This window comes from Bradysia coprophila, unplaced genomic scaffold, assembly GCF_014529535.1.
Source record: "Bradysia coprophila strain Holo2 unplaced genomic scaffold, BU_Bcop_v1 contig_94, whole genome shotgun sequence".
Lineage (NCBI taxonomy): Eukaryota > Metazoa > Arthropoda > Insecta > Diptera > Sciaridae > Bradysia > Bradysia coprophila.
Window position 1 is genome coordinate 3,694,226 of NW_023504022.1, and position 144,179 is coordinate 3,838,404.

General features: G+C 36.5%; 8 protein-coding genes and 1 long non-coding RNA gene across 13 annotated transcripts in view; 5 read left to right on the plus strand and 4 right to left on the minus strand.

The window, feature by feature from the left end:
* Window positions 1–319: 319 nt before the first annotated feature.
* Window positions 320–61,579, minus strand: LOC119084999 (muscle calcium channel subunit alpha-1). Of its 2 annotated transcripts, none has more exons than XM_037195171.1 (30): window positions 60,849–61,579; window positions 42,601–43,285; window positions 42,320–42,425; window positions 38,060–38,199; window positions 37,884–37,990; window positions 37,668–37,817; window positions 37,450–37,598; window positions 37,333–37,380; window positions 36,755–37,271; window positions 36,472–36,697; window positions 36,197–36,407; window positions 35,923–36,126; window positions 35,326–35,515; window positions 34,340–34,466; window positions 32,909–33,032; window positions 32,684–32,850; window positions 31,703–31,790; window positions 31,267–31,374; window positions 18,105–18,157; window positions 16,577–16,723; window positions 16,042–16,513; window positions 14,718–14,813; window positions 14,472–14,504; window positions 12,241–12,429; window positions 11,885–12,166; window positions 11,158–11,820; window positions 10,697–11,088; window positions 4,337–4,935; window positions 3,506–3,633; window positions 320–1,746 (listed from the first exon to the last, which is right to left on the minus strand). In XM_037195171.1, exons 1-30 carry the CDS (start codon window positions 60,865–60,867, stop codon window positions 1,471–1,473), a joined length of 6,696 nt encoding a protein of 2,231 aa, XP_037051066.1. In that variant the 5' UTR covers window positions 60,868–61,579; the 3' UTR covers window positions 320–1,470. The 2 variants fall into 2 exon arrangements, with proteins under 2 accessions (XP_037051066.1, XP_037051065.1); XM_037195170.1 differs by lacking the exon at window positions 34,340–34,466 and adding an exon at window positions 34,705–34,834 and having other exon boundaries at window positions 60,849–61,576.
* Window positions 61,580–72,019: 10,440 nt separating this feature from the next.
* On the plus strand, window positions 72,020–73,500 carry LOC119085000 (astacin-like metalloprotease toxin 5). The gene is made up of 4 exons (XM_037195172.1): window positions 72,020–72,172; window positions 72,228–72,472; window positions 72,537–72,872; window positions 73,175–73,500. The coding sequence occupies exons 1-4, from the start codon at window positions 72,067–72,069 to the stop codon at window positions 73,262–73,264; spliced, it is 777 nt and encodes a 258-aa protein (XP_037051067.1). The 5' UTR covers window positions 72,020–72,066; the 3' UTR covers window positions 73,265–73,500.
* A 7,511-nt stretch (window positions 73,501–81,011) lies between these two features.
* LOC119085001 (leucine-rich repeats and immunoglobulin-like domains protein 3) lies at window positions 81,012–84,833 on the minus strand. The gene is made up of 5 exons (XM_037195173.1): window positions 84,406–84,833; window positions 84,054–84,335; window positions 83,847–83,987; window positions 83,643–83,786; window positions 81,012–83,568 (listed from the first exon to the last, which is right to left on the minus strand). The coding sequence occupies exons 1-5, from the start codon at window positions 84,678–84,680 to the stop codon at window positions 81,318–81,320; spliced, it is 3,093 nt and encodes a 1,030-aa protein (XP_037051068.1). The 5' UTR covers window positions 84,681–84,833; the 3' UTR covers window positions 81,012–81,317.
* Window positions 84,834–87,191: 2,358 nt separating this feature from the next.
* LOC119085007 (probable transcriptional regulatory protein TTE1135) lies at window positions 87,192–88,361 on the plus strand. Of its 2 annotated transcripts, XM_037195190.1 has the most exons (5): window positions 87,192–87,247; window positions 87,284–87,514; window positions 87,584–88,008; window positions 88,067–88,162; window positions 88,224–88,361. In XM_037195190.1, exons 1-5 carry the CDS (start codon window positions 87,214–87,216, stop codon window positions 88,335–88,337), a joined length of 900 nt encoding a protein of 299 aa, XP_037051085.1. In that variant the 5' UTR covers window positions 87,192–87,213; the 3' UTR covers window positions 88,338–88,361. The 2 variants fall into 2 exon arrangements, with proteins under 2 accessions (XP_037051085.1, XP_037051084.1); XM_037195189.1 differs by having other exon boundaries at window positions 87,203–87,514.
* Window positions 88,362–113,846: 25,485 nt separating this feature from the next.
* LOC119085008 (serine/threonine-protein phosphatase 6 regulatory ankyrin repeat subunit B-like) lies at window positions 113,847–116,252 on the plus strand. Its single transcript, XM_037195191.1, has 9 exons — window positions 113,847–114,018; window positions 114,099–114,321; window positions 114,442–114,513; window positions 114,617–114,736; window positions 114,792–115,028; window positions 115,093–115,191; window positions 115,567–115,677; window positions 115,750–115,842; window positions 115,942–116,252. Exons 2-9 carry the CDS (start codon window positions 114,315–114,317, stop codon window positions 116,004–116,006), a joined length of 804 nt encoding a protein of 267 aa, XP_037051086.1. The 5' UTR covers window positions 113,847–114,018; window positions 114,099–114,314; the 3' UTR covers window positions 116,007–116,252.
* Window positions 116,253–118,380: 2,128 nt separating this feature from the next.
* On the plus strand, window positions 118,381–130,136 carry LOC119085004 (eukaryotic translation initiation factor 4 gamma 3-like). Of its 3 annotated transcripts, none has more exons than XM_037195185.1 (9): window positions 118,381–118,613; window positions 123,395–125,382; window positions 125,477–125,653; window positions 125,751–126,516; window positions 126,588–126,775; window positions 126,842–127,024; window positions 127,097–127,307; window positions 127,376–127,477; window positions 129,742–130,136. In XM_037195185.1, the coding sequence occupies exons 2-9, from the start codon at window positions 123,481–123,483 to the stop codon at window positions 129,819–129,821; spliced, it is 3,609 nt and encodes a 1,202-aa protein (XP_037051080.1). In that variant the 5' UTR covers window positions 118,381–118,613; window positions 123,395–123,480; the 3' UTR covers window positions 129,822–130,136. The 3 variants fall into 3 exon arrangements, with proteins under 3 accessions (XP_037051080.1, XP_037051078.1, XP_037051079.1); XM_037195183.1 differs by lacking the exon at window positions 118,381–118,613 and adding an exon at window positions 118,966–119,103; XM_037195184.1 differs by lacking the exon at window positions 118,381–118,613 and adding an exon at window positions 119,948–120,133.
* On the minus strand, window positions 118,404–119,405 carry LOC119085011. The gene is made up of 2 exons (XR_005089199.1): window positions 119,285–119,405; window positions 118,404–118,998 (listed from the first exon to the last, which is right to left on the minus strand). It is a non-coding gene; the product is annotated as an uncharacterized LOC119085011 (long non-coding RNA).
* Window positions 130,137–133,512: 3,376 nt separating the features above from the next.
* LOC119085006 (mesoderm induction early response protein 1) lies at window positions 133,513–136,458 on the minus strand. Its single transcript, XM_037195187.1, has 5 exons — window positions 136,152–136,458; window positions 135,111–135,497; window positions 134,804–135,041; window positions 134,665–134,735; window positions 133,513–134,602 (listed from the first exon to the last, which is right to left on the minus strand). The coding sequence occupies exons 2-5, from the start codon at window positions 135,369–135,371 to the stop codon at window positions 133,718–133,720; spliced, it is 1,455 nt and encodes a 484-aa protein (XP_037051082.1). The 5' UTR covers window positions 135,372–135,497; window positions 136,152–136,458; the 3' UTR covers window positions 133,513–133,717.
* A 3,587-nt stretch (window positions 136,459–140,045) lies between these two features.
* The window catches only part of LOC119085009 (ras-related protein Rab-11A), a 5,824-nt gene continuing 1,690 nt past the window's right edge, over window positions 140,046–144,179 (plus strand). The window contains exons 1-2 of the mRNA XM_037195192.1: window positions 140,046–140,230; window positions 143,955–144,076. Coding sequence (XP_037051087.1) covers window positions 140,191–140,230; window positions 143,955–144,076 — 162 coding nt within the window. The 5' untranslated portion in view covers window positions 140,046–140,190. The remainder of the gene's footprint in view (window positions 140,231–143,954; window positions 144,077–144,179) is intronic.

The window sequence follows — 144,179 nt, forward strand, 5'->3', positions numbered from 1 at the left end:
TTTAACCGATTTCATTGAGTGATGAATCACGGTAAGGCTTGATTTCCACTTACCAAAAAAATACTCCGTGTGAGAAACAAAATTGAATTTTTTCAATTTTTGCTTTGTTTACTTGACAAGCTCTTCACGGCTCTCGCACGGAGTAGTTTTTGTTGAGTAGAAACCATATTTAAAGAAGGTAGACTCTCAGTCTAGACTGTTCATCATTGAGTACATTTTAACTTTTAGAAACGAAAAGCTTATCGTTTCAGTCAGAGCTCATCGCTGATTCATGTCGTCGTTGTGGATAGCAGATGGCTAGCTGGTTTCTATAATGAGGTTAATGGACTTTTGAAGACGATCAAAATAGTAACTGCGATATTTCAACAACGTATGGTCCCTGTTCTCATTTAATTATTAGTCCAGTCCCTTTGTCAATTTGGTCAATTTTACGATTTTTTTGTTCTCATGTTGCGCTAAAAAGTTTGGAATTCAATTTTTTTCTGGAAAATGGAAAATTGCTCTTTTCCTTGACAGCCTGATTAAATACCAACATTTCGTGGAACAAATTTTTTCATGTGAAACAAAATGGCGTCGATATAGGGTTTTTCCCAAAAAGTGACAGTAAAGTTCCTCAACTTTGAGTTCAACTCACACCGTTGCGTCAGGAAAGTTTATGAATTTTCCGGTTGACGTTTTGGGAAAATCCCTATATCGACGCCATTTTGTTTCATATGAAAAAACGTGTTCCACGAAATATTGATGTTTTTTGAAAGAAAAGAAGAAATTTCGAATTATCACATGTTCTGTCGATATTTGACTTTTTTTTCATACAGTGAACGACATCACAAATGTCTCACTGTCAAATTTTTCTGAGAATTTTATTGTTTCATTGCAAATTCACAATGACATTCTCTGAAAAAAATGACAGTTGAGATGTTGCTCACTGGATAAACCGCTTTTCCGGTCGAAAAAACGATTTCCCATTTTTCTGAAAAGAATTGAGTTCCACACTTTTCATGCTCAATCACATGAGATAAAGAATAAAATTCGTAAAACTTAAAGCGAGCGAGCCGACTTTTTCTGACAGAAGGGGCTGGAATGTAACTGTTTTTAAAATATAAAAAAATAAATAAAAACTTTGCGCGATTTTTCGCACGGATACTTTAAATAATTATTTTTTATTAGTTTTTTTGTTTGGCATTTTGTCTTAGGTTTTTTTTCCTCTTGTTTGTTTTGTTTTTCTATTAAAATTTTTTAATTATTTTTTACGGTAACTATAATATAATAATTGTCTGTCAGAAACCAATTTCACTTTGCTAAAAAATGTTCATTTATATCCACTCCTACATCTTATAATTTACTATAAATGTTGACACAACAATTTAAAATAAAAAAAATTGTTTCTCTTTAAAAAATGTTCAAATAAAAAAATCGAACTAAAAATTCAACAAACCAAGCATAACATTGTCACAATTTATCCAATTTGTGTTATAATTTTGAGTATGTGTTGCTGTTGTTGGTCGATCTTGTTGCATGAATGTTATTTGGAGATTGCTGCTGTTGTTGCTGCTGCTGTTGTTGTTGTGGGGATGCTGCTGTTGGAGGACTGCCACCGATTTGACGGGATCGCTCTTGCAGGAGTAATTGATGAGCGGCCATGTCCATTTCTTCACTAGTCATATCTAATGCTTCTTGCATTTCACGCGATGTGTAACGCACAAAGTCAGGATCACAATATTTGCCAAGACCTTGTTCAACAAGTACCTAAATGGGACAGACAAGAAACTTGTTATTTCGATGGAAAATACGGTTACACGCTTTATGATACGAAAACAGACGAAATTATGCGCCGAAAGTTATCGGAAACCATAGTTTTTTAGTTCTCTCTGAGCAGACCTTGTAAACAGGTCTAGGGATATAGATGATGTTTTACTCGTATATGACCTGTTTTGAATTGATGTATACGAAGGCGGAGCTAACTCTCTCACTTTCTTTTGCTCTTTTTGTTTTTCTGTTTTTCGTATCGAAAAGCGGGTAAAATTGTGTTCATCATATGGAGAGAACACACTCAATCACAGTATGTGTGTGAATTCGTATCCCACAAGAATTATTTTTGCATACGTATGTATGTTTCGTCAAGACGAAGTTGATACTACACACGTATACTGTAATTTCGTCGTTTCTCTCCTTATGTTGAAAATAACTATTGTTGCTGCTGTTACAGCATATGCAAAGTTTGAAAGAGTGGCCTTGGACGTAAACAATGGTCGCTAGGATTTGGGCAGACTTTGACTAAATTTTCAACCCCCAACGAAGTATGTTGATTGAATATGAGGATATTCAGGCATTACCTGAGATCAACGCACTTCAAGCAAATTTGGTCATAGTCGACAGCTGCCAAATAGAGTACTATTTTGAAACGATTTTTTACAGTGTTTTACAGTTGTGTATCTCACTATCACGTTGCAGTACCCTATTTAGAGTACCACACATCCTTGAAGTGCGTTGCTGAGATAGGTTTTTTGAGTGTGTCTGCGGCAAATTTTGTGAGTCTAAACGGCAAAAAAGCTTGTTAAAATCGGATCCATAGGACCTAGGAATGGAAAACTACACCTCCCTAAGGGGCATATAAATCGAGCAAATTTTAACCGATTTTAAATCTGGACTTTTGGACTGAGGTCTTTACTCTAGGGTCCTCTAAATGAGTTTCGCCAATATCTGTCTTATTTTTGAAGGGCTAGACCGTACGGGCTTTGCGCAATTTCAATGTTTCATGTCTTGCTACCATTCCGCTGTATCCAGGATACAGAGAAATCTGTGAAAATTCTGCCTGGAAAATTGAACGATGGCTGAACAAGTGGTAAACACATTTATCGGACAGTCACTTGACTCTAAAGTTTTTGATGTACGGGCTCGTAAGAAATAACGTCTGCTAAGTTTTTCACTCGTTTACTTCGAAAATTGTTTTACTTTACTAGTGAGGTAATGTGGCCTTTCCCTCACTAGTGAAGACCCTTTCCCTCGCTCGTAAAGTAAAACGCCATACTTTACACGTGAAATAATTTGATATTTCATATCACGATGAGTAAAAGTACCTCGGGCTGAAGCCCTCGGATACTTTTACTCATCTGGATACGAGATATCAAATTACTTCACTGGTATAGTAATGTACTATTACTCACTAAGCCCCAGGGAAATGAGTCATTAATTTATTGACATGAGCGGTAAAACTCATTTCTCGGCAGCTAAATGAGTAAAATAACTTACGTCCTTGCTTGGAACTTTTTATTTTGCCTTGTGTGGTTGCATGCCTTACCTTCGGCTCGAGCTACAAACGTCACACTTGGGAAAATAAAAGGTTCCAAGCGAGGACGTAATACACTGTTACATACTTTTGTTTTCCCTAGGCTCGAAAGTGGCTTATTACACACATGTTACAGAACAGAACATGTGAATAACAACTCTATTGCGTCCAAGGTCCACACTCTTCAATTACAAAATTACTCGGAATTGTTTGACTTACTCGACCAACTAAACTCTCTGCTGACCCAATCACCTCGAACGAATTAGGGCGACGATCTTGCGGACTGCCTGGAGTCGATTGAACTAATCGTTCAAAGCCCGTGCTACCGTTCTGATCGGCTGCTATTGCTGTTGATTGATTACAATAAATATTTTGAAAAAATTTCAATGAAATTCGTGTCATTTATACGAATCAAGGTTCGGTATTTGGTAAAAAATGTAAAGTAAAAAAATTAGTGCAAAAAGAAACAATCCATGCAACAACAACAACAACAACAACAAAAAGAACATTGTGAAACTAAGAACTCCAGTATTGGCGTGATAACGATAACATTAATTGGAGCCACACATGCATTGGAAGACAATACTTTCAATTTTTTTGTTAAAAAACACACAGAAAAGTTGATTAATATAGTTGATTGTACAATAATGTAGGACACACACACATAAATATAGACAAGGTGAGATGGAGCAATGAGCAATTTTCTATTTCACTTTCGTTCTATGTCGACTATTATTCACATGAAAAGGCAGCATTTATAAATACATCCATATATATGGTAATGGGTGGGGGTGTGACTTATTTATCTATAGATAAAACAACGTTGAGAAACGGAATCAAAAATATCCAAAAAATATTGAACGGATTATACAACATTGATGACGACAATCATTATCCTTAAATTTTATAATTATAAATTCAACGACAAATTTGTTTTTTGCTAGGCTTGTTGACTCTATAAATCAAATATCACTGAGAGTTCACATCGAGTATACTACATCAAGAATACGATATGTTAGGCTGTTTTAGCCTAGAACGATCATTTCTGACCTCTTCCGTGAAACGATGCTCGTTGGTTGAGCTGACCGATATTGCTGTCACCGGCTGTAATACCACCCGTATTCGCGCCACTACTCAACGATCTGCCGAACGCAATGTTTGGAGCATTCAAAAAGCGTGTCCCATCCAATTGACTCATTTCCATGTCATCGGGTAAAAAGCCCGCAACTGCCATAGCCTGTGACTGTGCCAATCGTAGACCACTAGCAACACGACGAAGCCTCAGCGACGACGCAGAGCCGCCAATGCGACTCTTTTCGATGCCCTTTTTTGCCTTCGCATTTTCAATCAATTTGAATTTATCGTCCGGACGTTTAGAGCTACTCTTAAACACATCATTGGTTGATGTGGTGCTGGTCGTTATTACCGATCCATCTGAGTCGTCGATACTACCATTTTTCGAGTCATTCAGAGCGATACAACCGAGTCGCGTTAGTGTTCGACGCGGAGGTGGTGTCGGTGGTATCAAGTGTGCCGTTATGTCAGGATTGGAATGATAATTGTTTTGATTGACCATTTGAGATGAATGAATGGCTGGTTGAGTTGGTGAAACAGACGATGTCAGCGGACGATTGGTATTGTCCTGTTGACTGTATCAATAACGAAATAATGGAAAATAGAATATTTTGCATTTTGTACACAGATCGACACAATTCATATTGTGGTGGGAGTAGGGGTGTGTGTCGCAGTGTGCGCTCTTTTGTTAGTTGATCGCGAAGTCGACAAAATAAACAGAGCGGTTAATTAAAAAAGTTTTTTTTTGTGTGTTTGTATCCTCAAGTCTTTCTTGTATTCCAATTATGGGGCATACTAAACCACTAACCACTAAGGCATTCAGCAATAAAATCATTGTCCTTGGAATGTATCTTTGGGCATATGTATTTAGTTTATGGCAATTGGTCATTCGGGTGTACAACACACATGTGTGGAGGTTTTTTGTGCAATTTTTTCAAATTTTCAGAATCGATTTTGTCATTTTTGCGTTGTCTGCGAAGCTACTACGTCTGGGTAAATTTATGGGTCGGCCAATCTTACATTGTTGATTTAACGCTAAAATTGCATAGTTGCGGACAAGGTTCACAACAGTAGTTTAGTGAACATGGCAGCTAGTTTGTCGAGACATTGCAAAAAATTGCAGCAACAAAAAGGTTTTAAGTTACGCCACTAAAATTGCAGAGTGTACTACCGACCCAAAGATACATTTTCTTTTCGATTTTAGTTGGAACAAAAACCCATTCTAACGAAACAAAAACTTATTCAGCATATCCTTCAATACAAAAAAAAATGAAGCTAAACTCAACTCTCGCCGACGACGTTAGAATAAATTAATCATAAACTAAAAAAAAAAAACATTTGCATACCCTTACCATTCTTATATGGATTCTGTAAAATGCCACGTTTTGTAATGCTGGAGGGGAAACAAAAAATTGACATAAAATGTTGAATAAAACGAAAAAATTATGAAACGAAAATGATGACTGCAGAGATGAAAGGCGCAATTCACTTTTAGCCATCGGTACAATGTTGTCGCCGTAAGTACAGTGGGTGACTTTGAAGTAACAGCTGATCCACTCGTACACTCGAATGAAAAACGTTGTGTTCACCTCGGGGAGAAATAGAAAATTCCACCGTGATCGAATTTTGGCACTCGCTTCGCTCTGGTCGCAAACTTTCGATCTTCGTGTAATTTCCTATTTTCTACCCTTGGTTAACAAAAAACTCTTTACTCATTTAAACGGTTTTTCCACTGCCTGTAACTATTTCACATGTATAAACCCGTATAAGGAGATCTGTTAGTGTGGATCAGCTGAAAAACAACTGAGAGAAACGGCGTCACTTACTTAAAAGTCATCGACTGTTAGATTTTCTGTCGAAGACTACTCGAATTTTGACCAAAGTTTAAATACACTCGGCCGGTGGGAGATTTCATTATATTGCGCCAAGATGATGGTAGATAGCATCAATTTTGCGTTGATACAAAACCTTTCCTTTAAAAAGTAATGATGGGACTGAGTCGGTCGATCCTTTTTTTTAAATCGATAGTGGAAATCGAAATGGAATTACTACAGTTTGGACCATCACATTCCAAATTATTAAACATTTGTGGAAGAAAATTTCACAGTGACGGTGAAGTTTTAATAATTTTTTTCTTCTTTGCTTTTCTTTCTCTTTTCAAATTTTCAGGAGCGCTGTTCATCACTCGCCTCGAGTTCCTGTATTTATGCTTGTAGTCACTTTGTTCCTACATTGAAATAAAACTTCTTTTTCGTCCGAAGAAACCGATCTTATGTAAAGTGGTCATTTCAAAATATCGAATTGATTTCCCAAAAAACGGTCAGGAAGCAGCGGAACCGGATTCACAATCGAACGCACAAGGTGTGACGGAACCTACACTGGAGGAACCTACACTCAAGAATAACAAGGCCCCTGGATCAGACAATCTCCCCGGAGAACTTTTTAAATATGGAGGTGATGCACTGTGTGCACGGTTACATAAGCTGATTGTGAAGATTTAGGAACGTGAAGAAATGCCAGCAGAATGGGAACTCGGAATCATTTGTCCAGTGTATAAGTAGGGTGACAAATTGGAATGTAGCAACTACAGAGGAATTAATCTATTGAACACAGCGTACAAAATATTTACGGATATTTTGCGGCAGCGTCTCATGGCGTATTCGGAAACAACAACTGATGGTGAATACCAGGGTGTATTCCGCAATGATCGCTCAACAACAGACCAGTTGTTTAGCATCAGGCAGATCATGGAGAAATGCAGAGAGTTCAATGTTGCTCTACACCTTTTGTTTGTTGATTTTGAAACGGCATATGACAGGGTTTTTCGGAGGAAACTACGGAATGCGATGATGGTTACCCCAAAAAACTTATTCATTTGGCTAAAATGACTGTCACATGTGAGAGCCAAGGTCAGAATTCGGAACAATCTATCTGATACCTTTGAAGCCTTCGAAGGACTTAGACAAGGCGATGGACTGGCAGCTTTATTCTTCAACTTTGTTCTTGAGAAGGTGATAAGAGAGAGCGACGTGGAAACCAGCGGTACAATGTTCAGAAAGTTGAGTCAGTTGTTAGGATATGCTGATGACCTAGACTCAATTGGACGGAACATTGGCATAGTTAAAGGGAATTTCACGAAAATTGAAGATAGGGGTGCTGAGTTCGGTCTCAAGGTCAGTGAGAGAAAAACCAAGTACATGACAACTTCATTGTCTGATGGCAGATCAACGGACCATACGCTGGAGGTGAATGGAAAACACTTCGAAACTATCGACAGCTTTATTTACCTTGGGTCGTTGGTCAATAGTGATAATAGCACCGGAGAGGAAATACGTAGAAAGGTAACGCTTGGTAACAGGAGCTACTACAGTCTTCAAAAACTCATCCGGTCAAAAACACTCAACCGCAACCTTAAGTGCGAATTGTACAAATCGCTGATTCGACCAGTTGTAGCATATGGATCGGAAGCTTGGTGCATGGCACAAAGTGACGAACAGACACTTTTGGTTTTTGAAAGGAGAATTCTTCGATCAATTTTTGGAGGTGTCAATGTGAACGGCAACTCGAGAAGAAGATACAACCATGAGCTGTATCAGATTTACAAGGAGCCCAATATAGTCAAATTTTTCAAAATCAATCGACTAAGATGGCTCGGTCATGTACAAAGAATGAACGAGGAACGTGTACCACTGAAACTGCTAAATACAAATCCCGATGGAAGACGGAGACCAGGAAGACCAAGAGCGAGATGGAAAGATGCAATTGAGTCTGATGTAAAAATACTAAGAGTGAGCGACTGGAGAACGTTGGCGCGGAATAGGTCCGATTGGAGAAGATTGCTGGAAGAGGTCAAAACCAATAGTAGGTTGTAGTGCCCGCCTAAGTAAGTAAGTAAGGTTAGGAAAGCAAACTATTTTGGGAGTGGTAATTAAATAGGATAGTCTTAGGTACACTTTGGAAAAGAACGCTTTTCGTTATCCTTTCTAAATAGTTTGGCCGAACGACTTCTAACCAAGAAAGAGTACTTCAATTCGATGAAGATCCAGACTACGCTTACGATGGCATCAGATCAAGGCGCTTACATAAATTTTTGAATAACTCTTCAGTCGTGGAAAATATCCTTCGAACCTATTTTTGAGATTTGTTTAATTCTGAAAATTTCGAATTGTTTCCGTTTTTTTTCGGAGTTTTCCGAATTTTTGTTTCCGAAAAAAAAAATCGAACTAACACGCCCTGAATTCACTATTTTCTACAAAAGAACGTGTACGATGATTATTATGAATCCATGAAGTGACAAACATATTTCGTCGGAAAATGCGGACGGAAAAACAAAAACAAAAAATTCTCATGAGCCAATTCGAACCAATATTGTTTGAATGATATTTTGTTGATAAAAACGATTTCAAAAACGATACAGCATGACCGATAAAACATGACAAACTAAATGAACTGATGGGAGCATTTTGCGATTTTACAATTAAATAGTGCAAATGTAGCAATCGGTTGCGGAAAATGGTTGAAAGTTAATTTTGTAAGAATGACTGAAGTAGATTAACATTTATGGTCAGCATATTAAAATGTAAATTTTTCCTCTCTTTCTCTCTCTCCCGAATTGTGTGTGTGTATGTGTGTTCAAGAGAACATTCATTTTGTTGGTCGAATGAATGAAAGAAGAACACGAAAATGTAATCAATGGACGGGAAAATGAGAATTATAATATATTTATGCACACCCAGCTAGAAAATGCACCTAAACAAAAAGTCAAGTAACTTTTAAATAGTCAAGCACAAAATAGATATCTGATGCAATCCGATCAATCAAACGAAGGGAAAAGTTCGATTGTTTGATGTTAAAATTCATTTAATGTAAAAACGTTGAACATTTATGACCAACAGAGTGGAGAGGCGACAATTCAACACGGTCAATATCGTCAAGAACGGTGTTATCGTTAAAAAACGTATTAATAGAGAACGTTAGCTAAACGGCCGCTAACGCTAATTTCCAACGCTAAATCCCCCGCTAACGCTAAAATCAACGGTAATGCCCTGTCAATAAATGGCACCATTGTGAATGCATACACATGGACGACGAAATTTTCGATTTATTTTTCATTTATTATTTTAAAAGGTCATCCGGATCAATATTTTATTACTGCAATCCGTAGATCTAATTTGCAGGAAGGCAGCGACACTGTGCTGGAAAAAATATATAAACTTTACAATGTGCTGTTCGATGACAAACATCCTCAACTACACAACAAACACGTGGTTAACCTGCAATTGAAATACATGAAATTAATTTTGTGATTATTGCTCCCACAATGTGATCGGATCAATATTTTATCAATGCAATTAGTAGATCTGACTTGTAGGAAAGTTTTGGCTGGAAAAGTTTTATTCACTTTTGATTGCAAACGTTTTACGAATCACATTTTCCAACTGCATGTTCGTCGTGTGGAGGATACTATTTGTAACATTAAAAAGAGAATAAAAAACGTTTCCAGCTTAATTGTAGCTTCCTACAAGTCAGATCTACTAATTCCATTGATAAAATGTTAATCCGATCACATTGTGGGAGTAATAATCACAAAATTATTTTCAGGTGTTTCAATTGCAGGTTAACCACGTGTTTGTTGTGTAGTGGAGGATGTTTGTCGTCGAACAGCTCATTGGAAAGTGAATAGATTTTTTCCAGCACAGTGTCGCTACCTTACTGCAAATTAGATGTACGGATTGCAGTAATCAAATATTGATCCGAATGACCTTTTAAAATAATAAATGAAAAATAAATCGAAAATTTCGTCGTCCATGTGTATGCATTCACAATGGTGCCATTTATTGACAGGGCATTACCGTTGATTTTAGCGTTAGCGGGGGATTTAGCGTTGGAAATTAGCGTTAGCGGCCATTTAGCTAACGTTCTCTAATATCGTTTTCAGAACGATATTATCGCTCTTTGAACGATCTTATCGCTCTTTGAACGATCTTATCATTCAGTAATCGATTATCGTTCCTGACTATTACTGACCGTGTCGTAATATCGCCTCTCCTTAACGACCAACAGAGTTGGTAAATTCCAAACAAAGTAATAAGAAAATGAGGAAAGTATGAACATGTAGGTAGAGAGTGTTGTGTTGTGATATCATCTGACTGAATGTATATATTAAGCTAGAGTGTGTGTATATGTCAACCAAAAAAAAAGTCTCTCAAAAATGAAAACCATCAAAGTCGTGTAATCTCTAAACAATATTGCCTAAAGGTATAAATGGATAGACCACCCGGTCGTGTATTCGATTGGAACAAAACTGAATCCCTTTGCCCGATTAGAAACACTTACTCATTATTCCGAATAATTCGGTCAGTATCTTTACCGCCAGCGCCGTTTATCATCAATGGCCGCATCGGAATGTTTTCCCGTCTGTGTGGCTGCAATTCACCCGTACTACTGACCATATCATTGATAATCTCACTGCTGCCTCCACCACTCAATCCACCAATGCGGCTTTGCATTATCGATTTGGCAATGTGATTCATGCCATCGGACAGGCCACGTTGCATCGAACCGTACACTTCGTCTTTACCGTCTTCGATGCTGCCTTTGCCATCCATCGCAAACGATGTCTTGTCAATGTAATTGCTCGATTTGGCTGCAATGGCACGTCGCGAAAACGGTGCTTGTCCTTTTCGTCGCATCGACGACCAGACACTTCCGAACAGCGTGTGGTTTCGCTGAGGGATATTAAATCGAATAAAAAACAAACCGACAGTAAGTTATGGGAACGACCGGTGTGTACATACCCGATGCATTGGTTCTGGTTCTTCCATCAATTCGTCTAAATTGCCAGAAATGGCTCGTTTAAGTTCGGGTCCAGCTTCGTGTAATGTTCTCAATCCAGCTTGTAGTGTGACTGTATTGCTAAAGTCTCCGGCCCCTTCTTTCATTTCCTGTTCCTTGCGCTTTTTAAACCGTCGGAAATAGTCTTGAATCAAGAATGTCGCATAAAATTTACCGACAGTGACTTCGTCGTCGACACCCGGTGGCGGTACAACTTGATCCAGTAACTTCGGGCTGGTTCTTTTCCAAACTTGCTTGATAACTGCCCGCAGCTCAGCATTTGCGTCGTCTATATTGCCTTCGGTCTTAATTTTCAACGATGTTCGAACAACAGCGAACAACGTTGCGTTGAAGAGAACGGTCCCGTCGCTGTTCAGTGGCATGTTCATCGACACAAGTCGTTTACAAGCAACACGATGTGGACACAGTTTTCCGAAGCCCAATGGCGGAGAGATTTTCCGCAACAGAGTAACCACATCCAGATGCTTGATGCGACCTTTTGCGTCCGGGTCGTATTCACTCCACAAACGAATGAATTCGTCCAAATGGTGCGGACCTAAGATAGACCAGTCCCGCGTCAAATAGTCGAAATTGTCCATGATGACGGCAACGAATAGATTTATGATCTGCAGAGAACGAATTCAGATTCAGTTTGGCTAAACACAGAAATTCCATTGCAAGCGCACGAACCAGAAACGAACACAGCACGTAGAATGAAATGAAATAGGGAAATGTTATGTCGGAGCCGCACGATACTTCATTCTCTTTTCCCGCCTCTAAAGCGTCCGTATATTCTTGCGTTCGTTCATCGCATAGAACTTTGAGCTCGATGTTCGCACAAGCCATCATAATGTCCTGCCATGCTTCACCGGTGGCTGATCTGAACAGTATCAAAACTGCTTGTGGAAAAGTCTGGAAGTTATTGTTTCGGCTGATCGATGTTTCGTCGTCAATTCTGATTTTGCCGAATGTCTGCAAGAAGACCCGATTGTTAAACCATTCATTGCCGCACATATGGATTATCAGTCCAATCCTTTCCCACTCACCTGCATTCCAATGACGGCGTATATAAAGAATAGCATCACTATTAGTAAGGCAACGTATGGCAACGCCTGAAATGACTTAATAAACGTCCAAAGAAGCGTTCGAATGCCTTCACCACGACTAAGCAATTTCACCAGACGCATGACACGGAACAAACGAAAAAAATTGATGGAAAGACCACCGCCGCCGACCTGAAATTTATGTGATAAAATCGATTAACTTCTTACTCGCCAGTACTTCGAAGACGTTCTCGGGAAGATTTGCTGACAAATCGACAGATTTTCAGTGGATTTTTCATTCAATCGGTCTCAATATTAACGTGTGTCCGTTAATGGAACGGTTGGAATTTTAAATAACAAAGGAAGGAAGGAGGAAGGAATCGGTGTAATGACACATCTGTCTCCGAATTTTGTCTACTAGCGGTACAAACACATTATGTTGCGAAGTGTATTTTGCTTCCCGCAACCCGTTAAGGTTTAATTACGGAAGTTCATATTAATCAGAATTCTCAGAAGAAAATTTGTCGATTTTCCTTGTCACTGTCACAAACGGTGGTGATATTGCACAACGATTGTGTATAAAACAGAACAAAAATCATTCAAAATTCAATTCACTATTTCTCTATGCCGATGATTGTGGCTAAGTGAGCCAAGAATATACGCTGCCGAGTGACGAATTTAGCTCTACCTATTTTAGACCTATTTTCAATGTAACTGGAAAATAATTTCCTGATTCGTTGATTGTCCCTTCCGTTGAATGGGAAGTGATAAATCGCAAAGCAACAAACCAACATTACAAACTGTGGGAAAATGTCACACTATTGAAGAAAATGAGATTGCTGTGCAAAACTGCATTTCTCGCGTCTTTTTGGGGCACTCGCCTTCGGCTCGAGATGTAGTTCACACTCAAAATTGTGAATTTTCACTTTTTATCGCTTGTTTTGTATAATCAACTATTCACAAACGTGTTACGGTATAACTGTTTAATCTACAACGGTAGAAGTCCAACACTGTTTAAAGTATCGCCAATAAGTGGACCCAAGTCACAAATTTATGGAAGAACACGTCTGCTTTTGTATCCCTTATCCCTTACCTTAAAATTTGAAAATAATTTGATATCGATTAGTAGTGACAACATGTATGCCATGAATGAGCATGAACTTGCAAAAACAAATAATCCTTGGACCGTAAACACACTCGAGCAATCTTGCGTTGTTTACACTTTCATTGATTACCGTATGGTGCAAATCGGATTGCAAATGGATGTCGCAGCATAATTGTGAATTTCAGCAACGTAAAATTGCTGGTGTGCTTTCGGTCAATAGATTTTTGACTGCATTCGTGTGTGCATTTGGATAGGAACTAAATCAGTTTCGTGTTACTGGCCTATTTTCAAATTCATCCAGACTTTTCGCTTAGTTAATTTAACCTGTCACATACAGTTATTCGTCTGTTATCGATAACGACGACAAAAAAATGACAAGTTCTGGGTAATATGGGCCTTTAATACAGTAAAATGCATGTTAAATACATTGAAGTACCAGATTTGAAATCAACCGATTAAACATACTTTGATCGATGGAAGTAACAGACCCGATAGTAACATTTGCTTGCCGGCTGTAACAGGTGTAATTGTTAACTTAATAAGAAAGACCTCGTCTTCAGCTAATGTTTTCCGGCATTTACATAAATGTGGTTTTGCATTGGGTGCAAATGTAGGAATCGCTAAATGGTAAAACTTTCTTTAGGTCTAACCGAGCCGAGGTGGCAACAGCTGCAACAAAAAAATCACAAAAAATAAGAAGAAAGAATGTTGTTGCTACTCCCTCGAGTCTAACCGAAATTGATGCGTACCGCAAATATTAAAAATTCAAATGGTCGTTTCGTTGCTAATATCCCCCCACCAACGAATAGCATCTTAAGACTAATCGCCCGCGTCTATTCGTGACAATGTTATTGAGGTTTAAGAAGCCTATTTCTTGGGTTAGGAAGTAATTAGTTAGGCTCAGAAAGTCACAGCAATCGTGGTTAAACTACAGTTAATTGCAATATGAAGCGAGGGGGTAACAACCTCAAAAAATGACACAAAAAAACATAAAAAATAGACGAAAAAAACAGCTGTTACCCCATCATCGTGGACATCTAATTTTGGACGAAATAAGCCAAAATCGTGATACTTATCGCTAATCTACATTGAAAAGCCATTCGACTCCTACAGTTCACATTCAACTTACGCCTTTTTTTTCTGGAGGAGGAGCATCAGGAGTCTGAACATAATAGAATTGATAAATAAATGTTTCTGTGCAATTGTATACCCGAGTCAGATATGGCATAGGAAACATTTCAAAAAAGAAATTCTTTTCATCGGTTCAAAATTTTCAATTTTTTAAATTATTTTGTTTTTTTTTTTGTAAAGCATACCACATAGGACTGTACGAGTAGCATTTTTGGTTTTCTTTGCAAGTTCGATTTTATCTTACCTTTTTACCGTGCGACACTTCCGAATAGATAATATCAATGAAACTGCCCAGAACGATGATGAAATCGAACACATTCCAGGCATCGCCAAAGTAATTCTGAAATATAATCAAGTGATCGCTGTTGGTTAATAAGAAACAGTTGGAAAAATTGAAGAAAATGTGAGAGCAAAAGGTATTCTTTACGGCAGCACCATTGAGACGAAACACCTTCTTAAATTCACGCCGTAAGTGCGGTCGAAATTCAAAATCTTTCTCATGCAGGTCTTTCTAACTGGCCATTTAGAGAGCGACGTATGGGCGACGTATAGTGTCAAAATTGGCATTAGAACAAAAGAATTCTGTCAATTTTGACACTATACGTCGCCCATACGTCGCTCTCTAAATGGTTATGTCATTTTCATACAAAAGGAAGCGTTGAAATGTATTTTTCGGTTCACTTTTTCATCGATTCGTTCACTTAAAAATTCAAATTTTAGGCACACTCCTACGGCGTGAATAGGGACTGTTCACTAATGACGTCAGGGAAAAATCAGCCAGCATAGCCAGTATTTGACCATTTTATAGTTGGCAAACATTACCCGGTCACATCTATTATCGATAACGACGACAAAAATAATGGCAGGCTCTGGGTAATATGGTCCTTTATACAGTAAAATGCATGTTAAAAAGATTGAAGTACCAGATCTGATTCAACCGATTAAAAGTACTTTGATCGATGGAAGTAATAGACCCGATAATAATACTGGTCATATGCTTGCCCTCTGTAACAAGTTAATAAATTTTGGTAGATGATATTCGCACATTGTAATACGTTGGCTATTCGTACCAAATTATTCGTATTAATTCGTATTGTGTAGCCAAGAAGAGACTATTCGCACATTGTGTAAATACCATTTTCGTACATTTTTGGCCTAATATACAAAAATTGCCATGTCTATTGATGCAGACTTGAGATGCTAGCGGACCCAGCAGCACAATTACAGCATAACTTTCGGAAGTTAGGCTACTGACTTTAAACGGCCATGGAAGTCAACAAGGAAGTCAAATCATAGCAAGATGAAGCTCGTTTTAAAGCCACTGCAATTACGTTTCGATTGATACTAAACTCGATAAAATGCATGAATGATCTAACAAATGGGGACGGTTTTCGCATTTTCGAAATATTTTTTGAGTTTGAGCCAGTATGGATGTGAAGAGTATCGGACTTTTTTATACTCTATCTTATTCTCCCATCTAATCCTTACACAACAAAAGAAGAATCATGAAAATCGGTTCACGCTGTTTTTTCAAGATTTTCGAACCACTGTGACACTGTGCAACATACCTTGAATCGGAATGCAGCCAGTTTGAATACGAATTCCAGTGCAAACACAGCCGTAAATATCAAATTCATATGATCTAACATGTCGGTATACCATTGCGGTTGATTGTAGAATTTCATGGCCAGCGTCACCGTATTTATCATAATCAAAATGAAAATCGTGTACTCAAACGGCTGCGATGTGACGAACCACCAAATTTTGTATTGAATCCGATGCTTCGGAATGTAACGTCGAACCGGCTTGGCTTTGAGCGCAAATTCAACGCAATTTCGTTGATTTTTGTCGAGCTCACAATTTTTGTACTCCTGTTCGCCCTCATTTTGAAAAGTGACGATAACGAAACCGACGAATATGTTCACCATGAAAAAGGCAATGATAATAATGTAGATGATGTAGTAGGCGGCCACCATCGGACGAAAATTGTGTATTAGACCGCCATTTTCTGCATTGGAATCGATGGAAACGTAGAGCAGTCTGAAATTGACGGAAGAGGAAATGAAAATTGCGAATGACAGGGAATGGCAATCTTTCGCTTACGCTGGCCAGCCTTCAAAAGTGGAAACCGTGAACAAGGTTAACATTGCTTTTGCTACATTATCAAAGTTAAATTTATTCGTGTCCCATTTCCTTTCCTCCTCCACTGGATTGTTGACATCTCCACTTTTGAACGACAAGTATGTACCACTGTGGAATAAAATTAAACTTTTAACTTGTGTCTTCAGGGTGACCTTTGAAACTACAAGCAAAACCATTGAACATCTGCAATTTAACTTATGATTGTGGACAGGGAGTGTTTTTTTAACGCCATTCTGGAACATCCCCTTTTCATACTAGAGACAAGAGCGGTAAAATGTGCATCACCCAAAGGTATAGTCATGACAAGGGAGAAAACGTTTTTCATCCCGAGGAGAGCTTGAATTTTACGTGCTTTTGAAACTTAAACAAATTTTCTTGCTTCCCCTAGATATGTAATAAGCCACTTTCGACCCTAGGGGAAACAAAAGTAGGTAAAAAAAATAAAATTGATGCATAACTAAGAGGGATGAATCCATAGCGTTACACTCGAGAGAAAGCATGGTGGCGCTGACATTTTTAAACATATCTGGGCGCTCATGTCTGTATAAATCTGTGAACGATTCAAGACTAGAAAACAATTACATCAACCGAACGTAAAAATCGGCAATATTGCGACAAGCAAAATGATTCAAATTTCGATATTATGAACCTCGAATCAAGAAGAACCTAAGGGGCCGTTCATAAATTACGTAACGCAAAAATCAACATTTTTCAGACCCCCCCCCCGGGTCTGTAACGCTAAAAGGGTCAAGTTTGACCCAATTTTGTTAGAACCGTAACGCTTGCCTCATACCCCCCCCTCCCCCCTCTAGCGTTACGTAATTTATGAACGGCCCCTAATAGATCGTCTTCAAGGACATAAAGAAATGCCATCCATGTTAAGTAATATTCATACACAAATGAATGAATGAACGAAAAATTTAACGAAACGAAGGTGAGGTTATGTCTGAAAGTACAGTAACCTGAAGATGATTACTGAAACCTGAAGCCGTTTCTTGGTTAAAGAACCGATATTTTTTTTTAACTCTTCTTTCAAAGGTTCGCAGATGCAGATACGCGGGTTACACACCACGTTTCATACAAAAAATTCACCACGCCATACAAATTCAATTTTGGTGAATTTATTTGTATGGAAAAGGTGTGTTTCCGCGTATCTCATAAAATGGCGATCTGCGTGAACTCCCCTAAGTTGTGTCTAACCCCTGTCCAAAAACTAAATGTAAACAAAAATCGCAAGATATCGTCAGCGCCGAACTGGCTACTTACAGGCGCTCCTGTGAAATGTAAGGAGAGGGAGCTTAAAGTGAAGAAAAAGCGCTTTTTGGCCCTATTAAGGGCGAGAATGTAGCAAATTCAATAAAATTACTTGTGATTTTACAAGTAGCCTCATGTGACCAGTTCAGCCCTGGATATCGAATATTATGCTCTAAATTTTACATCTAAATCTTATTATGCCAAATATTGCGAATGAACATTGTTGTGTACTCACTTGCAGTCTAATTCTTTCATTTTCGAACCATCCGTGCAAGATTGAAATTTCCCCTGTTTTCAATTGGAATGATAAAGAATTTTCCGGTTTTAATAAATAAAATTTGTTATTTGATCTCGTTATAAATACAATGAAAATGAATTTTTGGCTGGTGTTCATGAGCAGACAAATGGAAATATTGTAACGAACAAAAGTGGTTATGGTAAAATTGGAAAATCCTTCGTTAAAAATCCAAAAAAACAATTAGTGATTGTTGGTGTAAAAAATGGTTGATCAGAATGAAACATAAAAAATGAAATTTTTTTGATTTTTTGTTTTTATTAATTATTTTGAATATAAGTTAAAAATAGTAAATAAAACTGAAAAACAAAAGAAAAACACATTGACTGTGGCGCCACAAAGCAAGGAGCAAAATGCAAAACCAAACAACATTTGGATAAATTCTGTGTTTTATACGGGATTTATACATTCACAAAATTAAATAAACAAAACTAATGGGACGAACGAACAGTGTGGATTGTGTTTTCCCATTAAGCTCTATAAAAACCGGTAGACTCACACCTAAATGTATTACGGCTGTATAGCGAATGTTAAAGGGAAGGAATTGTATATAATTTGACTCCATTTATTTATACGATTTTATTATGTTCATTTATAAAGCGTAAAGTACCTACAAGATATGCAAAACTGTTACAATTTCAGCACTGACTTGGATATGATATAACTTTGTATGAGGGAATTCGCAATTAAACACCGGAAAAAAGAAGTTTTAGGAAACTATTTTAGTCATTTGCTGTGTCTAGGCGTTTGGTGTTCAGAAGCAATACGCTTCATCAACAGACTCGGTACAATTATCTCTCAAATAATCGGAGAGACAAACTCAAAAATTTATCTGAAACAGCGTATACGTTGGATACCTTCGATGTTTCATACATCAACATGAAAGAAATTTTTTATCTATAAAGTTTAATGTTTTTTTTGTCTCTCTATAGAAGCCCAGACGGCAAGTCCTGCAGATGTAAAGCTTGGCATACCGACTAATGTGGAAAAGTTAGGAAGAACGCGTTAAATTCAGAGAGATGCTAATTTGACGACTGGGAATTGCGGGAAATGGTGAAATTTGAAAATTTACTAAAAACAATCGAGCAAGAATCATTTCCACGGTGATTTATTTGTTTTGAAATTGTATCGAAAGTTGTAAAAAGTTCATTAAAAATATGAAAACTTTAATTTTTCTAAAATCATCAACCGATTTTAAGATTTTACTCTTTTCAGTTCTCCAGAATTTTATGTAAAAAAATCCAATGTCCACTTATTGAACGAATGAAACGTGAAATACTTACACTGAAGAGTATAACAATTTTCAAAAAAATACTCAACACATTTATTATTTTTGATTAAACTCTAAACTTCTCAGAAAAATATTTTAAACAACAGCTCTTATGAGTTTAGAATTAATATGGTTGAAAATTCACACTTTCAGTGCTACTTGTATAAAATTCAAAAACATTTCCTGCGAAATTCGTTCTCCATTGAATTTGGACGTAAAATTTCACAAATAAAAAAAGTGCAGAAAAATTATAATCAGTTAATATTGACCAAATGGCTTTTTGTCAGTTTCACGATTTCTGTAAATAAGATCGCTAAAAATCGTTCATAAATTTGAGACATCAATTCAACATCAAAAGATTGAACAAATTCATGCACATTCGTTCCAAATTTGAAAAGCGAATTTGCTCACATTTTATGTCATCAAATTTGAGCAAATTCGTTTCGCATCATTTGAAACGAATGTGCTCACATTCGCTCAAAAAATGTGGCGCGAATGTGGCCACATTTATTTTGAATTATTTTTGAAAATGCAAATTCACCAATAATATTGAATAATTCATGAAAATGATTTGCGAATCCGTAAAGTACAGGTCAATATCATTCTAGATGTGCGTCAAAAAAATCCGAAGTTAGTTGGTTCATGGGCGCATTCGTTCGATGAAGATGGGCGAATGTGCATTTTTTGGGCAAATTCGCTAAGTCTCATGGACGAGTTTGTATTTCAAAAAAATATTTTCAGAATTTTTTGTTGTGTCACTAGATTGCTATGAGCCTGAAGTCTTCGGATCTGCAAAAATATTTCAAGATTTATTCAATATTGTTGGCGAATTTGCATTTTCAAAAATTGTCATAAAAAAATGTGGCCACATTCGTTTCAAATTATTTGAAACGAATGTGTCCACATTTGCCTTGCTAATGTGATCACATTCGCTTTCAAATTTGAAATAAATGTGAACGAATGCGAAATATATTCTTTGAAGCAGAATGAATCAAAATGGTTTTTGAAGCATACTAAGATTGTATGTTAGAAATAAGTTTCAAGAATATAAGCTCGAGTGTTGGTTAAACACGAATTGGTTAAATACATTTGATTTTTTTTGTGGTTAATTACGTTCGAATTTTGGGAGCACAATTTATTTAGCCTGGTTTCTCCAGACAAACACTAGAAAGAAATGTTGGGCTCATGAAGATACTAACTTTATTCAGCGTGAGTTATACGTAATTTTTGAAACAAAAGCTTTTTACTTTTGCTTTATAGATTGAGAGTTTATAGAGTAAAAAACGAAATTAATTAATTTTTTAATGTACGGTGCAAGTTTTATCATTCATGTTTCGTTGGTTCTATTAGTACCACCGTTAAACTTGTGGGTATACAGGCGTATACAGGGCTCAGAAACGATAGAGTCTGGAGTAAAATTAAAGAAGTCATCGGCTGTTTCGTTGATTTTTTTAGACAATAAAGTTTTCAAACGTTGAAGCTCTATAAATCAAAGAGCTATATCGAAGTTACAATAAGTCTCGAAATGGATTAACGTTATGAACCTTTTTGCTGAGATTTAATTTTTGTTAAAATACCAAATATAAACATTTCCCGCAACTCCCTGGGTCGTTTCGACGGATAGAGGGAATATGTCGAATGATTTTAAAATTGGCTGAGAGAAAATGTATGGAATTCTCTCTCAAAAACCAAACTGTCATTCGACATATTCCCTCTATCCATTGAAACGACCCAGTCGTTATATTAGCATCTATCTGGCTAAATTGTTTTCAATTTCATGCATTATTTGACGCACGATTTTTTTTCCTGTTTACGTCGTCGTGGATGCATTTCTTAAACGTGGAAACAATTTTATTACGCGTTACGCGTTACGCGTTAAATTATTTTTTGTGGTAGTTTTGACGCGTGAAAATATTTTTGAAAGAAAAAATTTATTTTGGCGCGTGAAAAAAATAATTAGAAAGATTTCTTTTTGACAGGCTACCACACTAGTATTTTATAAAAACCTAACTGTGTCAATCTACAGTCCACGTCGTCCAATAAAAATCCGTCTCTATTTTAGCAATTTTTTTAGTAGGTTTTCCGTGTTTTCCGTGCTATGTATGTATGATACAATCTTTCGTAACAAAGCACTTATCCCTTGGACTGTGTAAAGAACTTTACCTTTAATAGTACTTGTGATCGTAACGTATTTGACAACAATAGTGCTCGTAAAATCACTTAAGAGCTATGGATCCTTTGCAAATTTATAGTCTACATTTAGGCGGAAAATATTCATTTTTTGAAACCAAAATCTCTTTTTTGAAAACTTAAAACCGTTAAAGCACGTAAAAATGTGCTACTGTTAAAGGAATAATTGGTTCGTGGATGATAACTTAATCCACTTGTAGAAACCTGTGTAGATTACACAAATTTACACAATCTCTTAGCACTAATCAATTTATGTATGTGATATCGGATGTCATACTATGAATTAGGTATTATTTGGGTGGGGTTTGTAATTCGAAGTGAGTCTTAATTATGGACTTTTTTGAATGTGTGCGAAATATACATATCCAAATACGATTGGTTGTGTAGCGATTGGAGGCGAACCAGAAACTAGAGAAACAATTTTCACACGAGGCTATACCAGGGCCTATTTTAGTTAATTCTTCGATTCTGGTTTCTCTTGAATCTTATAAAATACTATCCGAATGAAGTTTAAGCTTCAAAAGATTTTGAAAAAAATCAAGAGACGACAAAAAAACGGAAGGGTTTGGATTTATTGTTATTTTAGAGAAACAGATAAAACGTAATGCTGTAAGAATCGAGACCATGACGATCGTGGTCGCAAAATAAACGAAATAACCATGCCTGAAGGATCAGTATATTTTGCGACCATATTGGAGACAACGGTCTATCGTACTGGAGTCTGATTCCGATCTTTGTGATACTTATATAAATGTACACACACTTAATGACTTAAATCATAGTGTCCAAGCCCAAGAGTTCGTTGTGTGAAAAACCGTCTTTTGAAGGCTCGTTTGAGAGATTTGGTTGGTCTAAACAATGGCATTTTTGTTGATTTTTAGGTCATTTAGATTATCCGATGGTAACGAGGCCGAAACCACATAATTGTATCTTCTACACGTCGTAAAGTTTTAAACAAACTTAGGTTGCTTCCTTAACAAAAATTATTTAACAATAAGGAAGCAAAGTGAATTGGATACAATACGAAGCTGTAAAATGTAAAATCATTCGTTTCAAACTTTCTTATAACTCTAACTAAACTTTTCCCAACAACACCAAAAAAAGGTTCAACATAAACGATGCTCATAAATACGTTTCTAATGGTTTTTGGGTTGCATATTTTCCGAATGACCATAAAAAAAAGCATAAATTTTGATATAATAATCGTCCATAACGATGTTAAATGAGGCAGCGTTATGTACATCCGAAAAAGGTCACAAAGACTGTTCGGTAGTTTTAACTAAAAGAGCTGAACTATTTTAGAGTGCAAACAGAGCTCATCTTATCTTCTGAATTATTCAAATTTCTTCGTATACACACAGAATAGAGGGAATCGCAGCAATTATAAGTGGACTGTAGGCACTTTGAAAAGTTCAGGTAATTTATTTTTAATTTAAAAAAAAAGTTTTTCAAAGTTATCGCACAGTTTTACGTGATATACGGTTCTGTAAGACCTATCGTTTAATTTATTTATTGCAATAAATATACTCGAAGTAAAAATCCATTTTTAACCCATTAGAAACTGCTAACTTCTTTGTTTCATTGGAATTAATAAAAATCATACTGCCTGTCCTATGCAAAAGTTTACACTACAATTTGCCCCCTGCGAAAATGTTCCACTATAAGGTGGAATATGTTCGCTTAATTTTTCGTGAATTCCTACGTGATAGTCAATTTTCGCATGGGACCGGTAGTAAATCAGAGTACATTAGACGCATCTCCGTAATTTATTAATTCGGCAACAGTTTTGTGATAATCGCAAACTCAAAATGTGTTTTTGAGTATTGCAGCCTTCGGCTCGATTCAAAAAACTCTACACTTGTTAGACAGTTACCGAAGCTTTCTGCTCAATAACACACTTGTGGGTTTGCCTTTATCACAAAATTGTTACCTCATGCATTACTTTGGCAGCTTAAGGCGGATACACATTACCATCTAGTGTCAGTTGAGAATGCAATATTTTGCAATATTTAACGAAAGAGAAAAAATCGTATTCTCATTTCATGCGAAATATGCAGAATCGCAGAATTACTTTGTCGATTCTCATGTCAATTTTTTTCATATATTCGGCTTCGGTATCTTGTGCGTCATATATTATCAACATCTAACTATCGTGTCGTTCAATATCGTACTATTTTTTGGTGCAAAATTGTTGGGAATACGACGAAAGAAAGGCCTAATGTGTGTCCGCCTTTACATACAGGGCCTATAATTTGTGAAGTTTGATAAAAATTTACGAAATTAGAATTTTACGATGTTTCTCAAAACTTCACTAATTTAACGAAGTTTCGTTGAATTTAACGAAATTTTGTAAAATTTCACAGATTTTATCTAAATTTGTTAAATTTCACGAAAATTTGTTAAATTTCACGAAATTATGGAAAATTTCACAGATTTAAATTTCCCAAATTTCTTTAAATTTTACAAATAATATGCCCTATGGCATCCAATGTAACCTACTATTGCTATATTATTCCTGTATCATCACTCATTTTTGTCATCATTGCTTGATAACAGACGACAAACCGTTTCTAGCAGGTTTCCGATTTGTAGTATTACCAGACCCACCTATTAGAGTGCGTACAGTATTGTCCGGTGAAGTTCAGTGTGAAAATTTTGACAGGTCAAAATTCACTGGTTAAACTTAACGATGAATTACTGTACGAGCTCCTAGTCTAGTAAAACATTCAGAAATGTGTATATATGTCTATGGTTAAGTCTGTTTAAATTTGTCGTGTGTTTTGTTGTACAAAAAAAATAATCAAAAAATAAATCAAAAAAGAAAAGAAAAAAAATCAAATATTTTACATTTTGCTAGAAGTAGTAGACTAAGTACCAAAATTACCTTAAACAGTTGCACTCCAATAACAGCAAACATGAATTGCAGTAGATATGTGACCAACATAATGTTGCCAATAGTTTTGATAGCAACGATTACACATTTCACTACATACTAGCGGTTTTGTTTCGTAGCAAACGAAATGTTTTTGGGTTTGGTTTTTTTTTTGGTGGATATGTTTTTGGTTCGTCATGTTATTATTGTAAATAATTTTTTTTTTGGCACAAACAAATTGGATGTTGCATGTTTGGTGATTATTTTAATTATTTGATGAGGGTTGATTGATTGATATATACATTGACAAAATGTGGTAAGAATATGCATTGGTTTGTTTTTATGGCCAGCACGCACACGCACAAAACAGGAAGTAATGGGGCCAGTAAATATTTTGGTTTAGGAGGTACATATGTCGGGATGGATGAAATAAAATAGAAAATATTTGAAATTTGGTTTTACAATTGTTTCTGTTTTAGAAAAATAGAAAATACCGACAAGGACAGCGATCTTTTGTGACAAAGTCGAAGTTTAACCGTTCGTTGAGTTTAACTATAAGTAGAGGAATGTAACTGGTAAATTTGGTAAATTATTATACGAAGTGTTCTCAGTCGTTGCAGGTAAACTCCAGCTATAATGAGTCTAAATATTCGACGTGAGTCTGCTCACATTAGGAAAATAAAATTTGAGATTCCTGAGAGTTGTAAAATGCTCAGTGTTCACCATTTTTCAAAACCAAAACAAAGTGACACTTGCAAAGAGAAAAATTCTTGTTCACCTCAACCAAGAGGTGAGGAATAAAAAAATGTCTCCCGTGAATTGTCATCAGAGAACGTGTCGATAAAATGCATGAGTGGAGAAAATAAGGCTATTCACGCCGCACGGATGAAAAATCTCAAATATGTTCAGAAATTTAACGAAAAACCTTTGTGATGAAGTCAGCAGCTAATCAACCAAAGGTTGAATCATGAAGCGATGCAATCATGTATCTACTCACTGTAAACGTCGAAAATTGTGGTTCGGAACGTAGTATGACTGCAACTTCATATATTCTAAACTGAAAAACACTTTTCCGCATTTTTCTACACTTTCAATATTTTCTCAAAAACTTTTTTCATTCAGGCGGTACAAATACGTCATATTCTCTCAAGAGAGCCAAAACAACAACTTTTCTCTCACTATTTTTTACACTTTTCGTTACCAGTTATGTCAATTTTATCTAGGAATTTGTTAAATTTTTTTTGCGTCGAAAATCGTACTTTTCATGTTTCAAGCACAACTTTCGACGCCTTCAGCATGTAAAATCCCTTAAATAACTCGGGATGAAAATGAAGTCTCGTTTTCGTGTGTTTATTGATCTCGGCTACGTCTCGGATCAACAAAGTTTGTTACGAACATTTGTGAAACATTGATTAGATTACTTTGTTTGATTCAAGTTTGTTGTAAAGGTTGTTCGGAATGTGACTTTTTGCTCATCCTGAACGAAAAAAAAGCAATACTCTCAATACGGCCTGGGTCAAAAACGCACCTTTCTGTTCCTAGTAACATAATAAAAATTTAGGAAATTTGGGAAATTTAAGAAAAAAAGGGAAAATGTTTTCTTAAAAATAGTTCTGCTTTAAACCTTGGTGGTACTTTAAGTATCTATAGAAAAGCATGGAATCTCAGTCCATTGATCCATCGTACAAAGATTAATTTTATCGAATTTACCAGCATCATTCCTTAATATTCACCACAATAATATGGGAAATTATGCGTTAAAAGTCGGATTTTTATTATTTTTATTCGGAATATCGACATGTCCTTTTCGGTACCAGCATCGCTACGTTAAACTATTACATCTAAAATTTGATTTTGTTTTTGAAATTCAATTTTCCTTCAATACACAATAAATATCAATGAATAATGCGGGGGCTTACTTGATTTTAAATTACGGTATACAAAAGGTACACAATGTTATAGGAAGGCTGTGTGAGTTCGAATACCAATGATTCCACGGAAAAAACAAAAAAACAAAACGAATGCCAAGGCATCTTAATACACACACCACTCAAATATCATGTCTACGGTTTTTTTTGTTTGTTTTCATAACACTTTGATCATTCGGAATAAATTTGTGCGGTTGCCTTGTAAAATAATAACAATTTTCAAATAAAAAAAAGAAAAATAAAATCGAAATCTTAGACTTTAACCTCCACCACCCCTCATCGTTCTTGTTCGTATCGGAATTGATTCGATTGTTTGAAGGACACGGCAATTTCGAACATGAGATGTGTATAATGTCTTTCGTTTAAATTAGTTTTGAATTTTCGTTTTAATCGAATTATTTAATATGCAACATAATAATGTCCAGTCCATTAAAAAACAATTGTTAAAAATATATGTGGTATATTCATGTGGTCAGCTAAATTTTAAACGATTTCCTTGATTTTACATTTGATAATTCGGGATGCATCTTAGGAGGGCGGAAATTTAGAGTTCGCTAAAAGGTGGCATCACAAAGCACGCAAAGCTAAAATTGACGTCGTATTCTCTGCTTCAGCGTTGTTTCTTTTCATTGGATCATAGCGTCTGAACCAAGCAGTAGAATCAGTTCTAGTGCTTGGTTCAGTGCTATGATTTGATCCATCCATCAAAAAGGGTAGTGTCAGTCACGCATGACGAAAACTAGTTTCAATTGCAAGTCTAATATTCATTGAAATTCACACTAAAAAAAAATTCTTCAAAGGAAAGTCCCAATTTTTACCGAATCTTTTCCTAACTGTTGGGTGTTGTATTGAAACACAAGTTACACGCAAAATGTATAATCGAAATTGTTTTGTAGTTAGATTCTGACTTCTAGGCTTCAATTTAAAATGTAAACTTGAGCCTGAGGCAAATTTTCTGCTAGTCAGCATTTCCAAGTGCGTGAACAAAGTGTATTTCTATTACAATAAAACGAAACAAAACAGAGTATGAAATGAGTTTGGTCCCAATAGTACTTACTGAATCTTGCGCTCCTTTATCTGTTACACATTCTAGTTTACCGATTTGAGAATTGTATAACAATGAAAGAGAAACCCAGAGACTTACTAAAATTTTATTGAATCAAATTGGCAAGACTTTGTGCGAAAAAAGAGACTTTTTAAACAAGCTGGCAAATAAAAATGAAAGTGCGAGCGAAAAGAGTGTCAAATTTGACGTAGATAAAATTGCCAACTTTTAGGACGAAGTACATTGTCTACACGGGAAAGTTATGGTCTTGCTACAAAATATTACTGGCTTACACACAATTGTACGACCAAATGCTTTATTTCCATACATTTTGCCAGAAAGAATTCAGAAATATTGAAAATCTGATGCGTATGATTGTGGATCATTGCGACAGCGCCCATTAGCCACTCACTGCACATTTAGTTATAAAATCTTCGTAATGGTTGCCGTTTACGTTTTTTATTTGAAAAAAAAAAATGAGAATGGAATAGTGTGATCCCCAAAATAGTTTTTCAGAACGCAGTCGAGAAACAGTTATTTCTGCTTCGCTTCGCTCGTTTACTGACGAAAAACTCTCCATTTCGCAACTTGTCCCATAAATAACTATTATGTAACCGAGCGATGAATGCTTTTTCAGGCATTAGAAGTGTAGATTGTCACTCGAGGGTAGGCCGAGTGTGACAATACATGTAGTGAGCGTAAAAAATCATTTTCGCAACAAGTGACGAAAAGTAGGACTTTCCGTTGCCTTTATTGCGAAAAACGTTGTATTTATATCTAGTGCCTAAAAAAGTTGCATAACGGTTTCCTCAAGAAAGGAATCGGAAGTTTCCTTTTTGTCACTGAGTTGAGAAAATGTTCTCATCTTGGCTGAAACTTCGGAAGAATTTCTTGTGAAAACGTTGTGTTGACCTCAGGAAGAGGTACGAAATGTTATTTTCTAGTGTGAACAACACAGTCGAAGTGAAATTTCCAACTCCCCCCCCCCCCTCGGTGAACAAATAATTATTTCGTGTGTGCGTTGCGAAAATTCACTTTTTGTCGAAATGCTTTGAGGCAAAGTGAAGAAAATTATAAAGAATTTGTCCCCTGACCTAAATTTCACTTTTTTGTTGATTTATTGCCATTTCGTTTATTGTGAACACAAACGAATCTTCGCAAAGGGCTCATACAGAAAACGTTGTGTTCACCTCGGAAAAAATAGTTGTAGGAATCACGACCCTCACTTCGCTCTGACTGCAAACTTCACACTTATTGGAATTCCCTATTGCTTGCTAAGCAACTAACTATGACAAGACTCCGTGTAATATTGTAAAAATAGTTTTTACGCGAACGTTGTGAAGGATGTGAAGGCGAAGCGAACAGTTTTTATACATCAGTAGTTTTATTTACTTTCTGGTCGAGGCATGTCCATAATTTTACAAAGCAAAAATCGTATATGGCAAATAAGTTGTTTTTTATATTTACAAATTTTGGAGCGTTGATGATGTTATTATTATCTTGGATAGACACATAAATTACACAAGAATGTTTGATAAGGTATACAATATGTCCGGGTTTACGATTAAGTCAATGTAATACCGTTAAAATGTTGCTGGTATTGTATCAGGTTTGGTCAGTGAGTTACATCAAAAACAAAATACAAAATTAACAAAAAGAAAATCATTAATTTGCGATGAGCATTAGCGGATAAAAAAAAACTCAACAAAACAAAAAGTTAACTGAAAAACCACATGCAATAAGCCTATATCGTCTGGATTATTTTCTTAGCTCTACCGATTCACCATTGTTTGTGGCTTAACAATAAGGAATGGAACAAAAATTTACAATTTTCGTATTGCCTTACGAATGAAAGCCAAACTTCAAAAACTTCAATGTGATTTCTCACTTCCCTTTCTTCCAGTGGCCTTTTAATCACACATAAATCATCTTTGTACAAAATACATTTTTCGATTAATTAAATGAATAAAAAGGAAAAACGAAAAACAAAAAAAACGAAAAAATGAAAACCACATTACCAACCCCTGGATTTGGATTGACATTTTTAGTAAAATGAGTTGATTAAAAATGATGAAAAATAAAACAAAAGAAATGCAAAATTCACATCGAGAGGACAAACAAGATAAATATATGATAAGATGGGGGTGGGGGTGGAAGTCAATTAAAAAAAAAAAACATTAAAATAAATGAGTCGATCGAAACAGTGTTTTCTTGTACAGAAATTTGAACCACAATTATGGAACATTTTCATTCTTTCGTGACAATTGATTGGCGTGTTGTTTTATATCCGACTAGACCGTTAATAGGACAATCTGATAAAATTGAATTGATTACCCTACCGAACCGGTGTTAAAATGAGTTTGCTACAACCACGTAGGGGAAACATTTTACTTAGCAATAAAAATATTAATTCTCAGACCACTTAAATTTCGGTCAACACAATGGCTGATTTTAGTCTCATCACAGCGAGAACATAATTGATTGTTCAACGAGGGGAGAAAATAAGAGATTACAACAAGAGCGATTTCGCTCGAGTTGGAATTTTCTAATTCTCCCATAGGTAAACACAACGTTTTTCATGTGTGCATGGTGTGATTAACCGATTTTCTCCTGGAAACGAAAACATCAATTCGCCATACCATTTTTGAAGACAATTGAGAAAAGATCTATTTTCTCCCCGCAGGAGAGAAAGTTGTACTTTTCTCACTTGAAATGTCATTCGAACAGTGGTCAAGAAAACACATTTTTCTCATGAAAGGAGAAAATAAGGCTAATCACACCGCACACATGAAAAGAAAACGGATATTCATGTCGTGTACACAGGAAAATGGTTGCGCTTGAGGAAAAATATGAAATTTCTACGATATCGTTTTCGCTTCTTGTTGTAATTTCATATTTTCACCACAAAGTATTCATTAAATTTCTCCTACAGTATGCTCTACATCGCGTCAGGTTTCTGAGTAACATCTTGATTTGCTATAAATCTGCTGGTTCAAAACTTATTGCGCTTTCGAAAATTAATTTCGAATTTCAAACATGAAAAGTAATACACGGAAAAGGACATTATTGGCTAAATAAAGAAGAGAGCTTTAAAAGAGAACAAGATCTACATTTTTCATCATTTGTCCAAAAAAAACTAACAATAATAGCGTCAGGGTGAAAGCCGTTATAAAAAATGACTTGGCCAAATATAAGTCACTAAGTCTTACGATTCTTTATAGAACTTGAAAATCTGACAAGCTCTTTGATTCCTAGAAGTTTCTAAAGGAGACACAGAACCTAGTGAAACTTTTTTGGCCGAGATATTCTCCAAATCTAATTTTTACCTTGAAAATGAAGGTTCATCTTTGTACAAACGTAATAGATATTTGCATCACTTGGGGGAAACCTCGAAATTCGATTACCGATGGGAGAAGTATACCGTATGCATGCAAATTCACTCCATGGTTGCAAGACATGTGAAGATTTGTTCTTCTAAAAAACGATGATTTCGAATAACTTTCGACCCGTAATTACGAGTGTTTTCGTATCATAATATGCCCTGGCTTATCGTTAAATTGTACGCACCCTTAAATGGACCTGATAGCAAATGTCACAGAAAGAACGAGACAATGTCTGGTGGTAAATTCTTGGTTAAAATTCCTCTACACATCGTTTAGAATTAAAATTAAACAAATTAATTAGAAAATATAAATTAAATGAAATAAATGAAAAAAACAACTGACAACTCAATTTTACAAAAAAATAAAATATTATCAGAGGCTGTTTGTATTGGTTGTTGCAGTGGAAAAGCCTACCTTAAACAATTGAACTCCTATAACGGCAAACATGAATTGCAGTAGACATGTGACGAGCACAATATTTCCAATAGTTTTAACCGCGACTATAACGCACTGCACTACATGCTAATGAATTTTAAAAAAATAAATTAAAACAAAAACAAAGAAGAAAATGTAAAAAAAAGTGACAAAAAAATCGTCGAATTTAAAATCTCGCGCGCATTTTTTTCTGTAAAATTTCTTTCTTATTTTCTTTATTCGAAAATTGTTCATTTATTGGAAAAAGCAAGTAGCCCCCTGCATATGGAAAAAATTTACCGACGACTTGAAATCGCACAATCAAAATATAAATCACATTCAATTGACTTGTGACTATAAAATTACAATCAAAATTATTGGCCAAATTTAAGTTTTAGTTAAAGTGTACCACGTCACAATAACCGCAATTGATTACCTTCAATCCCTTCGCTCGATTAATAGCTCGCAATGGACGCAGTACACGGAACACACGCAAAATTTTCACCACTGATATTGCTCCCTTACTGAAAAAGCAAAATTTCATTGGCAACGTAGTAGATATGCAAATCTTGCAATGTAATACACAAAGTTATTCACGGAACACAGGAAGAAAGTGCTTCTTGCGTGTGTCAAAAACACGCGTGACAATGTAGTAGTTATTTACGTACCAGTTTTGGACGAATGATTTTGGGTAATTTCGAGAAATTACCTCAAATCAACCGTCCCAAACAGCCACGTATACAACCTTTTCCAGAAAAGGGTTTCGTCCCTCCGAGAAAAATTAAAAAATTGCCTCTTTTTTCGGTCCCGTCTTCTTAGAATTACAATATCAAATTGCGAAAAGCCGACACTGTATGGACTGTTTAAGGTGGGTAAAAGACTAGATGAACTGGGTGGACAATGTCATCACACGCAGAAAATGCGTTGACTTTTCAAACATTTGTATAGGCAAAATGATGACATTGTCCACTAGTATTTTTGCCCAACTTAAACAGTCTATAGCGATTCCACGAATGAAGAATGAACGTAAATCTAGTACATTTTCTGCCCAGCATACAAATATCATCCGAAAATTAATTTTCTGCAGTTCGGAATCCCATGAGCTTTATTGAAAAAACAACACAATGTGAGATGCGGGAAAGCAGAAAAGTATGCATCTCTTTCCATACGAAAAACAAAGGGGAACAAACGGTCGAATTATCTCTGGTTTTTCAACGTTTCTCACGTCTATCTCCAGAAGTAATTATTGTAAATTGGAGCTATCAAAATGACGTATCCGAGCTTCCAAGTCAGACTAACCGAATGGGTACTCGCAACATGACAGACGCACGTGAAAAACAATTTCTTCCCGTTTTCGTCATTTAAATTTTACACAAAAGGGTGAAAGCGAATTAATAATTAAAAAAAAAATTCTTGCCTATTGAAGGCTGATATCAGCGACACGCATACTACCAGTAGATCGAGTAGGTTAAAAGCGGAACGACAAAACGATCCCTTATGCAGTATGAATCCATACGCAACCAGTTTTAGTGCCAGCTCAACTGTGAATATTCCCGTGAAGATAAGGTCGAAATTAATGAGAATCTGAAATGGAAAATTGTTCTTACAGCTAAAACGAACCAAATTTCCGCATTCATTATACCTTGTTTTCGTTAGCGGGTATCGGGTCCTCAGCTGCTAACATAGCCGACGATAACAAAATGCATAACAATATTATATTACTAAAATGGTTGTGGTTCGCCAGCCAATGACAAAATACCCGAAATCTATAAGTTTTTAGCGAATCATAAAGAAATTGATTAATCTTAAATGCTGCAACAGCTTGACTGAAGGTTTGTTTCTAAATTCGTCTAAATCTAACTGGTTTGCCTAATCAAAATTTGAAAAATGTGACTAAAGCTTCTACAAGGGACAGGGCCTGGAAAATTCATTCGATTAGTTCTAATACTATGTTTGGATTTAAATTAGTGAAGATAGAAGAGGTAGAATTGGATGGCATTTTTTTTGTAGCGTCTCGTACTCTAAAAGTCGTTCAGCCGAGATGAGAAAAGTTGTTTATTTGTGGATGTTGTTGTAGAGGGATTCTGTTGAAAAACAGCCGAACGAAATCGGACACATTTTCCAGTGTACCTTTTTATATGTGCCCAGAAAGGTATTCGACCCTATATGCCAAAACCACTTTCGAAAATATTCTTCGAAACTTGTGTGGCTGGTCGGAGATGATCTAAAACCAAAAACATGCACTTTTCTTACAGGAAAATCTCGAGGTACACGAAACGTACATGGTCGTGTGGAGGGTCATTAGAAAGGTAATTGCATGTACTTTCGGGTAAATAGTCTTATGGGGGTCTGAAAGCATCGACGATAAAATATGAGAAGTTGAAATGTTTAAGTGTTCATATTTCATCGCAGATGCTACAAAACTTCTGTAAGACTCTATTTGCCCCGAAAAAACATACCGTTCTAATGACACCTACACGACCCTGTACGGCTTGAGTAACTGGAGGAATTTTGTGTAAGAAACGTGCATGTTTTTGGTTTTCGATCACCTTCGACCAGCCAAACAAGCTCCGAAGAAGAATTTTTTTGAAAGTGGTTTTGGCTTCTAGGGTAGGTATTCTGGACACACGTAAAACAATTCTACAGGAAAATGCGTCCGATTTCGGTAGGCTGTTTTTCAAAATAATCCCTCATAAGCCGAATTTGATCAGCGCCTGATCAGATTGGTGTGCACCTAATTCTAATACAATGATCATCGACCACTTTTCAAACATCTCATGCCGAACGAAACTGAAAAATTTCCATCGTACTCAAGCAGCATTTTCATTGAGCTTTTATTGCGATTGTTGCTAAAATAGTTTCACAAGTTATGCCGCTAAGTATGGCGCTATGCAGATGTTTCGAATGGAAGACAGGGGATTTATATTAAAGGCTCTAGAGGAAGTTAGAATTTCAATTAATTTTAGTTATAAAGTAGAATTGACGGAGTTACATTCAAATAATAATAAAACAAATAAAAACATAACCGGGAAGGGGATAAAATCTGTCTCTCATTTTCTACCGTTAGAGTCACCTGCTGGTCTGTGAAAATATAAAAAATGATCTTGCAGGCGGTATGGGTAATATTTGCGTCGGTTCACTATTTACTTCTGACATTCGTCTAGGGCGAGCCGAACTAACAACAACTTCGTCTTCCTGATCTGTAAAGTATAGTAAAATAAATAACAAAATACATCGACACTCAAGAAATCTCTCTCTCTCTCTCTTTCTCTGTGTGTGTCAGGACAAAAGTAATTTTTTGTAGCGATGAGCACCTAGCTAGATTCAGAACTATGATTCGGGCTGATTCGAGCGAAACTAAACACAGCCTAACAGTAATCCTAATCTGCTTTCCAGCAATGTAATCTCACAAAATTTGTATCCACGAAATTGAATTACCTGTTGGTATGGGAAAATATAAAAAATGCGCTTCCACGTGGTATCGGTTTCTTAGTTTTCTTCATGCTGACCTCGGATAGACGACGAGGCCTTGCTGTTACCGTTTCATGACCGTTATCTCCATGATTGTCTGTTAATGTTGTTTTTAAATAAATTATCTCTTGGACAGATGGTGTATCATTGTATATAACAGGGGCGACGACCTCGGTCTAGATCGGCTCAATTGTGTACTGAAACCTTTCTATTCGAGAAAATTTCAAGAAATTTAGTTCTTCGGAAAATAGTCGTGTCGGTGCTCGGGCCCCGCAGACTATAATATGAAGTCTATAGAAAGTCGGCGCCCCTGTATTGATTGTATTTTAATGAGAAATGTTCGTCAAATTTATCAAATTTGCCAACTGAATCTGGTGCTATCCCGTTATTGCATAGCATCGTTATCATTACCAAGAGAATGAAATCGTGGCATCTCTTTATGACTGATTCACAAATGAAATCTATTGCGAGTATGCGAAACGGTGTGTTAAACGTTTCGTTAAGTTTCACTAGTTTTCGTCCAGTTTCGTTATAAAAGTTTCACAAATAATAGACCCTGCAAAATCCGATAATCTCCGCTTAGCATACCTGGTTCTTCCTCTTCGTAGCCCTCGTCATCTTCGTCTAATCGGATTTTCGTTTCCGAAAGCGTTTTATCACCTTCACATTCAGACATATTGCCCATATCGTCGAGATCCAAATCATCATCGTGCATGTCTTCGTCATCACCTTCCAATATTGGCGTAGGACTATGCGATTTTGGTTTGTTTTCGTCCTCCTGAAAGTACAATTTGGAATTCGGAATTTTCGGAACTTCTTTCACTTTTAGTCTGGTCTCAGTCACGATAGAAAAGCAATTTTATGAATACTATCAGTCAGGTCAACAACTACCGAAGTGGTACTTTTCTTTAAGTCGTCCGATCACAGCGCCACCTTTTTGTTTTGTAGTTTGGACATAATTTTTGCAGATCAGAAAAAAAATTGAAAATTTTAGTTTTTATTTTTAAACCCCATCTTCTATTACAGCGCCATCTGTCACTATAAAACTTGAAACCATAACCTAAGTCCAAAACTATAAATCGTTTCAACATAAGTTAGGAATAATGTCTTTCCTAAACGAAAGCACCTTTTGTGGGCGACTGAGACTCGACTATTTGCGGTAGATATTTGGCGAACCATTTTTACCTCTTCTTTGGATATTTCTGTCAACGAATCAGCATCGGCCAAATTGTCAACGGCAATGGCCAAGAAAACGTTTAACAATATGTAATTACCGCAAATGAATAAAATGATGAAATAAATGCACGCAATAACACCAGGTGTTTTTACACCACCATATGCTCGAATGCCGTCGTACATAACGGTGTTCCAATCTTCGCCCGTTAATATCTAAACGAATGGGTGAGAACAGTGCCATTTGAGAAGACGCAAAACGATTTTCTTTTTTGTTTAAATTCACCTGAAACACCGTCAGCAAACTCTGCCAGAAACTATCGAAATTTGATCTGGGCTTTTCCTGGGTCGGATTAAAATCGAATCTTCCACCAAACACTTGCATACCGAGCAGTGCAAAGATTACAATGAACAGAAACAACAACAACAAAAGTGATGCGATCGATTGAATTGAATTCAGGAGAGACGCAACTAAATTGGACAGCGAACGCCAATATCTGCGAATTGAATTTGATCTGTTAGATGAATGTTTCGACGCGGTTATTGCAATGAGTAGCTTACTTGGTCACTTTAAATACACGTAACAGCCTCACACAGCGTAAAACGGATATTCCTAGCTGGGGCATTAAGTGCGTTTTCGTCAGAATCAATTCGAAAATGCTGCCAAATACGACGAAACAGTCGAAGCGGTTAAAGAGTGATACGAAGTAGCCTTGGAAGCCGAGACTGTACATTTTGAGTAACATTTCCATTGTAAACAGTGCTACGAAGAACATATTCGTTTGATCTGTAAATCAGAAAAGTTGTGACCGTTGAACATGTAACACAATAGGCATCCGGTTACCTTGAAATTCATCTAACCAAGGTGGTTGCTTATGATGTTCAGTAGCTAGAACGCCTGTGTTCAAAAATACAAGAACAATAATCAGCCAGTAAAACGCCTGTGACTTCACAGCCTTTCGACAAGCTCGTCTCATTCGACGATTTATGCGATCGAATTCTTTTTTCTTAATACTAATCCACGATTCTTGTATCATTTCGCCTTCTTCGCCCAGTTGATCTTGAGAATCCATTAAGTCATTTTGGATTTTCATTTTGCCGCTTTGGGCATTCGTTCCCTCCGCGTCTGGTTCAATATCTTCTGCCTGTGTTATCCAATCCAAGTAACCACGCAGATCCTCTTCAATTTGTTGCTTTTCACGTAGTTTCTGGAAGTCTCCACGATTTTTGGCCTTTGTACGCTCTTTGGAAAATTCACCACTCAACACACCCAAAATTAGATTCATCACAAAAAATGCACCCAATATAACCATCGACACAAAATAACTCCATTGCCACGTACTGCCCAGGGCATCTTGAATCTGAAAAGAGGATACCTTGTTTGCGGGAATCGTTTCATATTCGGAATGCAAATTCGCTTACGTTGTATAGAACTTCAGTCCAGCCCTCCAATGTTATGCACTGGAAGACCTGAAAAATTAATTGGAACGCTAGTCTCCATCGGCTCTCTTCAATAGTTCAATAATTTCTAGTTCCTACCGTTAACATAGCTAAACCAAAATTATCGAAGTTGGTTATACCGTAATTCGGACCTTCCCAATTGTTTTTACACGCATAATCGGGATCAAGGTTCTTACAAATGAAACCGCCGTCGTCTCCACAAGGATGCGGATCGTCCATTGTTTCATCTGTGTACAGAAACAAGTTTTGTTTTTAATATTCGAAAGCTCTGTGCCGATGGAAATTCGACAGCTTACTTTTACTGTTGTAGCAAGTCGTATGCATTTTGCCGGAAAACAATTCCAATCCAATGATTGCGTAAATTATAATAACGAATATAACCAACAGGGCAATGTGTAGTAAAGGCACCATGGCACGAAGAATTGAGTTTAGTACAACTTGAAGGCCTTTTGAGACGAATCGGGGCGTTAATTTTCGATGATTATTTTTTGGTATTCATAACGAAAACTTACTTGGCACTCCGGATACTAGTCTAAGTGGTCGTAGCACTCTAAATGCACGCAATGCTTTCACATCAAAACCATCCAGTTTTATACTTTGCAGTATCAAACTTATCATACTGGAAGCGGTAAATAAGTTATGAATGACCATAAATTAGAGATACAAAAAACGCACAGCATTGACTTACCCTATAACAACAATAAAGAAATCTAATAAATTCCATCCGTTACGCAGATACGAGCCGGGATGCATCATAAATCCGAGTGCTATAATTTTCATTACACACTCAGTGGTAAAAATGACTAAAAATACGTACTCGACGCTTTCCTGTAAATTAATTGTAAAAGATAGAGTACAAAGTCATGACAGTGTAATCTCACATTTTTACACTGTTCAAAGTCATGCGATTAAAGTAAAAACAAGGCAATACTGTACTACTAGGTGCTTCGCATCAGATTATTGATATATGTTGGGCCCAAAAAAGGTACTTGGATCAAAGAACAAAGCAGCTCCCCAGCATACACTTGATTACAAATTTATGAGGCCTAAATTCGGACAGTGCCCGCTTGCAAATTTCGTTATATTAGAAATGTATGAATACAGTGAAATGATGTCAAGGTCAGAATGTAGTAGATTACTATATGTTGGAAGTAACTCAGCAATCTCATAAATTTGTATATAATCGAGTAACCAGTTTTATTTTGTTGTGTTAGAAATTTTCATTCGTTGAGAATCAGCATAGCTCAATAAAGATCATTATTATGTAATTGTCTCTTATTTCCTGGAGATATTTGGACGTTCCAACAGGTTATGGGCCCAGACAAGGAATAAGTCAGTACATAACTAGAAAAATGGCTACAGAAACAAAGATAACATTGACGAAATTGAATGGCAGCAACTATTTTAACTGGAGGTACAAGATGGAGATGATGTTGATACGAAAGGGTTTGTGGAAAGTGATCAAAGACGATAAACCGGACCCAGTTACTGCTGATTGGACTGAGAAAGACGAGAAGGCTCATTCACATATTGCATTGACCATAGAAGATGATCAATTTCAACACATAAGAACTTGTACAAGTGCAAAATAAGCCTGGAAGAAACTCAAGGAGTTTCATGAGAAAGAAACACCTAATAGTCGGGTCGCGATTTTAAGAAAATTGATGACGAAGAAACTGGAAGAAAATGGCGATGTCGTAGCACATGTGAACGAGATGAACGAACTCTTCCAGAAATTATTAGCACTTGGGGACGAGTTCAAACCAGGCGTCCCACTTGTCCGAAATGTCCGAAATGTCCGAAATTTTACACATTTGTCCGAAATTGTCCGAAATGTCCGAAATTTTCTTCAAGATCGACCGAATTTAAATATTGAAACTTATAGAAAACTCTAAAAAAAATCGCCTGCGGCGCGCTTCATACATTTTTCAATTATAATTTCCGTGTACCAATTCTTTGTCTTAAAATTTATATCAACATAGATGAGGGAGTAAATTAATTTTACGTACATATGTACAACCCTTTGAATTATTTGAATTAAGATTCGTCCATCAGTCAACAACAGTCATTCGCTAATTAAATAAGTGTTTTACTAAAAACGATTTTAATTAGATTAAATCGTTACTGAATTTGTTAAGGGCAGATTTTGCCAATAACGGTCTGTTGCGTTACAATTTTTAAGACTGAAAACTCTAGTTTCAAGAAAAAATTGTAGTTTCAGTCATTAGACTGATCCTTCCTCTATTGCCTCAAAGTGTTAAAAATTTGATCTGAGGTAACTGGTCATACAAAACTATTGCAATTGGCGGAGGTCTGCATTTTCAAACCCATATTCTACGGCGATCTCCGCTATCAAAATTTTTTTTCCGCCAACAACGGATTTGTTCCATAGTTTTTCACGCTCTATCGTCTCCAGCAAGTTTTTTTTCGTTCACCATAGAAACTCAGGCGTCCGCTGATAGACGATTTTACAGATTTTAAAATTTACCATCAGCGAACCGGCGAGCCTCCCTTAATTTAAACTACTTTCATTTCACTCGTCACAATCCGAGACTTCACATAGATATTTTAATAATCGATGAGATAGACACGCTCTCCTGGTTTCTTCAGGATAACTTTAACTTCTGAAGGCAGTCAAATTCAAAAAACTCTGCATCAAATATTGACAAATTTTTAAAGATTTTTTATTCAGTAACTATCGATATTGTCGAATTTTTTAAGTTACTTGGAACTAAATAGAAAATTTGCCTGCCTGTGGCGTATCGAGCTTCGAAAAGTAAAAATACGACTGATGTTTTGAAGGTCGACGTATTAGGCATCTAGCATAAATTTGAAGTGCGAACAATAGTACATTACTAAACCAGTGTATAGTATGGCGTTTTACTTTACGAGCGAGGGAAAGGGTTTTCACTAGTGAGAGAAAGGCTACATTCCCTCACTAGTAAAGTAAAATACATTTCTAAGCATTAGTACAAAATTTTGGAATTGAAGTCGTCTGCGGTAAAAAAGTATGTTGCCTGGAAGTTCAACTAGTTTTATTTGAAGAAAGCCGTTCTAAAACTTTTTCTTTCTTTTTTAAATATTTTCAGACAGGTTTCAGTTAACCCTCAAATTTAACAATACTTTTAGTAAAACATTTTTCAAGTCCTATATACCAGTTAATGATCAATTCATGTCACGTCAAAATATACTCCAAACAAATTTTTGAGCTTAGAATTTGTCACCAAATTCTGCTGATATAAAACGTTGAAATTTGGTGAGGGAATGATTTTAAATGTCTCAGAGACTATTCCTATTGCGGTTCTTTAGTGAAAACTGGAAAACATTTGTCCGAAATTTTTTCTGGAAATGTCCGAAATTTTATACAAATTGTCCGAAATGTCCGAATTTCGGACAGGGCAAAATTTAGTGGGAGGCCTGGTTCAAACCCAAATTCATCCTTAGTGCAACACTGATTGGTTCGTTGAGAGCTAAGTCTCGTAATGAAGAACTCACTTTGAGCTTGGTTTGTTCAAAAATAATCGATGAGTATGAACGACGAAAGGAGCGGAACGTGATAAAGGAAGCTTCAGCATACAAATTAAGTTCTTCAAGACATTCGAGAGATGATGTTGCCTGTTTCTTTTGTGACAAGAAGGGACACTATAAACAAAATTGCGAGGAATATAAAGAGTGGATCGATAAGAAGCAGTCTCGAAGCGACAGAGTGAAACTACTCTACGAAGATGATTCCGATGTGAATTACGCTTTTTGAGAATAGTATAATTGAAGGACATACAGTAACAACAATGGCTATGATTTATGGACCCCGAGTGATATTTGTAAATGAGGAAGGAATGATTAAAAAGAAGAAGAAGAATATGTGAATATGTGAGGCAACAGAATTTGAACAAGTTAAGATGAAGAATTTGAACCGAACAGTGGTAACAGAATTTGAGCGACATAAGAGTGATTTCGTGATGAATTTTATGTAGTGAGATCTTAAGATCTTAAGGTCATTAAGGAGGAGGTCATTTTTCAAATTTATGAACTTGTGGAGGAGTGTTGGAAGTAACTCAGCAATCTCATAAATTTGTATATAATCGAGTAGCCAAGTTCCATTTTGTTGTGTTAGAACTTTTCATTCATTCAGAATCAGCAGCTCAATAAAGATCATTATTTTGTAATTTTCTCTTATTTCCTGGAGATATTTGGACGTTTCAACACTATATTCGCATTGAAATAGAGACAACGTCGCGTTAGTTCATACATCACAGATTCCCACACGGAATTTCTATGCAATAGGACACAAGCGGGATACGAATTTAATTAAGCTTTCGTATCGAATCATAATTTAAATTTCACCCGTGAACTGTCCGCAGCATCTATGTTGTCCAAGTGTATTTAGTCAAACACAATAAGTTAGTCCTGCTACATGTGACCATAACCACCTAACTTTATAAAATTCAGATTCTGTAACCTCTACAACCAGCCCTATTTGTTCTGCAATAATCTATTTCGTATGACCAACGCCAATTGCATACTCAATTACCCTAGCTACACACTGACTAACAGGGAATACATTTGTCCCTTACCCGTGGAATCACCACTTTTAATCATTGTTACACGTGACATCAAGTTACATATATATGTTATAAAGTGACCTCATCATAAATTTTTCCCACGTGGAAAGATGTGGACTTGCAGAATTCTTTTGAAACCTAAAGGAAAGTAAGTAAGTAAGAAACCTAAACCAATTTTCTTGTTTTCCATAGGTGTGTAATGAACCATTTTTGACTCTAGCGAAAGCAAAAGCATGTAAAAGTTTTATGAAAATGTATAGGAGCTTAAAGCTTTAAGGAGCTTAAAACAGACTTCAATGGAATTCTCCCAGATCCTTCCCTGAACAAGGAGTATTCGGTAGCAAAGACCTAATACAGAAACAAGTAGAGTTTATATGTCAACTTACCAAAGCTGCATTTGTTGCATTTGAATCGGTGAACGGGTACGGAGTAAACACAGCCAATGCGATACAATTGGCAAATATAGTTAATAAAATTAAATATTCATACGGTCTAGATAATTGCTTTCATTAAGGAAAATATGATTTTTGGCAATAAATTAAGAAATCAAATGTTGGAACAAGCGTGAGAGCCGCCACATGCTTTTTCATAATTTCTAAACGGCTCTCATACCTGTGCCGTTGGAAATATAATTAAAGAAAAAAAATGAATGTTCAAAAAAGGATACTTCCATTCCGTGACGGTAATGCATAATTTCCTAATTGGATTTTTCAATCCGAGACAGAACAACGCCCTCACTGGTCTTTCCGGTTGAGGTTTACCACTTCGGCGAACCAGTCGCTTCGGTGGAGCAGGAACCGTTCCTGCTTTATTGCCAATTGTTGTTCCATTTGTTGCACCCACTTCGGTACCCATAGTTGGCGCTGCCGCCGTACTCATAGCGGCTGTCGTTGCGTTAAGCGTCTGTTGCCATACACTATTATTTACCAAAGACGGCTGGCGTCTTCGTCGAAAGAAGGTTGATTTACCGTTGGCTGACTTGGTACGACCACGTCCACTATTGCTACTACTACTATGTACACTATTAACACATCTATCACCACTGGGTCGTGTATCTACAGCGACACTTTGTACAGAATGTTCACCGTTCCTTCTGCGATTTTCAGTATCTGTTTCCCTGGTACAGCCAACAACGTCAGTAACACTACCGTTCGCAGTATTATTTTTGTTGTTAACAAGTTTGCTATTGTTATTATATTCTGTATTTGTGGGCCCTGTCGATCCGATCTTATGTCCTGTATGATTTGGTAATGATTGCCGTTGTGTCGAAGTTGCGGAAATTTGCACTTCGCCTTGGCCGCTGTTAACACCTTTATGACGTTGAGCAGAATCGGCGTGCTCATACTGATCCTCTGTAAAGGAAAGACAAAAGAAAATTAAACATCATCGGCAACCGTTTAAAATTTAAACACAGCAAATCTTCGTGATTTTACACACAAAAAGGATCCATTAATTCAATGTCTGAGTGAGCAGAGAATCAAAGCTCATTTAAATCACATATCAGGACAAAAACTTAGTGTCTTAGAAAAGACCGCTCGCTCGTACATCGATAAGTAACGATAAGTACTAAAGAAATTAGACTAAATTTGTTTTAGCTTTCAGCATGTATGTCCGAAACTTTACTATCGGATCTACTACTTCATTTTGATCTAACCATTTTCAAAAATTTATTTCAAATCTTTTACATCATTTTTGTGAAACATTTTTATGTTTATAAGACCATGAGTCTTATATACAGTAACCAGGTATTCAAGGGACACTCATCGACCGTTTCGAAGATATTAATTTTGCCGATGATTTAACGCACAGGCGGGGGAGTAAGATGATCGATGACAATGAAGACCGTCAGTGAAATTGTCTGTGGATGGGCGCGATGGACGCTTCCGGAACAAGAAGAAGAACTTGTAAGGTTTGAAGAGCTGGTCCTGTAACGTATGTTGATATAATTATGGAATATGTACGTTTGAGAATGAGTACCGTTACACTCAAGGATTTGGCAAAATTGTGTTAGTCTTCTTGAGAGAAATGTTACATTTCAAGAAGTACTACGTCGCCGTCTATCGACCGAAAAACACAAAATCTTCATATATACACCATCGATCTTCTCGCCTAATTCCCAATGGATGTGACACAATTTGTTATTGTTCTGATAATACGAGTGGGATGCAAATACCATGAGTGTATTTGACCCTAAACATCCTAAATCAAATAAATGAATTTATGCAAACAATGTTTGATATCAATAACGACATGACATGCCATATTGACTGTATACGAGTAAGTTATACCTACATACACCTATAGGACTCGATAGAATGAACAGACTTTCCATCTACATGTAAATTTATATAACTTTGTGTGTTCATATGTCACAATTTATTACGTGTTCTTGGGGGTTGAAGTGGCAGCAGTGCTATAACGATCCAAACGTATAATTTTGAATGAAAAAATAATCTCAAAATATCGAATGAAATGCACATTTCATGAAACGTGGCCATCAATCCTACACACCGACCGCGAATCCTTGTTTGCCTTTGATAATTATGTCAAGGCACAACAACTTAATACGCTTTTCTCTACTGAATTATTAACAGATTTGTCATGTTAATTTTTGATCTCCTCGCTGCAAAAACAAAAAACCAACAACTTTTCAGGCTATTTTCATCCCTTCAGCTCGATTTATCAACGAGTTTATGTTGAAAATATATAATCCTCCACCCGGCAAGAGAAACAATGAAAAATCAACGGTTAATCTCACCACACAACACAGTCGCATATACACTTATTATTTGAGGAACACAAAACGTTTATACATAATTAATTTCAATCTGCCACCCCCTCAAGTCATTATTATGTCCATTCCACCATGATGCCAAACAATATTATTATTCTTATACGTACGTAAGCTTCGGCTGTAATACACACACACATGGTGTGTACCATATCTACATATGTTTGAATATGATAAGAACACATTTGTAAACCGAACCGATAATTGATAAAAAGTACAGGGAAAAAACGGTGAATGCTTGCTCAATTGTATGTTATATACGGATCGAACAGTATGGATTGGTTTGAACCGATGATGACTTATGGATATAAATGTTAAGCCACGTAGGAGTATAAATGGCTATTGACGCACGTCAAAAATTCCATATAACACTCATAAGATCCACATTCAAACACAGAGCATAATGAATGATTATGATGGAATTTTCATGAACTTCAAGCAAAATTTGTTGGCAGTGTGGTGTAACCATTTTGTTACTCGAGTTGCGTCTCAGATGTTTGTGTTGGATTGCGGTCTGGGGATGGTATATGATGGTGTTAAGGAAGAAGGAAAAGAAGAAACGGAATTTGATAAACCATCGATTTGTATTGATTGAAAAGAAAAAAGTATTTTATTCGGGTTACGATAAACTAATCGAATAACGAAATGGAAGGGACACCGTTTTACGTATTGCGAATTAATTTACGATAATTCCATTGGTCCTGGTTCGTAGAATGCCGGCTGAATGATTCATGGAAACGATAAACGGAATTGTGTGGGTTGAGTTTGTTTAATTTTTTTTTTCATTTTTGAAGTTTTAAGATTTAATCAATAAAGGCTGTTCAAACAATTGTATAAGTCTCTAGGAAAATTGAAAAAAAAAAACTGGTGTTGTTAATGGAAGAAGCACCACGAGTGAGCAGCCCAACCTTAAGCTTTAATTGAATATCTCGTGTCAGACTAAAGGATCTAAAGCCTCTTGATACAGGTTATGTGAGACATTTTAGAAAAGACATATCGAGTAAAAATATAATGAAATCTGTTACTTCATCTGTTGAAAATGCAGTTAGTATAATTGTTATTGCTGTTGATAAAAGATGGTTGGACGCTTTAAAATTGATAATGTTGTAGAACTGAACGCTACAAATCTTCTTTTTTATTGTTTCAAGATACCCATCTGTTGGTGCTGATTATAGGCACTTTCAAATATCGCCCTCAATTCGTTCAGGCTGACACTCGCCTAAAATCTACCGCCCACAACGGATACGTAAATAACTGTACAATTATAATGCTTGATTTCCACTTACCAAAAAAAGTACTCCGTGTGAGACACAAAATTGAATTTTTCAAGTTTTCCTTTGTTTAATTAACAGCTTGCTCCCCCACAGAGTACTTTTTGTTGAGTGTATCTGTGACCTGAGAGAGTATTGTAACTCGTAACATTGGACTTCTTGTTTGTGTACACACTGTGCTTCTCTGCCAAGTCCAAAAGTTTGTTTCCCTAGGGTAGAAATATTCTTCTTTCATGTAACTATGCTATTGAAAGTAGGGATGGGAGGCATTCAAAATTATCGATAATATCAATCGAAAGAAATTATCGATAATCGATTAATCATATCGTTATCGATAATTTAATAATTATCGATAATTATCAAAATATCGAAATTCAATAATTATCAAAATGTCGATATTTTGATATTTATCCGAAAATTCATGATAATGTACCGATATATCAGAATATATCGATAAATATCGGATTTTCGGACCGAAATATCGATATATCGAATTATCGATATCTTGATAATTATCAAAATATCAATAATTATCGAGTATCGATATTTTTTTGATAATTTTCGTAAAAAAGTCGATAATTATCGATTATCGATAATTGACAATTATCGATAATCATTTTCATTATCGCCCATGCCTAATTGAAAGATGCAATACATTGACAATATCGGAAAAACGTCTATTCGATCATAGTTATCTACGTACTCTGTTTTGGACGATTAATTTTTCCAATGCTCTAGCAAACAAACTACTTTTATTATAAGGTGGTGAACGAGTCAAGTAGCCTTGTACATTACAGCGTAGTCAGTCAAAATGTAGAATAGTGTTTACATGCTTGCTAAGCGGGGCGAAAAAGAAATGTAAACCCACGGGGCGAAAGCTATCGCTTTCGCCCCTTGAATTTGACATTTCTTACTTTCGCCCCGCTTAGCAAGCATGTAAAACTATATACGTCACTCGGAAAGTAACTTTCTGACTTCTCCTTTGTAACGTAATGTACTATTGTAGAATACAATAGTACATTGAATGACAAGGGGCGAAAGTAAAAAAATTCAACCGTGTGCGAGAGTTGGAGCCCGCGCCGAAGGCAAGGGCTCTAATCGCACAGGTTGAATTTTTTTACTTTTGCCCCGAGTCGTTCATACTATTTTTTTTGATACCAACATTGAAAATTGATACGTATCGCAAACATCGCAACAAAATGTTGAAATAAAAAGGCATTTAGCCAGAAAATGCGGGGGTCCAGGGGGCGGCAGCCCCCTGGTATATGAAAAATGTAATAATTTAGCCATCACAACAATAACACACACAAAAATTAAGATATAACTAACAAATCATTCAGTAACAAAAAGTATCAACTTTGTATGCTAATTTCAATAAGAACACTGGCGCACAGTGTTTTACAATTTTGATCAAAGTATTCTGCATAATATGAGCGGATTTTGTTGACAACTCGACTCATTTCTCTCATTTTCTGTGACGTCAGTCACTTTCGCTGTTCGTTCAGCTGCGTTCGCTCTTCGTTAAGTACTTTCTCCCCGTGGGATGCATTTTTTTACTTTCGCCCCTCATATGCGGGGCGAAAGTATCATTTTTCAATGTTGGTATCAAAAAAAGAAATAAGGTGTTAATTTGACACAGAGAGCTGAGAGTTTGTTTGCTAGAGAGAGTATTGATTTTTCACAACTTTTCATCTGTGAGAATGGGGTGAGAAGATTGAGTTTTGTTGACGCTCTATCTGATGACAGTTCAGGTGATAAATGTTTTTTACATGCTACATGAGTCGAAAACCGTACTTTTCATGTTTCGAGCACTACTATCGACACCCTCACTCTCATTACATAACTCGGAATAAAAAATTAAATCGTTGTCGTGTGTCTATTGACCCCGGGCCAACAAAATTCACACGAAAAATCGAATTTTCTACTTTCTCTACTAATTTCGTGGATAAACACGACTATTCACGCCACGCCGGACGTGTCTCGAGTGAATTTCGTAAACTTCGCTCTTGTTGGAATTTCTTACTTTATCCCCTTGTAAAAATGAAAATAAAATAGTTATTTGCGCATCTACTTGAACAACAACACTGTTTTATCGCCTGCGTTGTGAAAATGTAATTTCAGAAATTTGGTAAGCGTGTCATCGATATAGTAATTAGATCTGCCCCTTCTGTAGTTCAAACTATTTGCTAGCGTTTGATAAATTCTGATACATCATTAGTTTGAGACCATACGGTTCACGTGAATAGAAGACCGCCCTAATTGCTTATTTTTTGTATGTCGTCGTTGTCAATAGAAGATTTGGCGGTTAACCGCACGACTAATTGCTGCAAGAGATCTCAAAGGCAATTTTTACATTTACAAATTGTGTATTTAAGTTACGCGACACTTATCATTCAACTTGCTGACGTGTGTATCTCACCCAAGCTCAGACATCTACATCTATTTCATCACGGATCTGTTGTCAAATAGTTCTCATTTTATGGCTTCGTATAGCACTTAATGTTAATTTGTAGTTAATTGAACGATAATTTCCACATTTTCAATGGAATTCGATATTAATCTGTCGATTATTTTAGGTATGGCCTGTCCATTTATAGACTGGGGTTAAACTTTCAAAAATATCTAAATGCAGAAAGGTGTCTTGCTGGATTGGCGAAGTATAAGAAAAATGAAATTTCGTTCGTTAGCTTCGTTTCCAATATAGCCCGATGATATCTTTTCCATTGAAACTATGAAAAATTTCTTTTTTGATTCTCATACTCGTCGAAACGAGGCCTAACGAATGTATTTCATTTTTTAAGATTCACTAAAGTGGCTGTGGCGTTAAGCATTAAACAATTCATATAAAATCAGCCATTGCTCATCATTCATTTTTGACGGCGCTTCGATAACTCGAAAACAGATGGTATGGCCATCCGTAAAAGGTTAAGAGTAATACGTTGTATCATCCTTTCGTTGTAATATATGCGAATGAAAACAACCTAAATGAGACGTATAATGGATGCGAGGTAACATCAACGTGTCTAGAGAAAACTATAATCGATTAACTGCACGCGCCCTTACTTTTCAGGCAAAATACAGCTAAAAGATTCACGATTATATCACATTAGTTCCATTAATTTTTCCATCGCAAAACACTTTTACATTATGAAGTTAATTGATTGAATGCTCCTCTATGTTAGCTCGTCTATCGATTTCTTATCACGACTCACGACCGATGAAGTCGACCGTCTATTGTGTCTGCTTGTAGTGTTATTTAGAAAATGATGCATTACAAAACACGTAAAAATCGATACAACAAAAATAATATACATTAACTGACGAGTCCACGACATTTTTCGATTAAACTTTCTTCAAGAAGAAGTTTGCGAAGAAATTTCTTTTGGGTAATGAAGTAATAGATTTTCGACAATCTTCAAAGGAGACGAAGTAAATCTGTATGCAGCATTCATCGATTTATGCTTTTTACAGTTTTTCCTTCATTCGTTTCAATGTAACACTCACTCATACGTATGCTAATGGTCCGTTGCCAATTTGCAACGTCGAACGTGTTTGAAAATTAAACAGGACAAACCGAAGAGATCTATAATGGACGTCCATACGATTTTCGGTATCCCATCGATACCCAACCAACTAGGACAACCATATAACATTTCTTCTTCTCCTCCCTTCCGAAAAAAACGCATGCCTTCCTAAAGAATGGCCTCTCTTTTAAACACGACAAAAGCTTAGAGAGCAAATTAAAGTGCTTGAAAAACATTTAATTAAAGAGAAGCCTTCTCTTTTAAAGCATTTCAAATTTAAATAGCGACACTTGACGCAAATTTTCCGAATCTTTCGTTCGAGAAGCGCTGAAGAATCATAGAGCATTTGGAAGAGTTTTTTATACCTCCCATTGTCTGGAGGATGCACCTTTGATTTACAAAAAAGATAACAAAAATGTTTGTAAACAGATCTAAATTCACATAAGTGCGTCGTTTAGTTCTCCGTTTACGAACGAACAATTTAAGCTCCTCCCTCTTCTTATTGCTAAAAAAATAAACGGAGTAAGTGCGATTACAGCTTAACCATTACCAAAATTCATCTATTGGCTTTATGCTTTAAACGCAGAGCTTTTTTGCGATAATAAAAAAACACGCCAAAGAAGACGAGGCATCAGTAATATTCATAAGTGTCTCTATTTTAAGTGGGACTACTTTCTTTGAAAACTTTATTTTCCTTTGGTCAGAATTGGAATTCCTAATTACAGGTAAGCGTTACATCGCAGCTGACCATTATTAGCCTTGATATTAATTATGTAAATTATGATTACAAGATGTGTATAATATGAAAGGGCGACAAGTTTATGGCACAGCGTATTTGTGTACCGATGAAAATATAAAAATACTTTCAAACGAATGAAATTAATGAATAATTCGTGGCTGTGATGTGGAGTACGGTGTATTTATTACAACGTGGCGTCAAGTCAAGTTCGAATGGATGTAGAACTATCCTAATGCAACTGAGAGCTCGGACACTTAAGAACAACCCATCGTATAATAAATGCAGACATATTTCACTGACTGGTGTTACATTTAACAATCAGGAAAATATTTACGAGCAGAAGAAGGTGGTTTGAACTGCCAGCTTGGCAATTTAGTTACGAAGAATTTTGACAATTTAAGAACATCTTCTGACTTCTGATAAAAATGGATTGTTAGTGTTACGAATTCGAAGCTGGCACATGAACTGGATTTAAATTATTCTCGTTCGAAAAATTATCTTCACTAAAAGAGACAGTTACGACGTTTGAATATTTGACACACATACAATCTATAGATTCTGGTCCCTCCTCTCAGAATAAGGGATGAATTATTATTAAACCGACGTAACGCATTATTCTCAACAATAAATTGTTCTACTGTACTGTATTGAACATGTAAAAAATCTCACTTTCGTATCTAAGCAGTTGAAATATCATACGAAATGACAGATATGAAATAATCGGAGACGAGCAGCAGGAATATAACAGAAGGTGAGACGAGAGAGTAACGTGGAAACCAGCGGTACAATCTTCATAAAGCTGAGCTGGTTGTTGGGATGTGCTGACGATCTAGACTTAATTGGACGGAATTGGTTGACATCGTTAAAGAGAATTTCACGAAAATTGAGGATAAAGTTCGATCTTAAGTGGGAAAAAGACCACATTCTCTGCTGATAGATCAACGGACCATATGCTGGAGGTGAATTCAAAACATTTCGAGACTTTTGACAGCTTTATTTGCCTTGTCGTTGGTTGACTGTTGACAGTGTCAAGGGGAAATACATAGACGTTTAACGTTTAACGTTTAATAACAGGAGTTGCTATAGTCTTCAAAAACTGTTTGTACCTTATGGATCGGAAGCTTGTTGCATGATAACCCCGAGATGAACAGACCATTTTGGTTTTTGAAGAAGTTACAACCATGAGCGGTATTGGCTTTACGAAGAGCCCGATACAGGGCCTATTATTTGGGAATCGATTTTGGGAATATTTGGAAATTTTGGGAATAATTGAGAATATTTGAGAATATTTGAGAATATTTGGGAATTTTTTGAAATATTTGGGAATTTTTGGGAATTTTTGGGAATATTTAGGAATTAATTCCAAAAAATTGATTCTTTTGAATATATTCTGCCAAAATGTTAGGCATAGAGGTAGACTACCTAGAGGAATTATGACCGAAACTCATTGAAAAATTATATCACACACACCACTAACACGAAAACGTCAACTTTGCTTTGCTTTTGACAGATGTTAGGTTTCTTTTTTTGTATTGTTATCAACCAGGCTTTATGAATCGTGTATAAATGCCACTGACATTTAATGACATCCATCAGAAGTTTATTTTAGAGGGTATTCTTTTGAATTTCGACTGACCGAAATCTGCCCCATTTTTTTCGGAACTTTCTTATATGTAGTGGTAGTATATAAGAAAGTCCCGGAAAAAATAGCGCTGATTTCTGTCAGTCGAAATTCAAAAGAAAGCTAAGAGTAGCTGTTCACGAGTCACTTAGGAATATCCAGCGACATTACAGCAGGTATTTTCTATCGTATACATTTCTTCAATCTTCTACTTCCCAAATATTCCCAAATATTCCCAAAAATTCCCAAATATTCTCAAATATTTCCAAAATCGATAACCAAATTATAAGCCATGAACGACATCTATTCGCGAAGCAGCAAAGCGTATTTATATCGGAAGACTTGAAGAAGAGAATACGATAGAAAATAATTGCCGTTCTACGGACTCATCTCTACTGGATCATCTCTTTTCTAGAATCACGGCCGACTAAAACCAGATTAATTTATCAGAAATCAATTTAGGGACTTAGATGCCAAGGTTTTTGAAGTCAAAGCAAAAATTTGGAACCTCGGACGTAATGTGCTTGACGTGATTAGGCAATGCCAATGCATATTCCTTATGAACAAAGTGTTATTTTCATTGCACTTAACACTTAAATCTTTTGGGGTTCCTCCATCGACTTAAAACAGGTCCTTTTGTGTATTAAAAAGTTTATAAGGATAATATCCACTGATCGTTCAAATATTTAAAGGGTAGTTCCTGAGTGAAAAGACGTCTGCGTCTCTACATACGACTTCTTCAATTCAGTTCAATATTTGGGAATATTTGGGAATTTTGTGAATTTTGGGAATTAATTCCCAAATAATAGGCCATGGCCCGATATAGTCAAATTCATAAAAATCAATCGACTACCGTGGCCTGGTCATGTACAACGAATGGATGAGGAAGGTGCACCACTGAAACTGCAATAAACAAATCCCAATCCGCTGCGGACCAGAAAGACCAAAATCAAAATAGAAATATGCAGTTGATTCGGATGTGAAAGCACTAAGAGTGTTTTGGAGTACGTTATGGCGCGGAATGTGTCCGAATGGAGAAGATTGCTGAATGAGACCAAAACCATTAGTAGGCTGTTGTGCCAGCCTTTAAATAAGTAGACCCCAAATGTATCGGCCACAAACAGCTACTATAGGCTGTTACAGCGTAAAACGTAATTTTATTCCAAAGGTGGAAGGGTAGTTAAAATTGTTGCAACGATCCAAACTTGTGATGATTATTAAAAAGTCGGAGCATTTTAGCTTCATATTTTACTACGTTTTTTAAAATAACTTCCATCCCCAATGTACGCCCTATCCATTTTCATTTCCGTTTTAATTTTTTCAAAAACTAAAATTGTGAAAGCTAATTTCGAAGTTGCTTCTACTTGAATCGTTTAATTTCATTCCAAATTAGGGACAATTTGAATTAATTTTCCAATGGTTTTGTAATCGACAAATATTTGATTAGCATTCGATTCACTAAAAGTTCCGTCGAACAATTAACCCATTTCAAGTGCCCACAAATGTATAACCTATCACATGAGACATTTATAAACTGAATGTTTGTCCGAAATAACGAAAAAGGTCACAACCTTAGCGTTGTCATTACATCAAAATAGGAAATTATTTATGTTACGTAGATTTCATGAAAATTTATCACTTCGATTGAAGAGGTCACAGCATTAAAGTTTGATACGAACTCCATAATAATCCACTCCATCTATTATTACAAAATATAGATTTCTTACAGTTTTCTACACCAACCAACCAGAAAAAAAAACAACCAACTCTCTGCCGATAAAACTGAGAACGTATGACATCAATGCTTATACCAAAGTTAATTTAAGACGGTCGGGTAGAGCGTAGAGCAAAACGATGGTGTATAGTATTTATTGATTGGTGGATTATCCCATATTCAAATTTAAGAGTTACAATTCTATTTTAGATTTGATGGTAAAAATGCCATCGTAAATGGAATGTCTCGTTCGGAAATCGAGACACGTCTTTCAACGTAAATTTCTTCGACTAATCATGATCGTAAACCGTCCCATCCCGAAGCTTTAGTCTTTTGTTCAATCAGAAAGCATATTTTATTCCTTTTTATGTTATTTTATACGTCAAACTCGTAAACCGCCCGTACACCGACAAAGACTCTTCCATTTCCATTCTTATCTGAGAATGTAGAAATATTTCTAAATGTGATGGGATTGGGATGGAATGGTGAATGGAGCTTTGCATATCAAATTAAATATGTTTTTGTCCTAAAAGCTGTTCGTCAGAACAAAGCCATTCTCGCAGCCAATGACGTGAATCAACGCACTTCAAGCATGAGTAGTACTCTAAATACGGTACTGAAACTGGACAGTGTATCAAGCAAATTTTGGCACTGTAAAAAAATTTGGAAACATTTTTCATACAAAATAGTACTCTATTTGGCAGCTGTCACTCTTGTCACTTTTGCTTGAAGTGCTTTGCGTGAATATCTATCTCAATATGGACAAATTGCCAACGAAGTTTATTTGTTACATATACCGTACTGAACCGACAACGAAAATGTTTTTATGAAAAATTGAATTGTTCGACTGTATGCTCAAACTCAAAGACCCAAATTGTTCGAACGATTTCCTGTCGCAAACAATTGCAATTTCGTATTCCCTTCGGTAATTTCTAATTCCATAAGCGTAAGCGAATTATTGATGTACTTAAAGGTTTTGCGTGAATAAACAGGAAAATGCAAAAGAAATAATTCATCAAGTTCGACGTTGCGGTGGGTAAATATTAGTTGAAGGGAAGACTTTACTGCTTATATCATAGTTCGTGTAACCCAATAAATAATGAGTTGGAGTTGGTGTTCCCTTAGATGGCAAAACGTACAGTTAAACGAAAGAACTTCAAGATTTGTTTTACACTAAGTGATACTTTGAACATACGAAGTAGCAGATTTAAAACCGTGCCGGTTTTTACAAGGTTAACGTAATGTAAAGACTGAAACTGGTTAATCCTGGTTTTCTGAGCGTCATTCCATTAGTATACGTCATCATGACGCACAGTGACTTTTATTCCACAATATCACCTCTGTTCGAAGCGTCAATTCTTTGGAAAAATATAATTTACAGTAAAAATTTGCAATGGCGGAAATTGATTTATTTATTTGCTAATCCAATTATCAGAGCCCATACCCAAGGGTATTAATTTCACCATTAGTTATAGCAGTTTCATGCGAATTTTACGAGTTTTTGTAATTAGTGATCTATATATTAGTAAAATTGGGTCAACACCACACTTCATCTGCTCTCACTACTGCACTATTACAAGAAGTATTCTGTATCTCTATCTCTATAATTAAGGAGTCTAAGTTTTTTTCACAGTACAGGCGAGAAAATTATCATTTTCTCACCTGAGCCACAGCACTGCTGCTAGCATGAACACATAAAATTTTCGGAGGCTAAGAAAATGACAGTAGGCAATGTGTTTCTTTTGTAAAGATGACTTTCTTTAGTTGTATGAGTTAAAACATACAATACAAACAGTCCTAAGCGGTAGCTTTTATCACTAAAGCCAACAAATTTGACATATGTCAATTGAGTGCTCATGCTATAGAGTGTTACATTTTGGAGATGTTTCAAGTTTGTTCCACGGCATCGTCATATAAAAAATACCGAAAGTGAACACGTAACACATTTTTTGTATGATGTCCCACGGCATAAAAGTGAACTATATCCGAAATGGAACACTCTACAGGAGAAGTGCTCTGTGCATCAGCAGAAACTTCGGGAGCCTTTGTTGTGAACAACGTCGGGAAAAAGGTTCGAAATTTCATTTTATCGAGTGAATTGTGACAAGACCCTCGAAATGGATTTTTCAACTTTTTTTTCCATCGGTGAACAAGTATCCATTGCAAGAATTGAATTCGTGTCTTTGCATTTAGCTCCGAATTTTTCCAGAAGGAAGCAGTAAGAAAATTTAAGCTATCGTAAGTGAATCGTCCTCTGCGTTTATTAGACTCATTTGAGATATGATTTATGATCTCATTAAATGCGACTTTCGTGTAGATATGGTAACCAAATCCAGAGCTCTCCTTTTCCGCCTATATGTACACCAATTAATGTGTCACACAATCTCATAATGTTGGTTTTTGGCTTTGCTTTATACTAACACTGTTTGTGGCACAGTACAGAAACGACAACGACAACAACATCAATAAATTGCAGCGTGTGCCACAATATATTGATGTTGTAACTGTACACGTTCATTTCATTCTTAATTAGTTCATTCAGCAGCGCCAGAAAGGATCACTATACTAAGTGGAGTATGTGGTGAATGAAAATTATAATTCATCGATGGGTGAGTGGTGTTTGCGTTGGATATGCGAATTAATAAAACAAAAAAATGATAACGCGACCGATTGTTCATTGTTAGAGAGGGAATTATGATGACAGTTTTGTCTTTTTTGCTTTTGAAGCACGTAATTACAATGTTTGAATGAACAGTGACATACGGACATACAGACAGGGTCACAAGCTGTATCGCATTAGTTTTCATTGAAAATCATTTCAATTACACATATTCGGAAAGGGTGGGATGTTGCTGGAATCGTTGTAATCATTGAAAACCTTTGCCGATTCATGTTTCTCCATCATTGTTTTTCTAGGCAACCTTCACCCAGGACCCATATCTGGAGATAACATTTTCTCGAATTTCGATTAATTTTCCCGAGAATAGAATTCAAACGCTTACAGCAACGTTGTATAAACCTCGGTTAAAAGGAACTAACAATGTAATCGTTATGAAGGTACTGGCACTTATTTGAACAGCTTTGTTCCAATATGTGTGTCTAACCATCCTCTCATGTACATATAGTTAAATCACAATTTTATCCCACTCTCCATGTCTATATCAATTATGGATACATAACATACTTATATAAATATCACAACTTGTTGATTGATGCCTTGTGACATACATACGTATATATATATATATATATATATATATATGTGTCTCACACACATGCTGTATAAATTCATAATATAGAGCGACGGTATACAAAGTCCGCTATAATTTTCATATTACGTTTTATTTCATAAGACGTTGAACCCTTGGCATTATAAATCCCTCTACTTTTAGAAGTGGAAACAGCGAGTGGATGTTCATCTAAAATTGATTATTTTCAGAGTAGATGTGAGACGATACACTTCTATATTTGGTATAATAATGGATTTCTTATCCTGTGCTTGTAGTAAAAACTACGACGATTTTATTACACGATAATGGGGTGTCATTCCGGCTTTTTTGTTGTTGTTGTTGTTTCTGTTCTTTAAACATCCTAGCACGACCCGATAAAGCTACCAGATCCTTTAAAATTTTCGTAGCATTACACAATGTACAATTAAATGAAATTGATATTGATGTTGAGTCTATAGTTATAGCAACACGAATTTTGTCTATTGTGTGACAGAAATAAACGGTTCGGTTTGTTCGTGTTTGATAGCCCCAAGTCATGTATGCATAACTTAACGGTTTGAGTTTTATTACGACAGACAACTATTTGAATATTTCACGATCATTATGTAAAATTGGAACTTATTTGGAAACGGGATGTCTTCATTCTCATAGAGCCGGTTTTTTTTTGTCCGGTACGGTGGGAGAAATTAAAGACGTCACGTTTTCGACGATTACAATCCAATCGATGTTACTCATTCCACATTCGACATCCACCGTAATTTTATGGAATTATATTCCTCGAGATTCTCTTAAATACCTTCCAAATGTAGTCCAATTACCTCAAAAACATAAAAAACAACTAAAAACGCCATTAAAACTAAAAACAACGGAGGCAGATCAATCTATTGTCATTTTAGTGAAACCACGGCAGAGTAAAATAAACCAGGCAGTAGCGGTTCATTCTTGAAACGTCAAATAAGAGGCCTAATTCACAAAATGAAATTGAACTCAAATGAACACTGAAACAAGTTGAATTAATTTTATTCGCAAAATATAAGGCAACCAGACAATTCAGGTCCCTAGTCAAATCAAGTGCTTCTGGCCTGGCTCTCCTACAAAATCCGGAGAACTAAAATCCGGAATTACAAAATCCAGACAAAAAAATCCGGAGGCTTCAAAATCCGGAAGCCTCAGAATCCGGAAACCTCAAAATCTGGATGCTTCAAAATACCGAATTACAAAATCCAGGTTAAATTTGGTGCAAAAGCACATGTGCCTGCACCGAATCGGTACAAAGATCAGGATGGAAGGAAAAAGCTGTACCGAGTAGGTAATACTCCTTTCTTAAAAGAAATGGCAGCTGTAACGACTAGACAACAATCAAGATGGAAGGAAAAAGCTGTACCGTGTGGTACAACTCCTTTCTTTAGAGAAATAAAAGCTGTACCAACTAGGTACAACAATCAGGATGGAAGGAAAAAGCTGTATCTAGAAGGTACAACTCTTTTCTTTATAGAAATAGAATAAGTCCATATAGTTGTGACAAGTATAAAAGTTGGACCTAATTCATCATAAAAAATCTGTACTAAGCTAACTTTTTAGACACATCAAAAACACCCGGACAAAGTGTCATTGAACCTTCAAGGGGGGATTCTCCCCCCTTGGCCCCCCTCAGCGGGGGCTGCCGCCCCTCGACCCCGCTTTTTTATTTTTCTATTTATTTCAGGGCCTGCGGCGCTGATTTCATCCATTAACTACTAAACCAAACCTAGCAATTAAAGAATATATTTCAAGAATAACCAGAAGCAACCTTTTATATTTTCACACTTGAAATTACAATATTTAATTGTCAATGCAACTGTGTCAATTACAGTTGGTAGCGTCCATATTTATGTCTTTTCTGTATTTATTTTGCTTATCCCTTCTGTCAACTTTTGACAGCATTTCACGTTTTATTACGTTTTCTTTTCCTGCAGCGAAAACCATATCTCAGCAAAAACAATCTATAATTTTTATCAAACAAATATCCAGAAATGACGGGTCCTACTCAGGTGGATGAGGATTTACAGTTTTGGACGCCATTTTTTAGAACTTTTTCGCAAAATTTCCAAGGTCGAAATAGTTCTCTCTTTGCTCAACAGTTATACTATCAAAATGATCTCTACGTGAAGATGGAAGAGTGAAAGTTCTGTAAAAGATTGTTGAATGGTATCCGTAAGTCTAGAGTATACACCGAATTAAATCCCTATGTACATTGACAAATGTGATTCTAAAAAATTGCAATAATTGCAACAATAGGAACAAGGTTGTTGAAAATGTCAATCGTCATCCACAGAGAAACAACACAACCTCGCATTTACGTTTTACTCTCGTTCGTTTTCGTCTTTTTAAAACTCTTTTTTTACTATACTATAGGATGGAACAAACCTATGGAAAGTGTGTATTATTTGCCTCCGACGACTTTTGAATTTACACTGCCACTGTGCCAATTATGTGACACTGCAGTTTCAATACTATCACTAATAGCAGCTTTCAGAATTTTACAAAGTTCCAACATCTTCGCCAAGCTAACATCTTCGTCAAAGTTATCCGGAAAAAATCCGGACGAAATCCGTAAAGTTTAACATCGATCAGGATTTTGAAGCTTCCTGATTTTGAAGTTTCCAGATTATGAGGCTTCCGGATTTTGATGTTTCCGGATTTTTTTGTCTGGATTTTGTAATTCCGGATTTTAACTCTCCGGATTTTGTACGATTACCTCCTGGCCTTGTTTACTTTACTCTGCCGTGAGAGAAACAGATAAAATTTGATGGAAAAATTAGTGAAATTTCTGGAATTTAATTCCCCACACGTAACGGTTATTTGTTTACCATTGGGTTTACTCGAGCGAATTACTTTCGCTGTTGGAGCTGAACATATAATTTTTCATCCGTTCGTGGCATGAATAACCGGTATTATCCACAAAACAAATACAAACAAAGTGACAGCAGGTTTCTTTCAAGGTGAAATTAAATGTCAAACTGTCATCCACAGAGCCATAACCTCAACACTATTAACAATGCAATTGTCAAAATAACAAAGAAAAATAAGTTGTGGAACCATTTCTATGGATGACGGCTTAACAGTTGCTTGGAAGAAACCTGTTGCAAAGAGAATGAAAACTCTTGTTCATCCCAAAAAGGAGAAAATAAACTGTCAACCAGTCATCATCTTTGTTCGGAAAATCACTCTTCATATAGAATGAAAAGGAGGCGTTTTAAATTGAAAACCATACAGTGAGCAGAGATTTTCGTTTGAGAAATAATTGTAATTTTCACTTGTTATAAAGAAGTTAAACGAGTGAAGAAAATAGAGTTATTCACGCCGCACGGATGAAAACGTCTTAACATTGGTAATGCGTGTGGAATGAATGAAGAGAATTGGATTGTAATTGTAATTTCTTACATTTTCCTCCGACTGTATTTGTGGCGTTCTATTGGTTAATTTTCCAAAATTAATAGCAAATGATCGAACACCAAAGAAAATGCTATATGAAGAAAATTGGTAATAGAAATTCGGTGAAGTGGAAGATGTTCGAAAAGAAAATTCCAGTCAACGTTGTGGAGAACATATACGTAGTTACAGCACACACACAAAAAAAAGATAATGAAGAAGATGACTGACTGCTGTGGTAAAATGACAACACAAAAAATATTCAAAGCTTTGTCATTTTCCTTCAGATGTTATATAGTATTGGGACACCACAAAGAAAATGTAATATCCTCCTCCGTAAGCATGATACTGACAGTATATCATACTGTTTTTAATGAACGACTAAAAAAATGGGAATCTGAAAAAACGTCCCGTATATAATAATAGGCGCGTAGATTGTACCCCATGTACACAACGGAAAAAATTTTGTCGCAATAATCGTAAAAATGAAAATTTTCTTATCAGAACAAGATGTAGTTGCACAAATATAATCATGCAATAATTCGTAGTCTGACTGCTTTTTCAGTATACGTACCACAATTTCACAAGTATAAATAAACGAATGTAATTTGTACCTGTGCTATGAATTTCCATAAAATTACTCGCTAGACAATCCACAATAAGAAAAACGAATCAAGTTGGTCGCTTTGATGTAGTGGAAAATTGTTTGCTCCTGTTCTTCTTTTCTGTTACGATGTTGTGCATAACAGAAACACAAAATTCATCAGTTCACATTCACCAACAAAACGGAAAATTTCTTCGGAACATATTTCACACACATCCATTGGTTAGCTTTTCCATTGTAAGGAAAATCTTGGAATTTTCAATCAAACGAAATGGAAATCATTTTAAACGGCAACGAAAAGTAATTTTTTTTTATATAAATCAAGAACCGAATATACATCCACGACAACGCCTATTCCACATAAAACCACATTTAAATGCCCTATTTTACAGCATAACCAGAACGTGGTTGATGCTTTTCAACACCAAACCGAGTGTAATTAATTCGATTTTTTTTCTCTCTGTTCGTTCAATTTTATTCACGAAAACTTCACAAAAAACCACTCAAAACATGGACAATGTAATTCGCACAGCCCGATATGTGTGTCGACATGTTTAACATGTATCCCAGTTTTAGTAGAAATACAAAAAAAAAAAATTGAATGAAAAGTTCAGTGGCCGTAGATTATCGTATTTGTTGTTGTTTTTTGGGTAATATTCCCGAAACTGAGGATGAAAATCTTCGAAAACCACTGAAGCACACTATACTAATACTACACTCCACGTTATCAACATCATTTTATTTTTGGGGAGGTTGCGCACACACGACTGCCGAGTGTATCCACATAAAATGACAATCATTCACTGAGCCGAATGAAGGAAAAAGATGAAAAATTCGAGTGGAAATTATGTGTGTCAGAATGACTGAGATATGAAAGGGAATTTTTTTTTGTATCAGAATCGGTTGTATCCATACACACACACAACGATTGTGCTGTTATAGTGTTAGCGTATAGCTTTCTTGGTACGTTTAATTGACTTGTCTAAATAAAGCTCAATCCACAATTTGTTGTAATGTGTGGTGAACATAAAGTAAGGGAAAACATTTCTTTTTGAAATCAGATGGAATGACACAAAGGGGGGAATTGATCTTTTCTTCCGTGTACTAACCGACACAAAGTGACCGAAAGGCAGTGGAGAAATTCATGTAAAAAATCTTAAATTTGACGAACTGAACGAGCGAGGAGAAAACAGATGTTTTCGTCACTATTGTCAAAGTGTAGGTCCACTGAGTGGTATGAAATTGTAGCTCTCTTTGTTGTGAGAAATCTTGCGTTCCGAAATAAAGATCGTAGAAAATAACTTTCTTGGTTACACAAATTGACTAAATCCCTCCATTCCTACCATTGTCGTTTCTCATACTGATTACATGACGGCGGCGGCGCAGTAATCTTCCCGTCGGTGTACTCTCTAAAAATAATTCTCTGTAAATGTGAATACAACTTCAGTGGAATTCGAGGGGCATGTACAGATATATTCCATTAAAACAATCTAGAAATCTATTCAATGTCCCCTTCTATTTATTGAAGTACCTTAGCACCACTATACAGTCTGCATGTACGTATGTTCGCCGTGTTTGCATATTTATATGGAAAATACTTGTCAAGTCGGTACAATCTTGAATTGAAAATGTGACAGAATGGAAGAAGAAAAAAATGAAATGTTTGGCGTATGATGTGGGGTACAGAGATGGTAACATGTTAGATCGAATGAGTTTTATGTTAATTTCTAATCCATTTTGACGGCAGTCGATATCAATCAATTTGTATCTTTGACGAATATTATAATGCCGACGATGAAAGTGCTTACTATACGCACAGGGGAATTGAGCCATTCTCATTTATTATACGTTTTCTCCATTACAAAATTATATTAAAATCCAGTGAGGAAAGGTTGCGGTCAAAATTTCGAGTTTCTTTGGCTTGAATTCGAAATTCAGTTGTTGATCGACAGACCTTTTTTACCTCAAAGTAGTTCTTTAAGGAGAATTGCAGAAATATACCACTTTCTGAGACGAGGGCAAAACCGGTCTGCAAAAAAAAATCAATGAACCACAGATACTTTGGTTTTTTGAACGAAAATATCGTTCTTTGGACGATAATATCGTTCTTTGGACGATAATATCGTTCTTTGGACGATAATATCGTTCTTTGGACGATAATATCGTTCTTTGGACGATAATATCGTTCTTTGGACGATAATATCGTTCTTTTGGACGATAATATCGTTCTTTGGACGATAATATCGTTTTTATTTCGTTCTTTGGACGATAATATCGTTTTTTTTTCTTTTGGACGATAATATCGTTCTTTGGACGATAATATCGTTCTTTGGACGATAATATCGTTCTTTGGACGATAATATCGTTCTTTGGACGATAATATCGTTCTTTGGACGATAATATCGTTCTTTGGACGATAATATCGTTCTTTGGACGATAATATCGTTCTTTGGACGATAATATCGTTCTTTGGACGATAATATCGTTCTTTGGACGATAATATGGACGATAATATCGTTCTTTGGACGATAATATCGTTCTTTGGACGATAATATCGTTCTTTGACGATAATATCGTTTTTTTTCTTTTTGGACGATAATATCGTTCTTTGGACGATAATATCGTTCTTTGGACGATAATATCGTTCTTTGGACGATAATATCGTTCTTTGGACGATAATATCGTTCTTTGGACGATAATATCGTTCTTTGGACGATAATATCGTTCTTTGGACGATATATTTTTTTATTTTCGTTCTTTTGGACGATAATATCGTTCTTTGGACGATAATATCGTTCTTTGGACGATAATATCGTTCTTTTTTTTTTTGCGATAATATCGTTCTTTGGACGATAATATCGTTCTTTGGACGATAATATCGTTCTTTGGACGATAATATCGTTCTTTGGACGATAATATCGTTCTTTGGACGATAATATCGTTCTTTGGACGATAATATCGTTCTTTGGACGATAATATCGTTCTTTGGACGATAATATCGTTCTTTGGACGATAATATCGTTCTTTGGACGATAATATCGTTCTTTGGACGATAATATCGTTCTTTGGACGATAATATCGTTCTTTGGACGATAATATCGTTCTTTGGACGATAATATCGTTCTTTGGACGATAATATCGTTTCTTTGGACGATAATATCGTTCTTTGGACGATAATATCGTTCTTTGGACGATAATATCGTTCTTTGGACGATAATATCGTTCTTTGGACGATAATATCGTTCTTTGGACGATAATATCGTTCTTTTGGACGATAATATCGTTCTTTGGACGATAATATCGTTCTTTTTGTTTTCGTTTCTTTTGGACATAATATCGTTCTTTGGACGATAATATCGTTCTTTGGACGATAATATCGTTCTTTGGACGATAATATCGTTCTTTGGACGATAATATCGTTCTTTGGACGATAATATCGTTCTTTGGACGATAATATCGTTCTTTGGACGATAATATCGTTCTTTGGACGATAATATCGTTCTTTGGACGATAATATCGTTCTTTGGACGATAATATCGTTCTTTGGACGATAATATCGTTCTTTGGACGATAATATCGTTCTTTGGACGATAATATCGTTCTTTGGACGATAATATCGTTCTTTGGACGATAATATCGTTCTTTGGACGATAATATCGTTCTTTGGACGATAATATCGTTCTTTGGACGATAATATCGTTCTTTGGACGATAATATCGTTCTTTGGACGATAATATCGTTCTTTGGACGATAATATCGTTCTTTGGACGATAATATCGTTCTTTGGACGATAATATCGTTCTTTGGACGATAATATCGTTCTTTGGACGATAATATCGTTCTTTGGACGATAATATCGTTCTTTGGACGATAATATCGTTCTTTGGACGATAATATCGTTCTTTGGACGATAATATCGTTCTTTGGACGATAATATCGTTCTTTGGACGATAATATCGTTCTTTGGACGATAATATCGTTCTTTGGACGATAATATCGTTCTTTGGACGATAATATCGTTCTTTGGACGATAATATCGTTCTTTGGACGATAATATCGTTCTTTGGACGATAATATCGTTCTTTGGACGATAATATCGTTCTTTGGACGATAATATCGTTCTTTGGACGATAATATCGTTCTTTGGACGATAATATCGTTCTTTGACATAATATCGTTCTTTGATATTTTTTTGACGATAATATCGTTTTTGGACGATAATATCGTTCTTTGGACGATAATATCGTTCTTTGGACGATAATATCGTTCTTTGACGATATATCTTTTGGACGATAATATCGTTCTTTGGACGATAATATCGTTCTTTGGACGATAATATCGTTCTTTGGACGATAATATCGTTCTTTGGACGATAACGTCGTTCTTTGGACGATAACGTCGTTCTTTGGACGATAACGTCGTTCTTTGGACGATAACGTCGTTCTTTGGACGATAATATCGTTCTTTGGACGATAGTATCGTTCTTTGGACGATAATATCGTTCTTTGGACGATAATATCGTCCTGAATGAAAATATCCGCTGGACAACATTTTCTGATAAAAAACGTAATTTTCCAAACAATTGTTGAAAGGAAAATAACTCTGTTAACCAAAATATCGTTGATCCAGTCAACACTTTGGTTAACCGAAACAATGACACAAAAACATTTAGATGTTTTCTGTGTGGAATCAAACTCTAGCATTTATACAAGTGTGAGCATTGAGGTCTGACTTCACTTGTTCTTGCACAACACTTGTACTTGTATTATGTTGGTTAATACCCAGCTTTAGTGGTAGCCCGCATGATAGCATGTTTGGTGATGAAATGGGTTGGAATTTATTTTCATTCGAAAATGAACTAACATTTTGTTTATGGTTCGCTAGAGATGTACATGTACAAAGGTATGACTTACTTTCTAGAGGTTTGTCATTTCCTTGCCACTGTCGCCATCACCTGATGAGAAAGTGGTATTTTTGAACAGTATTTTAATGCAAAACGTCGAAAGACGTATTTGATACTTCTCAAAAACAAAAACCATTCGCAATTTCAAAATAACACTGATTCGGTCGGAGGAAAAGCTCAATTTTCGGACGAATTTCGATTTTTTGTGCTGTTGAGAAAAATCGTCTAAAAAACGATATTATCGATCAAAAAACCACACAGGACGATGTTATCGTTTTTTGAACGAAAATATGGTTTCTGACCATATTGACCGTGTATCCTGAAATCTCTACAAATCCTATGCGAAAATAGTGGATGAAAATAGTATCTGAAAAAATCGCTATGTTCCATACACCATCCTCTAAGAGGAAGTTCCTCTTCAAGGAGTTTTAAGTTTAGCATGTGAGTGTCCGTGTCAGTTCACTTTTGTTCATCAGGTGTATGTTAGTGCAAATTATTTTGTAATTAAGAAAATCCAAAATGTTTTTCAGCATCCGCCAAATGAATCATCTTATAGCTGGCATCTACTATGTACAACAAAGGCGGGCGAATTATATTTATATATTTTAGAGAATTCGTATCTATTCTCCACTCGGACGGCTATATATCCACACATAAAAAGCGAAAATCAAAATTGTAGCACATGAATAGGTATAACAGAATAGGTATAACAGAGAAACTCTCCATATGCGTTTTTACGATCGGTTTTTAAAAGAAAATAACAGAAAAACACGTACATAAGCAATTTGGTCCGTGATACACCGTGCCGAAAAACATGGATTTTGTGAGAAATCTATTTTTAATTTCATTTAAAAATAGTGTATTACCATTGCAAATGCTCGTATTAAATTATCTAATTGAATAGTGTTTCACTAATGTGGTATTTTTTCTGTCGATAACATATAAAATTGCTTAGAGGCAGCGCCAATTAAAAGCGAACAATTTTTTTTTTTTTTTTAATTTTCTTTCTGTTTGCCTTTACCTTAAACAATGTATCTCCGATAGTATCATCATAATCAATATACACACGTCCCAGTCAGCAGAAATTATGTTCCCAAAATAATTCGATTTGGACACAACTACAAAATAGATGTGAGTTATTTTACAGTATGGTGTATTAAGAGATGATCCCCGGATGGAAAGTGGCATACACGCACAAATTTCGTCTTTTTTTTTTCTTCTCTTGCTTAATTCTAACAATCAAAATTTTCAGAAATCAAATCACAATAAAAACACCAAATTCCTCTTTTCGAGTTATATCACGACAATTACACAAAAAAAGAAATGAATTCACAGTTATACCCAGCGCGACAAACTCAAATTATTTTTTCAATTCGATAAACATACATGGCAGACAGAGTTTTTCCACTTTTTAAATCCTAAATATTTTCGAATACTTAAACGATTTCTTTTATTTTTTGGTTACAACTGCGAAATTATACACGGTATAACTTCAGAGTCTGTGCTCTAACTAGCTCTTTAAATTTAACTGAGTCGAAAAGCACGCCATTTAGTCTATGCATTAAATATAGAATATTCGAAGAGACGATGATACTTTGCGCATTTATCGTCTATTGTGAGAAAACACGATCATTGTGTTTGTGTGCGTAGGAAAAACGATCGTCCGATCGGGTCAGTACGGCATTTCCACATTGTTTGATGGCAGAAGAGCAAGAAATAGTTCTTTGTGTAGCAAGTTGCACAAAACGTCCACACTTACCACTAACGCAAGGAATGATTAGTTGGGCGCTACGCACAACGTTTTCTGCATAACTCTATAGAATAGTTACAATTGAAAAATATAAGGTAACCTAACGCATGTGAGATTTTCAGCACGAGCCGGAGGCGAGTTCGAGAATCGGTCGTGATATTTTGATATTTAACAGAAATCCAGAATCAATTGAAATTTGTTTGAAATTGTCAAGGTTTGTTCTTAAAGTGTTTACCAGGTTGTGCTTCTCCATACAATAGTCCTGCTCACTTTACTAAAAAAATCTCTGAATCTCAATCGCGCAACGCAATCGAGGTTTATATGAAAACGCATAGAAACACACCAATAGTCGTTTGTGTACCTGTTTTGGACGATTGATTTTAGGCAATTTCGCGGATTGTAGGCCGAACGAAGCGAAAGTGCCTTGAATCAACCGTCCCAAACAGGTACACACGTGAATTTTCATGCAAGGGGCAGAAAACCCGAGAAAATTTTTAAAATTGTTCTCATTTTCGGCCCTGTAGCATCAAAAACAAATTTTTTGTTATCAGATGCAGCAATGAAATCGACATTCTTCCGCAAGTTCTGGAAAAGTTTTTTTTAAGTGGATATACAAGAATGTGCAAATGTGAGCAACTTCATATTATTGATTTTGTGTTGAATTCGGATAATAAGTTGAATTTATAACGTTAATTACCCCCAAGTTTTCAACAGTATAGCAAAGGTTATGTTCAAACTAATGAAGTAGCAGATTTTGATTCTAACAATTTTTAATTATTAACCAAAAGAAATCACTGATCAAATGTTTACAGCGATACGACTGCCGTTTCTAAAAGGCTAAGTCAGAAAACCGCTCGAATGTTTTGCGTATTGCGATAGAGTGTTGCATAGATAGTGTTTTATCCAGAAAATATTCGAGATTCGTACGCTACAAATTGAAATTAAACAAAATTTCGTGATTATGAAACGATTCTTTTCGAGCGAAAGATATCAGCGGGATGCCACTTGAATGTTACACACATTGTTCATTTAGACAATAACAAAATTCCTTGAGTTTACAATTACGTTTGGAAGCATGATACATCCATTTGCGGTATTCACCGTTTTTTTCTGTTACAAATATGAAAAACCGACCTAGCAAAATCAACAACAACAACAACAAAAAATCCTAAAATATCGTACAATATTCGTGAATGAAAATTTCGGAAAAATTTTCATTTACGTCACGCGTAAATAATGTGTCACGTATTATGTTTGATGGAATCGTGTTGAGAAGGTAATGTCGCTATGTAGTGAAATTTTGTTTGTATATAAAAGAAGAAGAAGATTGAATGCGGCGATTAAGTGTTGATACACACGACACAGACTCGTTAACGTTTTCGAATTAATTCGTCTGATCAATTTCGTGAAGCATGGTTAATGAGCGGGTTTTTTTTGGGAAGGTTAACTTAAAACGGACAATAAGTGAGAATCGGAATGGGTTGAACCTGAACCTGATTGACCAGATTTTTTCAGTTCAGGTTCTAGTCGACGAAAATTCAACCTAAACCTGACCTGAAAAATCAAGCTTCTTCTTCGAAAAAAAGTCAGAAAAACTTCAAACCTACTAAGCCGAATCAAACCTGAACAGGTCAACCAAGCATTTCAGCTTTCAGGTTATCATGACGGACCCAAAACATGAAAACAGGTTCGAGGACTATTCCGATCCTCAGACTAAGAATTTCAGAACGTTCTTTTTATCTGTCGAAACATTTACTTTTCCGGTGTTTAACAAGACAGTAGTGATGCATTTTCTGGCTGCAAGACAACAACAGTACATTACTATACCAGTGAAGGAATTTGATATTTCGTATCCAGATGAGTGAAAGAATCCAATGGCTTTAGCCCGAGGTACTTTTACTCATCCTGATACGAAATTTACTCTTAGTAAAGTAATAATCCTTTAATGCATAGTGTGAGAGTGTATTGGTGTGAGGGAAACTATTTTATCGCATATATTGTGTGTGTATTGTGCGCTATATACACGACGTACATAAGAGTAAACAAATTTACCCTAGAGTGCTACAGTACATTACGTTACAAGGGAGAAGTCAGAAAGTTACTTTCCGAGTAACGTATATAGTTTTACATGCTTGCTAAGCGGGGCGAAAGTAAGAAATGTCAAATTCAAGGGGCGAAAGCGATAGCTTTCGCCCCGTGGGTTTACATTTCTTTTTCGCCCCGCTTAGCAAGCATGTATAAGGTTTTGCAAGCAAAATTAAATCACTAGAAAAAGAGATGTTTGCCTGCTGCGATAAAATACCTCACCGATATAAGGCTGTATATAAGAGACTCGTACTAATACTTGCGCAAGCGCGCGTATACGTACACGTCTCTTATATACAGCCTCATAGCAGTAATGTACTATTCTAGTGATGGAAACGTCACTTCCGCTGTATGTGCACCAACACACTCTCAACTATTCCATTAAAATATATTTCAACACAAACCAATACACACCCGGTGTGTACTTTCCTCGTGCTGCGTACTCGGTATATAATACACACCTTGTGTGTGTTGGACCAACACTGTTGGTCTATGTTGAAACTTACAGTAGGTATTTGCGTCAAGTTTATCCAATTAAAAATTTTACTTTTTATATAACTGCCGCTGCATTACAGGAAAAACTCTCGATTGAAAAGAACTGATGATGATCTCATTCATTCATTCATCAGGGAAAATATGAAAAATAATAATCATTGTATACACACGACACATACGGCATATATAATTGGACGATTGGGTCTATTATTTATAATATAAATGTATGGATGGATACATAAGTTCGGCATGTGTGTTGATGTTGGTAATATTTTGGATATCAAATATTAGAAACAAATAAACCCGGTCAAAGATCTCAAAATTTGCACTGTGACTCCCCTTTGCTAGGCTAGAATTATGTCAGTGAAAAATATTTACTTTACTAGTGAGGTAATGTGGCCTTTCCCTCACTAGTGAAAACCTTTTCCCTCGCTCGTAAAGTAAAACGTTATACTTTACACTTGACAGCCCGAGGTACTTTTACTCATCGTGATACGAGATATCAAATTACTTCACTGGTATAGTAATGTACTATTAATTATTTATTCCAAGAATCGTTTCTGAGCCCACAATTATTTTGATTTGTAGTTTGGAGACTTTCACACTCAACGCCGTTTTTCCCTAGGGAGATAAATAGGATGTTCTCGTACATTATTTCACGCTGCTAAAATCTGTTTTGTTTGAAAATGGAATTACCCGGGTGAATGAATGTGTATCACCCTGTCATCCTCATATATGTTTTCCATCATTTCTCCCATAATATACTATTGGATCAACGCCAGGAAGCATTTCTTTTGGAGATGTAAACCGGAACAAGTTGGTAAGGTTCTTACTTTCCAGGATCCGGAAAACCTACAGTTCTACGGGCAAATTTTATTCAGAGTGGCCAATACAGGATTCGTGTACTTCGATCTGCTTGTAAGTGTTGGCTACTTAGATAATATCAAATTGAAATTCTTACAGATTTGGTAGGCACAACATAACTTTACCTTGAATAGCTTCAAAAGGGCAATAATAATTAATCAGTGGTCTAAGATAAGATATAAGTCGTTTTCATCGCTAATTTTTGTGAAACAATCTTTTTTGCCTGTCCCCTTCACCATTGGTTGATAGCTATAATTTGACCGTACGCTTCATGTAAAGTCGAATGACTAATTTCTAAAAACAATCGACTTTGAGAGCATGACGATGGAATAGATAATCTTTGTATTTATTCTCTACCATGCGAAATCGTACGAAATGTTGTAAAGGCAATAAATTAGGATTTGCTTTACGTCGGAAACACTTTATCTTCGTTTCGAAAAGACAGTCATCATAATCCAAACGTTATCGATTAGATTTATTGTCATTCTCATGCACTGAATTCAAATAACCTTTAATGCTTATATATATTTGTCGAATCTGTTACTTCCTTCGATCTAATTATTTTCGACAAATTCATTCAAGATCTTTTACTTCGTTAGTTTTAACTTTTATTTTTCTTAGCCAGCATGAGCTACAGTTCAATGAATATGTTGTGCTACAGGGAGAGAAAAGTGAAAGGCGACATGTTTCCCAATTTTGAAGTTTTTTGTGGTTTAAAATTGATTCCACGACAAGAATTTCGTAGAACAAATGAACATCCAGATTCTTCTTTTCTGAATAAAATATAAAAATGAAAAATCTAGATTTTCATTTGTTAAATAAGTTTCGTGTGGAACCATTTACAAACCACAAACAACTACCAAAACAGAAAACATGTCGAATTTCACTTTTCTCTCCCTGTAAATTCATTATTGATAGAATAGTTGAGTCACATGAAATTACTGTGCAGACTCTTCAATGCAATGACCATAACGCAAATGTTGCAGCAACTGTGATCGAACATTAGGCAACCCCAAGTTCAATGCTATCTGATTGCTGGCATGACTAATGAAGATAACACGATGTCGTTAAGTATATAAATGGATGGCAGTAATTGCACTAGCAAAGTACTATCGTTACAGCAGTTGAACTATGCATTTTAGAGTGAAACTTGTTGTAGCAGCTTTGACTGCTTCGATAAACGTTATATTAGCCGGTCCATTGTACAGTGCCGATGGTGTATTTCCATCCGGAAACGGTACGTAGTATTCAGTTCGACAAAATATAAGTTACTAAGTTGCGTTTGTTAGCAGATTTTGTTGAGAATTGCGAAATTATCGAAACTCAATTCGCGAATGAGGACTTGAATTCAAAGCGAACGGGGCTAATACACACTATGTACAGATGGCCAAATAACACGGTTGTGTATAACATGGACAGTCCTCCATTTGAACGATCTGAGATAGATCTGGTGGAACGCTCCCTGAAAGCCATTGAGGACGTAACATGCGTTAAATTTGTGAAACGAACCGATGAGGATTACTTTGTTAATCTGACTGTAAGCAATTCCAATCCAGACGGTGCACGCAACGAAAATAATTTGCCGATGTTGGTTTTTGAAGGCTAACAGTGGATGCTCATCTCAGGTTGGATACCAAACGAAATTTCAGAATGGACCGCAAATATTGAATTTGAGTAGACAGGGCTGTTTGTACACAGGTACAATCATTCATGAATTCTTGCACACTCTGGGATTCTATCACTCCCAGTCTGCACCAAATCGAGACAACTATGTTACGATCAATTGGGAAAACATTCAGAAAGGGAAAGAGAATAATTTCGTCAAGTACGGAGCGAACAGTGTTACCGATTTCGACATCGAGTATGACTTGCTTAGCATTATGCATTACGGTGCATTCTATTTTTCAGCGAATCTGGAACCGACAATTGTACCGCACGTAAGATAAAATGAATTTTAGGGTATACGAAGACATTCTTCAAGTAATGTCAATCGAATTTGTGTCTAAATTTGCTTCAACTGCTTTGTCAGCTGGTCCACTCATACAACGCCTAAACTGTATTACCTCTGTATTCATGTGATTTTAAAACCAGTAGAAACCTGTATGAGTGCACCAGCTGATAATACAGCAGGCACAAAGTAGGACACAAATTCGGTTGACATTAACTGCAGAAATTCAAGGAATTGTTAGGAAACAGTGTCCGACGTGTCTTCTGTATTTCTTCTTGCTTTTCTTTGTAGGATTCTGCATTTAAGGAGCTGATTGGACAAAGAAAAGGGCTTAGTGAAAAAGATATCGCTCGGATCAATAAGATGTATAATTGCAACTAAATCCACAGGTCAGGTCAGGGTTGACCTGAAATAGAAATTGACTTTGACCTGACCTGAGTTTTCAGGTCATGACCCGTAATAACCCGAAATGACCTGAAATTGAATTTCCGAAAAAATCAAAGTCGTTAATCCGAAATACAGTTTAGTAATTACAAAAAATTAATCGTTTAACTCGACGTTCGTTATAATTCCCTTTTCAATTGCCTCAGTCGCATGAGTCGTGATTTCTTGTCCTTTCAAACAACATCAGTTCCTGCATAACTTGATAATTCGGCTGGAGCTGATATTCTAACGCTGACGAGATGTTCCATCGAGCCAGAAATCATTCAAGCTTCACTATCAACATCTTCTATTTTTACTCGCATAATTGCCATTGCAATGTAGAGACTTTTGATTATTGTCTGTGGTTGTTGACGTTATAATTTACCACACAGACCAACAGATTAGAGTTAAGTGATTAGAGTGCAAGTTCTGAAATGTATACTCAGATAGTGGGCATGTACTTTGGAATAATAAGTTAGCGCATAGGTGGGCCCTGAGCCGACAATATTCACCTTTCCGGGGCAGTTATCTAACCAATTTTTCGGTAATACAGAGCGAACTTATCCGGTCACATTCGGCCTTCCCATCGTTTCAAAAGGCCATACAGCTCTAGTACGACATTACCAGGATGGTCATATTCCAGATTTTCAAAACGTTTCGATTTTGATGTCAGAACCGAATGAGTTTAAGAGAAGAATTCTCGAATCGCTGTGCATTTTGACTAACGACTCAGTTAATTTCAGACGTGATACCGATAGCATAAGCAAAGTGTACCACAATCTGTTGGACATTCGTTTTTCCGATTAAGTTTTTTGTGTTTTTCAATTAAGTTTTTTGAAAGAATTTTTGCGCAAAAAGTAATTTTGTATTTTGACAAAGTGTTGTTCCATAACACTGATTTTTTCTGTTTTCGATGACACTTTTTGACGTGTCTGTTCTCATAAATTTCTTTCGTTTTTGATCTCTCTAAAGAGAAGTTCGAGTAGCTTATTTCTTGTCGTTGTTTAAGGACATTCTTTGTTATAAGTTTTACGTTACGAGCAGCAAAATTAGAAATAAGTTTTTTCTTTGTTAATTTTGCAGAATTCGTATATGCCCTGATGAAGCTATTAAATATTAGCGAAACGTTGGCATGATAGAAAAAACGTGTTTTTACTTTGACCAGTAGATTAATTTAACATATCCAAAACACCGGATCCCAATATTTACACTTGGTCAATTCAACATAGAACCTCATACATCTTCGGTTCAAAATATTACTTACCATCGAAACTTGTCCTAATTGGCTTTTTATTGCGGGTAAAAATAAAAAAAAAATTACGCGCAAATCCGTCAATTGAAAAAGTCATTTGAGCACGGCTAGCGATGGACATTTATGTGTCTTACCAGACGGCTGTCATCTGTTATCAAAAACGACAGCAATAATAAACGACAAGATATGACTAATGAAGCCTTATATAGCAAAAATCATGTTCAAAACAAACGAAGTAAAAGATTTCTGAAATCAATGTATGAAAATCTTTGATCAAATGAAGTAATAGTTAATTGCATGCCGTATGTGACAGGTTAATTCTTGCTAGCATCGGCGAGAAGTTGAAGAAGCTACACATTCATGGCCAAAGGTTCCCCGCGTTGCAGAATATGTTACCGAGTGGTTGTAAATTTTCGTTAATGTCGTTTGAGATGTCAAATGAGTTGTCACTTTCACAAAGCTAACCACAATGTTACATAAATTTAAATGGAGCTGTCATTGTTTGAGGTTAGCTTTGTGAAATTGACCACTCATTTGACACTATTTTGATAGAAGGAACCGTTATTTGACACTGATCTATAGTATGAGATGTTGATGACGATCTCGACGACACGTCATGCATCAACTATTTTTTTTCTTTGCTTCCAAATTTTTGTTGATTAAATTTTGTTAATTTTTGGTGAAAGAAAATCGTGGCTACTGTAAGCCTATAAAAAGTTTATTTTAAAAAGTTCTATGATTTGTGTACAAACACATTAATATCAAGATGATGAATGAAGCCATCGATCCACTTAGTTTGCCTTTTATTTATTCCATTGACTATACTGTGTCCTACTGATCTTTCATTCAAAAATTGAATCATTTGTGAGATAGAACCAAATCGGTTGCTGTTTACATAGTAATATTCCCGGGTGAAAATGAAGGTCTCGAAAGTTCGGAATTTGTGGTCTCACATTTACATGAAATATGATGTATTTTTAGGAAATTATTTTAAAACAAAATATGAATATTCACTCAGCACTTGTCGTTTGTATTACAGTTGGGAATAGAAGTTTTTACAAGTTCGCATTCGAGAGACATTCCTTAAAAGAAAAAAAAATTGCTCACAATAATGTCATCCGTCATAACACTTGCACTGCTCCTAGCCTAGCACGAACACTCATTTTCCACCATCAAAACATCTCCAAATTTTTAAACACGATCGCATGTTTGGTGTGTTCTTATTTACACCAAGAAATCACGACTCCTGTCGTTACTAAAGAAATATTTCTTATTTTCCTGTTAGAAGCAGAGCTGTGCTTCCGTCGGTCGTTTAACCTGTTGCAGACGACAAAAGCATATGACCAGTGTTATTGTCGGGTCTCGAATTCGAGAAATTTCAAGAAATTCCAGAAAATTTAAGAAATTCGAGAAACTTCGAGAAATTCAAGAAACTTCGAGAAACTAATTTCTCGAGTTTCTTGAAGTTTCTCGAATTTCTCGAATTCGAGAAATTTTAAGAAATTCCAGAAAATTCGAGAAAATTCAAGAAATTAGTTTCCAAAAAGTAGGCCCTGGTGTTAACATTTCTATGCAGGACACTGCAGGACATATTATTGTGAATTTTTTTTTACCGAAAATTACCGAAATTTATCTAAATTTGCTGAAAGAACCTTACCACTTAAATGTCAATTTTTGGCCTACACATTCTCAAAATCGATTTTCTAACCGTGAAGCCGTGATGGCACATTTTTGGCCAAATGGAGACAAAGGTTGATCATGCTGTCTTCCACATTATTCTCGATTTAGCCAAAAATGTACCATCATGGCTTCACGCGGTTAAAAATCGATTTTAAGAATGTGTAGGCCAAAAATTGACATTTAAGTAGTAAGAGTCTTTACCGAAAGAGATTTCCGGTATATTTCGGTAAACTTTCGTTAAATCTGGACAAATTTCAGTAAACTCATCGTAAGATTTTATTTTCATTCTATTCGTTCCACTTGCATTCCATCACATAGAAGTAGGGCTTGTCCTTACAACAAACGTAATTCTAAACGTGAGTGAAACGACTCTCTAGACTACGCTTTTGAGGACAACATGTAGAACGATGTAGGTCGAAGAAAGAAACGAAACATACGAAAAGTAAAACCTGATGATGAGTTCAGTTTAAAATTTCCCCTTAAGAAGAAAGAATGTTCAAAGACGATTGAAGTACAATAAGATCATCTATTTACTCTCATATTTTTTTGTTACAATGTTACATTTTTGTCTGGATTTATTCTTCTATTTTTTTTTGTCATAAATTTCTTGTTTTTTTTTTTTGTTTTTAGACGGCTTAGGTTTATATTATTTACAATATCTGGACTTTATTATGGAAATTGTTTTGCTTTTAAATTTAAATTTGGAACCATTTTATCGATCATACAGTCGATGACAAGTCACTATTGTCTGGTAAAAGAGAACGCATATATTTTATGTGACAATTTATAGTTCTTAATTATATTATTGAAGAGAAACGAAAAACACACTCTCTCTCTCTCTCTCTCTCTTTACAATAAGAATTATATATCAGTCGGAATAATTACGGAAAACTTAAACACTAGCGAACAGTGAAAACATGAAGCAAAGTTTGCAAGATGAAGAAGCATTTAGAAACAAACGGTATAGTTATGGCTAGAAATTTTAATAAAATTATTTCAAAGAAATTATTTATCTCTGTTTGTACAAATCTATAAGGTAAAATTTACAAAACGCCTTAAGGTCTAAACACAAAATTGAATGGCATAGTAAGTAGTATGTAATAGCAACCTCGCTAACAATCGAACACAAAAGACTTTAGCTAAATCCTTGGACATCGTTTTACACCAAACAGATTACTATCAAGGGGAAGTACATTCATTCAGCTTGGAGCAAGAAATCAGGGACAGCTAGTCACAACAACGACTGTTTTTGAATATCAATTCTGAAAATTTTTGAAAATCCCGCAAATTTCTGATCCTGCTCCTCCATCCACTTAGATAGAGTAGGACGCTTTCTGCACTAAATATTTAATTTCGAAAAATTCCACAGAATCGTTGAAATTTTGCTGCTAGCCGTCGTGAATGTCCTAACATACCTTAACCTAGGCAATAAGTCTGTGGATTCCAAATGGAAAGCAACTGATGCATCTAATTCGCTGGCAACAATAAAAGTCTCGAAAGTTCGAAAAAGTCAAGATCTCAATATTCTATGTTGTCTTTTCAAACTTTAGTACACGTTTTTCGAACTCTGGAGACTTTTATTTTAATCCGGACTAAAGGTAAACGCTGTGAACACACTTTTAGTGAAATCTATGGTAATGAGAAAATTAATGGATTATATGCGGGGAGGAATGTTCCATTGTTAATAGGTCCTATCATCTATAGTTAAGTACAAAAATATTTTCTTTCTATGTCTAATTGTATCGGACGATTTATTACAGATTTATAGGGCGGTAGGATTCAGCAATTCAATTCAACAAATTCTGCAGCGTATCAGTTTTATGTTCTTTGATCAAATTTTGATTTCGTTAAATATTGTCGCGATCAAAAGCTTTCTTCAATAGCTCGCGGAACTACAAGAAAATCCAACCTGACGAAAATTTCGTATTTTTCTCAAGTTACTGCACACAACTGTACGCAACGCGAGTGTGACAGAAGTATTCTTTTTCTTTGGCCTTTTCCAACTGTTTTGAAAGTTTCAACTTGCGAAAGCTACGCAATTTTGATGATTCAAATGAACTGATCGACCAAGTTGCGTAGCTTTCGCTAGTTGGACATTTCAAAACAATGGGAAAAAAGGCCTGAAAACAAAAAAATTTTATGTCAAGCTCGCGTTGCTATGTGTATCTACAGTTAGATTTCTTAGTGCCAAGTGTTTGCTATAGATTTCTTTGCGAGCTCTCTACTTCTACACTTGCTTTTTTTTCGAAAGAAAAATTCAACTTGACGCAATTTTCGTTAAGTTGAATTTTCTTGTATAAAAAAACTAAGTGTTCAAGAAGCTGACAGTTCCATGAAGTTCCCTATTAGATAAGTGCCGATCATATGTTTTGAATGGATTCTCTTCTCTTTACGAGTTAAAACTTACTAAAATTCGAAATCAAGTGTCCCTCTAAACAACATAAGAACGGATAATCACTCGATTTGGATTCGGATTTGACAGATTTTTCCTTAGAAGCGTTCTTGTGATTCAAAGTGATTAGACCTGAAGAAACAAAACAAAAAACTAATTTCGAATGATGTTACTCTGATCAAATCGCACAGTCTTTTGTATTCGACGAGGAGGTGGCTGTTTAAACTGAACAATCTAGTCGTTCGGTTTTTCTTCTTGGAATCGGTTTTAATTTTTCTTTTATTGCACAAAAATTTGTTTCCTTATTTACTGGTAATTATGGTAGTCTGTTTAAGTTAACTCCTACTTTCGTAGAGAAAAAACTTTTTTTAATTTTTGGACGAATTTAAGGTTTTCTTAGAAAAATATTTTCAAAAATTTTCCATTTTCTCAATTTTTTTCGTTTTTTTATCAAAATAGTCTGCAATAAATTGTATTCTCGAAAATACTACCATCTGAAAATGGTCAAATTAAAACTTCAAATTATTAAGTAAAAAAACTAAAATGCTTAACTCTCTACGTTTTCAATATTTTTCATCATTTATGTTAAAAACTAAATCACAGCTGTAATTACTAAATAAAACAAACAAAAAGAAAAAAAAATCAATTTATACTATAACGTAACGACATCTAACAACTAAATATTTTTGTTTTGTTAAAAAAAAGTAAAATTTGTCTTTCTACGCATTTAATAAGTGAATTTGAAAAATAATAATAAAATAAATTAACATCCGCGAAACGAAAATTCATTTCTTTTTCGTAAACAAAATACTATTTGAATTCCAGTGGATACTATTGTGTTGCACTAAACGTAATTAATTAAATAATAGAATTAATAGACATCAGGTCATCAGGGCAATTTATAAGAATTTAGCTGCGGATTCATATGTCACGATTCGATTGAAATCTTTAGAATAAAACACGGAATTGGGAAGCATTTACCGGATAGGTTTTAACGGAGGACACAGAATGTTCAGACAGAGCTGTTGCCAGAATATATCCATCTCATGGTAGCAAATTGGTGCATGGGAATAACAGATAAAGACGCAATTTTAGTGCAAGTGCCAGTGGCAGAACAGTTGTTCCAGAAAGTTATGGGGATGAAATATCGTTACTACTGTTATTCACAGAGAGGTCAAGATTGTCCTGTTTCAACGACATGAGTATCGACGACTTTCTGAAAAAAGCAGTGAGTTCCTGAAGAACCTTCGACTACTCGTCTTTTTGTCAGAAACTGGGTGTTCCTTCAGATAGTTGTCGATACTCATGTCATCGAATTTTCAGGACAATGAGTTCAAGTGTTTATTGGCCATTCCATGGATTAATACATGATAGTTGTAAGACACAATTCGTAAGGTAAAATACATTTCATTTAATGACTAACACGATTAAGTGTGTCACATCGATGAGAAACCAAGTCATGGTGGAAATAGAGGTGGTTGTGGTATCAAAATTAAAGTTTTTTGTTGAAAGTTAAGTGAACTTACTTTACAAGCCATAGATAGAGCCGTAGGATTCGGGCGATGCCCGAAGACTTTTCGATTTTCTGTATGTTGGAAGGGAATTTTAGAAATGTTCGTCATTCGACGCCCGAACGACTTTTAGGAGCCAGTCTGACCCTGCTGGTTCCACACGAGACATTTGGAATTAAAGAATAATAATTTTTCAAATTGCTGTGGTAATACCATCATTTTGATACCAACTTGGATTCTCTGATATGCGAGGCGCAGAAAACAGAGCTACCTTGGTATGGTGCAAAAATGAATTCACTCAATGAGCCCATGCCACAATAATAGCACAAGTCTCGATCTGTGAACCGAAGTGGAACGGAAAATACATGAACTCGTTGTGTAGTGGAAGAAGTGTTTGCTGTCGGCGCACAACCCGTCTTTTATGTCGAATTACGTTTGTTAGGTCCTTAGATGGATAACTTCTGATATATCAGCTCTGTACTCGGAATTAAAAATATTAGTTGGTAGGACACGGACGACAAGAGACATGCATGATTGTGTCAATATTTTCATTAAGCGAACCAAGGCATCGAACATTGATTTCTTCTCGTTTTTTTTAATAAATTGGATCTAATTTTAGAAAGCAGCTGCGTATTATGCTCCCAAAGTGTTGGTCATAGATTAGTTTCTAAACGAACCAGTCGGAGGGGGCATAGAATAGTATAATAATTGATCGTTGGGATGAGTTTGCTTAAATGCCCAAATAAGTCGATCGAACACAATCATGCAATGTTCCGTATACGTTTGAAGAGATGCTGAGACAGCAAATGATAAAAATGTTAATTCATCTCATTAATTACTCTAAGGTATTATCAGGCACTGAATTTTTGTTTTAAACTATTTACACGACTTTTACATCCTATTGGTTATGCGCTAAACTAATACTGCAACTGAACCAGAGAAACAATGAAAATAGCTGTCGGAATAGAACGATTGAATGCTTTCTCGGAAAACAAAATAGAAAAAAATTAATTATTTGACCCTACAGACTATACTACTACACATCATCCGGTCGCAGTTCTATTTAATAAAAAATATATTTTATCCTTGAGGAACTCCATTAGTTTGCAATTGTTTTGCGATGAAATCAAAACGGTTTCAATGTTGTCGCACCGAAGACGACAAATCGAACGAAATTCAAACGCCTCCGTTACAGTCAACGAATGTGTGAACGACGGGCTGTTGTTTCTGTATCACAACAACCGTTTCGTTCACGTTTGCAATGTCCACAACATCACTGCCATGAATGCTGTCAATACTACCGTTCGGTTGATCTCTTTCGGGATAGGTTGCACTATGTTTCAACACGGCAGACGAATCTATCGACGCCATTTCGTTCGTAACCGTATTGCCCGACCGGTCATCGCTCAACGATGACGGATTAAAGACACTTTCCTCCTCCGAATCATCAGTCTCAAAATTTTCGCCCATCGTTTGCGGAACGATGCGACGACTAATGACCGGATTCTGATTAATCAACGCACTGGTTTCTTCGGCCTTACGAGGACCGTCACCTAAACCCCGACCATTATAAGCGGCGGCATGGCCCAGATCGTCATAGTTGAAACTATGACTTGTCGCCCCATAACCCTTGGATGTATCGTTAACACTTACATAGACCGGAAATTGTCGGACGACAATCGATGCGCCCGTGCTGGTTGTATTCTCGACGGTTTCTGGCACACTAGTTGCACTGCCTTTGTTCGCACATAAGCCGCCTTTCTTCGTTTGATAAATGATCACCACCCAAATGATGGACGTACCAACGGCACAACAGACAATCGTTATGATGACGATTCCCGTCATTTCGTCGATGTTGACAACGTTTGTGGCAGCAATCGGTTTCACCTTCAATTGCATGTGACCATGGTCCTGACCGAGATTATTTTCCATTTGGCAGGTGTATCTACCCGAATCGGATATTTCTGTGCCAACGATGATCAGCAGTTGATCGTCTGCCGCAAAGAAATGTCGTTCGGTCGCCTCAATCGGTTTACCGTCTTTCAGCCACACAATCGCTGGCTTCGGTGATCCACTCGCCATACACTCAATGACGACGGTTTTGCCGCAGTTCACTTCTTTGTTTTCCATTGGTTTCACAAACGAAGGCGATTCCTGAATTGTGAGTGTTGCATTCGCCTTGATCGTTCCAACGGAATTGCTGGCCGTGCATGTGTACACACCTTGGTCGGATATTTTGGCATTTACGATGAAAAAGGCATCATCTTGGGGCATGACATGCATTCGGCGTTCGCGGGCAGCTGGAAAATCGTGACCACCATCCTTTTGCCACGCAATCTGTGCCTTGGGATCGGCCGTGGCCGCACAATCCAGTCGAACCGTACTGCCGGAATTCAGCGTAACATTGTTGGGGATTTTACGGAATTCCGGATAGGAAGCGACACCGATTTTCACTTTCTGCGAGTAAGATGTTCCGTACACATTCGACACGATGCATTGATATTTGCCGGCATTCTCCTGACTTATGTCGGTCATAATCAATTTGGACGTGGCCACAGTGTTGTTGGTCAATGGCTGTAGCGTTGATTCCGTCACAATATGGCGGGGGCTCAGTTCAAAATTGTCTCGTTTCCACTTGAATATCATTGCAGAGGATGCACCAGCGATCGCAGTACAGTTGAGTGTCACGTTCGTGCCTCTTATAGCCAATGTAGACGCAGGTTCTTCAACAATTCTCGGATTTGGTGATTCACTGCAGATCAACTGCTCCTCGGACAAAGTGGAAAAAGTTTTGCCGGCCAGTTCGGTGGGAAATCCACAAACAACATTCACGTCATTGAACTGTCTATTCATCAGAAACTGGTGCAGCCAACGCAGATTACAGTCGCAGAACAAATTTGTGGTGTTCAAGAAGAGGTCCTTCAGCATCGTCAGCTTGCTGAACGCTCCCACCTGTATGCTGGATATATTGTTCCCCGTCAAATCCAAATACGACAGTCGGTCCAGCTCGTTGAAAACGTTGTGATGGATGGTCTTGATTTGATTGCCTTGCAATTCGAATCGCACCAGCCGATTCAGGGCACTGAACGGTGCATTCGCATCTTCGATAATCAAAAATATTTGATTGTTGCTCATGTCCAACGATTCCAGTGTGGACAGCATATTGAAGGTTCCATCGGCAATCCATGTGATTCGATTGTTGCTCAGCGACAGATGTTGAATGTGTGACAACGGTTCGAACGTCGTCGCCGAAATGGTCGACAGTTCGTTGAATCCCAGATCCAAACTGATTAGACGAGCACAGAACTCGAACGTGTACGGTTCGATGTGAGTGATCCGGTTGTTGGTCAGTGTGAGCGTTTTCAATTTGGTCAAATTGAAGAAGGCTGACTTCTCCAGTTTGGTGATTTGATTTCCGTCGAGCTCGCTGTTGAGGAAGATAAAGGAAATCGTGAACCGTCGAATTGATATGCGTCAGCCGAGGTGGCGCAGAATACTTACAGCGTTCCCAGATTTTTGAGTCCGAAGAATGCGCCGATTGTCAAATTCGAAATGTTGTTATTGCGTAGCTTCAACACCCGCAGGCTGGTCAAATTTTGAAACATTCCGTACGGCACGTCAGTCAATTGATTGCCGCTCAACTCTCTGAAAATAGCAAGACGGTGAATCGTGGACACTCGAAATCACCTGAACAAATGAACTCACAGTCTCATCAACCGTCGCAGGTTCTTGAATACCCCCAACGGCAGTGTTGTGAGTTTGTTGTGATTCAACTTCAGCTCCTGCAAATCCTTCAAATTGAATGACGACTCCTGAAGGTGTCTGATGCTGTTGTAGTTCAGATGCCTGTGAACGGTACGAGGTCAATTCACTCGTTTCAAGGGTGTTCAGACCGTCGATCTATATACTCACAGTGATTTCAACCGATTGCTCGACGGAAATGTGTTGGGTAAAATCGATTTGATTCCATTTTTATTCAGATACAAAACCGTTAGTTGCGGTAATGCCAACAGTGCCTCATGCGGTATGAACTCAATGCGATTCTGTTCCATCTTCAGTGTGTCCAATTCTAAACCGCGTAGAATCGGGAATTTGATCAATCGATTTTTGTTCAAGTTCAAATTTCGAATATTCGTCAGATCCGGTACATCCTGTTCCACATCGATGTCGGTCAATTTGTTCTGCGACAAATCCCTAAGTGGCAAGTAAGAATTGTGTCAAAAAATTCTGTCCGAATTGGACGGAGTCAGCGATTTTCACTTACAATTTCTTCGCCCATGACGGGATGTTCGGTATCTCCACCAAATCGTTTTTACTGCAATCTGCTAGGTCTCCCAAACATGAACACTGACTCGGACAATCCACCGTTCGATCGTTATATTCATGTGTTGTTCTGTCCGACACTTTGTCATTATTTTCGTTTGTGAAGAGACCATACGTTTTTTTATGTTTCGCGCAATCACTGATGAAGATCTGTCCGAATGTTATTATCCCGAAAATCCACCATCTGATGTCCAGCGCAAAGTTGGACATTTTCATTTTGTACACAAACACAATGCGATGGCTAAGTCAGTGGAATTTAGTCGATTGATCACTTTTTAACCGAGAGAAATCAAAACAATAAAAGGAAATTTCTTAAGACAAAAATAAGATCCAACATTTTTTTTACTCTTTATTGCGCTTTTTCGCTGAATCTGTCAAAAAAGGCTATCGCTCAGTTTGTGTAATAGAGAGAATAGAGAGCAATGTCCAGATAAACTGGTACATACATACATAACTCATCTAGTACCGACCATTTTTGTTCTTTTTTCAGAGGTCGCTTTGAACAGTGTTAAAAGAGCGTAAAAACCAGTTAAGACATTTCTGAGTTGATCACGAAGGTGGTAACACACAAATTTTGACAAAAACTATTTTTTTTCTTTAAGTTGACATTTTAAACAATCTGTAATAGGAGAATGGAGTTTAGAAAGTAAAGGTAAAATCTATTACAATTTAGTACTTTTCTTGACGCCTCTACCCAAAGTATATAAACACTGAAGGTAATGCAGACCCTCAGAGGATCAGAGAAATTGCGGATCCAAACTTTCAGGTCAATTCATTTTCGTATGTTGTCTAACTTAGACTTGTGCAACATGACTACCCTAAATCCTTCCAATTCGCCACTAAATACAACTTGACGCAAACAATTTTTATATGTATGCAACGTAACGCCGCTAAATAGTTCCAAATTTGCCACTAGATGCAACTTGACGCAAACGAATTCAATACGTGTGCAACATGACAGAGCTAAAATTCACCTGAAAGTTTGGATCCGTGTGTAACTGTGGATTTGCATTACCTTCAGTGTTTATATACTCTGCCTCTACCGGCCAACCGACTAGGCGAATAGACACATTTTGTCAAATGATTTTGTTGAACACACTCATTCGCCTAGTCGGTTGGCCGGTAGAGACGCCACATTTTTTTATAGTACTTCAGTCTCACTGAACTATTTTTTTGTGTAACACATTCGCATTGATTCATTTCCATGAAATGTCACAGCAGTGACGTTTGTTCATGAAAAAATAATTCAGTGACAACAGTCTTTTTATGAAGAAAAGTACTAAACTGTATTAGTTTTTACCCTTAGTTTCTAAACTACATTCTCATATATTTGTTAAAATTGGTGTGTCTTTCAGAACCTTGGAAAAAACAGGGAAAAAGCCAGTTAATTTAACAGAGCTCGATTGGTGTCAAAATTTCTACTCCCTTTTAACACTGTATATGCTTTGGTGTTGACCAATATTCATGCCACCATATTCCATCACATTCCATCAATTCTATAGGTAACCTCCGTTGTCCTGTAGATTGTCTACAATTTTCTTCACAGTACTTCAGTCTTTGTGCTCTATTTTCTATTGATATAACTTCACTCTGTTAAATATCCATGAGATGTCATATTAGTGAAGTTGGCTCACAAAATAATAGAGTACTGACGATAGTTCACTCAAATTCACCCGAAACTTGGGTCCTTATTCTAACGCAGCGTATTTTTCGGTTCACTTTTTCATCGACTCGTTCACTTGAAATTAAAATTTTAGGCACACTTACGGCGTGAATTTATTTTAAAATAATATAAGAATGAGCTCGTTCACAAAATATCCATGTCCTCCGGTTCGACATTAGACCATACCTTTTAAATAAAATCTATCAAAGAAATGTCAAAAATTCACAAAAATGCCATACCTTCGAATTCGAACTTCACGGGCCATAGTAGTTTACCGCTGAAAGAACAGGTTAAGACACCAACGAAAGCTGGTGACACACAAATTTTTACAAATATATGCTTCTTATTGAACACACTTATTAGAAGAAAAATAGTTATTTACGTATCGATTGAGTAGGCCGAAAGAGTTACGTATTAAGTTTTGTATGCTTGCTAAGAGGACCGAAGGGACCGAAAGTAAAGAAATGTCAATTCAAGGGGCGAAAGCGAAAGCAAAATTAAATACGTAACTCTTTCGGCCTACTCAATCGATACGTAAATAACTATTATGAAGTTGACATTTCGAACAATCTGTAATGATAGAGCATACATTTGTGAAATTTTGTGTGTCACAGTCTTCGAGATCAACTCAGAGGTCTCTTAACCTGTTCTTTTAGAACGGTTTACCTCAATAAAAGCTGAAGCTGAAGAATATCCCAGAGAAGATCCCAGAAACACAATTTTTTTCAAAGGTTCTGAAAGAACCTGGTTAAGACAACTCTGAGTTGATCACGAAGGCGGTGACACACAAATTGAGTTCAGCGGCTACGAAGTTTATATGAAAAAGGCAACGTAACAAAAACAAAATTCCGAATTTTCCTAAAAAACATTTTCTTCAAGTTGATTTCACACACAATCTGTACTGAGTGCTTGTATCGATTTCGGTGTCACCCGCCCTCGTGGATGTCTTAACCTGTTCTTTCAGAACCTTGCTTTTTTCTCTAAAAAATTCTACTACTACACGTTAGTGACTTTTGCACGCCCTCTGTTTGTCAGGCTCTTAATTGCCAGGAAGTGTAAAAAGAAAACAAGCAAAATTGTTGGGTTATGTTTGTTTGTTTATTACTGGAATGTCAAAGTTATTTACGTAACATACCCTTGCATCTAATCGGTGAAAACACTGTGACCACTTGTCCAGGACGCGCAATGTTAAAATTGACTCAACTACTGAGCAAACCGAACTGCTACTTTGTCTATAAAAATTCAGCTGTCGAACTTCATACGACTCTGTCGGTACCAGCCGGTCACTCCAAGTGGGCAAATATAAAACATATTAAAGGTTTGAAGGATGGACAGAGATCACTGGAATTCACAAGGCAAGCTCGCAATATTAAACTGGCCGTTCAAGGTACGATTGACCCAAAAATTGACTAAATCGCCAATGCAATTGACTTCAATCGAAATGGAACCATTTTAGAAGGTGGCGGTTCGACAAATCCGGCTTTGAATTCACTGTTGAGAACGGCAATTGAGGCGGCTAGTAAAAAGAATATGCCAGGTGCTTCTATTCAGGCAGTGCTTAAGAGATGTTCAGGTCAGAATATGAATGTCAAAAAGAGTATCCTGGGGATTCGGCAAGGCAAAGTGTTTCTGGTGGTAATTCTGTACACCGACAATTTGATTATGGCTAAGAATCAGCTAAATACATTATTAAGGAAATCGGCTGCGGCATGTACCGACACGGTACACATGTTCGACAATAAAGGAATTATAGAAGTGGTTGGCAATGAAAAACTTGATGCAAAGACTCCCGACGAACTGGAAGAAATTGCTACTGAACATGCTATTGAATGTGGAGCCGAAGAACTAGAAGTCATTGATGCGAATACGAGGCATTTGACGGTAATAAAAGCGCTGCACAGACATTGAGCCAACTTACGTTTTCTTTCCGTAAATTTAGTTTATTTGCGACCCAGACGAAATGGAACGAGTGAAACAAAAACTGTCCGCGATGGGATACAATGTTGAGTTCAGTGAACATGTTTTCATACCAAATGTACTACGTCGACCACTTAAGTATTCCGATATCAATCTAACGAATAATGTTCTTTCTACAGAATCCCATCACCCTGAGTCAAGCGGAACAGGAAGTCTACGACAAATTTAAGGATAAGCTGAAAACATACGACGGAGTGGATTCGATTTATGATAATTTGAACATTGAAGATTAGTCGAAATAAAATTTGAATTCATTTATCAATCGATTAGTTTGACAATAATCAAGAAACCAAACAAACCAGTCTTCCAACCAAATTTCGTGATACACTTGGGTACTAACATTCGTTTGGATATCGACCTCGCGCTTTCTCTTGCCACTTCCTGCCCAACACACCACGATACCATATCAACGATTCCTTGAATGAATGAAAAATGTTCAATTGGAAAATTATTGTAACGTGTATTTCATTAGTACCAATTCGTGAGATGTATTGTCTGGATTTAGGTTTAATGGAAGACTGAAGTTTTGACAAGTCATTTTTAATCGACGTAAAACATTATTCTAGGCAAAAAATTGTTCTACGACATGCCTCTAAAATATGCACCGATTTTTTTGGAAACCTAATTGAAAAAGTTAATTTTACCCTAAACGGACAGCCGCCAATTATTTTTCTGAGGCCAAATGTATTATCAACGAACAAATAGTCCCTTACAAGCTGTTTAGACCCGTACGAAGTACTGGGGTCTTATAGGTTTACGCATACGTTTGTAACACGTCGAATTGGACTCCCTGAGTAAGGGGAAACCTATTGTGGTTGTCTAGAGATGCCAAATCCGCGAAAAAAAATGTCCGTCTGTCCGTCTGTCTGTCCGTCTGTCCGTCCGTCCGTCTGACTGTCTGCACGATAACTTGAGTAAAACGCATCCGATTTTGAAAATTCTTTTTTTTCCCGTTTGGTAATGTCAAAAGACAGGCTAAGTTCGAAGATGAGTGATTTTGGATCGACCCCTCCCGAGCTGTGGCCCAATAAGTGCTTTACGGTTTTTCGAAGATATCTCCGGACATTTAAACGTTAAACTTGCTTGTAAGTAATACGTCAAATAAAAGGTATTTACAATACCGATCGACAAAAAAAAAGTTTATGGAAATCTGATGACCGACTCGTGAGTTAGACCCCTTGGTGTGGAACAGGCACAGGGCGGCAAGCAGTTTTTGCTTGTAGGTCGGCCACATTTGAACATATTTCGTCTGTTTTAGCTTTATTAGATAGGTATTGACCGTACCAATCAGGGAAAAAAAGTTTTATGAAATTATGTTCTCCGGAGCGTGAGCTAGGTCTCTTGGAGTGAGCTCTTATCTGGCTACTCGGAAGTACAGTGAACGTGGTGTATTTTGACAATATCTCGAGTAAATTTTGACCGAATTTCATGAATTTTTTTTGTTTGAAAGGTATTAACGAATGTAAAGCGTCGGTACTATTTCCGGTCTCCTAACAAAATGGCTGCCGGCGGCCATATTGGATTTTAGTAAAACGATATAAAGTGGGAAAATTTGTACTTAGATAGTTTCTGTTAACATGGAAATAATTTGTTATGTGTGTGGGGTTTCAGGGATTCCATATACGGACATCTATATATACCTATATACAGCTATATTGAGCTATATACAGGCATATAGAGCTATATAATAGCATATATTTATCTGTGAAATGTTTATTTATAGTGAAATATAGTTAAATATAGCGGTATATAGCTGTTTAAATAGGAATTTATGAAATTTGTCTTCGTACGGGGCTGTCTATATTGCCTCCGGCAATTTATTTGTATATGATAACAAGGCAAAGGGTGGATAATGTAAGTGATTTTAAAGGCTTTTGACACGAATAGGTGTTTCGTACGGGTCGGCGTTAGCTATGTTTTTCAGTTTGAATTGAAAATACTTGGCAGAGTAATACAAATTATTGTAATGATCAAAATCTACTTTTTTCTCTGGGCGCCTCTTTCGGTTCAGGCGTCTGTACTGCCTTCATTTTGGGAAAAATTAATTTTTAGTCCCGTACGAAGCACTGGGGGCTTATAAGATCACCATGCCGTTTGTAACATGTGGAATTCGAAGCAGACGGTAAGGGCAAAGCATTTTCCTATGATTATAGATGACGAAAGTTTGGAGTAGAGAGTAAGGTCAATCACTGACCGAACTAAATATTGACAGAACGCTAGTCGGTACTAGTAAACGCCTCAACACTCAATATAATTTACATAAAAATGTTTTACTGAAAATTTAATGAAATTTACTTCGATAAAATATCTGTTTTGCTTATGCTAGACTCATTCCAATCAGCAATCCACCAACAAATCCTCTAGCAGCACATCTTCGATATATCTCGTCCACTGTAAGTAATTGCAGAACAGCTCTTGCACGTTGCTCAATTGTGCTACCATCTTCGACCAGAACTGATGAATTTTCACCTACAACTTCAACAGCAGGTAATACTGCGCTAGCAACGAGAGCAGAAGATTTAGCAAATCTCATCAGCAAATAGCCGCAACCAACACCAATTGCTGAATTTAGACAAATTTCGGGTAACGAATGACCGCCTATTTTTTCCACGCAATTTTGTTTCTGAAACAGTATTTTGGACATGATTTGACTAGTCCTCAATTAAAAAAAAAACGAACTTCGTGAATTGAATCTTGATTTCAAATTTTGGATCTATAATGACACGGGAAATTGGAATGGGTTGCTTATTGTTACTATTAAAAATTTGAGAAAACTTTAAATGGCCTTAGTGTTCACAGGTAGAAAGCGAGATCAAAAGTTTAAATTGGTCAAGGTAGAGTCTGTTAATGCAAATTATTTTACTTCATTTTATTTTTGTCGTCGCTGCCGAAAACAGGCGACATACCGTAAAAAAAGTGGAAAGTGAAGATATGTAACTCAAACGAGTCATGACTTCATCCTAAGAATTTCGAGGAACAATTTTTAGCTCTGTACGAAGTACACCATGCCGTTTGTAACATGTGGAATTCTAACGCAACCGATTTTAAAAATTCTTTTTTCCCTGATAATGACAATGGTGAGACTCCATATGCAGGTCGGCATGTGATTTTTCTGCAGAAAATAGTAAAAAAATGATCGAATTTGCCGAAAATAGTTGATATTCTCTCTATAGATTGATTTATAAAAAGTGATCGAATAGTGGAAAAAAACCAACTCTAAATCGTGAATTTAAAGCACACATTTTCTACTACTTTTTCTACTAACAAAAATAAAGTACACTTTAGAGCTTGTTGGAAACGTGCGGGAGATTTAAAAATCTTGGAAAGGGATCACGAAATTTGTTTATGATATATTGATTATTTAGAGACAAAACCTTTTTCTATATGACAAAGTCTGATTGGGAGATCTGAAAATAATAAGAAACGTACTTTTGACGATTTGAAGGCCCTAAGAACTTATTGTTATCTGATTACAGCGGCTAACTCTTACTAGGTCCCACCTTTTGAGCGGGTCAGGTCCCTTTTTTAACTGACCATTTTTAGCCCCGTACGAAGTACTGGGGGCTTATAAGATTAATATGCCGTTTGTAACACGTCGAATTGGAAGCAGACAGTAAGGGCAAAGCATTTGGTTATGTTCATAGATGACGAATCCGCAATAAAAAAAATGTCCGTCCGTCCGTCCGTCCGTCCGTGACCCCTCTAGCTTGAGTAAATCACAACCTTTTTTCAAAATTCTTTTTTTCCCCGATTGGTATCGACAAAAGTAAGGTCAAGTTCGAAAATGGGCATGGTAGGGTCGGCCCCTCCAGAGCTAGGGCCCTATAGGTGTTTTTCAGTCTTTCGACGATATCTACCGAAATACGCACGCAATAGCTGCTTGTGATATATCAAATGAAAGGTATTGACGAGTAGAACAAAGTTGCTGAACATTGTTTTTGGGTAAGATGCAACGTGGGCTTGTTGGGAGGGCTCAAAGGTCGTTACTCGGCCCTAAGTGCTTTTTGCACATAAATCGAGTGAATCTCAACCGATTTTGCTAGTTTTTGTTTCATTTGAGAGATAATTGAATGCCGAATAGAATGATGGCAAAAAAAGTTTCAAATTTGGGCCTTTGCACTAAGGCCGCTACTCGGTCCTAAGTGCTTTTTGCACATAAATCGAGTAAATCTCAACCGATTTTGCTAGTTTTTGTTTCATTTGAGAGATAATTGAATACCCAATGGAAAGTTGGCAAAAAATTTTGGGTTTCTAAAATAATGTCGTAAATTGTTGGTTTTATTTGAAAGGTACTTCGTACGGGCTTTCGTAATTGCGCTATGCGCAATTTTAAAAATGAACAGTTTCAGTAAATTTGACAATGCCCAACTTGACTTGCATTTTGGTAACAGACGCATTAGAGGGTTGTAGACGTATTAGAGTTCCGGGCGTATTACGGCTACGGACGTATTATGGTTACGGACGAAATAGGATTACGGGTTGTACGGGGCTAAGTCGCAGCAAACGCTCCGACTGTTCTGATGCCTTGTTTCAATATATTTTTGATAGAAATGCCTACAGTCGATCCCTTTTTTTTCCATATGCTGTATTTTTTAAAAATTGTCAAATTCAGAACATTAATATATAGATTACTCTAGACATGACAACGAAATTTGACAGAAAAAGTTCTTCAAATAATTTTGAGAAGACATCAACTTGATAATGATCACACAGTTGATCGAAACTTAAGTAGTTGTAAAATTAAATTTTTGGTACAATTTAAAAGGCGTTTTATGTCCTTCACACTTACAGTAATAATTGGTAAGGCTAAGCTTTGCTACGAATCTAATTCAAGTTTTAAACGCGCCCAAAATATTCAAATTTTCATCGTGATAAAAGTGAATTTTACGATACAACTTTACAAAAACGATGCGTCAAAATAAACAATAATGCGTTTTATTTTAAAGTTGAGGCGGACTTACGATGTTAATTGATGTATCTTAGAATAATTTCGATAACGAAAAATTTCTCCTCATTTTTCCTTACAGTGAACGACATCTCAAATGTCTCACTGTCATTTTTTTCAGAGAATGTCATTGTGAATTTGCAATGACACAATAAAATTCTCAGAAAAATTTGACAGTGAGACATTTGAGATGTCGGTCACTGTAATTTCACTAACAGTTTCCTTATTTCTCCTTATTTTTGTGCTAAAACCTCCTTAATTCCTTAATAAGGAGTCCAAATTTAGAGTGAGAGGCCTGACATTAATTCATTTTTCTTCAGCCAGCAATCGTGAACATGTTTCTTAACGACAGCACATTTTATCTACACTATGTGGGTTGTTCATTGAAGTACACAACAAAACCTCTCTCACATAGGCCACTGATCGCAATCAACAGGCAGTGGCAAAAATATTCCCAATGTATGGAGACTAGTCTTCATTTTATGCACGGACATGTTAAGCGAATCATAAAAAAATGGAACAAATTCTTACATAGAAAATTTTGATAGAATAGAATTTCATTTGTTTCATGATTCGCTTAACATATCCGTGTATAAAGTAAAGACTAGTATCCTTACATTGGAAATATTTTTGCCACTGCCTGTTGAGACGTGGCAGATGTTAACTGAATTTGTCGTGATTAACATTTCCATTGCACTAAAGTCTCTCAGGATTGCAATATGGTGTCTGTGTGATAATGTGTGTTTCCGTGTTTTGGCATAGAAACAGTTCATTCCGTCCCGAAATTGCATAAAACGTTGTATGCAACAACACGAATCGTATGAAGGTATATTATCGCACTAGATGTGTTGTCAACCTCGGCTTCGTCTCGGGTTGACAATCGACATCTAGTGCGATAATATACCTTCATACGATTCTTGTTGCAAAAATAACTATTGAGCATGCCATACCATACAATATATTATATGAGTTTAATCACGGACTTAAATCGTTTATTGTATTCAGAAGGCGCGTGCTATTTGCCCTTAAGTGCAAATAGTCTTCTTATACACTATTTGCACTTAAGTGCAATTAGTCTTCTAATACACTATTTGCATTTAAGTTAAATTAGCACAACGACTATTTGCCCTTACACAGGTTAGCAGTCGCTATGGAACACGATTTTGCGCTGCTAACCTGTGTAAGGGCAAATAGTCTTTGTGTGTAAATAGTGAACATTATAATTAACTTCAATTAAAGTATGGGAAGAAATAAACTTCTTAATTTTCAATTTCAGCAATTTGAAAGTTCCTTCAAATGTCACATGACCGAAAAGTACATATCCTTACGATTCTCTCCATTGAGGTACCGCATATACTTTTTAGTTGATTTTCTTGAAGAACTCGAAATAGTATTTTTCGTACCAAGACAGGAAATGACGATTTTTTCAGAATTTTTTCCAGTTTTGGTCATTTTAAATGACTCATTTCGCCCGTATTCTACTTCAAAATTCTGAGACTTTGCCGAAGACACAAATATTCCATCTGCCATACATTTCGAAAAAAGTCTAAAAACATAAAATTGAAACATTTTTCCAGTTTTGTTCATTTTGCCCGTTTTCTACTCTCAAAAATATGAGACTTTGCCGAAGAAACCAACCTTCTATCTGCCACATTTCCCGAAATAAGTCTAAAAACTGATAGTGATCAAATTTTTCCAGTTTTTGTACATACTGCCCGTATTCTACTCCGAAAACTCTTAGACTTCGCCAAAGAAACCAACCATCCATCTGCCACACTTCCCGAAATAAGTCTAAGAACTGATAGTGATCAAATTTTTCCAGTTTTTGTTCATACTGCCCTATTCTACTCTCAAAACTCTAAGACTTTGCCGAAGAAACCAACCTTCCATCTGCCACAGTTCTCCAGATAAATCTAAAAACTGATAGTGACCAACTTTTTGCACATACGGCCATTTTCTACTCCAAAACTGAAAGTAAAAAACATTTCAGTTTCATCTCCAAACAGCCTACATATCATAACATATCGAGAAAAACGTGCAAATACTTACACACACATATAAAACGTTAATTTTACATTTTAATATATGGGGCTTGTATGGGAACTTCCGAAAGCCCTAGCTCCTAAACGAGATCATGTCGACCCAATTTTTTTTTTTTAATTCAGTATAGGGTACGGACCCCAGTATTCGGCATAGTTTAGAATATCGGCCATCTATTGTTTAGAACAATGAAACCCAATGAAACCCATTGTTGTGGCCGATATTCTAAACTATGCCGAATACTGGGGTCCGTACCCTACATCTTTTTATTCAGTCGAAACTGCGAAAATTTACATATAAAACAATCGGGATATTTAGCAAAGATGTAAACAAAATGTTCTTCTTCATTTGGCAAATGACCCTTCTCCATCGGGTTGTACATGTTATGAAAACAAAACCATCTTTATAAAAAAAACTAAAAACTTTTTTGTTATGGTCTAGAATAATGTTTTGCTCATAATAATGTTCGTAATCGAAATAAAATCGTTGTTTGGAACTCAATTGCTGCAGTGATTGAATTAAAATTTGCTGCTGCAATAATTAAAATTAATTTTTATTTTATCCTCTGCGTGACATGCTGCTAAGCAATGCATGGAATCCAATTATACCAAAAATATCAGACATCACACACTCACCAATACATATACAACAAATACGTACACAAACAAAAAATCACAGTAACCGATACAACACATTAGTTCCCTGAAGAAGATTACTGATTGTGGTCGAAAGCTTGGAAAAAATAATAAAAAATTAATAGTATGTTACATTGGGTGCTGCGGAGGTAGTTTATTACATGAGGGATCAATTTGTGATACGAGCGGAACTCACAAGTGTGTGTTTAAGCGCCAAGGTTTGAAAACTGTTATTTTGACAAGGGTAGAGTTTGTCCGAGCCGAAGGCGAGGTATGCAACTAACCATGTCAAAATAACAGTTTTCAAACCGAGGCGCTTAAAACACACGCGTGAGGTCGCGAGTTCACAAATTGATTCCGAATGTAATGAACTACCAAGCAGCACCCAATGTATATAGTTTTAATGCATGCCCCTCCGGAAAATAACATTACATGTATGTATGCGCCGCGAGGAACAACTACGAAAAAATTAAACAAATACTTTTCCTTCTCAAAAAAAAGTGAAAAAACAAACAATCTGTTGTTGCATTGAAACGTTACACAAACGAATCTAGCTCACTGGCGAAATTGGCTCACACAGCACTTACACTTCTTTAAACATATTGATCCCATAATATTGTCTCTACGTGCTGTAACAATAATTGTAACAATATTGTTACAACACACAATTGATTTGGTGACATTTTCATATTGAATTGTTTTGCGAAGATGCTACATGCAAATTTTGTGTTTTATGTTGCTTTTGTTAATTCTGTTGATACTAAAATAAATTTTGCAGTGAAGTGAAGAGACCTAATAACGTAAGCAATGAAATGTATAGTGTTCAAGAAAATAAGTGAAAAGCTCGCAATTTAAATTGTTTGGCCATAAGTGTTGGTTGACGACATTGAAACAATTTCTATAACAAATATGGCCGACATATTCAATTCTGCGTTTCTAAAAATTGATTTTTTTTTCTTCAAAATAATAAAATGCTTGCTTAAAGTGCATTAAAGCCACAATTGCTGCAAAATTTATTAGCATCAACACGATAGCAACAACAACCGCTTTTATTTCAGTGTTTGAGAATTGCAATGATGACGGTCTTGTATAGATGTATGTAATGAACTTTTACCTCTCTAGTGAGGTAATAAACTTTCCCGATCGGACACAAAATATGTCCATATAAAATAAACGATTTCCGAGGTGGGCATACATACATGTAATGTTAATTTTCCGGAGGGGACATGCATTAATAGTATATTTCAACATACCCCAATACACACAAGATGTGTGTGCACGCGCGGGCGAAGCCCAAGCGAAAACACACATCGAGTGTGTATTGGGGTATTTTGAAAGATATTTTTCTGTAATAGTGAGAGTGTGTTGGTGCTTTCCTTCCCAACCGTTACTTTCCTTCTCGACCGTTTACTTTCCCTACCGACCGATTCATATCATAGCTCACCAATACACTCTCACGTATACAGAAAAATAATTATCCACGTACCCAATTATTATAGTAGATTATGATACCAGAGAATATTTTCAGCGTTATACACTCGTGTATATTACACAAAATACGAGTGCAATGAGTGCAGGATTTGCAAGGGACTTTATCGCACTAGTGCGATAAACGCCACGTGTTGCTGACATCACACTACCAATATCTTCGATATTTATTCGTTTTCTTCATTGCATAAAACGTTGTATGCAACACGAATCGTATTCTGGTACCTTCATACGATTCTTGTTACATAAATAACTATTGTATTGCTGAAACGACCACCTTATCGACATATTAATGTAGGCTTATGAATTCTAGGTAATTAATAATGGTTAATAATGGTCATATCAATGGAATAATTGAGAGAAATAATGTTCCGTTTATCTCCTGCAAGCTGATATTTCATACATTACGCGTTTCTGCATATAAACACAAACACATACATAACCACAGCCTATACGATTGGCTAATTCACACATAACCCGCCTAGGGTAAATTTACTTTCCATCTACATACAGATTTGAAAAAAAAAACGCCGAACAGCGGAAGCGAACACGGGACCAGCAGCATATCAACCAAACATGCTGACCACTACGCCAACAAATCACATAACGAGATGCAATTGATGTCGGTAGTGGTTCGTTAGTCACTTCTACATCGATCAAATAATCAGAGTAGTCGGAATGATGTGATTTGAACGAAATGTTGAGGTGGATAGTATATGTGTGTGAGTAAGTAAATAAAGGATTCTCTGTATGATGTTTTTTTTTGTTGTGAATGCGTTTTAAAACAACATGCTTAATTAATTAATTTTAAATCCAAATTTTTGTGGTTATTTCGCTAATGTATGAAATATCAGCTTGCAGGAGATAAAACATTGTTCTACCTAGGTGTATATTTCTCGAATCACTTCGTATGTACAATTGTATATACACTCGCTGGCGCTCGTTATATACAATTGTACATACGAAGTTATTCTCGAAATATACACCAAGGTAGAAAATGTACTAATAATTCTCCGAAAAACAGTGTTTAATGTCGATATATACACCGCAATGCAATAAAAATATGAACACTCTTTCATTATTTTATTATCAAATATAGCGCTCGCTGCAACATATAATTGAATAATTTCAAAAAATTAATTAGGTTGAAGTTAGTTTGTTGAAGCAGTTGCGTGATACATAATGGGTATGACAATTTTCAAATTGTTCATATTAAAAAACTAAAATCACAAAACAAACAGAAGGATCACTTAGTCAACTCTGAACGTTTTCACCAGAACAACGCTAACGTTCACACAGAACTATGGAAATCACTACACTGATCTTAAGCTTGCTGCCCGTAATTTTTGGTGAACATCAAGAAATGGAGCTGATCGAGCAACTGACGGATTATTTCAATTTTGACCATCATTTCTTTTTGCTGGACCCGACTGTTGATGCCAATCGTTTTTTAAATGCAAACGGACGCACACCTCAAACGGTATTTGTTCGTAAGAGAGCTGAAGATGCTATTGTGATTAAGGATTTAGGCGAAATGGAGTGCAAAAATGGCTTTATGATTGTTGCTTCTCAAACATCTGAATTCGAACATACCACCAAATTACTGGATGCAATCAGAACAATTCAATACCTTAACAAGAAACGAATGAAAATTGGAATATTCTTTCCGCAGCATTCTTCCGTTACAGATTTGAAAAAGTTGTTTCAATTTTGTATGGATAATAAAATTACAAATACTTTCGCTGCGATCTATCGCACCTCCCATGCTGTACAGCGTTGGTCCAGTAAAAGTACTCTAAACACTTTTACTTTCAATTCTTTTGGGGAAGCTGTTGTTATGAATGTGACAAGCAGCGAGACATTCGATGCATATTTTCAAAGCATAAACTCTAATTTCCATCAGCACAGTCTTCGACTTGGAGGCTTAGTTAGGAATGACACTGACGGACACTTCTGGAGAACTGTCTTTCGTCTCATGAACGCTACTTTCGTAGAAATCAACAACATTAATGGAACTACACTAATGGCATTGAAGGATAGAGTAGACCTGTTCGAGGTATTGTTCGTTCAAGAAGAGCTACCAGATCCAAATATTAGGTATATGTCGTCAGCGCCCCCACCTTTTTGGGCTGGGGTTTTCGTTGCTGATTATTATGAGCTAGGTTTTGTGCTTTCGAATGATGCTACCTAAAAGTTTTGTGCTGCTCAGGCACCCGAGCACAAAATTACTTTCTATTCAAAACATGTCACTTTGTATGGTAGACCCCTAATATATCAACTACACCCAAAATACAATTCTAGGACTAAAATGAACACATTGTGTGCTGACAATATCACCCCACCAATAGTTTAGTGCTGCCACCTGTGTCCAGCACAAAACTACTTTCTGCTCAAAACATGTCACTTTGTATGGGAGACCTCTAATATATCAACTTTATTCAAAATACAATTGCAGGACTGAAATCTATATATTATGTGCTGACGATATCACCCCACCAATAGTTTAGTGCTGCCACCTGTGCCCAGCACAAAACTACTTTCTGCTCAAAACATGTCACTTTGTATGGGAGACCCCTAATATATCAATTTTATTCAAAATACAATTGCAGGACTGAAATCTATACATTATGTGCTGACGATATCACCCCACCAATAGTTTAGTGCTGCCACCTGTGCCCAGCACAAAACTACTTTCTGGTCAAAACATGTCACTTTGCATGCATGGTAGACCCCTCACAATTCTCAGAGTTTGTCTTGCATGCAACAGAATTCTTGCACAATAGCCTGAGTCCATTGTGCATGTACCAAGAGGCTTGCACAATAGTCACAGTTCATTGTGCATGCATCACGATGCTTGCACAATAGTCAGAGTTCATTGTGCATGCATCTTGATGCTTGCACAATAGCCTGAGTCCATTGTGCATGTACCAAGAGGCTTGCACAATAGTCACAGTTCATTGTGCATGCATCACGATGCTTGCACAATAGTCAGAGTTCATTGTGCATGCATCTTGATGCTTGCACAATAGTCAGAATCCATTGTGCATGTGACAAAATGCTTGCACAATAGTCAGAGTTCATTGTGCATGCATCTTGATGCTTGCACAATAGTCAGAATCCATTGTGCATGTGGCAAAATGCTTGTACAATATTCACAGTTCATTGTGCATGTGACAAAATGCTTGCACAATAGTCAGAGTTCAATGTTCATGCATCTCGATGCTTGCACAATAGTCAGAGTTCATTGTGTATCCAACAGAATGCTAGCACAATAGTCGGAGTTCATTGTGCATGCATCTTGATGCTTGCACAATAGTCAGAATTCATTGTGCATGTGACAAAATGCTTGTACAATAGTCACAGTTCATTGTGCATGTGACAAAATGCTTGCACAATAGTCAGAGTTCATCGTGCATGCATCTCGATGCTTGCACAATAGTCACAGTTCATTGTGCATGCATCTCGATGCTTGCACAATAGTCAGAGTTCATTGTGTATCCAACAGAATGCTTGCACAATAGTCAGAGTTCATTGTGCATGCATCTCGATGCTTTTACAATAGTCATAGTTCATTGTGTATCCAACAGAATGCTTGCACAATAGTCAGAGTTCATTGTGCATGCATCTCGATGCTTGCACAATAGTCAGAATCCATTGTGCATGTGACAAAATGCTTGCACAATAGTCAGAGCTCATTGCGCATGCATCTTGATGCTTGTACAATAGTCAGAATCCATTGTGCATGTGACAAAATGCTTGCACAATAGTCAGAGTTCATTGTGTATCCAACAGAATGCTTGCACAATAGTCAGAGTTCATTGTGCATGTGACAAAATGCTTGCACAATAGTCAGAGTTCATTGTGTATCCAACAGAATGCTTGCACAATAGTCAGAGTTCATCGTGCATGCATCTCGATGCTTGCACAATAGTCAGAGTTCATCGTGCATGCATCTCGATGCTTGCACAATAGTCATAGTTCATTGTGTATCCAACAGAATGCTTGCACAATAGTCAGAGTTCATTGTGCATGCAAAAATAGGCTTGCACAATAGTCAAACTTCATTGTGTATCCCACAGAATGCTTGCACAATAGTCAGAGTTCATTATGCATGCATCTCGATGCTTGCACAATAGTCAGAATCCATTGTGCATGTGACAAAATGCTTGCACAATAGTCAGAGCTCATTGTGCATGCAACAGTAGGCTTGCACAATAGTCAAAGTTCATTGTGCATGCAACAGAATGCTTGCACAATAGCCTGAGTCCATTGTGCATGTAACAAGAGGATTTCACATTAGTCATTGTTTATGCATTCTGTTGTATGCATAATGAACTGATGAACTCTGAACAATGCAGAATCACAAACCTTTGAATGACCGTAAATAAAAACTTATTATTAAATATCTGTGACCTTGACCTACAATCAAACTAACATATTTGCTATAAACTATTTACCATGCATGCAAAGTGACATGTTTTGACCAGAAAGTAGTTTTGTGCTGGGCACAGGTGGCAGCACTAAACTATTGGTGGAGTGATATCGTCAGCACATAATGTATAGATTTCAGTTCTGTAATTGTATTTTGAATAAAGTTGATATATTAGGGGTCTCCCATACAAAGTGACATGTTTTGAGCAGAAAGTAGTTTTGTGCTGGGGACAGGTGGCAGCACTAAACCATTGGTGGGGTGATATCGTCAGCACATAATGTATAGATTTCAGTCCTGCAATTGTATTTTGAATAAAGTTGATATATTAGAGGTCTCCCATACAAAGTGACATGTTTTGAGCAGAAAGTAGTTTTGTGCTGGACACAGGTGGCAGCACTAAACTATTGGTGGGGTGATATTGTCAGCACATAATGTGTACATTTTAGTCCTAGAATTGTATTTTGGGTGCAGTTGATATATTAGGGGTCTACCATACAAAGTGACATGTTTTGAATAGAAAGTAGTTTTGTGGTCGGGTGCCTGAGCAGCACAAAACTTTTGGGTAGCATCATTCGAAAGCACAAAACCTAGCTCATAATAATCAGCAACGAAAACCCCCGCCCGAAAAGGTGGGGGCGCTGACGACATATACCTCTAAATATTTATCCTTTAAAAATTAAAGAATATGTAATTCTAGTACCAGAGGCATTGTCATATTCTGATTTTTCAGCTTATGTAGAAAACGTGATTTCCGGGGATTTGCTTATTTACTCTTTTGTATCAACAGTCGCATCAATTCTACTGCTAATATTCCTTCGGTACATCAACCAGAAGAAAATGTTCGTTTTGCAAAGTGTGGCTGATGTGTCAAATCTTCTGATGAACGACAACGGATACATAAAATACCAGAAACTAGTCCGTGCCGAAGCTATTCTCATTCTGCCTTTAACATTTGCTGGATTTATTGCTGTTAATGGCATAATATCAAGTTTACAGAGTCATCTTGCGAGCCCAGTATCGCAGCCTCAAATCAATACGGTTGAAGATATTTACCGCGCCTCATTTCCGATTGACACGCAGAGTGAACCTTGGAAAAAAGAGCTCGTTGAAGTGCTTTCAAATCAAAGAAACTACACCGATTGGGATAAACGAATCGTTATTACCGACTACGGTGTTCGAGATCACTTGGAAGTTTATGATCGAGAGATTTCAGCTTTGGTAGCATTAGATGTTGCAAATTTGCTGAAAAGAACTCAAAAACGTTTGAACATCAAGGGATATCATCAGGCTGACATTCAGGTTAAAACACACTTTCTCTCTCATTTGATTCACGACAGATTTCTATTTTTCGACCGATTAAACGACATCGTTCATCGGTTAAAAAGTTCAGGACTTTATGATCTCTGGGTGCTGAGAGACTCTGCTAAAAGAGAAAAAAGAATTTTGAAAAAAAATGTGGCACGCTTACAGGATTATGAAGAAAATTCACTTAAACGCGTTGAATTTCCCATTATTATCGTCTATGGATGGTTCCTTGGCATCGGTGTATTCATTTTAGAAACTACTTGGATGAAAACTCAGAAAACGGTGGAAAAATTCGTTGAATTAATATGTGGCCGTAAAAAGCTTATTTAAAGCTTAGATCTTCATTGCTATTGTCATTGTATATTTTAAGTGTGTTAAAGCTTTGCATTAGTGTTTTGGTGCTTACCTCTTCAAAATATAGAGTTTGATTTTCCACAATAGCAGAATATAGTATATTTCATTATGTGCGGCGAAAAGTATGCATATTATGAGGGATATGCATACTTTTCGCTGCACACAATGAAAGTTATTTTTTTGCCTATCCCCCCGGAAAGTGAGTATAACAAGTATGTTTACCCCCTTAGGACACAATTACAGATTCATTTAATTACTTGCACTTTAATTTTAAATATACAATTTGCATATTTGATTGTTAACCGCAGTTTTGAAACGTTTAATGATAAAGTCGACTCACACTTCTGCTTCAATTTTGATCCCATAATGTCACATTATCAGGCTATCACCGTGATCACGCTGATGACAACTGTTCTGTTTGACATTCGGTTTAATTGTTTCGGAAAATTTGCAAAAAATGTGGAAACGGTGGAATAGTTTTGTTGTTTTAGTGATACTTAGTACAAATTTTGCAGTGTTTAGTGTAATAGCAAGAGTGGTGAATGGTATTGGAAAATAAAGTGATGAAATAAATGACAAGTTACCATCTTCAGTTTTATTTTGATTTTGTTTTTGCTTTTGTCACTATAACGTTCAATTAGATGAATAATAATTGCAAAATTTGTAGTGAAAAACATTAAAACAACAAAAACCATAACACAAATTATTTCATCGTGATTTTATGAACAATATTTGTGTTAGCAGGTATTCATTCCATCACTAGGGAGGGAATGAACTTTCCCTCCCTAGGTTAGAAATGAACTTTCCCGAACGGACACAAACACTCAAAATATCAGGGCCTATTATTTGGGAATTAATTCCCAAAATTCCTAAATATTCCCAAATATTCACAAATATTCACAAAAATTTAAGACCAGGTAGACGTAGACTTAAATAAAATTTGAACGATTCAGTGGATAGCATGCTTATAAAATTTGTGATACATAATAAAGTGTTTTAAGCCAGCGGCGTTGGAGGTACCCCAAAAAATGTATGTGTTACGGCACAGCCCTGCTACTAGCATGAACACTGAATTGACAAGTGTCAAATTTGGAGGCTTTAGTGATACGAGCTACCGCTTAGGATTATGTTTTAACTCATACAACAAAAACAAGTCATCTATCTGTATAACAGAAACGCAGTGCCAACTGTGATTTCATCAGCCTCATCGTTTGGGAATCAATATTGTTAATATTTGTGAATACTTGGGGATATTTGTGAATATTGGTGAATTTTGGGAATATTTGGGAATATTTGTGAATTTTGGGAATATTTGGGAAGTAGACGAGGTCTAAAAGTTTTAACGATAGAAAATACCTGCTGTAATGCCACTGGTTTATTTCTAAGTCATTTGTGAACATCGAAAATAAACTTCTGATGGATGAGATTAAATGTCAATGGTATTTAAACACGATTTATAAAGCTTTATTGATAACAATACAAAATAGAAACCAAACATTTTGGGATAATATATTCAAAAGGAGTAATTATTTGGAAATTAATCCCCAAATATTCACAAAAATTCACAAATATTCCCAAAATTTCCAAATATTCCCAAATATTCCCAAATATTCCCAAATATTCCCAAAATTCACAAATATTCCCAAAATCGATTCCCAAATAATAGGCCCTGCAAAATATCCCTACCTGATATACATGCTTTCCGGAGGGGGTAAACATACGTGTTATGCTCACTTTCCGGGGAGGATAGGCAAAAAAATCCTTATGTTATCATATACAAAATTAAATTTTTTAAAGAGAACAGTCCAACAATAAAATCTAAGTGCATTGAAGTTGAAATAAAAGATAAATGACAATGTGAAACAAAGCTTCAATTCAAATCATGTCTTTCGTTTAAACTTTTCGTGCCTTTAAGGAGCTCACACTCGGGGAGCGCATATATTAGGCAATGCAATACTAAGCTGATACATAGGATGTTAAGATTTAACAAGAAAATATAGTAACATTTTGAACAGGAGCGCATGATTCAAATACTACAATAATGACGAGAGATTAGAGTGCATACACGCATCCACACAAAACATTCTTGTAGCAACACACCTTCTACTGTAATTCTATTACAGTGTAATGGATTCCATGTGATACACGGTGTTATTCATACTTACTTAAGAGTTACTTTCGACAAAAAATTCAAAAAGGCAAATAGCAAGTTTTCAAAAAGGCAGTTGAAAATAAATAAAAAGGCAGATAGGCAGTTGCGTTAGAAAATACAAAATGACAGATAAAAAATTCAAAAAAGGAGATACATTAGGAAATTTGATCCTGGAACGAACTAGTGAAAACAGATCAAAAATGTACCTGAAACAGCGAATAGGTATGGCAATACAACGCACGAACGCTGCCAGAGTTATGGGCACTTTTGGTGAAGATCATAAAGGGCTGGATGAAATATTTTATATTTTAAAAAATATTTCAGATTAATGTTGTAAATGGAATTCAAATAAAAAAATAAAAAATTTTAACTTAAAAAAAAAGGAGATAACACTTTTTCAAAAAGGCAATTAAAAATCAATAAAAAGGCAGCATAGGTGGTTGACTTAAAAAAAAGTAAATAGCAGATAAAAAATTTAAAAAAGCAGATAGAAGTTTTTATAAAGGCAGTCATTTTAATTAATTGTACTCTCCCAGGTGCACCCATGAAATCTTCGATGTGTGTATATGCACATATGCTACAATGACGAATTGAGTTTAGATGGAAGTTAGGTTGATACAATTGGTAAACGTTTTCTATATGCAGAATGAGCACCAGCTGAATATCACCAGCTGGATCTACTAACACACACTTATTTTATGATAAACAATCATAACACATTTTTAACAATGTGTTTACTTCATTCATACGTGTTATGTGCGAGCATAGATGACGTTAAGGCCAGGTTATGCGTCCTGACATATGTGCGATATATCGGACCATAACCTGTCCTTTTTTAAGGCCAGGTTATGCGTCCTGACATATGTGCGATATATCGGACCATAACCTGTCCTTTTTTAAGGCCAGGTTATGCGTCCTGACATATGTGCGATATATCGAACCATAACCTGGCCTTAACGTAGAAATGCACTGTGTGTAGGTTGTCTTTGAATTGTTTACAATACAAAGTGTTTTTGTTTGTACACCAGCTGGTGATATTCAGCTGGTGCTCATTCTGCATATAGAAAACTTTTACCAATTGTACCTCAATGTACAATGACACACTACGTGCATTGCCTTCAAAGAAGTAACAGATAAACTCGGCTCAAAATAACATTTTATATTCTGTGTGGTTCAAGAGTTTCTTGTTCCACATGACCCACAGCGCTTTCAACGGTATTTTAATAACCATGTCCTGCTGCCCTCTCTTTCAATTTAGTCGAAGCTATCAATTTCATTCGAGACAATACATTTTTCGGTTGAATAGTTACTGTACCAAATACCCAGGCCCGTAGCTACTAACGGGCAAAGGTGGGCATTGCCCACCCTGGAATCTTCAATGCCCACCCTGGGATTTTCTGTGCCCTCACTGAATTTAGTTCATAAATCCATTCAAGAGTAGTTGAAATATTCAATATTTTTGAAGTTTTATATTTGAAAAAAACTGCCTGCGGCGCTCATAATTCTATCATAGAATATATATCGAACATTTAGAATTGTTTTGAATGTTACCTTATGTAAGCATAAGTTAAATTGTGTTAGGGCATCAAGACAAGCTATTTTTGAATGATGGAAAAAGAATTGTTCTACGGTATGCCCATAAAATGCACCGATTTTTTTACAAGTTCGCTTAAACATCGAAACGGACAGCCGCTCATTAGAAATTACGAAATAGCGGAACCATACTCTTGGTTTTACGCTTTTGATTTTAGCTTCTCGCTCCTAAGAATTTTTTTCATCGCGACTACAAACGGCTTCAATCAACTTTTGAGCGGATGACAAAAAAGGGTGTTATGACAAAATGAATTTTATAAAAAAAACCTACACATTTTTGAGGCATGCCATAGAACAAATTTTTTACTGAGAATGTCGATCTGCGTCAGAAAGGTGGAAATGCTCATGTCTAATTGCCCCGTGAATTGTGTAGAACCAAATAAGTTTAAATAATTATTGACTAGTCTTATCAACTATAGCTTCGTTTACGTTCTAAAAAAAATTCGCTCACTTCGCTCGCAATATTTTTCTTTTCTAAGATTAACTACTTGAGGTCATTAGACTTTTCAATATAGCAACTTGTATTCTTCATGCTTCAGGAACTTTTCTCTTGGACATGGGTCAGAAATCTTACATAGCATCCTAGCAATGCCAGTAGAACAGTAAACTTTTGGGAGAACACTTTTTATTTTGGATGATTTCTGGTTCATCATATCTTCGTTACATTTATCAATCTTGGAGCGAAGCAGCTTTTCAGCAAAGTCATACGTCATTTTTTTATCATGTATAAGTCCTACATAAGGAATTTGCAAATGCATACTGTTATTTTTTGGTAGAACACTTCGGAAGATAGAAAAAAACTGATTTCGATTCTCAGAAAATGTTTTAGTTTTTGCATAATACTTTGAGTTCTCTGTCATACCAAAAGCTCAGTCAAAGTAATGTCAAAGAGTAATAACCAGCGAAGCTAGGTTATATCATGGTTCTTAAAAAACAGATAGGCTAGGTTCGATATTTCAATTCAAGAAAGATTTTAAATAACCACACCCTAAGGTATATAATCTATATCATGGAAACCATGAATATAGAGCGATTCTTTCGAGGATTCTTTTGAAAAACAGCCTACCGAAATCGAACGCATTTTCTAGTGGAATTTTTTATATGAAATACCGAACGATTAAAATGCAAAGTGATACAAGTCAGGTTCTGTTTTTAATTAATCAATTAGTTTTGTTGCTTCTTTTATAAATTTTGCTCGCGTTACGTGATTATAGAGTTCGACTCTACTTTGCACAAATCGAATTCTTCTTTCTTAGTTCATATACAGTGTGCGAAATTTATTCCACAAGTCGAGTCCATTTGTGGTGTTTTATGTTCTCATATGCCTAATGTGGAACAAATACAAAATGCCTAAGAATTTACAGTGAACGACATCTCAAATGTCTCACTGTCATTTTTTTCAGAGAATGTCATTGTGAATTTGCAATGACACAATAAAATTCTCAGAAAAATTTGACAGTGAGACATTTGAGATGTCGTTCACTGTACCGAAGAATAAAACATATTTAGGGTTGTAAATAGTCTACGTCCTACATTATGAAAATGTAACGAATGTGGGCAAAATACCGAAGCTATTATCAAAAGTTGAGTTAAAACAGACATCTGAAAAGAATTGCGATAGTCGCCTTTCGATGAACACACACTTGGTGCATGACATTTCTTTTATTTATTATCATTGTTGTGCAGGTGTCAACAAATTCTGTTTTTCTTGTGTGGTTTAATCTGTGAATTAATTTTGATTTCAAATAGTTTCACTAAGAAAAAGTAAGCAAAAAAATGAAATTCAAACGTTGCACTGTCGTTTAATTTAAAATTTCGACAGTCAACGCTTTGATTATCTTTTCTCATGCGAATCGCGAGTGTGGAATGCTTTCGTCTTTTGTGCTGACTTTCAAAATATGTCGATCTTTTTGGTCTTTTTGGTGGCCAAAATGAAATTTCCAGTTTTTAGTTAAATTATTTAATAATATATGGGACAAGCAGAATATTGGCAACATATTTTTCGTTTGTCTTCAATTTTTGTTGTTGTTAAAATTACTGAGAATTTAATGAACAACAAAATATAATCACTCGGCAAATAAATTAATCAAATTTTTCGTTTCAACCGTTTAAATGATCTGAATTAAAATCAAAACTCCCCTTACGATTTTATGCAATTAGTTATTTTTATGCCAAATACTGCGAAAGTTTGTATTTTCGGTCCTCAAATGGTGACCGAAAGTAAAAAAAATTCAGGCCTTGGGCCGAAAGTAAATGTCACTGTCATCATTTTACTTTCGCCCCGTGGGCTTGCGTATTTGCGGGCCGAAAGTAAATGTCACTGTCATCATTTTACTTTCGGTCCTCATATGTCTCGAAAACACATGTTCACTTGATTGAAAGTATGCATTGAGTGTAGTGTTGTGTTGACGATAGCCAAATGTTTTGTGAGCAAGTGAATGTATGTTTACAGTAATTTCATTTGTTAAATTGTTTTTATTTTTATACCAGGAGGCTGCCGCCCCCTGGACCCCCGCGCTTTTCGGCAGTTTAATTAAAATTATGTTTTGTTTCGGACCGAAAATACAAATCTTCCGCAGTATTTGGCATAAAAAATAGTATGCATCACTCGGGGCAAAAGTAAAAAAATTCAAATCGTGTGATTGCCGGCCTTGCCTGCGGCGCGGGCTGCAAACTTCACACGTTTGAATTTTTTTACTTTCGCCCCTTGTTATGCAAAATACTATTACCAAGGTAGGTATGAAGGTATTTTTTCGCACTAGATGTCGATTGTCGACCGAGGACGACAAGACGTCGTGTGCGAAAAAATATCGGCATACCCACCGTGGTAGATACAACGTTTTTCGCAATTTCGGGCCATAATCACCTGACTGGTTGACTGGTTGAAATAAAAATTCAAAATGGCAGATAATAAATTTAAAAACTCAGTTAAAAATAAATAAAAAAGCAGAAGAGGTAGTTGAGTTAAGATTTATAAAATGATAGACAATAAATTGAAAATGGCAGATAGGACTTTTTCAAAAAGGCAGTTAAAAATAAATAAAAAGAGAGAATATGTGGTTGAGTTAAAAAAATTCAAAAAAGGAGATAACACTTTTTCAATAAGGCAGTTAAAAATAAATAAAAAGGCAGAATAGGTGGTTGAGTTAATATATATAAAATGACAGACAATAAATTGAAAAGGGCAGATAGGACTTTCACAAAAATGCAGTTAAAATAAATAAAAAGGCAGTTAATAATACTGCAGTTTCCACTGCCATAACTGCCTTTTTCCGAAATCCGAAGTATGAAGAAGCCGCTACCCATCAAACAATTGGATGTAGGTGAACTTGAAACGTCGGTTTTGATCAAGATATTACGTGTTATTGAACTCGAACAGCAATTATGGGAAAGCTCATGCCGTTTTGGAAAATCTGCTTGAATTTTGTAGACGCCATTCTCAATTCTATAGCAAAGGCTTTTAGTCACAAACGTGAGTATATCAAATACTAAAACTGGTTTTACAGTCGTGGTTTACAAGCTGCTGTGGTCATAGAGTCTCTACAGAGAACGGCCAATCTTCTAAGTAGTGTAGTAATGATCGCTAATATTAAAAAAAAGATCCTTGAGATGACACTTAACCGATGTCTGAACCGATAGCCTCAATTCCCATAAGATACTCAACAGTAATTATAACGTAACATAAAGCAGCACTAAACTTACCTTGAAAATTGCTTGAACTCGATTCGTCTTCAGATGATACCGGATCATAAATTACTAAGCCTTCCTGCGACTCCATTGGTTCTGGATCAAAAAGAATTAAGCTCTCTGCATCGAACTCGTCATAAATTATTGAGTCCTCTTGTGAGCTTTCCATAGGATATGGATCATAAACAATTAAGTCCTCCACATCAAACTCAACCAAACTTTGGTATTCCATCGTTTTAGTTGAGCCTTGTAAACACTCGCGTTAAAAAAAAAACGATTTAATTTGTTTGCGTTTTGAAAAAAAAACGATTTAATTTATTAAGAATTTGGAGCTTCAAAATCTCTTCACTAAATTTTTCGATATCAATGTCTGACAGAAACATGACGTGAAAAGCTTCGCCTGCTAAAAAATCGAAAGCAACGGTTTTTGTGAATTTGGTTTCAGGTTTTAATATTCTTAGGCTTTCTTCGGTTCGGGTTTCATTAAACATTCGGTTTGGACGAGATTGGGCAAGGCTCGATGACCAAATTTAAAACCGACCTGAAATTTTTCAAAAAAAAACTTTAGCCGTCACACCTCTAATGAGTGTGGGCAGAGTTTTTATGTATTGTAAGCTTTCCGGTAAAACACATCATATCCGAGAACCGTAAGAGTTGCCTTTCTTCTGTGTTTACTCTTTCTTTTGAAAAGCTCGAGTATTTAATCCCGAGTCACTTGCACAAAACAATTCTTAATATTTAAGGTCAATTTAAGGCAATAGTCTAACATCTATTGCTTAGTGTCATGGGAATTATATCCCGACGATTAACAATATTGCATTCTATTTTGGCTGCAGAACGGACCCGACCCTTTGATGTAAACCAAATTGAATTGAATCTTGTGTTTGAACCGGCTCAGTTTGTTACAAAAACTGGATTCATTCACTGTTTACCTTCTTTGAATATTCTCCGTATAATCTTTGCCATCCAGACACGCTGTTGGCATCTATATCTACCACCAATGCACATTCGCTGATCAAAATTTGATCAAGTGATGAAGTACATTCACTAAGGCTGATGAGAGAATTGACCCTTGCGAAGAGCAAAAAGATATCCATTGTAGACTTATCATCCGGTTAACCGTCTTCGTTGCCCATAACCGAATCGTCATCGGGCGCTCCGCCCTAGCTTCGCCCACTACGAACTACAGATGTCATAATCTTTCCACTTATTAGGAGTAAAAATAAGCAACAACAGAGCATTTTTTTTTCCAAATACTTTATTGGATAGCTTCCATCACATTGCAGCAAAAAATGCGAACATTACAATCGACCAGGCGCAATCCTTCTCTTACGTTGGGCCTCTAACGATTTATCATGTTTTCACATATTACCAGTATCACGGGCTAAATCACCCTAGATAAAACAATCAGTGCATGTAGATAGTCTGACGTAGTACCGTGAACTCGTCGCATGTTGACAAAATCCTTTTCCTTCTGATTATTGGGAATATACGCTATGAACGATATAGCTTTGCCTTTGCCAGTCCGAAGTTGAGTTTTGTCTAACACTAAATTCTTTTGAGGCGGAAGTTGTTGCAATCCGCTGGTTAATTTGTTGCAATTGTAGTCTTTCCTAGAACATAGAAGAATAATGAGTCATCAAAGTACACAACCAAATTTGCTTTTGTTTCATAACTTCATGAAAACTGCAACAAATTCAAATTGTGCAGCATCGTTGGAAAAAAGTTTCTCGTCAGAAACAAACGAACCTTGACAATGCATGCCTTCGTGATTTCTTTCTTTCACAGACGTCGATGGCAAAATAAAATAAACTCCGGTCGTTAATTGTAAATAAATTTTAAAAGAATCGGCAAATTACGTGGCCAAAGAACTGACTCTACCGGAACTCTTCGCCTTATCTAAAATGAATCGTCAACTTTGAAATTCACCGCAAAAAGAATTCTTAAGATATTTCTGCTAGAAATTTCTTAGTTTCGTTTTACAAAGGAAACTACACTCCTCTTCATCATGTTAGTTAAAACCAGTATCGAATAATTTTTCTTGAAAGCGTTTCCGACGGGCATTTGTGCATAAAATTCAAAATTCTGCCTTTTTTTAGCAATACTCACTGTTAAAGCTTGTGGAAATCTTGTGGGTTTGGTTTGTTGTTCACAAATCCTTCACTTACAGTCTAACTCAAAGTAAAATTTCTTACCTTATCAATCTTGTGGTCCTTTATGGGATCAATATCGTATTTTTATTCTGTGAATCTTTGAACATTAAAGATTAAAAGAAATTTTCTGGTTTCATTTCTGGTTTCATTTCTGGTTTGATAATAATTGTGTGTGTGTGTGTGCTGCAAATGCCATAAGACAAGACGAAAAACAATCGAAAAAAATTTCATTAAAAATTAACACAAAAAGTTGCATTGAATGCAAACAGAATTGAATACAAACGATTCATAGATTACTTCGGGGGAAGAAACAATTTTGAGATATCGAAAACAAAAGTAAAATTGACAAATTTATCAACCTCAAAAATATGTTGTCGATTTATATGCATTTTTTATGCATAGCAAAAGAAGACAGGAACAAGCAACGTAATATTTGTCTTACAAGAAAGTTGAACTTTTATGTGAGACAAAATATTACGTTGCTTGATCCTGTCTTCTTTTGCTATGCATAAAAAATGCATGAGAATCGACGACATATTTTTGTGGTCGGCAATTTTGTCAATTTTTATCTATATTTTTGCATGACAAAATTAGGTTTTTTTTTCACCGATGTTATTATAAAGATGAACATATTTGTATAAAATGATAAACATTTGGTGTGATAAAAAAGTATTTCACCGAATGTTCGTTTTCAAATGCATTTGCGGCATTCGATATAGAGAAAACGTACTAACACGTAAAAAGCTGTCAAAAGATGTGACAGAAGGATTAGCTAAATATACTGAAATCAAACATTTTAGAGATTTACTCACTGTATACAAAATGAGAATTTGAATTTCGCTTTCACTTCGTTTCTTGACCTTTTGAAGAATAAAAAAACAAACATAAGATAAGAGCCTACTACATGCATGAGTAGCAGTTCGGTGTGTGAATTAGTAGCTTCTTTGAGTCTCTACCGTTCATCGTTCATCTTAATAGTTGAAATTTGCATAACATTTTTCATTGATACCTGTTCGTAAAATCTACTTATCGAAATTATATTTATTTCGAGAAGATGTCTGTGTTCATCGAAATGAGGACCATCATGTTGTTGGTTTTCTTATATCTTGCATCGTCTACCTCATCCGAAAGTACGTTTCTTCTCATTTTCAATCAAGTCATAGTAGATCAAATTAGTCTAGATTCGTTAATTTTTGTAAATTTTTTGTAGAAGTTCCCGCTGACAGGTAAAAAATGTCCTACTCTCAACGAATACACGAACTTATGTTAAATGTAAAATATGGTACGTTCGTGCTTGTAAGTTGGGATTACAAACTCCCCACTTGTTAAACCAAAAAGCTTACAAGCAAGCACGCAATTTACTATTCCTTAAATTAAATAATCCATTCAGCTTTTCTTTTGCAACTGTTGATGCAGAAATGTAACAATGAGAGGTAAGTCGATGACTCGGTATAAATCCCCTGGAATTTTTAATGAAGAAATTCAATACTTTTTTCTCCATAATTTATTGTTATCGTATGGATTCTAAAACTCATCTTTAACCAACCAAACAGCATTCCTCGAGAACATGTTCTCTTCAGAAAAGAATTATACAAATCCCGCTATACACCAGATGGTTAAAATGGGTAATTTATAATTTTAATGACCCATCCATCCATACAAAAGACATTTTGCTTACGTTTTTCATAAGATCGAATGGTAGATTGTATTAAGTAATTTCTTTTTTAGGAGCCCATCATGACGACTTTCAACATTATTTTGAAATTTTTTACTCTGTTTGTTCGGCGAATGGCGAGGCAATTCTTTGTCCCGATGTTCAGCAGCTCAAGGCCTCTAATCCGAATTACGGTGAACATTACACTTTTCGCCTGTGTTGAAATAAACTCATTTCTGTTTATTTCAGCACTTGTAGATATGATTCAATTACTTGTCGACGAAGGTGCTGATATTAACGCTAAAGAAAAATTTTCCGAACAAACAGCACTACACACTTTTATTGCTAGTTATAATTTGATGCATCGTAGCAATTACGACAGAAACAAAACTTCCGCAGTCGTTAGAAAGCTGATTGAGAATGGTGCAGATGTAAATGCAACAGACCATCTACAAAGGACACCACTTAATATCGAGTGTGATGGAGGTAAGACCAGTTTCACAAAGAGCATTCTGATGCAGGTGAATAATATTTTGGTGCACTCTTTCAGGTGGAAGTAGCGAAATTGTCGAAATACTCCTTCAAAGTAATTCCGACATAAATGCGAAAGATGTTTTTGGACGCACCCCACTTATGACGGCGGCTTACCGTAATTTTTTGTATTTTATTCATGCAAACGCTTGCAATTTTCCAAAAGTAGGTTTCAATGGTTTGACCGAAATTCACATTTCGTCATTGTGCAAAATAGCAGTGTGTGTCTCATCGATTCGTTCTACAAATACGAATAGATTCGCGATCCCAAAATTCTTAATTTCGTTCAAATCATTCAACCTTTCTATCTTATTGGTATCGATATCGAAATAAATAGATAATTAACTCGGGACGTCAGTTTTTTAATGATTTTTTCGCAGTCTCAATTGAAAAAATTCATTAAATAATATCGAAATATTGTATAATCAATTTCTAAAACGAATTTTTAAGTGGGGAAGGGAACTTAACGGATGCATTTTCATTTTCCAACCAGGATGCGACAATTCAGCTTCAACCGAAATCGTCAAATTACTGTTAGAATATAATGCCGATGTGAATGTACGTAATAAAGATGGAACGAGTGCTGTAATCCATGCCTTGTCAGGTATATTATTAATATCAACACTGTAGCCTAAGGATGTTAATGTAATGAAACGTCTCAATTCGATGATATTAGGTGGTTGCACGGAACATGTCAAGCTTATTCTCGAAAAGAATGTTGACATTTACGCGATAGATGTAAAGGGAAACACCGTTTGTGATATTGCAGGTTGGTTTGCCTAATCTAATGAAGACAAAAGTCTTTATGCTCGGCAAACGTTTGAAAACATGGATCTGGAAATTTATGTCTAAGTTTTTTTTTTTGCAGAATCATATCAACAATGGTCACTTTTTGGTTGCAGCTGGTTTAAAAATTGGTATAAGAAATGGTGAATCCAATTTCGAGATGACCTTTTATTCCACTCGGATTCCCGTCATTCCCGTGCGTGATCATTTCAGCAAATATAGTTCTAAATTTTCTAATAGCTTTTCAAACGAATAAACAACAATCTTTTCTGATGGAAGGATATTATATTATATTTAACATTCGATACAAGTAAATTTCAAATATTCGCCACAAATATTTTTCATTCAATTAATAATTGCCCTACGATGGGACTTTTCTAGAGCTTAGAGTCAAAGGTTTTTTAGTTTTGTAGGTTAACTTTGAATGTCGAGTTCTTACCGATTGGCTGCTGCTGGATAAAAATTCAGTTAATTCGTCGTCGATACGATCACTTGCCATTTTAGTCGACGGGGTAACACTTCTCGATTGGCTGCGCGTGAAAACCATTGCAAAAACCAATTTCAGCGCTTAGTGAGTTCAATTATTCGAATTATTTTTAGATTTAGTGATAACTACAACAGCTCGTTAATAAAATATCGACAAGGCCGTTTGAAATGCCATCCACGTTAAGAACTGCCATCCACGTTAGAAACAATTTCATTTGAACGAAAAATTTTGAACCGCCGCCTATTGTTCGTTCCTTTTTTTTCACATGATTTTAAATTTAATTCTCAAATGGCAGCTCTTTTTTGACATATAATTGTAACGGCAAATGCAGCACCTATCAACGCCTGTAAACTCATTTCAATACAAACATTTTGACAAGGAATGACAACAATCGATATATGTGTTGACTTCGGTGTTGACATTTGTGGGGTTACGACTATCCAACAATTTGTTTGGCCGTTCATAGGTAAAATGTTGACCATTCGTCATTCAATAAAGAAATTTCATTTCATTTAATGAACTTGTCGCATTTGTTATTTGAATGTGTGACTCGATAAGTAAATTTCCAATGTCTCGATATTGGTCCGGCGAAGCCCTAGCCATCCGAAAAAACTATCCCTGACGGCTTGTCCGGCTCCACTCTAACGAGTTTATGTGGCCACCAGCCGGAAATACATCGGACTTTTGTACATTGGCTCCACAAGTGGAACGATTTTTCCACATGAAAATTACTAATTCGACTCGACAAGTAAATTTCCAATGTCTCGATATTTACAAATTTAGCGATTTCGATTTAGCTGCAGCATTTTATTGATCAGTCGCGAGTACATTTTTGTAGGGAGAACCAATGAACTTGTGACTTTTTCTACTTTCGAATTCAGATTCTCTTCGCTGTGTAATCAATTTACTGCGAGACGGGAAATGTCGTTGTTGAAATCATACTTTTTGGAGGTGCACCGAATGAGAGAGCGTGCTGGAAAACGGCGTCTTTGTTTTAAATCTATCCAAGAAATTTTATTGTATTTTGTCCAATCCATCCAATGAGTGTGAACGGTTCATCAAATCAGTGAACCAAGAGCCAGGCTTTGAGAATTTCTACATTTGGCATCCGGGATTTACCGACAAGGCCCAAACAAAAAATTGCGACCAACTAAATGGATAAGTGTATTCCGCAGAAATGCATGGAATTGGAATGAGAAACGGGGAGAATTCTATTTTCATCAGGTCTGAATGAAATGCAACAATAAATAACTTTCATTTGAATTTGAATCGTTTTTCGTCGAATTTTAATTTGACTCCAGCTGATTAGCTGATTTACGGTCAGTCCAAACGTGACATGTTTTTACTCTGGCTCGGTTATAATAGTGGAATAATCTTACCACGTCAGTTTTTTGATAACTGCTATTTGTTTTACCACCAAGGCCCAAACCAAACAAAATAAGAGTGTGGGATGTACTGAATGTCATACACATCAAGTGCAGTGTCCACCGTAAAAAATGTCCGCCATTGACGCCACTGGCTGTACAAAATACATCAAAATACATTGTCTGGGTGTCGGACTACCCAGCCAAACATAAATCGTTGGTTCAACTTCGATAACGACATTAATCATTGCCAGCAACACGTTGTGGTGGGTATGGATGGAGATTCTTGACGCGGTAATGCACCTAGCACCTACACCCAACACCTATATACTTCCATTCATTAACATAACTATCTATACGAACCATACCCGATCATTTGCACTTAAAGTGTAATTAACGAAAATGTGGAAAACCCGTATTGTAGTGACAGAACATTGGTTGAATGTTATCGCGGTGAAAGAGTAAAACGAATGTAACTTCAAGGCAATTTTATTTGTTGCTATAGAATGCATAACCTTCACACATATTTCGTGTGATTTTTTCCTTATATGCAGTCGTGTATCGCGATGAAATGTCATACATTGTCATTTTTCCTAGTGTTTACAGGAAACTGTGAGCGTGTGTGAGTGAATGTGCAAGAGTGAGTAAACTGTATGAGTATTCTGTTGAAAAAATAAGGTTGCGGTTTTCTGATGTCGAATTTTATGTAAAAACTGAAATCTTCAACACATATTATCCTGGACATTGCACCTTGAGAAGGTGATCTAATCATTAATAGCAAAATTGTTTAGAGACAAGCCGTTGGTTGATCAGTTCTCGTTAGTGTACATAAATAAACACAGAAAATTCCTGAAGTAAATTAACTGGAAAGAGGACCATTAACTTGACGCTGTCAATAGCAACGTAAGTTCAGTAAAATATCATTAATTTTGTATTGTATTAGAGCCGAAATTCTCATTATTTTCCGACGAAATGAGACTGATTTTCACTAAAATTGATAATTATATTTTATTTGGTCAAATGGGTGAAACGTCACCTTTTGCCCGGTGTGTATGAGTATTCTAGCTCATCTCTCTCTCTTCCATTCAACAACGTTCACTTACATTATAAAACAAACTACCACACACTCGCTCACACACACTAGCGCACACTACCTCTTAATCACTTTGATACTAGTGCAACGTTTCTCGGCTCGAATCAAATGACTGCAGTGCAAAAAGGACAAAAATAGAATCGGAGCAAAATAAGTTTTGTCATAATGGCCGCCAGTACCGTGCCATTCGCATTTCTGTAAAATTTGATTTTAATTTCGTATTAAACACATGGTCGACGGAATTGACATTAAAATATCGTGATACACACAACGTTGTCAAAGAATTTAACTTGTTTTAAGGTACGTCAAATACCTTTTGGTTGAATCGAAATTTTGTTAATTTTACTCAGTGGTGAAATGAAAAGGATTCTCACGTCAAAGATAAATTTACGGTGACATTGGACTCTTGATATTATAACTCTACTGCCTGAAAAAAAAAACGATAAGCACTTTGTGACAAACGAATCAGAAAGGTTCGAACCTGATCTGTTTTTTTCTTCGTCTTTTAGAATATATAAATTGACAAAGTCCTCAACTGGTGTTCGGAAAAAAAAGTTAAATTCAGTGTGATAGAAAAAGTTGCTCAAGAGTGTGTGATTAGTCAATAAAAAATTTTCTTGTCGGAAAATTTCAACCTTTTTTAGATTCAATTGCCGTTAGTTTAACAAAAAAAATTCTCGCAGAGGTGTTTTCACATAAATTCGATAGAAACCGAAAAGAATTAACAATCTTAGCTCATTTAATCGAATAAAATTTGCATTTTAAATGAATATTCTATAGGTACGTGAAAAGAGGCCCCATGTGTGTTGGAATAAAATTGATATTTTTTTCTCGTCTTCTTTACGTGTATTTCTAATGCTATACGAAATTGTCAGTGTATGGTGGTGATACTTAATGAAATAAAAAAAAAAATTATTCGAATCTTGGATCTAAAAACACTGCACGCCTTCGTACAGAAAAATATATAATTTTAATTTCGTTTTCATTTAGACAAAGTATACATTGCCATACACCACGTATTAGTTTTTAGTATAAAATCGAACAAAATAAACCGATTCAAAATACCAAAATTTCCACACACCAAAAAAAGGATGAAATTGATTAACAAATTGTGATGTGCCGTGTCTTTTCTTTCATTGTACAGAATAGTGAAGCTGAACTGAACTGAACTGAACTGATTGAATTTGTGTAGCAAAATTGTCTCCAAAATTCGAGTGTCAGTGCAATCAAAAGACAAAATAATTCAACTTCACCGATCAGATCAATATACAAATCGAACGATTCAGTGAACTTGGCTTACATAAATAAATAAAAGTCAAATTCAACCCAGGTATGTGAAGTCATTTTTCCCGTTGTTAAAAAAAAATTGTCCAAAAATATTTCCCATTCCGAAATTGCAATGATCATGAACGGCACAATGAAACCCCATCTGGTTCCGAATAATAATGAAAAGCGAACCTTCTCTGTTGCTGTCTCTTTTTTCACACTGAAATTGACATCATTCGAATTGAAATTCATTGCAAATGATGTACGACGATGTTTTTGTTTGACTTAAATCCAACTTATATTCCACAGTGGTGTACCTTAGAACAATTTTTATTGTCGCTGCTTAGAACGTTTTTGATTTTTGTACCAGCCCTGTCGTTCAAAAGCATCGACTCGTTTTTTAATTTTCTGAATGTTTATAGTTTTCGGCAACAACGATTTTCTGTTAACTTTTAATTGTCTTCGGCAATTGCCTAAAAATCGATGGTATTTTACGACAATTTTTATGGTAAAGTGGTACACCCATGTTATATTCTCACTGCTACTCGTATGGCATACCGATTGAACAAACATTGTATATTACGCATAGTATTATTTTAAGACGTCTCTTGCCGAAATCCAAGTCGATCTGATGATGACGATAACACATTTCTGTGTGTATTGGATAGTGTACACAACACTGCACTTACGAATAGTTTGTTCAATGTGTAAGCGCCTGTAATGTGCTGGTGTCCGTTCTTTTTTCTGCGGTTTTAGTGTGGCAATTTTAGCTGTAGATTAAGATTTATGCATACAAAATAATTTACGCGAAAATCGATTAATTTTGATCGGCAAGATCGGAAATATATTGCGATTAGGCGTGTTGCAGTGTTGCTATTAACTTGATCGATTTTTTGTTTCATTTGCAAAAAAAAACACAAAATCGAAAGCAGTTCTGACCTTTGACTGTGCTTTGAAGAAAATATTTTTCCATGAGATTTTAAACAAACACTTTGTTATGTATTGGAAGAGACGTTCTGCGTACAAGTGTTCAGAGCGATTCAATTTTAATCTGTGCGAACACAACCGCTTTTTATTACATTTTGTAATTACAAAAAAAAACAACAATGTTCCAAGGTCATAACTTCCTTTCGGATTGTTGATCTCTCTCCATTTGCTAGATCTAACCAAATCAGTCGCAAATTGAATATTTTTGAGCTCATATTTAGCGGACACCAATGATGCGAAATCTTTGTTGTACGGGAAGATGAAGCATTTTTTTTTGGGTAATATAAAGAACGAGTAAACAAAGAGAGAGAGGATGTGTATGTGCAATCAATTTGCAAACTATTTTTGAGTATCATTCACTAATAGCACCGACCAAGGCTGCGAACAAAGATGCAAAACATTTTAAAATAAAACTTCAGTCAACTGAGAGACAGAATCATTTTCTTGTCTCAACGATTGAGGGTACATTGAGGTTTGAAACGATGGGGTTCAGTAATGACGTGATGATGAATGGAAAATAATAATAAAAAAAATCTCCTACTTGGATGTCAGCCAAGTTTAACTCAACAGTATAATCACTGCGATAAGACTTCAGCTGTCACCTCTGCTCAAAAAGAAGATCCCAACAAAAATCTCTTCGAGAAAAGTGTGACGCAGTCTTTGAAATACAATTTCTAAAATGAATGATATCGCTAGAGTTGACGCTTTCAGCTTCGTTACGCAAAAATTAAATTTTACACCCAATTTTAGTTCAAACAAGCTGGCTTAGGTTTTCTCATCATCTGCCAAATAATTTTTACAAAAAGAAATTTAGACTGGAAACAACCAAAATTTTACCAAAAAAATCTGCGTCGCAAAGTTGCAGATGTTCAGGAACAGACCAGCAAGAAAATTTATCTGCCACATGCGACGCAGATTTTACAGTTTACAGTTTTAATTCAAAAATTTTACGAAAATCGAAAATTTTACGAAATTCGAAAATTTGACGAAATTTGACGAAATTCGAAAATTTGACGAAATTTGAAAATTTGACGAAATTTGAAAATTTGACGAAAATCGAAAATTTGACGAAATTCCAAAATTTGATGAAAATCGAAAATTTGACGAAAGTAATTCTCTATCTGCCACCATTCAAGAAATATCTCCAAAACCCCAATTGACCCACCCATTTCCAACTTTCGACATTTTTCACATATGCCCCTCTGTTCTACTCGTAAAACTCTGAGACTTTGCCGAAGAAAGTAATTCTCTATCTCTCATAACCCAAAAAAATATTAGTCCTTTCATCCTACGCTCGAGTAGCTCAAAATTTGGTCACTCTAATCACTCTAGCGCAAACGAATCTGCCCCGATTTTTTTAATTATTTTTTTGTTCGAATCGTGTTACGAATACCTTTCATTTGATGGGTCGCACGCCTCTGTAGGTTTCAATACAGCTAAGCTACAGCCGAAAACGCGTTCCCGACCCTCGAAAACCTCACTCAGAAACCACTTCGAGGCCAATAAAACAAAATTCTGTTTTTTCCTGGGGTAATGGCGTATCACATTTTCATTTTTATGCCCACCCTGAGGTTCCTGCAAAATTTCATGGAGATTGGCTGACTAGTTTCCGAGATCGACCGTCGATAGATAGACAGATAGACAGATAGACAGATAGAAACATACAGAGTAAGTTGAAAGATTTTGATTGTTTGGAAAACGTTAATTTGGTGCATTTTCTATCAAAATGACCAACTTCAAAACGATGTATCTCCGGCAATTTTAAAGTTACATAGTCGAGTGATAGCTCGTTTTGCTCGTATTTGAAGCGCGAATAAGATAGAATAGGATTTGTGGTGATACAGGCCAAAGGAAAGAAACTTAAATTCTCGCCTATATATAGTTGCCGCGTCTCAAAAAAATTTCTTCGTTCTTTTTTTGAAAGTTAGACTGCGTCAAGTCCTCCGCTATCGCTCCGGACATGATAAATGTAGTTTCGCTAGCATGTAGAGCATTACCTTCAATTGTCGATCACCAAGCAGTTGTCAGATAAACGATGCGGCTAGGAATGCTCTCAGCCTCAGAATTCGCCGTTAGGGGAGACTCGCTTAGCGAACCATCTCTTACTGCTTAGCCTGACTTCAAGATCGGTTGCGTACCTGATAGGTTCCAGGTCATCCCAGCCAGCTCCTACTTCCTCGAAGAGTTCCAATTCAGAGCTTCTATTGGAGTTGGGAGCCTGCAGTGTTGGGTCGCCGCACGAGTTGCTAGAACTTATATATCACTGAACGAACTTAACTCTAATAAGTCCACGCAAAATGGCTCAAAATTCTGACCAAAATTCTCTTACTCGTTTCAGAATACAGCTACTGAAGTGGCTACACCGTTCAATCAAACCGGAATTATTGCAAAGCAAAATCATATTACCCATAGGCACCACACAAGATGAAAGATAAGTCGTCGAAAAACCGACAAAAATCGCAGAAAAATTCGAATTCAAATGCAAGTCAAACCAATGCGAAAGTCAACCAAACCAATAAAAATGTAAACGAAACGGCCACCACAGTCAAATCTGGCAAACAGCAGCAGCAGCAGCAAAACAACTCAATAATCACAACAACCAATGCATCAACCAAACCAGAAACGATAAATGCAACGAATTGTGATAGCGGCGAATGTTTTGGAAGTAGTCAAAATGGTAACGTGATCGCATCAACAGAAACCATGGAAGACTGCACTTTAACGGCGCCATCGTCCGATGAGACTGATAGATCAACAACGGTAGATAGCAACTGTAATACTATTAGAATAGATTCAAAGCCAAACAGGGATAAGTCAGATGTAGATAGCACTAGTAACACCGTTACAACGGATCCGCCCAGTCAAGCGGAACCCGTCGACAATAGCAATAATACAACGTCAACTCAGAATCGCAATGCTCAATCGAATGAAATGCCCACTGCCAGATCGAATTTCCGCAATCAAATAATGGAACAGATGAAGAACGCATCCGTCGATGTTCCCGATTCGTCATCGAAACCGATAACATTACAGAAGCAACCGTCGCTAACGTATTCGGACGGTCAATGGTCTCCGGCCAATTCGGACGGAAAGAAGTTTTACAATCGCGATCAGTTGATAATGCTGCGCAACCAGCCGGCATCGTTATCCGAACCGAATTTTCCCGGTGGCCTATCCGCTATCGTCAAAACGAATAACAATCACAGCAATATGTCAACGGGCGGCGGTAACGATTTGATGCCAAAGTTCGCTGGACAAACGAATTTCAATAAAACCGGATCACATCAACGCCACAACTACTCGAAACGCTCATCTCAGACATCAACGCAACAAAATGCTCAAAACAATGGGAACGCCAACAAGGGCAGCAAATCCGACATGATTTACATGAAAATATCCGTACGCGAGGAGGTCAAATTGAATGAAGCGGAAAACGCTTGGTTGCCATCGTTTCGTAGGACTGAGAGTGAAGCTGAACCAACAGACGGAAGCGAGAAACTCTCTTCCAATGATCTGCTGTTCAAGCGGGTGCGTGGTGTTCTGAATAAGTTGACTCCCGAACGATTTGACACGCTGTTCGAAGAAATCAGTAGCTTCAACATAGAAACGTCGGAGCGTTTGCACGGTGTCATATCGTTAGTGTTCGAGAAGGCAATCGACGAACCGCATTTCTCCGTTGCTTACGCTCGACTGTGCAGCAAATTATCTGAATCGTTAGCAGCGTCCGAGAGCGATAGCAAGCCGCTGTTTAAGAAGACCCTGATAACGAAATGCCAAAATGAATTCGAAAAGCATGTCGTCAATGAGCAGATAATTGCCGACAAACTTGCACCATTCCTGGCTAAAGTCAACGAAACCGACGACCCGGATAAGAAATTGGAGCACAGCGAAAATTTGAAGGAAGAAGAACGGAAATTGCGACTTCGGTCCGTCGGCACCGTACGCTTCATCGGCGAACTCTACAAAATCGGAATGCTCACGTCGAAAATCATGATCGGTTGCATACGAACGCTGATCGACAAAGACTCGGAAGACAAACTGGAATGTTCGTGCAAATTGTTGGCCACGATCGGTGCTAAGTTGGAAGAGGCTGTGCAACGAGTGCATGAACTTAAAATTGAATTGAACGAAGCGTTCAAGCTGATGCAGTCGATAGTCGATCGGAAAATCCCGAACATACGAATCAGCAGTCGGGTGAGATTTATGCTACAAGACGTGCTCGATTTGAGGAAACGTCGCTGGGTTCCACGCAGTACCGATGCAGGCAATCCGAAAACCATGGGACAAATCCAGAAAGAAGCTGAAGCTGAACAACAAAACATAATTGTAAGTGAAACGGCTCGAACTCCATTGTTCGCAGGATGATCTGTGGAACGTTACCGTTGCATCAGACTAACCAAAACATTTTATTTTCATGCAGCTACTCAACTACAATACCCGCCGCGATGATAGAGGGCGAAATGATAATCGGTCGAATGGTGGTGGTGGTGGTTATCAGAAATCGAATCGACAATCCAGTGAAGATGGCTGGCTGCCGAGTGCGAAGAGTCGTAGCACCACATTGTTCGATACGTCGAAATTCAAAAACAACAAAACGGTAAGCTCCACTTAACAGACATTTTCTCAGCGAACACGTCCGTCGTGTCAGTGTCCAGAGCAAAGGAAATAATTATTTTTTTTTCGTTTCGTTCTAGTCAATCGATGACAGCACAGTTTTCGGCTCAGCAGCACTGTTCAAATGGGGCCAGAATGCCAACAATAACGCAACGCCTTCTGCAGCGGCTCCACCTCTGGCTAACAGTTTTGCTGCCCTAGATTCGGCTCGAGGTCTCAGTAGTTCAATCGAAAATCCTCCGCGAAGTAATCGAAACGGTCGAGACAATTATCATTCCAAGGGATCTATGGAACGTTATCAGCATTCAGACCGACGTAATTCCCGTAGCGGTTCGCAGCACAGGTCACGTGAAAATTCTCTAGCTAGGAACTTCCCACAGCGTAGCAATATACCGCCGTTCAGCCGATCCAGTCAATCAATGAACGCCCTTTCCACATCTCAACAGTCGTTACCAATTGTTAGAGCCGATCCAACGGCAACAATGAATCTGAATCCAGTTGAGCCGAGTTCGGCCGAAGTTGAGAAGGTGCAAAAGTTGGTCAGAGAACTGCTGGAAAATCATCACATCGGTGAGGTTTCCGTGGCTAATTGTCATGTTGACGTTGATAAGATAAAAGTGGAACATCGTTGGGTCGTGGTCCGAGAATTATTGAATGTTGCCGTGGAAGTGCAACGACTGAAAACGACTGATCGAATATTTGCCGGCAAATCATTGAACCAATGGATCAAAATGAAATTGATCACACGCAGCGATATCCTGACCGGTACGAAATCGTTCTTGGAACCCGTCGAAGACATATCGCTGGACATACCGCACATTTGGCTTTACATTGCTGAGATTATCGGTAAGTTGTCGCAATTCTGCTCGTGCACCAGTTGTGTCCGTTGACATTAAAACATTCCGTTCAAAATACAGCTCCCGTTATTGAGAATGAAAACTTGAAATTAATTCAATTGAAAACGCTGTGCCCGGATCACGTGCATCGGATATTGGAAGAACTGTTACCCTATCAACAGGCGACTTACGGGCCTACTTACGTCAAGACTTTGTTGAAATCGAACGAATTGAACACACTGGTGACCAAGACGGAACAGATATCAGATGTAAGTTCAGTGCATTGGCTGACCTTAGGCACCTCGCGAAACTGAGAAACTTATTTCTTTTAACAGAAACTGAAAAACTTCGTGGCCACGATAGCCAATTTACCAGCTGAATCGGCCGTAATAAACAGTCAAGAGCCTGGACTTGGCAAAGCTTCAAATGATACCGTTAACATGGACGACATTCAGCGTCACATCAAAAAATTACTTCTGGAGAATGTAAAGCTAGACGTCATTTACGATTACATATCCGTAAGTCGATCGCCTGCTCCACGACCGCCTTCCAGAATTTCATTTTTTTTTTCTTCTTTTTCTACTCCACAGGCCAACGTTACCGAAATCGACAATAATTTTATCAGAGCTTTGACCACTGCTGTCGTCGACTCATCGTTAGATAACCGATTCAAATTGAACGATAAACATTTTCTGCAGCGAATTCCGCTACTGGAACGGTACATCGATGGCAATAATCAGTTGCAATTGCAGGCCCTAATTGCCATTCAAATTTTAATCCATCGATTGGAACATCCACAGGGTATGTGTGCTCGACAGATGATTTCCTGAATCAAATTGACTCAATCTTTTCCCGATTTTTCCCTACAGGACTCATGCAAAGTATATTTTCAAATCTTGTAACGGAGAAAATCATTTCAACCGACTCGATAATGAACTGGAAGAATCGTACCGATGTTATGGATGGGAAAGGTATGTTAAATGTTGTGACAGAGTGTTGATTACATAGTAGATCGAGAGAGCCGATGTGACTGTCAGTCCTTCATAAGGCTACCATTTGAAACCCATGTCGCGACATGTCGTTGTTTTGTTGCATTATGATCTTTAGTGTTGCTATTGGACGTTTGCTTTTCGAAATCGGATCTGTCGTTCGTGACAAATTAAAATTTTGGACTTTCAAATTAGTCAGACCCTCAAAAACATGTTTGACAGTGCTTTATACCAATATGTTGAGACTTGGGACACCAACTTTGTTTTCTCGTCCTATCAGCGATTTAATCGAAAAACAACTTCCACAACGAATACTTAGGGTAGAGTAACATTTTTATTTTACCCCTATCACGCTACTGAAAATGTTTCATTACCCGATGACATTTGAAGTAACTTCCGTGGGACGTCGCGTGTAAAATTACGTTAAAGTTGGGACATTGCTTATTTCTGGAAGAACGGATAAGAGAAATGACCCTGATGGCAACGGCATGGCACCCAAATTTTATAGTGAAGCCTCCACCAAGACGAGAAGAGAATTTTTTTGTGAGCTAAAAAGTACATAGATCCACTGGGTGCCAACTGCCGTCGAAGGTGTCTTCACCTGTTCTTTCAGAATCGAGGTTATTTTGACTCTAGAACGTATAACAGCTAGAGATTCCAATTACCGACCTCGATAAATTTTCGGTAAATAGTACCTCAGCAGGTCAGAGTAGGGGCGATATTTCTCCACGGTCAATATCGTCAAGAACGATGTTGTCGTTCAAAAAACGTACATAGGACGAAAATATCGTTTCTGACGATATTGACCGTGTGGAAATGTCCCGCCACCAGGTTAAACCATGTAAAACAACGCACTGTTGCTAACACGACAGCTTAGTATTATCTTTCGTCAGAGTCGTGCTCGTGAGATATCCTATCGCGTTGGTCCAAAGTTTATGGGCGAAATTGGCTGAAAAATGTAACGAAAAGTTATCGGAAATGTTGCAGTAAATTTGACCACTAGAACCACCCCCTAAACCATTCGGCAAAAAATATATGTGAATAGTGTCACACCCTCAGAACCTATTTGATTTGGGCCAGTGCGCAAAAATGCCTCACGACAATGACTCCACCGAAAGATATTACTAAGCTGATGACAATCGGATCAGCAATAGCGTTGGTTTATATGCTCTGATTTGCAGGCCAGATAAAATTAACCAAAAGTCGGTAATAAGAGCTTTTACCTTCGGCGAGGCCTACAAACTTCCGAGGAGGAAACTACGCGAGCAAATACCAATAGATAACCAATAGACACCAATGACGCCAATAGACGTCAAAAGACACCAATAGAAGGAAATTGTACGATAGTCGTCAATATACACGAGTTCATCGGTATCTATCGACATACTATTTCCTTAGATTGGTAACTATTGGTGTCTATTGACGTCTATTTGCGTATACTGCCGTCTATTGGTAGCTATTGGCGTTTATTGGTGGCTACTAGCGTCTGTTGATGAATAATTACGTCTATTGGTGACTGTTCCGAGGAAGACCTACGCGGGAAAATACAGGGTCAGGTGTATTTGCCATTGATGCCAATAGCCGTCAATAGCTATCAATAGAAGTGGGTGGGACAAGATTTGCTCTCGTAGTTTCTCCCTCGCAAACTTTACACTCGTCAGATTAAAAATCTCCGAACAAGTGTAATTTTCAACGGGTCTGTTCCATCGTACGTTAAAAACGAGTTCTAACATTCCGAAAACAACCGACCGTCATCTACAGAAGCAAACATATCCGTAACCTGAGCAAATTTTTTCGTTTAAACTTCGTGGTGTTGGCTTCTCTGTGGATGACGATTGACATTTTATCAACGACCGTGGAACAGACCTTATGTTGCCTTATGAAAGACATGATATGGGACTGATGGAAGCAGGGCCTATTATGTAGAATTAATTTGCAAAATTTGCAAAAATTCACAGAAATTCACAAAAATTTGCACAAATTTACGCTTCATTTTCAGCACATTTTGCAAGTCTTTGCGTTCTTTTGTCTGTTTTAGTACAATTTAAAGTGAATAAAGCAATTAATTTGACTTTGAAGGTGTGTAGAAGTTATTTTTTGAAAAAATTTGCAAATTTGTGAAGAATTTTGTGGGAATTTTTGCAAATTTAATTCTACATAATAGGCTCTGGATGGAAGAGAACTCTCGGCCTATAGTTCCACAATGCAGACTGGATTTCAATTAAAATTTTGATTTTGTTTCGCAGGTGTTGCTGTTACGTCTTTGCGCAATTTCTTCGAATTATTGGAAAATTCTGATGGCAGTTCAGAAGATGAGGATAATTAAAATTATTTCGCTTTTTGTTTTTGTTATTACTTATTTTTCTTTCTTCCTTCACCCTCACCCCCCTTTTTTTGTAAAAATATTTTACCAATCGTAATATTTAAATTAACCTTATGTGCTGAAATGGATAAAAAAAAATAAAAAAAAAAATAAAAAAAATTTAGTTGAAAATTATGCAGGTTAACTCATATGATAACTAGTCTTCCTCTTATGTTTTTACACACAAGATTTTTTTGTTTCATTTTTTTTGTAATTTAAATAATTTTTCCAAGAGAAAAAAAAATCGAAAAAATAAAATTCGTTGAGGACTTGTGAAACCAAAATATGGGCTTTTATGCTTTACAACAACAACAACAACAACCAACCAACAAATAACAATCTTTAATATATTTTGTTAAAAATCAGCTTACTAATTGAACATTTGATAAATAAATTATTTGTTAAAATCCATCGTTTGACTTTACATAATTGGGACGAAGGCTTTCTCTGATTGATGCCAATTTTTCTCCTAAAGACAAAAGACGAAAACGCTACCGACTGGGAGTGTCGAACTAGCCTTACATCAAAATGATTCGGGTTCGATAGCCACGTCAGAGTAGGCTGTGTAAAAATGAACGGACGTGTAAATTTTCAAGGTAAATATAGTGAAGAGAAGAGTCTAAACTGAGGTCGAAACAGTTCTCTGTACGTATAGTCTAGGGGCCACTGAAAACCCTGTGTCCAAAGTGAGGGCCGGAGCATGTTAAAGTGTTTTTCGGTAGAGTTTAGTGTCCTGATGAAGAAAAGTTAGGGTGCCAGGCTGAGTTCCTGGGCAATTACTTTTGGCGGCGGCTCAAAGCCAAAAATCCGTGTTTTTTCACGCTTTTCATCGAATATTACGAGAACCCGAAAAAATTAGTTTCTTCGGGAAAAATGTAGAGTTGTAAATTCTGAACAACATTGCCGAATACAAAAAGTTTGTGGAAAATACAGGATGGGGCGAAAAAATTATCAAAGTCGAAATTTTTAAGGTATTGAAGAAAATGCGTGATTTTGGACCATTTTCTTCTCTTTCAAGTGTATTTTGAATATATATTAAGTGATATATGTGAATCTCTAAATACTGAACACGAATGAAGAAATTGGAATGTACAGGGTGGTCCGAAAAAATTGATACTAAATATCCACCAAAAAAAACGAAAAAAGTTTTAAAAAAACGAGAAAGAAAACCACGAAATCGAAGATTTTATCGAAAAATAAGATTATTGGACCAAGATAAAACGTTAAATACAGAAAACGTCCGTACACTTGCTTCCGCGATAACTCGAGTAATTCTTTACCGATTTTCAAAATTTTGGTTTCAATCGATGGAGAATGAAAATCATGACGTTAAGTTCGTGGGCAATATTGAAGTAGTGAGATGGGAGTAATTCTATACACAACTTTTTTCTTTTTATTACCACGACATTTTTTCGTTGGTTGGTAGACTAGTCATTATGCTCTAGAAATTGAGTTTACATAAAATACACATGAAATCACTGAAAGACGAAATTTAATTGTATGATACGAATTGCTGTCCATATTGTTTATAGAGATAAGGGTTTAGGTAGTCTGTGGTTTGGAGGTACATGGGTCTTATAAAACTTCATTCGGTCGTAGTTCAGAAAAGTGAGTTTTGAAAGTAAGTTTAAGCATGGATTTACATGACATTAAATATTTTCTGGTGGTTCCGACCAGTGGGTGAGGAAGTTCGAAGATTGGATTTTTATTGGACTAGTAATCTGGAATCTAAGACAATTTTTGCGTGAAATTATATTCTTAAAAGAATTTTTCACATGCTTATAAACTTATGAAAGGGAACATTTGAACGAATGTAAATATTGCGACCAGAGCGAAGCGAGGGCAGTAATTCACCGAGGTAGGTAAGAAATATGCCACCTTTCCAGCGATTTTTAGTAGACTCATATTTATTGGGTGTAAAACATCGCTTGCTGAACCTTCAACTCAGAGCTCTCGTTGTTTATTCAGAAAATTAAATTAATTTTGAGTTTTCTAAACGGCCAGTGAAAGTAAAGGAGATACACAATCAATGATGTGGCAAATAGACCATTATTGTATCGCTTTTTCATCTGAATATAATTTTGTGTTCTTAAAAACACAAGCTTATTCAAAAATGGTAAGAAAACTGGGACTGCAATTATTGGAAAACTTAGTCAGACAAGCGAGGTGGGCCTAGTTTCAAACTCAAAATAACTTTCTTCACATTAATTAATGGTTTTTTGTCAGAGGCGACTTCATCAGTCGAAATCGTATCAGACACAACTTCATTCGATAAAATTGAATTTTGAATTGTTCGATTTTATAATCGTAATTGAAATATAAAAATTGACTTGGATACGTTAATTTGCATGAACTTATCTTTTTACAGCAAAAATCAACCAAATTCTTAAAAAATTTCTAAAAATTCCTACAAATTCCTGAAAATTCTTAAAAATTCTTAAAAATTTCTAAAAATTCCTACAAATTCCTGAAAATTCTCAAAAATTCTTAAAAATTCTTAAAAAATTCTTAAAAAATTCTTTAAAAATTTCCAATAATAAGTCCTGTCTTTACCAATTCAAATCTGAGCCTTAAGTTCTTGCTGTTTCACAAGTTCTGGTTGAGGCTTGTGGTGGTTCTCAGAAACGGATGGCTTAGGGGTTTACGCTAATATGTGTTGACTTGAGTAGTACTCCCCTTCCTTTATTTGAAGTTCGTCCCCACCGTGTATGATATTTGACGATAAAAGGAGTTGATGAAATCGCACGTTTATGGTTTAACGGTTGACAATTGTCGTAGAAAAATGCCGTGCTCAATTCCCAAAATTTCCCAAAAACAATTCCCAAGTGTAAGTTCTGGTTGAAGTAGTACTTTCCGCCATGCTAAATGTCCTTTGAGTTTAAAAATCTCTTTTGTTATGCGTTAGTTTGGGGCCCTTGGGGCCAATGGAGAGAAGTAAAAAAGTTTATGTAAATATGCTCCGCCGTCCCCAAATTTTTTTTAAAAAACATTTTTGGTAGTGGACTTGCGTCACGCCCGCTTACTAACGTGCGGGCATGATTTTGTTGATAGGGCTTGCAAGTGAAAAGTAGACTCAAAATCCAGTTATGGAAGCTGTAGCGAATCGAAACACTGCGTTGTTGTTGTTATTCAAATTTTATTTACAATGAAAATTTACCATAAACTCTGCTTATTTCAACTGAAACTCTAATAACTCTAATAAATTCTTATTACAAAGTAAAGTTAATTATGAAAAAAGGGAAAAATATTTACAAATAAAAATGTAAAAAAAAATCTTGTCCCGGGGGTCATTTCTGAGCTTACAAAACAAAAACAAAAAATTTTCTTTTCTTTTTATCACTTACGTCAATTTTAAAGTTTCCACGATGTTCAAACAGGCAAACATTGAATTTAATCTGAGATTGGAAATTCGAAAATCGGTTAGAGTGCGCAACAGGGAACTGATATAAACGAATCGATTCGCTCAGTGTGTATTATGTGTTACATCGATGATCCGTCACAAACAAATCAATTTGGTCCAAAAACGACGAAAGAACGAAAAACTTTTCCAATTCAAAATATTGTTCGGTTATGCAAAAAAATCAGGTTACATCCACCAGGCACTTAGGAAATCTTAGGATTTTGTCTTCTTCAATTTGATTTTTTTTTGTGTGTGTAAATTTCAACAATTTCTTTTCTCCCTTATTCCCTTTTTACGTGGAACAGTTCAACCGTCACTGGTCACTGTCACCATTTTTGTTTCCTAATGTTCCCGAACGACATAAACTGTTGAAATGTGTGTGTGTGTGATCGAAAACGCATAGAATGTGAAAACTATAAAATGAAAGAGAGAAAATCGAAATTTTGCGCATTTCCACCTTTTAAAGCCTCGACGAATTGTTCAGCGTATTCAAGTGACTGGAATTCGTTTCTTTCGCTTTTATGCTGGGCGATGTATCGTTATCGCTATTCGCACCGGAATCGTTGACATTCGCTTCGATGACGGCAGTCGAACCGCTTGTATTTCGAAAACTATTCTTCCGATAACTGTTGTACATCAAGCTGTTTACACCGGGCGACGAACTTCGATCTCTAATCCCTATAACGCCGCCATTCGCGGACAAACTACCACCGGTGTTACCGTTACCACCGTTGCCACCCGTACACTCTTGCTCTTCCAAAAAGCGGTCCATGTAATCCGTAAGGCCTGGATGCAGATTGTACTTCTTCTTCTCCAGTCTGGCTTTGTTGGCGAATACATCGTGTCGTTCGGTTTTCTTCCACAGGTAATAGAATTGCACCAATTCACCCACCGATCGCGTTTTCACCTTCAACTGTTGTATGATATGGAAATCCTTACCGAACGTTCGCAGTCCATTCTCAAAATTGCGACATTCCTCTTCCGACCATTGGCTCATTTCATTCATAGCGATAGTTGACGTACCGGACGTCGTGCTGATGCGACGCCTGCGCAATGCCTCTTCGACGTTATGTCCACATTGCAACAGCAAGAACAGGATTTGTTCGTCGTCTCGTAAATGATTTCCGATTGGTATTGCGGCGACCGATGACACCTTCTCGGGGCTGCCCACTTTGGACTCTTGTGCAATGGAAAAGGATTTTTTCTGATAATTTTCGACGTCTTTTTCCTTGAGTTTCGATGGATCCCAGACCAGTTTGTCTTCGTTTTCGTAAGGCAATTCGTCGCCGTATTTACATAGGCCTTCCGGTATAACCGCTTGGAACTCACTGCCAACCATAATAGTCTGTTAAAAGTTAAATTTTAATTAGATTCCAGTGCATGAGAAGAGAAAATTGATTGTTGAACCTTTTTTACGTCATCCTCATCCGGACTATAGTCACCATCGTCCTCTTCTTCACTCAAAGGACGTGAAAGGGCTGAATAGAGAATTTGGTGGCGTTAATACGTTCCACAGCACCTCTCACCTCAGTTGTGAAATACTCACTTCTCAGGTGTCGTTGATCGTCAGCAAATGTCTCCGGATATAGAGTCCTCAGTTCAGATTCATCTTCGTCTTCATCCATGTCGTCTTTGTCTAAATTCCGGCTGTCATCCAAATCGTTTTGACTACACGAACTAGATGAACGTGGACGAGGTTCGGTATCTTCATCGTTCCCCTCATCATCGGATCGATCAGGACAACGATACAGCGCCAACAGTTCTTCAATTGGCATATCTCGCTCCTATAAATACAACGAAAATGGTCAACGCTCAACGATATTTCGTCCTGCCAGCAAATAATTCAATCTTACGCGCTGTAAATTGGACAGTTCCGTCGATGGATCTTCAGCTTCAGTTGCGGCTAGAGCCTCTTCCTCTTCCAGCGTCCGTTCGTCATCGAAATCGTTTACCATCATTTCCACAGATGGTTCGAACAGCGAGTCACCATTACTCTGATTCGGATTGCTAGAGGTACGCTGTGAAGTCGACGAAGACGATGAAGGTGAATTGGCCGATGCGGCCGTCGATGACGATTGATTTGTGGGAACAGCGGTCATGGCAGGTGGTGACATTCAAGAAGAGTGGTGGGTAACAAATATGCGACAATGGAATCGGTTCGGTTTCAATACGTTCATGCGTTGCACATTACGCGATGCGGCTTACAGTATTTTGTCGTTTAACATTGGGTGCTGGTAGTGCTGAAAAGGAAAAGTATCGAAAATCAGGAGAAGTTGCAACAAACGAATGATTCAAATCTAATGTTGCACAAGCCTTGAGGAAGTTTTAAAATGAATTAAATTGTTGCACGGTGCACTTTGCATCACATAGCCGTTATCTCTGCCTCCTCACCAACCAACCAACATTTGATTAGCGACTGAACTATGGCAAAATCAGTCGAAAAAAATTAGAGAATCTGACAGATGACTGGGGTCTTTAACGAGACAATATCGTCAAACCCTCTTCTGTTGATGAATCGAGCAACTATGAGCTACAGTCCTCGCTTGAAAAAGGATCTTTATACAGAGCGTCTGAATTCTTAACCATTTCTTTAGCCTCAAGCCAAGAGTTCATTGTCTTGTTCACTATGAAAGATTGTGAGCTTTAATGGCGCAAATAAATCCTTACATTGCACGTATGCCTAGCGAACAGTTTTCCGTTTAATTTTAATTTCTCCTCACAGTTCACGCACTTCGTTGAACTAATATTTTCTTGTCTGAAATTTGCTAAAATCCCGAATCAGTTCGCAATGGACCAATCAAACATCAATAAGTCGTAGCATCAATCAAACAACAATGAAAACCGGGGTTTGTTGTTTACGCGCCTTTGCAAAAACAAACACTGGGAAAACTTACAAATTAATTGGATGCGCCCAGTTCACCGGATCAACGTCAACGCTAGATTGATGTATTGCCTTGTTTGCACTACTTTTTCTATGAATTTTACGTCAAAAACATCACTTTATCGGATTCCAACGAAGAATATCAAAGGATCACAGCAATAAAACAAAAATGAAAATATGGCGGACAGCAATTTTTGACAGAATCCATCTTCGCGTAAAGATATCGAAAAGTGTCATCATAGCGTTGAGAATCCGACTCCATTTTGTTCAACGAAGTGACTAATCGCTCCCGGGTGCAATTAGCCAAACAACTCCTCAAAAGTTTTTCGCACTCGGGTTTGAATCAAGGCTGTAGACTGTTGGGGAGGTCACGAAAATGAATGAAAATGTCAAATTTTGTGTGTCACCCGCGCATCTGCGAGAACTCCCCAAAATTTACAACCTTGGGTTCGAATAGCCAAAAACCACATCAGATGCTATTCGCACCAAGGTTTCATTAGTCACATAGCACAGCCAATACTAATCACATGAAAAGACAACAATTTTTATTTAAAATCTGCGTTAGTCACGTTTTCGCACCCGAATTTATGCAACCGAAATTTATTTGGCGAGCGCCATCAAGGTTCTGAAAGAACAGGTTAAGACACTTACGAAGGCGGGTGAAACACAAATTTTGACAAATGTCTAAAAAACCAAATGAAAACTAAATTTGAAGAAAAAAAAAATATTTTTATTAAGTTGACGTTTCACACAATCTGTGATGAGTGTGTTTACTAAAACATGTCTAAAGTGCCAAAATTGGTTCTCTACCACCTTCGTGATCAACTCAGATGTGTCTTAACCTGTTATTTCAGAACCTTGCACGCCATGTCATTTGAGTGTGATTAGCATCGAGTGTCTGGTGGTGCAAATAGCATGAAGCATTGGAGCTTTGTTAAACTCCTACGACTCCTCAAGATATCATCGATTGATTTATTTTTTGAGTCGTTAACTAATTCTCCTTAAAATGATCCGAATAATTATGTTCTAACAATGGAAAGATCTTTTTTTTATTTCATTTGAAATATAAATTTGAATTTTGCGCTGTAAAATTATCCGTTTGGCATAGAGATGACGCTGTGATTATAAAAAAAACTCGCGAGCGGATTTTGGACTAAATTTCAGAGAAATGAGAACAGATGTCGTTGCTGCCGCATTGGAGAAAAAAGAATTACACTTTGTTTGGATCGAATTCGTCGAGTCCAAAATTAATAATTTTTTATCATTCCATTATGACCTAACCACATTTCTTTGACAGCCGGGGTCATTGATCTCACGTTTTTCTAAAAATGTCGTAATACGCATTCTATCCAGTGAGCAGCAACGCCATCTATTATAGTTGCGTCGGATTGGCTTTGCATGGTGTAAGTCACTGTGGTCACCATCGTTTCGATCAAATTCCTATTTGGTATTGCCACTATCGTCGCATTTGCTCACGTTATACATCATTTTCATGACCTTGTAAATGTCAGAGACGATCCCAGCTGTCAGACATGTCGAATGAATTGAACGAACGTAAATAACAACTTAACGAAAACTATACCGAGTACCGTATAATGAAAATTGTGTATTGTTGTTTGTATTAAGTGTGCCTAAAATTTGAATTTTAAGTGAACGATTCGATGAAAAAGTGAACCGAAAAATACATTTCAACGCTTCATTGTATGAAAATGACGCACTTACGGCGTGAATTGATATTCATTCAAATCGAATCCAAATCCCGAATCCTAACTGTCCAGATTGGCCAATAATTGCTTTTCATTCCCATCGAATTCGGAATCGCATACGAACATATCGGTATTTCCACACAAAATTGATACTTGAATCGGTTCATTTCATTTCGTACACAAAAAGTACGTTCTGTACACAAAACGTCCCTTTTGTACACACACAAAAAATATTTTGTACACAAAATTAAAGATTTTGTACACAAAATTGATTATTTTGTACACAAAAGGTCTGTTTTGTACACAAACAAAAATATTTTGTACACAAACATAACTGATTTTGTACACGGAAACCGTAACAACGTACACAGAAAACACTATTCGTACACAAAATCTTGTTAAGCTTCTAGCAATTTTTTGAATTAGCTTTACGCGATCTCAGCACATAAGTTATCAAGTGTGACAAAACAAAGAAGCTTTATCACAATGAGAGTTCTCAATTGGCTGTGTTTTTTGATTTTGAGAGATTTTTTTATTATAAACATAAATTGCATTGAGCAGCACTTTCATTCCTAGAAGTTAATAATTAACAGAACAACGGCACCAAAAAGAAGAGGTAATACAGTTAGAGAAGAGAACGTGTAATTTGTGTCTGTAGTCTTTCAAAAGTATATTTGCTTAATTCAATCTTTTGTCATTGGACTACATCTTGTTTCGTACACTGTCTTTACTGTAGGATGATGTATTTTCTTTGTGCGGGGGCTCCGCCCCCAAACCCCCGCGCCTGCGGCGAGCTTTTCTTTACGCCCTGCAGGCTGCCGTACGTTCATGGGGCTCTGCCCCAAACCCCGCTAGGGGCTCCGCCCCTTAGACCCCGCAAGGGGGGCTGTACCCCCCTTGACCCCCCACTGCGGGGGCTGCCGCCCCTCGACCCCGCTTTTTTTTTTTTTTAATATTCCACGGCCTGCGGCGCTGCTACATAAATAAACAATTTTTACCAATTACTTTCTCATCTCAAACAGCTCATTATTAAAACACGCTAACGTCGCTGAATCAATATATTCTTATATCTCTCAAAATCATCAAATTTATGTACAAAATGATATTTCTATGTGTACAAAATTATACTTCTTTGTGTACAACACGAACTTACTGTGTACAAAATGAACTTTTTGTGTCCAAATTGATCATTTTTGTGTACAAAATAAGCATTTTGGTGTACAAAATAATCATTTTTGTGTACAAAATCATGGTTTAATAATAAACAATAAACTTTTTGTGTACAAAATGTAAGTTTTGTGTACAAAACTGACTTTTTGTGTACAAAAAGAAATAAACCACTTGAATCGCCAATAATTGATGTGGAGTGGATCACATCCGGATCTGTTTTCGAAAATTTATACTTTGCTATTGTCAACATTTGCTGCCTCGTCCAATTTCTTTTTTGCTTTACCAGCCATCATAGATCTTCCTCAAGATACGGTACCTCACTTTGGTTTCGTTAAATGTTTCAGTTTCGTTCATTCACTCATTTTGAGATTTTGATGGCATTTCAAATGTACTTCAAGATGATATTTTAATGTAGCTCGTCGGAGGAACTCCTTTTGAAAAAGGAAAATGAAGCCAAGTTTCATTTGTGGATGTCATAGCACTAGCAATCTGGATATTCATCATAGCTTATCTTCAAGTTTATTAGAGTGCGTACAGTAATGCCCAGTGAAGTTCACTGTGACAATTTTGACAGGTCTACCCATATATAGGTCTGTTCCAAGGCCATACGAATTGTCAAATTACTGTCAAATTTCATTCATAGAGACATAACCTCGTCAATATTTATATGAAAACCGATCTCTGTGGATGAAATCGGGCTCGTTCGGCCAGTCAAAGTTCGTGTTTACAGTTACTTGGAACAAACCAATAATTTATATGGGTAGATGTGTCAAAATTCACTGGTTAAACTTAACGAAGAATTACTGTAACGAGCTCTTAAAATCCTGTGTAAGAAAGAAAGAAATTTTGTTTTTTTCTATGGGAGTTGAACTGCGTCACTACCGCTACGTTCATGGTTTTGGTGATGCACATCGCCTGTGAAAGATTTACCAGTAGATGTCAGTTTCCTAGTTTCCGAGTTTGACGACCAGATGACGCACAAAAACGACAAAAGAAAACCAAAAGTGAGATGAAAAGAATCGTTTCGACTCGTAAATTATCGTTCAGGTTCCGTCTGTAATGTCACTTGTCGACACGTAAAAAAATTCAATCAAACGCAGAGTTTTTGTTTAGTAAGCTTTACAATTCTTGTATTATTCCAAATCTTTCTTATTTCAAAATACTAGCCTAGTACTAATGGGTGTTCGCGACGACGAATATGACTACTTGTTTAAAGGTAAGTGCAATTTGGCAATGCATAATGTCCCGATTTTTGTTGCATATTCATCGAATGTATTAACGATTTTCTCAGCAAAACGAGTGAACAATGGGTTTATTGAAATAGTGATTCGTAAGAAGAGAGAACAAAAAAAAAATTTTTGTTGTTGATAACGCCTTTATTGAGTTCACTGTTTGGAAAAGTGATCATTTCAGTTGCTTTAGATAATTCGTGAAAAGATTATCAGCACAAAAAAACCTCAAAAATTGTTTTCGTCAACTCGGTTCGTGTTTTATGTTTTTAAAATATTTTTGATTGGTTAACTGCTGCGGAGACGAAATGTCGTCAGTGTGAGTGGTTTTTTTTCGCCTTTTTTCCATTTATTGAAAAAGATATTGAATTCAATGAGTCATACTCATTTCTCGCAATGAAGAAATAATAAACGAAAATAAAAAAAAAAAACATTTTGCGATATGAACACTTCTCACTTGACATCATAAAACTCGGCTATCAACACAACACTTTTACGAATGTCGAAAATCAAATTTTATTCAACGAATTAAACACACAAAATACAATTGTTTCAGAGTTACGACCTAATTTAATGTTTCAATTTCATGTTTTCTAATCAGTGTTGCTCAGTGTTCGAAGAATGCACATGACTCAGTAGCATACACTTCATACCGAACCCACATCTCTATGCTAATTGAACGGAATTTCGTTCAGTTCGGTTCTCATACACACTGTTACTTCGAATCCACTGAATCATTAAACACGACATTAGTATAGTGTCCTTGTGAGATACTACCGTTCAAATAGGGGCTAATTTGACAATTTAACCTTCCCCGCACATGAATGGTTGAAAAATTCATTGTCTACGGATGACAACACAGAATTATGAAAATGGAATATGAGTGTTGACCTTGTGTTGCTTTGTAAACGGAATGATAACTGAATTCGTAGCACTAATTTGGTGTATACGTCATCGGTCATTCGATCGTACGTTTAACTTTGTGCAGTTAATTCCTTCGTGACGCAAATGTAACGTTTCTCTTCGTCGGACAGGGATTACGAAGACCGCTACGCAGGACTTAAAAGTTGCAGAGTTCAGTAACGCTACGCAAATTGTTGCCTTTGTTGATATACTGAGTGTGTGACTCTTAGATATGTTCATAATTCAGATCCTCCCATTCAAATAAATCCGGAAGCGATTACGGTATGTAATGCTGAATTGTAAATAATTTCGTTGGCGTTTTAATTTCGTCTTTTCGACTTAAATTAACAAAATCATAAAAAAACTAAATTTTCAATTTGTATTCGATCAGCACCGAAAACAGATGTCGTCTTGTCGGAATATAATTTCTACAATTAACATTCGTCTCAGCCGTATAAAATGTGGTGAACTGGAAGTTTACAAAAAAACGGCAAGAAAAATTAATGAAACGACAAATACCAACAACATCAGTTGGAAAATGGAAAACATTTTCGGTTCACGTAACCAGAAATAAATTTATGTTCCCGACAACATTTACCCGCGCGGGCGGATAGTCTTTTGAACCCACATTTCGTTACGTGATAATGGACAAAACGTTTTGTCATTTTATTACGAAACTGATGACCTTTTCCATTTTTCGTTTCAGCCCTAGTGTCGAACCGAATTTTGTTTCAGCACAAGGGTCATATCTTATTCTGATCATAGAAAGTACTCTTTTCGTAGTCAAGTTATAAGTTTTTAGCTGGTAACACTCCTGACTATTGAATTAAACCTTTTTGATTACAAATTTGAATGGTGTTGAGGCAGTGGCAACAGTTTTTTCTTCTTTGCAATATCATTTCCAAAACCTTCCAACTACAGTTGGAGGCAGAGTGAAATTTCAGCATGAATTTGCTTCAGCTGTTTTCCAGCTGATCGAAACAAACAATCAAAACTACTTATATGTCTTTATACGGTCTTACCAGTACAACGCGCGTGCGTGTAGCAACTTCAACCGTACAAACAGTTCTGTTCTGAGTGCATGTGTGAGTCAGCTGAAAACCAGCTGAAGTAAATTCATGCTGAAATTTCACTGCTTGTGACTGTAGCAATAAAATCGACAACGGTACTGAAGTAGCAAAAGTCGTAGTTGTTTTGGCGGAAGGTTTAGATGTATTCAAGCAATAGTGTTATCGTTTCCAAATTGTACAAGAAAATTAAGTCGATTTGAAGACTAAAATGTTGTCATTACCGTTTCGTGCAAAGAAACGCAGAGCAGATGAAAACGGAATCAATTTTTTTTTCTAGCGCGGGCAAACAGTCCACCTCGGAATTATTTTCGTTCGTTTCATTAGAGAGACCATCTCTTAGCAAACGTTGAGCGATATCGCAACCACCTCCCATTCAATTTGATTATAAAATTTTAGTACACAGCACAGCATTAAAGTATATGAAGCAAGTAATCATCAATTTTGTTGTTGTTTCTTTGTCGTTATATATTCATTCATGCTCACAAACACTATTATTCATTAAATTGCCACATTTCATTTAAATGGTAGTGTAATGCCAAATGGAAAATGATTTCATTCCGTTTACAATCCAATTTCAAATTTCTTATACTTTTGGTGACACCGAAAAGTTTAACGTTTTTATTATCAAAAAATCGATGACACTTTTAAGATAATGATTTCACTGGAGTTTCAGGGCCGTAGCTACATTGCTATACATTTGTGGGGTCAATCCTATTCTGGGTTCGGTTTTGCGTCTTAACAGTTAGCCATGAGTTTAATGTTAAACCTTGTAGGAAGCGCATCACGGTAAAATGAGTAAATCTATTACTTCTGTTGTTTAAACTACTATCATGTAGTTTCGATAGAACGTTTCCTACTTCAACTTCAACGGTGTCAACACTCAACAGTTTAATAGATAAAAGAACATTAACCAGAGCTCACCGCTTATTATTATCGCTGCTGTCGATAACAGATAAGTATCAGTTTCTAAAAGGTTAGGATACTTCATATCGGCAGTAGGTTTGTATGCTGCAATCGTTTACAATCGAAACATCTTCAATTAATTCATCCAAACATGTTTTTTGCCTGAGAAGGTACGGTGGAACTCAATGTTCTCGAATTCGATCTCAAAATTGTTTCAAGACATCTGAAACCCGGAAAACTTTTCTCATTTAGTAGGTTTCAATTGTGGCACACGACTACAAATTTGTCTGTTCACACTCTCACGAGCCGTTGTCTTGAATCGATTTCTTTTTTACGTAATATGTTAGATGTTCCAGCGACTTACTTCCTTTTTATGTCGGATCCTACTCCACTAATCTCTTCACATTTAATGTACTAAATCAATTTTCATTACTTAAATTCACACCCGACATTTTTATGAGGGATTTGGCAACGTTCTTGACCTTGTACTGCAAAGATACGAAGTTTATGATATATCGTTGTGACTAATGACGTGCGGTGAATCATAAGCAAATATTTTTTTGCTATTAAAACTGCTTATCGTGAAAGAATTACAGCGAATCCCGTTTTTTTTGGTATTTGACACGTCATGTAGCGTGAAAGAACATTGGTGTCTTCATGTGTTAAGCTTTCACGGTAATCTATTACCTCATTCGATCCGAGAGTACATTTACTTCACTATTTTTACCATGTACGTTAATACGGAAGGTGGATACGACGACGAGAGCTAATTATTTTCGGTTTGTCGCTGTCATGATGATGATTTACTATAGTTTGGCTTTTTGTTCCATTACAGTGGTTTTGATTGGCGACTCTGGAGTGGGAAAATCGAATTTGCTATCCCGATTTACTAGAAATGAATTTAACTTGGAATCGAAATCCACTATTGGAGTAGAGTTTGCTACTAGAAGTATAGAGGTGAGTTTAATGATTTCATTTCAAATATTTTTAGTTTTTTGCTGAAATTTAAATGAAATTATCGACGAAGATGGGTGAGGATGTCGTTGCTTTGAATCTAAAA

Excerpts from the sequence above, each read along its gene's own strand:
- LOC119085001 (XM_037195173.1), bottom strand. The coding sequence starts at position 84,680 with ATGAAAATGTCCAACTTTGCGCTGGACATCAGATGGTGGATTTTCGGG. Across the intron at positions 83,787-83,846 it reads CTGCGACGGTTGATGAGACT|AGAGTTGAGCGGCAATCAAT; the intron begins GTGAGTTCATTT and ends TGCTATTTTCAG. Across the intron at positions 83,569-83,642 it reads CTCAAAAATCTGGGAACGCT|CGAGCTCGACGGAAATCAAA; the intron begins GTAAGTATTCTG and ends CTTCCTCAACAG.
- LOC119085008 (XM_037195191.1), top strand. Across the intron at positions 115,678-115,749 it reads TGTAATCCATGCCTTGTCAG|GTGGTTGCACGGAACATGTC; the intron begins GTATATTATTAA and ends CGATGATATTAG. Across the intron at positions 115,843-115,941 it reads CACCGTTTGTGATATTGCAG|AATCATATCAACAATGGTCA; the intron begins GTTGGTTTGCCT and ends TTTTTTTTGCAG.
- LOC119085006 (XM_037195187.1), bottom strand. The coding sequence starts at position 135,371 with ATGTCACCACCTGCCATGACCGCTGTTCCCACAAATCAATCGTCATCG. Across the intron at positions 135,042-135,110 it reads AACTGTCCAATTTACAGCGC|GAGCGAGATATGCCAATTGA; the intron begins GTAAGATTGAAT and ends TTGTATTTATAG. Across the intron at positions 134,736-134,803 it reads CGATCAACGACACCTGAGAA|CCCTTTCACGTCCTTTGAGT; the intron begins GTGAGTATTTCA and ends TTCTCTATTCAG.
- LOC119085007 (XM_037195189.1), top strand. The coding sequence starts at position 87,214 with ATGTTTGTTTGTTTATTACTGGAATGTCAAAGTTATTTACGTAACATA. Across the intron at positions 87,515-87,583 it reads TATTAAACTGGCCGTTCAAG|AAGGTGGCGGTTCGACAAAT; the intron begins GTACGATTGACC and ends GAACCATTTTAG. Across the intron at positions 88,009-88,066 it reads CGAATACGAGGCATTTGACG|TTTATTTGCGACCCAGACGA; the intron begins GTAATAAAAGCG and ends CCGTAAATTTAG.
- LOC119084999 (XM_037195170.1), bottom strand. Across the intron at positions 36,408-36,471 it reads CGTGTATTTAAAGTGACCAA|ATATTGGCGTTCGCTGTCCA; the intron begins GTAAGCTACTCA and ends TTCAATTCGCAG. Across the intron at positions 12,430-14,471 it reads CTCCTCCAGAAAAAAAAGGC|GTCGGCGGCGGTGGTCTTTC; the intron begins GTAAGTTGAATG and ends CATAAATTTCAG.
- LOC119085000 (XM_037195172.1), top strand. The coding sequence starts at position 72,067 with ATGCATTTTAGAGTGAAACTTGTTGTAGCAGCTTTGACTGCTTCGATA. Across the intron at positions 72,173-72,227 it reads TGTATTTCCATCCGGAAACG|ATTTTGTTGAGAATTGCGAA; the intron begins GTACGTAGTATT and ends GTTTGTTAGCAG. Across the intron at positions 72,473-72,536 it reads ATTACTTTGTTAATCTGACT|GCTAACAGTGGATGCTCATC; the intron begins GTAAGCAATTCC and ends TGGTTTTTGAAG.
- LOC119085004 (XM_037195185.1), top strand. The coding sequence starts at position 123,481 with ATGAAAGATAAGTCGTCGAAAAACCGACAAAAATCGCAGAAAAATTCG. Across the intron at positions 126,776-126,841 it reads AGACGGAACAGATATCAGAT|AAACTGAAAAACTTCGTGGC; the intron begins GTAAGTTCAGTG and ends TTCTTTTAACAG. Across the intron at positions 127,308-127,375 it reads TCGATTGGAACATCCACAGG|GACTCATGCAAAGTATATTT; the intron begins GTATGTGTGCTC and ends TTTTCCCTACAG.